The 117108-nt window shown below is 46.6% G+C and overlaps 1 protein-coding gene, 1 long non-coding RNA gene and 1 pseudogene across 2 annotated transcripts, besides 13 other annotated features; 2 read left to right on the top strand and 1 right to left on the bottom strand.

Annotated features, from left to right (window-relative positions):
* Positions 9173 to 9342: an enhancer, noted in NCBI's record as "experimental_25816 CRE fragment used in MPRA reporter constructs". NCBI's record gives its function as "activates a minimal promoter by MPRAs in K562 erythroleukemia cells, with activity observed for both the introgressed and non-introgressed 12:130736459 variant alleles {active_cell/tissue: K562}" and the evidence as "EXISTENCE:reporter gene assay evidence [ECO:0000049][PMID:34662402]".
* Positions 17536 to 17705: an enhancer, noted in NCBI's record as "experimental_25789 CRE fragment used in MPRA reporter constructs". NCBI's record gives its function as "activates a minimal promoter by MPRAs in K562 erythroleukemia cells, with activity observed for both the introgressed and non-introgressed 12:130728096 variant alleles {active_cell/tissue: K562}" and the evidence as "EXISTENCE:reporter gene assay evidence [ECO:0000049][PMID:34662402]".
* RPS20P30 (ribosomal protein S20 pseudogene 30) lies at positions 44014 to 44364 on the top strand (annotated as a pseudogene).
* Positions 62488 to 62988: an enhancer, noted in NCBI's record as "H3K4me1 hESC enhancer chr12:130682728-130683228 (GRCh37/hg19 assembly coordinates)". NCBI's record gives its function as "activates a minimal SCP1, AML or CMV promoter by ChIP-STARR-seq in primed H9 embryonic stem cells {active_cell/tissue: H9 hESC(primed)}" and the evidence as "EXISTENCE:reporter gene assay evidence [ECO:0000049][PMID:30033119]".
* Positions 64913 to 65207: a silencer, noted in NCBI's record as "tiled region #11699; K562 Repressive non-DNase unmatched - State 21:Repr". NCBI's record gives its function as "represses a minimal TATA promoter and a strong SV40 promoter by Sharpr-MPRA in K562 cells {active_cell/tissue: K562}" and the evidence as "EXISTENCE:reporter gene assay evidence [ECO:0000049][PMID:27701403]".
* Positions 67737 to 68237: an enhancer, noted in NCBI's record as "H3K4me1 hESC enhancer chr12:130677479-130677979 (GRCh37/hg19 assembly coordinates)". NCBI's record gives its function as "activates a minimal SCP1, AML or CMV promoter by ChIP-STARR-seq in naive H9 embryonic stem cells {active_cell/tissue: H9 hESC(naive)}" and the evidence as "EXISTENCE:reporter gene assay evidence [ECO:0000049][PMID:30033119]".
* Positions 67786 to 67955: an enhancer, noted in NCBI's record as "experimental_25769 CRE fragment used in MPRA reporter constructs". NCBI's record gives its function as "activates a minimal promoter by MPRAs in K562 erythroleukemia cells, with activity observed for both the introgressed and non-introgressed 12:130677846 variant alleles {active_cell/tissue: K562}" and the evidence as "EXISTENCE:reporter gene assay evidence [ECO:0000049][PMID:34662402]".
* Positions 70002 to 70171: an enhancer, noted in NCBI's record as "experimental_25764 CRE fragment used in MPRA reporter constructs". NCBI's record gives its function as "activates a minimal promoter by MPRAs in K562 erythroleukemia cells, with activity observed for the non-introgressed 12:130675630 variant allele {active_cell/tissue: K562}" and the evidence as "EXISTENCE:reporter gene assay evidence [ECO:0000049][PMID:34662402]".
* Positions 77206 to 77884: an enhancer, noted in NCBI's record as "H3K4me1 hESC enhancer chr12:130667832-130668510 (GRCh37/hg19 assembly coordinates)". NCBI's record gives its function as "activates a minimal SCP1, AML or CMV promoter by ChIP-STARR-seq in naive H9 embryonic stem cells {active_cell/tissue: H9 hESC(naive)}" and the evidence as "EXISTENCE:reporter gene assay evidence [ECO:0000049][PMID:30033119]".
* FZD10 (frizzled class receptor 10) lies at positions 95431 to 98707 on the bottom strand. Its single transcript, NM_007197.4, has one exon. The coding sequence runs from the start codon at positions 98226 to 98228 to the stop codon at positions 96483 to 96485; it is 1746 nt and encodes a 581-aa protein (NP_009128.1). The 5' UTR covers positions 98229 to 98707; the 3' UTR covers positions 95431 to 96482.
* Positions 95881 to 96426: an enhancer, noted in NCBI's record as "NANOG hESC enhancer chr12:130649290-130649835 (GRCh37/hg19 assembly coordinates)". NCBI's record gives its function as "activates a minimal SCP1, AML or CMV promoter by ChIP-STARR-seq in naive H9 embryonic stem cells {active_cell/tissue: H9 hESC(naive)}" and the evidence as "EXISTENCE:reporter gene assay evidence [ECO:0000049][PMID:30033119]".
* Positions 96512 to 97507: an enhancer, noted in NCBI's record as "H3K27ac-H3K4me1 hESC enhancer chr12:130648209-130649204 (GRCh37/hg19 assembly coordinates)". NCBI's record gives its function as "activates a minimal SCP1, AML or CMV promoter by ChIP-STARR-seq in naive H9 embryonic stem cells {active_cell/tissue: H9 hESC(naive)}" and the evidence as "EXISTENCE:reporter gene assay evidence [ECO:0000049][PMID:30033119]".
* Positions 99094 to 99660: an enhancer, noted in NCBI's record as "H3K27ac-H3K4me1 hESC enhancer chr12:130646056-130646622 (GRCh37/hg19 assembly coordinates)". NCBI's record gives its function as "activates a minimal SCP1, AML or CMV promoter by ChIP-STARR-seq in primed H9 embryonic stem cells {active_cell/tissue: H9 hESC(primed)}" and the evidence as "EXISTENCE:reporter gene assay evidence [ECO:0000049][PMID:30033119]".
* On the top strand, positions 99493 to 109578 carry FZD10-AS1 (FZD10 antisense RNA 1). Its single transcript, NR_033834.1, has 4 exons — positions 99493 to 100514; positions 105389 to 105819; positions 106480 to 106698; positions 107573 to 109578. It is a non-coding gene; the product is annotated as an FZD10 antisense RNA 1 (long non-coding RNA).
* Positions 99661 to 100227: an enhancer, noted in NCBI's record as "H3K27ac-H3K4me1 hESC enhancer chr12:130645489-130646055 (GRCh37/hg19 assembly coordinates)". NCBI's record gives its function as "activates a minimal SCP1, AML or CMV promoter by ChIP-STARR-seq in primed H9 embryonic stem cells {active_cell/tissue: H9 hESC(primed)}" and the evidence as "EXISTENCE:reporter gene assay evidence [ECO:0000049][PMID:30033119]".
* Positions 115029 to 115198: an enhancer, noted in NCBI's record as "experimental_25722 CRE fragment used in MPRA reporter constructs". NCBI's record gives its function as "activates a minimal promoter by MPRAs in K562 erythroleukemia cells, with activity observed for both the introgressed and non-introgressed 12:130630603 variant alleles {active_cell/tissue: K562}" and the evidence as "EXISTENCE:reporter gene assay evidence [ECO:0000049][PMID:34662402]".

Below are 117108 nucleotides of genomic sequence, written 5' to 3'. Positions count from 1 at the left end.
AGACCTAAACATTTGTAAGAAGAAAAAGAAAACATCGAAAGTGAGTAAAATGGGCCATGGGAGAAATTTAAAAGTAGATAAATCCACCGATAAGAGCATACATTTCCTTTGCTCTGCCTTCCAAAGGAGCTTCTGATGCAAAACTTCACGCCGGTCAAGAAAAGGAGGCCAAGAAAAGCTTGTGCTAAAACTCTTACAAGGCTGCCTTTTAAAAGAAACTTTACTGGCCAGGTGTGGTGGCTCATGCTTGTAATCCCAGCACTTTGAGAGGCCAAGGTGGGTGGATCACCTGAGGTCAGGAGTTCGAGACCAGCCTAACATGGTGAAACCCAATCTCTACTAAAAAAAAAAAAAAAAAAAAAAAAATTAGCCAGGCGTGGTGGTGCAAGCCTGTAATCCCAGCTACTCGGGAGGCTGAGGCAGGAGAACTCGGGTGGCAAAAGTTTCAGTGAGCCAAGATCATGCCATTGCACTTCCAGCCTGGACGACAGAGTGAGACTCCATCTCAAAAAAAGCAAAACCAAAACAAACAATAACAAAAACAAAAAATACTTTACCGTATTGCCTCTTTTCATCTGCTAATATAAAAAAGACAAATGATCTCTCTACTGCTCCAAAAATATGTGTGCTTAATACAATCTCTCTCAATGCAAGTGTTTACACTTTCCTATCCAACTGCCTCCCTCTTGTAGAGTCCCATTCTTGACTCAACCGTGAGCATGAAAAGGCGAACGCTCCCCCCGCCCTGAACACAGCATTGATGCAGTTAGGATACAGGCTGAACTGCTCCAAGAGAGAGCATAAAATAGAGGCTGCCCCAAACAAGAGACAAGAAAAACACTTATTTCTATCTCTCCCTGCGGGACAGAGGGGCGATCTGGGGTGGGTCCTTGTCTTCTATCCCTGGGCCACCAGCTGCACCAGCTCTTGCCATTCCTGGCCAGGGCTAAAGGGAGAGCTCCGAAATAGAGTTTCTAGCTGGGTGCACGTGTCGAACCTGGGGATAACTGAGGATAAATCCCCTTGGCTGCCCTGCACTCCATGCTTTGGGTGAAGCCCACTCAGCCCCACTCTGACAAATGTGCCTCTCAGGAGGAACAATCGTTTGTCCCCTTCCAGGGCACTACTGGCCAATATCTACTGCTTTTCCAAAGATTTTAGTGTTTGTAATCCTTACTTATAAAATTACAGGTCACATGGCCCAGGCGTCAACTACTAGTGAATATACAGCTATTCATTCATTCATCAAATGTTTACTGACCACTGGAAGGCAGTGAGGGACAGAACACACAGGTAGCTGGAGGAGCAGGGGCCAGGCAGAGGGAGCTGCTTGTAGAGCCTCTGGATGGCGGTGCCTGGAGGGTGGAGGAACAGAGTGGCCTGGAGGAGCAGGTGATGGAGAGAAGGGAAGCAGACGCCCTCAAGAAGGTAGTGGGAGATCAGGGCACTGGGAACCTTGAAGGCCATTGTCAACTGAAAATCCTCTACTCTGGTGGCCCTGGGAAGCCTTTGGAAGGTTTGAGCAGAGGTGTGTCTTGATTTATCTTTAAAAAAACATCTCATGTTGCCATGTTGAGAATTGGACTAAAGGTTGCAAAGATGGCAATAGAGAAGCGGGTTAGGATGCAATTGTGAACATCTGGGAGGAGAGACGGTGGCTTGCACCAGGGCAGTAAGCAGCAGCAGGGGAAGGTCACATTCTGGGTCTTTTGAAGGTGGAGCTTATAGGATTTGCTGATTGTTTGGATGTGGGTTTTGAGCAAGACAGATGAGTCTAAGAGTTTTAGTCCAAGCAACTAACTAGGAGGATAGAATTAACCACCAACTGAATTGGGGGCATTGTAGGAGAAGCATGTTTGGGAGAAAGACCAAAAGTTTGGGTTTCAATATGTTAGATTTTTCTTAGATTTCCAAACACAGGTGTTAAAGAAATAGTTGAATACGTGGGTCTGGAGTTCAGGGAAGTGGTCCAGCCTGGAGAAGAAAATTTGGGTCTGGAGTTCAGGGAAGTGGTCCAGCCTGGAGAAGGAAATTTGGATGGATTGGGGAGTAGCTCGCATATTGGTGGTAATCCAGGTCTTGACAATTGGACATGTCCAGTGAGTGCCCGATGTGGGGCACAACTGTGCTTCCCCTTTGCTGCGAGGTGGGGTCCTGGGTCCGGTTCTGACCAGGCTCACACCGTGGTCAGGTCCTGTCACACTTCCTTTCCCTCTGGCATGGAGCCTGGCCACGTGTCAGCAGTTCTGTTAACCTACATCCCCCCCTCCCCGAGGGCAACACGGGGCAGAACTCCCCCGGAGATCCATGAGGAGCCTGGAACCTCAGCAAGAAAGGAATCTTGTTTTTTCAGTCATGTTGGGTTTCAGTTGTTTATGATCTCAACTCACCAAGTCTGCCCTGGCTCTGGACATGGGTATGGTTCAGATGCTAGGTATAGTAGTCAAATTATAATGTAGGGAAATGGATAATTAGGGATTTATTTTTGTGATTTCTTTGACATACAGTTTGAGCCAGGAAATATTTTCATTTTCCAAACTGAGATGGAAAGAAGTTAACTGGAAGTTAAGAAAGTTGGTTATGGCTGGTGTAGTGGCTTACGCCTATAATCCCAACATTCTGGGAGGCCGAAACAGGGGGATTGCTTGACCTCAGGAGTTTGAGACCAACCTGGGCAACGTAGTGAGACCCCATCTCCACAAAAATAAAAAGAAAATTAGCCAGATGTGGTAGTGCACACCTGTAGTCCCAGCTACTCAAGGAGGCTGAGAGAGGAGGATCGCTTGAGCATGGAGATTGAGGCTCCAGTGAACTACCATTGCGCCACTGCACTCCAGCCTGGGCAACAGAGCAAGACCCTGTCTCAGTGAACTACCACTGCGCCTCTGCACTCCAGCCTGGGCAACAGAGCAAGACCCTGTCTCAGTGAACTACCACTGTGCCACTGCACTCCAGCCTGGGCAACAGAGCAAGACCCTGTCTCAGTGAACTACCACTGTGCCACTGCACTCCAGCCTGGGCAATAGAGCAAGACCCTGTCTCAAAAAAATAGTTATATATCATGACTATTTCACTAGTAGCACAGAATGGCTTATCCATAAGATCCTTGAAGGTTCGGTGCTGTCTGAGTGCCTGCCTCAGTCTCCCCCAGCTTTGGAAAGCAACTGGCCCCTCTTCTAGTGGCCTGCTTTGAAACATATTCTATTATCTATATCTGTATCTATATATCTACATCTATATTTACATCTATCTCTATATATCTGTATTCATAGATTTTCTTACTAAATGCGGCAATGATGTCAACAGTTCACTTTAACTGAGTGTGTACTATGTGCTGGCCCTGTTCTCTATTTTGCACATTCACAGAAGCCCTGCAAAGAAACTACCACATGCTTTAGAGTTCCCAGGTGCTGGAAGAAGGCACCCCAGAGCTGCACCCCCAAACCCCGTGGCAGGCCCTCAGCAGACGAGGTTTGCCTTGCACCACCACTCCCTCCTCCTAACTTATTTTTGTTTTGTGGTTCTCTCCACAGAGGTAAGCTATTAGAAACATTTATTTCAGCCTACATACATGATGTTTTCTAAAAACCATAACATTCTTCTTTCTAAACTCAATGCTTTGGACAAGCTAACATTCCCTGCCACTGTTCCCCATTGTGTTTTACGGAGGCAGCAGGTGTTTGTGACATGCAGATGGGGTCTTGTACTCTCTCTCAATTAGTCCCCACAATAACCCAGGAAGAATGTTATTCTCACCATGGGCCAAGTGGAAGCAGAGGTTCTCAGACTGTGAGCAGCCTGCCCAGAACTCACCAGGGATGACGATGGAGCCAGGACCCAACCTGATTTAATTTATTCAGTAGGTTGAATGACGATACTTGCAAAGCAGTGAAAGTCGAGGGTTTCAGAGGCTGTTAACTCAGTGATTCTGGAGCCATCTGGGGATGCTGGTGAGAGGTGACAGCGTGCTGGCAGTCCTCAGAGCCCTCGCTTGCTCTCCGCACCTCCCCTGCCTGGGCTCCCACTTTGGCGGCATTTGAGGAGCCCTTCAGCCACCCACTGCACTGTGGGAGCCCCTTTCTGGGCTGGCCAAGGCCGGAGCCCACTCCCTCAGCTTGCAGGGAGGTGTGGAGGGAGAGGCGCGAGCGGGAACCGGGGCTGCGTGCGGTGCTTGCGGGCCAGCTGGAGTTCCGGGTGGGCGTGGGCTTGGCGGGCCCCGCACCCGGAGCAGCCGGCCAGCCCTGCTGGCCCCGGGCAATGAGGGACTTAGCACCCGGGCCAGCGGCTGTGGAGGGTGTACTGGGTCCCCCAGCAGTGCCATCCCACCAGCGCTGAGCTCGATTTCTCGCCGGGCCTTAGCTGCCTTCCCACGCGGCAGGGCTCGGGACCTGCAGCCCGCCATGCCTGAGCCTCCCACCCCCTCCATGGGCTCCTGTGCAGCCCGAGCCTCCCCGACGAGTGCCACCCCCTGCTCCACGGCGCCCAGTCCCGCCGACCACCCAAGGGCTGAGGAATGAGAGCGCACGGCGCAGGACTGGCAGGCAGCTCCACCTGCAACCCCAGTGCGGGATCCACTAGGTGAAGCCAGCTGGGCTCCTGAGTCTGGTGGGGACGTGGAGAGTCATTATATCTAGCTCAGGGATTGTAAACACACCAATCAGCACCCTGTGTTTAGCTCAAGGTTTGTGAGTGCACCAATCGACACTCTGTATCTAGCTGCTCTGGTGAGGACGTGGAGAACCTTTATGTCTAGCTCAGGGATTGTAAATACGCCAATCAGCACCCTGTGTTTAGCTCAAAGTTTATGAGTGCACCAATCGACACTGTATCTAGCTGCCCTGGTGGGGCCTTGGAGAACCTGTGTGTGGAAACTGTATCTAACTAATCTGATGGGGACGTGGAGAACCTTTGTATCTAGCTCAGGGATTGTAAACGAACCAATCAGTGCCCTGTTAAAACAGGCCGCTCGGCTCTACCAATCAGCAGGATGTGGGTGGGGCCAGATAGGAGAATAAAAGCAGGCTGCCCGAGCCAGCAGTGGCAACCCGCTTGGGTCCCCTTCCACAGTGTGGAAGCTTTGTTCTTTCGCTCTTTGCAATAAATCTTGCTACTGCCCACTCTTTGGGTCCACGCTGCTTTTATGAGGTGTAACACTCACCGCGAAGATCTGCAGCTTCACTCCAGAGCCCAGCGAAACCATGAGCCCACCGGGAGGAACGAACAACTCCAGACGCGCTGCCTTAAGAGCTGTAACACTCACCGCAAAGGTCTGCAGCTTCACTCCTGAGCCAGCGAGACCACGAACCCACCAGAAGGAAGAAACTCCGAAAACATCTGAACATCAGAAGGGACAGACTCCAGACGCGCCACCTTAAGAGCTGTAACACTCACCGCGAGGGTCCGCGGCTTCATTCTTGAAGTCAGTGAGACCAAGAACCCACCAATTCCGGACACACTGGGACCTCTGGTCACCCTATCTCTGGATCTGAAGTACTTAACCCTGACTTGTTATGGCACCAATAGGCAAGGCCAAGCACCCACTTACTTTAGGAAATCACATTTATGGCGTGTTTCCTAAAAGGCAAACGTGTCTTTTTTCCCCAATCTCTGCCTTCCTCATTAAAAGTAAACCAAAGCTGGGCATGGTGGCTCATGACTGTAATCCCTTCCAGCACATTGGGAGGCTGAAGCAAGAGGATCACTTGAGGTCAAGAGTTCAAGGCCAACCTGGGTAACATAGTGAGGCCCCATCTCTACAAAAAAAAAAAAAAGTAGTTGGGTATGGTGGTACCGAAGAACCACTTGAGCCCAGGAGTTGAAGGCTGCAGTAAGCTATGGTCAAACCACTGCATTCCATCCTGGACTACACAGTGAGACCCTGTCTCTTAAGAAAATGAAAATAATGAAGTACAAAAAAAAAAAAACAAACCAAGGAATGGACATGGAAAAACGGCCTTTCAATATGGCAGGACATTGATAATGGCCTTCAGAAACCTCTGCTGGGCTTCCAGCTCTGGCCTCCTCCGCAGGTCACCACACCCTCCCAACAAACACAGACCTCGGCACTTGCCAGGAGGGACAGCTTGCCCTGCCCCTGCAGCCGCAGCAACACAGAGCCAAGGCCTAGCCACAAAGCCCTGCCACTCACTGCCAATTAGTTCTGTTTTCAGTATAAACAGAACTGCCTTAAAGAAAAATACAGCCTCCCAGAGCGCAGAACTCTTTATCCCCCCATTCGCAAACAGGTGAGGGATTGTCCGCTCACTCACTCTGCAGGAAAAGTGGGACACTTGGCTTGCTTTCCTGCAAACTGCATTTTGAGGAAGGCCACCAGGAGCCCTGATGCCGAGTCACAGAACAGGCCTGACTCTACAGAGGCGGAAGGCGGAGAATGAACAGAACAATGATTCTATTCTCTACCCTCTTTCTGGCAGATTTTTTTTTCCTGTGATGGTTGTTGGAGTCTGTGACAAATAGTCCACAACCACCGCGGATTGGCAGAGCCGCCGCGAAAGGCCTCTGCGCCCAACACAAAGGCATCTGTTACAGGTTGCACCTCCCATCAATGAGCGTCCGACCCTTATGCTGTCTTTGTTTAAAAGGAAAAAAAAGATCCTACTTAAGCAAAAGTAAACCACAGCCTGATACTGTGCCAACTATATTAACCAACTTCTCTTCGGAGCCTTTGAAGTTGGCAGGGGGCAACATGCTTGTGGTGCGAGGAGAGAATGATACTTTAAGCGATTCCTTTTCATCCCTTTAACTTAATGAAAGATTAATGGCCTTGTTATTTTTGTTTCTGCTCCTTTTTTTCCCCTTTAATATCCACCCCCACCACCCCCACCACCCCTGCCATTGAAATTGAAAATCCTTCCCGATCGTGGTTTTCTGGATCAGTGGGTTTTGTGAATACAACTCCTGCCCCTTCGTTACCATCCGCAAACTGGGTCAATGACTCCAAGTCCAAAACATCCAGGTGTCTTCAAGGAGGAGGTCCCTGGTGGATGAACAGGTGGGTGGCAGCCCAGGAGAGCTGGATTTTCTTCAAACAAACCCCACCTCCTTTGAGTCAGGCTGGAATGCCTTGGCAGGGAATTATTTATGTTTTTCCTTGAAGATGCAGTGCGGTGTTTTTGGCACCATTTTGGGAGGCGGGCTGTGGACTGATCAGGAGGTGGTCACATGTCACAGGCCCAGTGAATCCTGCTGGCGGGGAGGCAGGAGAGCACCAACACAAAGTTGTTCAGTCAGCAAGAGCCTTCCTCTCCCACCTCAGCCACTCCATTTTCCAGGCTTGTTCTCCTCCCCGTCTTTCTCTTGCTGCTGAACGCTAACTCCATCCAGCAACCGCAGGTGCCAAAAAACATAGGTGTCGTTCCGGATACCAACTCGCACTACCCTCCCCACCCATATTCAGTCAATTAGCAAGACCTGTTGGTTCAGTCTCCAAACATATTTCAAGGACAGCCCTTGCTATTCATGCCCTCTTCCACCCAAGCACACACCACCTCACACCTTGCCTGGAGGTCATTTGGAGTCAGCATCTTCTTTCTTACTCTGCAGCCAGTGGGACCCCTCTAAAATAAACATTGTGCTACTCTCTTGCTTAAAACCATCTGTGGACCCAGGATTCTCTTAGAGGAAAATGCCAACTCCCTCCTGGGGGCTGGAAAGTCCTGTGTGACCTGGTTCCTGCCCAGCTCTCCTGGGCTCCACACAGTCCTCTGTCTTCCCTGGGCCCCGTGAGGGCTTCAGCATCAATGCCATCCTCACCTCCTCACAGGATGGGCTTCTGTGGTCATCCCAGCCTCAGGAAAGTGCACCCTCTGAGACCCACAGCATCCACACACCATCTACAGCATCCTCCTCACCCTGCCTCCTTGTGCTGATGTTACCTCTATCCCTTTACCCCTGTTTTATTTTCTTCTAAACATTCATCTTTATCGGAATGTATTTGCGACGGATGGCCCAGCCCCTTCTATGGGAATGCCAGAGCCGTGGAAGCAGTCATGGTAAGTTGGACTTACCTGCCCCCTGGTGACTGATGAGTGCCCTCCTTGTGCCGGGCACGTTGCTGGGTGGTGATCCGGGCCACCTCCCTCTATTCATGGGGAACAAATGGCATTTGCCTTCATGGTGGCCCTAGTATTCAAAGCACCATGTGAAAAGAACAATTCAGTAGCAGAGCCCCATTGAAGACTCCAGAAATGGTCTCAACTATTTGGCCAGCTACATCCAAGAAAAGTGGATGCCCATATGAAGACACCAAGGAGATATTTAGAACATGGCCAGAAGTCCCAAGCTCATTCAGTTGGATAGAGTTGCACATTTCGTTTGTACCTGGCCAGCTTCTGCAAACTCAGAGATTGATTACTAAGTGAAACTCAACAGAACAACCTAGAGATTATGTTACCTAGAATGGGGTAGTACCCGGTTACTCACTGGTTCTGCTAATTCAAGAAAATTCTAATGATATTATGCAAGGCAGTAAGAGGCTGCATTTATTCAAAATTTCTATTGCAGATGAATTCCATAAAACCCGGGAAGGCTCAGCTCCTGGTGAGAACCCCCAGGTGGGGTGGAGCTGATGAGACCCCCCAGGTGGGGTGGAGTATATGCCTCTCTGCACCTTCTCAGACCTGACTTGTACATCCCGTATTTCATGTGGATCTTCGATAGATAATTGTCTTCCAGAATATTTTAAAACCTCCTCTAGGGCTGAAAATGAGTCTTACTCATCCCGTAGTAAGAACTTGGTGAGTGCTTGTTTATTCTAAGATCTGTGAAATCCTGTAACTCAGTGTAAGACCCTCCCAGCAGCAGAGGGATAAGCAAAAGGCAGCCAGGCACCGTTGTTTTGCTCCTTCGTGGGCACAAATATTGCTCACGTAATTATAATTTCATGTATGTGATTGAAAGTTTCTGACACATACCATGCTTACCCCAGTTCTAGCTACATCAATGATTCTCACATTTTGGTCAGTTGTATTTTAAAAACTCTTAATTCCAGTGAAAATGTATGGTAGAGAATTATTTGGGTTCTATGATTCTTTAGCTTGGGATTTTCAGACCCATTTTTAGCATTTTATGGCTGACTTTCCTGCCAATCACTAAAATGGAAGAGTATTGGGCTGAGCACACCTGACACAGACTGTCCCAAGAAAGGGCTGTTGTCTCGTTTCCAAGCAAACAACAGCCATGTTGCATAAATGCTTAAACCCTGTAGTTGGAAGAATTTAATGAAGACAGACCCTGATGCACGACATTAAATACATTCCCTTCTTTTAATAACTCAAGTTGATTTCAGATCGGGAATCACAGTCGTCTAATACTATGAAAATTAAACAGAAATTTTCTGCCATTACACCAAGCAGCCTGCTTAATAAATCAGTAATGAAAAAGAATAATTTATTATGGCTTGTGAATTCTGACAGCTCTAAAAAGATGTCCTTCCTCTTCCCCCAGAGGGAGAACGGAATTTTCTTTTTACCTTCAATACACTGGCATTAAGCATAATTTCTCTGTCTGTAGGACTTTACTACTGAAGAGTAGAAGGGATTAGATTTTTACATCACAACCTATTTTAAGCAATTATAATCCACAAGTAATCTTCCTCATTCATCCCCCCTGGGGCGAGGAAGATGTAAGAGACTGTTCTGGGGCCTCAATTTGGATCAGTGTTTGCATTCCTACTAGCTGAATTAGCTGGGATTCTGGAGTGTGGAGCCCATTTATCTCAGACGCTGTGGGAATGTGGGCCTCACTCACAAAAGGAGGTTTTTGCCAACTGAGTGCCATTAGTGCAGTCAAATAACATATGACCCCCATCCTTTGCCCTCAGACATGTCTTTTGGTCTTTGGCCTCCTTGTGCCAGTGCAGGAAGAAACTTCTCGCTTTGTGGGAAGCCATTTGGGAGTTAACGACCTGGCTTTCCTTCAATCCACTTACATTTCTGGTCATTCTCAGCATCAGGGAGTTGTGCACTGGAGTCTGTTCATACAGGCTTTTTTTTTTTTTCCAGGAATTTTGTGAGCCAGTTGTAAACACAGAATTATTAAAAATTAAATTACATAAATGTACATTTAAAGCAATTGTATTGGAAATAAAGGTAGAAGAGAACTCAGCTTCAATGCACTCCGTGATGACCTGTGCTCCTGAGGCTCACTGCGTGGAGGAAACGCTCGCCGGGGGCTGCAGGCATCTCTTCCCATCTCCGTCTGGTGAGTCATGTTGGTAACTTGAAGTTGCCCACGATGGGAGTATTTACACCATGGAAATTGGCAAACATGACAAATCAAGTGTGTTTATTGTATTTATTGTATTCTGGTCATTTTGTTTTCCTGAAGAGTTAATTGTTAAACCTTTACTAGCACACTGCTGGCAAAGGGGGAGGGGATGGATGAGAGCAAAGACATTCCTAGGCTTAAAATTAGCCATGGGAGGCTAGCACCTGCCTCTGAGAGCCACTAAAAGTCACTTATTTATTTACAATCTCTTTTATTTGTCCAACAGCTATTGTGTCCACAGCACTGGGGACATGGCCATAAGCAAGGCAGATGAGGGCTCTGCTCTTAGAGAGCTGACATTCTCATGGATTAAGCTCAATGGGTCTGACAAATTGACCAACGTGTTAGAGAATAGGGGGCCAGGTTAGACCAGATGGCCAAGGAAGGCCTCCCTGAAGAAAACTTGTTTTATTTCCTTCGTACCGCTTATCAAAATTAAAATATGCTTCTTTCTGTGTCATCCTATTGATGATCTGCTCCCCATGCCCCCAAGCCTTGAGTGTGTGCCCCATGAGGACAGGGACTTGTCTGTCTCACTCTCTATCCACAGGGTCTGCTGAGTCAAAGTGAGAACACGAGGCACGATAGATATTTGTTGAATGCATTAAATGGGACTTGAGCTGACACCTATGAAATGAAAATTATTCCTGGGAAGAGGCAGGATATGAGAGGCCCAGGCAGTGGGAATGGCACCTAGGAACCTCTGAGGTGGCAGAGGTGGCCACAGCAAAATGGAAAAGGAAGAGTGAGGTTAGACCAAGCACGCTCCCACAGGGGAATGGTTGGCAGAGCCCACGGTTCTCCTCTTCCTTTCCCATTCCTTCATCTCTACGTGGTTCATGGGGGAAAAGGCCATCAGCTTTACCTTCCAGTCCAGTAGTTCTTTCTTCCGCTGTATCTGATCTGATCTTCAATCCGTCTGAAGCAGGGCAGGCGAACCCCACACTGGGCTTAGCCCGGGAAGGATTTTGGCTGTGCTTAGGAGCGAGCTGGTGGTAGGAGGAAGCAGCTTTATGGAGGTGCAGGGTAGCAGCCCCGTGACCACCACACCACAGCAGAGCAGGGCCCACAGGCAGTGCCTGAGAGCAGCAGCCCAGGGCAGTTCTGCAGCCATATTTATATCTACTTTTAATTCCATCCCAGACAAGGGTGAGCTTATTCAGAAATTTCTAGAAAAAGGGTGGGAACTTCTGGGTCGTTGTCTTGCAAAAGGGGCAGTAACTTCTGGGTGTTGCCATGGCAATGGTAAACTGACATAACACTGGTAGGCGTGTCTTATGGGTGTTCCCATGGCAATGGTAAACTGACATTGCACTGGTGGGCGTGTCTTATGAAGGGCTGCTTTCACCTCCTTCCTGTTTTTCAGCCAGTCTTTGATCTGGTCTGGAGTGCGGACCCTGCCTCCAGAGCTATGCCCCGCCTCCTACTTCACATCCGTTGACTGTTTTATTTCCAACACTATTTTTTTAATCTTAGAATTTCTACATGCTTCTTTTGCAAATCCACACATTTTTAAGGTGTTCTATTCTTTTATAGTTTTCCATCCCTTTCTTTATGATCATTCTAAAGACTTCTGGGATAAATAAGTTCAACCTTGACATGATATATTATCCTTTTAATGTGTTACTAGACTCAGTATGCTAATATTTTGTCTATTTATAATTATATATAAGATTAGCCCATAACTTTTGGGCATAAGACTTTGCGATTGTCATATTTTTTCAATGATTATACCTCTGGTAATCTGAATATTCTTCTTTGGCTTTTTACTTTGAATTCATTGGTCTAAATTAATATTGCATTTTTATATCCCTTCCCTTTTAAACTTACTTCATCCTTGATATCCCTTTTGTAAACAGCATGTAGCTGAGTTTCTATTTGTACCCAAGTTGAAGGTGTCTTTCCTTTTATAGGGGAATTGGGTGAATAGTGTTTATTATCTCATGATGTCCTTACATGCTTGTATTTCTGTTTATTTTATGTTGTTTCTTTTCCACGTTTTGTTTTTTAAAAGTTGAGCTAAGCAAGTCTCATTTATTCCATTTAACTTTTTATAAACAACTGCTTTAGTAGTTATACATACTAGTTATATTTTTCTAGAGGTAATTTAAATTTTTAACCATCATATTCAATTTTAAATTTTTATTAATGTCTAATATTAATCAATAGCTTCACCCCACCAAACAAGAGTCTGGGCACACATTCAGTTCCGTCTCTACCACCTGTGGGCTCTCTGGGGTGCGGTCTCCTTCACCATCTTCATAGCCAGTAGCTCCTGGTGGAGCACTGGACACCAGCCCAGACTTTGATCTGATTCACCCAATCCCAACTGCTCATTTTCAGGTGTTTCTGGAAGTTTTCTCTTCTACTGATGGCATCGTTATTGTTTTCTACAGATATTTAGATATTTTTAAATATATATTATATTTTCCTGTAGTTTCTGGGGATTTGGAGCAAGAAAGGGAGGCACGTGTTAACATGTTTTTTTGATCAAACATCCTTTTTGAGAGCACTTTGTTGGTTTTAAAATATTTAGATAATTAATCTCTCTACTGTTTCCTTATCGATGGCCTTGAAAAATAGGTATTAGAATCTCAATTTTAGAGACAAGAAAATTAAGGAGCAGGGACATTAACTAATTTGTGTAAAGATATCCCTCTTGGTAAGGAGAAAAACGAGGGCTGGAAAACAGATTTTTCTGATATTTAAGCTCATGTTAATTCTGCTCTGAAAGGTGTGGCAGTTTTCTTTCCCCCTCCTCCTCCTCCTTCTTTTTCTCTTGTTCCTCCCCCTCCACTTCCTTCTGCCATTATCATTACCATCATCACCATCACTACCACCATCATTATTACCATCATCACCATCACCATCATCATCACCACCATCACCATCATCACCATCATCACCACCATCACCATCATCACTATCATCATCACCATCACCATCATCACATCATCACCACCATCACCATCATCATCACATCACTATCATCACCACCGTCACCATCACCACCATCACCACCATCACCATCATCACCATCATCATCACATCACCATCACCATCATCATCACCACCGTCACCATCACCACCATCACCATCATCACCACCATCATCACATCACCATCACCATCATCATCACCATCTTCACCATCATCACCATCATGCTCACCATCATCACCATCATCATCACCATCATCACTACCATCATCACTACTAGTTTCTTTACCCCTAAGGAACCCGTGAGTCTCTTGGAGGGCAGGGACCACTTTTTACCACCTTGGCATTTCCTGTACCTACTGCCTGGCCTAATGCCCACATTTGTAAATCTTTCTTCAATGTTTGTTTCTGCCTTTTGAATTTTAGCTTTCTGTGAGCAGATTTGTCTTGTTTACTAACATTTCCCATAGTGTCCAATAGATGCCAGGGACAGAGTGAGTATTCAGTAAATATTTATTCAATAAACGAATCAGTGTTTCATAGATGCTACAACCTACTACGATATAAAAATGAGAATGTAATTTGAAGACAGAAGGTAAGAAAAAAAGCTCAATTAGAAATTGGGTTGTTATGTAAACCTAAAATATAAAAATTTAGTTTCACTAGTATAACACCATGACAGGATGATTTAGTTAGTGATCTCTAAAATCATCACAGCTGAAAAACATCTTGCTCTATATTCACTACGTGGTATACTATGAAGCCTCCTTCTGTGCATTTAAAAAAAATAAAGACCTATCACTTGGACTTAATTTTTCCACTGCATTTCATCATGTTAAATGTCTGGCCACTGCATTACTACCACAATGGGAATTGTTACTAGGAAGCTTAGATTCAAATTAAGGTAGTTCCAAGGACTTTATTAATTAGCACGTTCAAAAAGCATCCGTTGAGTTTCTCCAGGATACCAAATATTATGGGCAGTGCAAGACCGATAAATAAATAAGATATAGTTCCTGTTATTAACATCTTTACATGTCATCGGTGAGGAAAATGTGGCACCCTTCATGACTGTGTAAGTCCTCTTATTGGGGAAGTTCTCGGCTTGATGGGGGAGTCTTGTTTGCCCAGCTCTTCACAGGAAAAGGGCTTGGCATTAACATGACCTCACTGGGTTTCTCTCCAGGTTTCAACTTGTGCCTCCTGGGAGTAAAGCTGTACACCTTCATTATGCAACCTCGTCCTGCACCCATCAGCCCCCACCCTTCATACCTACCCTTTTAATCTTTCAAGAAGTGAAAAAAGTTGGCTTAACCTCAAACATCCTTTACACCAGGAGAAATGTAACGATGATTGATGGTTATTCTAAATGATCTGGGGTCGAGGATAATATTTAATTCTGCTTTGTGTCCTCTTTGGCGGGTGGTAAATGTTGGTTACATGAAAAATATCGCCCTTGTCCCCAGGTGGGGACCATGAGATTTCTCTAATGCAAAGTGACTATTTTTCCCTTTGTGAGTTATGAGTATCTTGCAGGGAAACACTTTGAGACTCTGCAAGTATCCTGTTTCTCATCGAACTTTCACCCACTAGTTTCAGCATCCCTTGATGATTATTGTCGGAAACAATTATGACGGTAATATTGTTGAATGGTGATTTGGCAAATCACCTTTACATGTACATGTAGGGTAATCTTAAAACAAAATTAAATCTAGAGGGATTCTGTGCAGGAAGAACCTGCATAGAACATTCATCCAAATTCCTAGATGGGCTAATTAATAAAGTCCTTGGAACTATCTCAATTTGAATCTAAGCATCTTAATAACATTGTGGTAGCAATGCAGTTGGCAGACATTTAGGACAAAAGAATGATGCAGAAAAGTTAAATCCAGGCAATAGGTTTTTATTTTTAAAAAATGCACAGAAAAAGTCTTCACAGTTATCCAGGTAGTGAATACAGAGCAAGACGTTTTTCAACTGTGATGATTTTGGAGATCACTAAGTCATCCTGTCATGGTATTTTACTAGTGGAATTAAATTTTTATACTTTAACTTCATATGACAGTTTCTTTTACATGTGACCATGCATTGCAAAAAACCTTACCTTCATGACTCTTGTACCTTTTAGCTGTATGACCTTTTCATGTTCCTTATATTCTCTGAACTTTATTTTACTTATTTGTAGATTGGGAATAATAATAGTAATTGACTCATAGGGGCTGCCTGAAAATTAACTTAAACAATATGTGTAAAGTTCCCAGATGAGTTTGTGATAAACAGCAGATATTCCATCAAAGTTTGCTATGAATGTTGTTGTATTTACCAACATTTCTCAACACTGATGGGATCTTAAAACAAAATTCAATCTTGAGGGATTCTGAGCACGAAGAAAGAAGATGTTGCAATGCCATCCTGAAGTGAGCAGTAAAGTTGTTCACAAAGGCAAAGACCGCAAATCCCTGCCAGGGAGCGGCAGGCTCCTCCTGAAAGGACTTAAAGGCCGCTGGGAAAGCCGAGGGACTCCAGCTTACATTTTTTCCAGCTCCTCAAAGCACACATCTGTGGGCCCTGATAGAGGGACCCTGCTTGCTTTCTTCTGTAGAGATAAGAGATATGCCAGAAATCACCCCTGTGGAATTATTATGTGAAATTGGGAATTAGGCCATCTGACGACTTTCTTGTGAAATGAGAGCATCCCGAGGAATACCATTATTTAGGAACATCTTCCTGTCTGCATTTGGGTTGGAGTGTATTACTGGACGGGGTGTTTACGTGTGTGACAGTGGATGGAGCCGCAGAAGGTCAAGTGAAGGTGTTTACTTCTGGGTAAGAGGGAGATACAAGATCCTCATAAAACCACATCATGAAGCTTCTCTTCCGGATCATGGCTGCAAGTAAGTCACTTCAGTTTCTGGTGAGTAAAATCCATCTCTGCCCAGCATGCTCTTGCAGAATGCGAACCCCTTGGACTGTCGCTGTTTTTAAGACAAGCAGCAGAAGACCAGACCATGGGTTAGAAAGCCTTGGCTTCAGTCCATATGTCAGTTGGGCAAAGCAACTTTGTAAAAGTCCAGCTCCTCTAATTCTCCTGATCTATGAAATGGGGATAATTGGAGGTATAATAATTGTGCTGGGTTGAAAATTCATGCTCACCAGGAAACACAGAATGGACCTTGTTTGGAAAGAGGGTCTTTCCAGATGTGATTCGTAAAGATGAGCGGTGGGCCCTAATCCAGTGATCGGGGTCCTTAGAAGAAGAAAAGAATTTGGACACAAAGAGACACAGAGGCCAGCATCATGTGAAGAGGGAGACAGATGGAAGTGAGGTGTCTACCGGCCAAGGAGCAGTGAGGATTGCTGGAAATTCCAGGCACTAGAGAGAGGTGTGGGACAGACTGTCTCTCAGAGTCTCCAGAGAAACCAACTCCAGTGGCACCTCAATCTTGGACTTCTGGTCTCCATAAATATGAGAAACAAATTTCTGTTGTTTTAAGTCACTGCATTTGTGCTACCTTGTTACAGAAGCATGAGGAAACACGAGACATTAAACAGCCACCGCATGGTGTCTTTCTGAGGCTCAGTTTGAATCATACACAGAAGACCTTCAAAGGTTAGTGGTATGTTCATATATGGGTTGTGACCGTGACCCTGGGAGACAGAGTCCAGGTTCACACTTGCAGCTCTTGCACTCAACTGCTGAGGGCTTTGGGTAGCTCCCGGGTTCTTCCGAGCCTGAGATTCCTGGTCTATAATCAGGAGCCACCTCTACCTCGTGTTGTCGGGAAGATGTAATGGGGACAGCATGTAGAGGGCCTGTCACCAAGGAGGCACCTGGGAGATAATAAAGGCTGTTATTATTATTATTTATGGAGAATCCCTTGTGCTCGCTTTCACCCTGCATTTGCTGTTTGGGGCAGTTATTGGGATCACTGAGCAATACTTAGTGTGTACTTATGAAGCACCTCACTCTGCCAGTGGGTGTCAAGGAATTGTAACCAGGGCCCTCAGCCCTGGAACGGTAAACAGCATAGAGAGGGGAGAGAGGATGGGAGCTGGTGCTCTGCGGCCATGCCCATCTGCACTGCACCATGGAAAATGCATGCTCCCATCCAAATGGGCAACAGTCTCCCTTCTTATGAGTGGGCAATACTCTCCCTTCTTATGAAAGATCGAAGTGAGACCATCCTAGACTCCTGAGATTGGAAACGGGTGACTGTCAAGTGGAGTGGGAGCTGGAAGTGGCAGGACTCCTGTCCCTTTCTGAGATGGAAGGGAGCACACATCGGAGTGGGTGGGTCTGTTGCGCATATTTGAACCCAGTAGTGCTGAACTTATGTGCTCTCAAAATCCTGCAAATACTATTTTCTTCCAAATGAACAAAACCTGCTCCTTGGACGAACCCATTGAAGTCTGCAGGATGCACTTCTGTGAGATTTGGGCTTTTACAATGGAAGTTTAGGTAGGGGAGGCTTTGCTTTCTAATCAGGTACATCAAACACAGTCAAAATCCCTTCTAAGGTTCTTCTTGAAAAGTCAATGAATGGATCATGATCAAAGTGTTTGAATTTTTCTGTGTCCCCAAATAACACAATTCTTGATGATACATTAAAAGAGGACTGTATGTAAAGGAATAAGGACGCTTCTTTATTTGGGTTTTCAGCACGCTGTAGTGCTAAGCTCGCCAAAGTCCATTGAGTATATCATCTCTTTCTTCTTTTATCCTAAAAAGAACCTTCTAATCTATTGTCATGACCATACTGTGTTTATAATAAACCCAGCTGATAAATTATAATGTTATTCATTCATTCAACAAGTGACTCCTGTGCCCCTACTGTGTGCCAGGTGCTGCTCAAGGCACTGAGATGCCAACGCAGAATGAGACACACAGACCCCTGCCTCCCTGACCCACCCTTGCAGGCATGGACACAGGTGTTCAGTGTGATCCCAGTTAGCGTCTCTCATGTGCTAGATGAGGACAGGGTTCTGGAGACATAAAAGCAATGAAGACAGGGAGCTGGGGTCACAGGCTGAAATTCTGGACAGCGATTGCAGAAGAGGCCTCCTGGGGAAGGTGACATGAGAGCAGGGTTTAAGGAGGAAAGGGGACCAGCTGGGCAAAGGTTGGAGGGAGGAGCATCCCAGCTGAGGAGACAGCACCTGCTGAGGCCCCGAGGTAGGCCAACCTGGCCCTGGAAGGATCTGTGGAAACTAGAGCAGAATTAGCCAAGAGGAAAGCAGGAGGGGCTGAGGCCCGGATCACAGGAGGCTGTGTGGACCCTGCCGGTGCCACGGCCTCTGCTCTAAGTCAGGTGGGGAGTTACTGGAAGTGAGGAGCAGAGGAGTGACAGGAAATGATGGGGCTGTTACAGGACCACCAGGGCTGCTGTGTGGACAGGCAGCTGCGGCAGCTACCAAGAGCAGAAGCAATGATGCCGGCCTGGAGGCTGCATGTGTGTCCATATCTACAACTCGGTCTACACCACACCTGCATTTCCATCGCTGTCACTTCTATCGTCATCTATATCCAGGTAGGAGGCTGTATGTCCATATCCACAACCTGGTCTACACCACACCCACACCTACATCTCCATCACTATTACCTCTATCATCATCTCCATCCAGCCCGGAGGCTGCACGTGTGTTCATATCTACAACCCAGTCTACACACCCACACCTATGTCTCCATCGTTGTCACCTCTACCATCATCTCCATCCAGCCTGGAGGCTGCATGTGTGTTCATATCTACAACTTGGTCTACACCACACCTGCATCTCCATCACTATCCCCTCTATCATCATCTCTATCTATATTAATATCTGTCTATCTATCTATCACCTATCATCTATCCAGCTCTACCTACCTACCTGTCATCTATCATCTATCTGTCCATCTATCATGTATCACCTATCTGTCTATAAGTTATCTATGTCTATTTATTCATCTATCATCTATCTACCTACCTTCATCTATCTTCTACCTATCTATCCAGCTCTATCTATCCATCCATGTATCTATGTATGTATCTATCATCTATCTATTCATCTACCTATCATCTACCTATCTATCCATATATCTACCTATCTATAATCTATCTGTATCTATCTATCTATCTCCTCATCGATCGTCTGTCAACCTGTTATCTATCTACCTGTCTATCATCTATCTTCCTATCATCTATCTATTCATCTATCATCTACCTATTGTCTATCTATCTATTCATCTCTCTACCTATCATTCATCTATCTATCTATCTCCCTTTATAATCTCCTTATCTATAATTTTTAACCAGCTGCAGAGGAGTCGGTGAGTTGTACCCTCCACTCATGACATGTGGACATCATGAGCACTGTTTGTTTCCTGCTGCTGTTGTAATAAATGACTGCAAATGTCATGGTGATTAAAACGCCACCAGCTCACGCTCTCACAAAGTCTGAAATGGGTCTCCCTGGGCTGTCTGCAGCTCCTGCCCCGACCCCATGCCCACCGGCTTTGCTGCCATCAAGGTCCCCATGGGCCTCTGCCTGCAGAACCCAATGCTGGTCCTCAGTCTTCTCCCTGCTGGAGCGTTCAGCCCTCTGTGGCCCTGGGAAGAATTTCCTTGTCCTTAGACGTGATTTCCCCTTGGCTTCAGGAAGCCACCCTTTGCTTTTCCTTCTGCCCTATAAGCTGCTCTCTCCCAGGGCCTACTGGGCCCTCCTCTTCCCCTGGACCAGAGGACCCTGGAGCACCCAGAGCCCAGGCCAGCCCTCTCATGTCCACCTCCACCCCCAATCGGGGGGTCCATCTCTTCTCACGGCTTTAATGACCACCTCTCTGGCAACGACTCCCAAGTGGATATCATCAGCCTGAACCTCAGCCTAAACCCCAGACTTGCCAGTCCCCATGGCTCCCTGACAGCTCCTGGCGGAGGTCCAATGGGCATGCAGAGGGAGGGCTTTGACTGGAGGAATAAGGACAGGAAGTAGGAGGCAGCCGGCGTGGGCAGTGCTTCCCAGGAGCTTTCCTGAGCAGGGAAGTGGAAGTGGTGCAGCAGCTGGACGGGAGAGCAAGGTCCAAGAAGGTGTGAGATTTATTTTTATTTTTATTACTTTTGTTTTAGGTTCAGGGGTACATGTGCAGGTTTGTTATATAGGTAAATTGTGTGTCACGGGGATTTGGTGTACAGATTATTTCATCACCCAAGTTATAAGCATAGTACCTGATAGGTCGTTTTTCCATCCTCACCCTCTTCCCTCCCTTCACCCGGTGTCTGCTGGTTTCTTCTTTACGTCCGTAGGTATTCAATGTTTAGCTCCCACTTACGAGTGAGAACATGCAGTATTTGGTTTTCTGTTCCTGTGTTAGTTTGCTTAGGATAACAGCCTCCAGCTCCATCCACGTTGCTGCAAAGGACATGATCTTGTTATTTTTATGGCTGCATAGTATTCCATGGTGTATATGTACCACGTTTTCTTTTCTTTCCACTTTTTCTTATTTTTTAGGCTGTTTCTTTTTTATTATTTCAATTGTTTGGGGGTATAGGTGGTTTTCAGTTACAAGAATAGATTCTTTAGTGGTGATTTCTCAGATTTTAGGGCACTCATCATCTGAGCAGTTGTACTGCATTTTCTTTATCCAGTCTATCATTGGTGGCATGTAGGTTGATTCCATGTCTTTGCTATTGTGAATAGTGCTGTGATGAACATATGTGTGTATGTGTCTTTATGGTAGAACAATTTATACTACTTGGGGATATACCCACTAAGGGGATTACTGGGTCAAATGGTAATTCGGTATTAAGTTCTTTAAGAAATCGCCACACTGCTTTCCACAGTGGCTAAACTAACTTGCATTCCCACCAGCAGTGGCTAAGTGTTCCCTTTTCTCTGTAACCTCATGAGCATCTGTTATTTTTTGACTTCTTAGTAATAGCCATTCTGACTGGAGTTAGATGGTATCTCATTGTGGTTTTCATTTGCATTTCTCTAATGATTAATGATGTGGAGCATTTTTTTCGTATGCTTATTGGCCACAAGTATGTTTCTTTTGAAAAGTGTCTGTTCAACAGTTTCTCAGACTTTCCTTACGTTTGATGACATTGACAGTTTTGAGAAGTATTGGTCTGGTATATTGCAGAATGTCCCTCTACTGGAATTTGTCTGAAGTTTTCCTCATGCTGAGACTAGAGTTATGGGTTGTGAGGAGGAAGATCACAGAGGTAGAGTGCCATTTCCATTACATTATATCAAGGGTGTATAATATCAACATGATAAATGCCTGCTGATGTTGACATTCATCATCTGTCTAAAGTAGCGTTTGTCAGGTTTCTCCATTGTCAAATGTGTTCCTTCTGTCCCTACTGTCTTTGGACGGATGTTAATATGATCATCCCACACTTAGGGAATAGGGAGTTATGCTTCCTCTCCTCACTGGTGGAGTGTCTACATAATTGATGTGCAATTCTGCACACATTTGTCTCTTCTCCTCTATTTACTAGTTTTTCTCAAATATTTATTTTATATTTATAAACAAATATGGATATTTGTTTTATACTTTGGGTTTTAATCCAACACTATTTTCTTGCTCAGATTGTTCCATATTTGGACATTGGAAGCTCTTTTACCACATAGATCACTCTAGCCTTTCCCCTTTGCTTGTCTGTAACCTCCAATTCCAACAATAAGAAGCCTGGCTCCCACCATAGGCCATTTACTTCATTGTTCAATTCAAAGTATATGTGTATAGTGGTATCAGAATTGTTAGCCTGTACCTTCAATAGGAAACAATTCTGTCAACAAGAATAAAGTGCTTATCTGTAGTTAGTTTTGCCTTTAGTCTTACAAATTCCATTTATTTCTAAAGTTACACAGGTTAGCACCTTTTCTACACCCTTTTCAGTGAGGTTGTTTCATATATTTATAATACAGTTAGATTTTCTGGTCATGGTCTACTAGTCTTTACTAGGATCACCTGACCTCTTCAATAACTTTTTAAAATTTTTCTTACTTTAAGGTTCACTCTCTGTGTTGCATAGCATTTGTGTTTTGGCAAATGCATGATGTCATGCATCCCATATTACAATATCATACAGAGAGCAGTTTCATTGCCATAAAAATCCCTGTGCTTCATCTATTCCTCGCCACCACCTGCCATCCAACCCCCAAACCCCTGGCAACCACTGATCTTTTTTCTATCTCTATAAATTCACCATTTCCCAGCAATGTAATGTAATGGGAATAATACAGCATATAAGTATATGGCCTTTTGAGACTGGGATTTTTTACTTAGCTATGTACCTTTAAGTTTCTTTCATATCTTTTCATGTCTTGATAACTCACTTCTTTTGATTGCTGAACAATATTCCATTGTGTGAATTTGTCATAGTTCATTTCCCATTCACATATTAAAAGGTGTATGAATTACTTCCAGTTTTGGGTGATTATAAAGCTTCTATAAACATTTATGTCCAGGAATTTGTATGGACTTAAGTTTTAAACTCAATGGGTCAATATTTAGGAGCACAATCACTTGATTGTATGATAAGACTATGCTTAAAAAAAGCAAAAGACAACAACAAAAAAAAAACCTGCCAAAGTGTCTTCTAAGTTGCTGACTTATGTTGCATTCTTACCAGTAATGAATGAGGGTTCGCGTTCCTCTGAATCCTCCCCAGTATTTAATATTGCCAGGTTTGGGGACTTTTAAGCATTCTAATAGACGGACAGTGGTATCTCGTTGTTTTATTTTGCAATTCCCTAATGATGTCTGATGATAAGACTTTTTAAAATGTTTATTCCCCATTTGTATATTCTCTTTGGTGAGGTATCTGTCCACATCTTTTGCCCATTTTTTAATAGGGTGGTTTACTTTTCTATTGTTGAGTTTTAAAAGTTCTTTGTCTATTTTTGGATACAAGTCCTTGATCAGATATGTATTTTGCAAATATTTTATCTCAGTCTGTTTCTTGTCTTTTCATCCTCTTAACAGTATATCAAAGAATAACATATTTTAATTGTAATGGAAAAAAGTGTCTGTTCATGTCCTTTACCCACCTTTTAATGGGGTTGTTTTTGCTTGTTGTTTGTTCCTATGGGTTCTGGATATTAGACCTTAATCGGACGCATAGTTTGCAAATATTCTCTCCCATTCTGTAAGTTGCCTGTTTACTCTGTTGGTAGTTTCTTTTGCTGTGCAGAAGCTCTTTAATTAGGTCCCATTATTTTTATTTTTTTAAGATTGCCTAAGAACACATCTGAAGGCTGATGGGAAAGATGGAGAAAAAAGGGAAAGATGGGTGAGAGAGAGAGGAGAATGGTGGGAGGGAGTCCTTGAGTAGGCCAGAGAGATTAGCATCCAGGCACTAATGGAAGTGTTGGAGGATTCTTGGAGTGTCAAGAAAGAAATGGGAGAAATGACTCGGTTCTCCAGATACCCTGGGAGACTGCTCCAGAGGCAGCGCCATCCATCTGCGGCTCATGGGAAGGGTGGAGTTTGTTTATGGTTTAATTAATAAAATAAATGCTGTCCTATCATCCATGGTTACCAGGAGTTGGTGAAAGTAGACATCAGGCATGGTGTGTCTTCTGGGAATAAGTGCTGGGCATTCTCCTCTCCCAGGAGATCCATCCCAAGGCCCCTGTGTATCATCTGATGCTGACCTTCTGTCTCCTCATCCAGGAGGAGGGGAGGGCGTCAAGGATTGTGAGGTGGTCTTTCTCCCACACCACGGTGCCCACCATGTCTGCAGTGGGTTAATGCCCAGGTTCACTGGAAGGCCCGGCTGAAACCACAAACCCCCTTCACTAGGAAATCAGGCTCCTTCTGGAATCTAGGAGAGAAGTCAGAATCCACTGATTCTACTGGTGGGGACTCCTTTGGAAATATGGATCTGAGAGCGTCCCAATGACGCAGGTGCGATGAGGCCAGGTAATCTCCGGAAGTCTTAACAACTCCTCCAAACAGACTGAATTTGAATGGTGACAAGCTGCTTTCTCTCCTCTTTGAGAAAAAGAAGCCAAACCATCTAAATTCCCTCGTGTGATCCCATGTTTTTATACAAGAGCTCCTGGATTTTTCACTTCTCCTTTCTAGCCACTCCCTGTGTCCGCTACAGAACATGATCTGTATGGAGAGAAAGGTTTAGTGCAGAGGAAACATGAAATCAGGCCAGACCAGAGGCACAGAAGAGGAGAATCCTGAGTTCCTAACAGTTCCGTTTTGCTACGAATGAGACCTGCAAAATGGATCCTTGTCCTTTGGGGTTCCTCCAGAGACTGATTTTAATCAGCGAGGCATTTTCACAGGTGGCTGTCACCCGTCTGCATGGGCATTTCTGCTTGATGCTCAGAACTGAAAGGGCCCATCTCCATCTGGACTGTGTTTCCACCACCTCCATCACCTGCCCTATTTAGATTTTCCAGGAAGGCAGTGAGTGTCTCCGGCATAAAACCCGCTCGCCTTTCAGTGGTGAAGGGTCAAGGCCAGGGAGCTTTCTGACTGCGAAATTGCCGGTTGCTTCTCTCACTTTCCTCCTCCATGCAGCTCGGTGGCCCTTTCTCTTTCTCGTTGGTCCAATTTCTCACCCTCTCTCCTTTTTGTAGAAATACTGAGTCTGTTTCGTGTCCTCCCAGGAGCTGTTAGACACTGAAATCTGCAGCTGAGCTGAATTCAGGTTGGAATGCTGCACCCTTTTCTAGTTGCAAAGACGCACAGGGTTAAAAGAAGGAAGAGCATCCCAAATAGGCTTAACAGAAAGGAAGCCGGGATCCCCAGACCACAAAACCAGTGCAGGTGGGGAGGCCGTGCAGAAATGTGTGTGTCCTTCTCATGTCAGAATCTTAAAAACGTTTTATGAGCAAAGTTAATGGAGAAGGCAAGATGTTTAATGAATAATAAAGTCGGGCCATATGCTTTATCCAGAGAAAAGAGAGAAAGAAGTACATGTGTGCATGCACACACACACCACACACACATGCACACACACACACACACACACACACACACAGAGAGAGAGAGAGAGAGAGAGAAGCTGCAACGCATTCTTTGTTAACCCAACCACAATCCAATTAATGATGAAAGCATTTTAGCCTTGTTCCAGAACATAGGGGAGATGTTTCAGATCTGTTTCTGTTACCTCTTAGGGGACCTGAAAGGAAATCCCTACTCCAAAATATTTTCCAAATTAAAGTGTCTAACAATCAGCTCTGTCAACAAATGCCTTTTCCTCTCCCTGAGTTCAGTGCTGGCATATTTTCAGAGGTGGAATTTGTAGTTATGTCTATAAAGCACCGACTGCCCCTAGGGTGAGAAGCCCTCATGGTGCCAGCCCATCTTCTTTAAGCCTGTTTTCTCCAAAGAGTTCTTAAAAGGCATTTTCCCAAATCTGGAGGTGAAAGGCCCCCAGGGCCATAATATCCATCGTCATCTTCTAAGCAAGAACACACATGGCTTATCCTGAAGATGAATTCACACGGCAAAACTTCTCTATATGTTTCTGGGTGGCTGCTCCGGATTTGTACAAATTTCCCACCCATTAAATCCAAGATTTCTGCTCTCTCCTCCACAAGAAAAAATAAAGAACATAAGCCAAAATGCCCCCAACATCCACACTCTCTGATTATAAACAAAATCCACAGTGATCCCCATCTCTTCTTTGGAACAAAATCCTTCTTCCTTCCCAAAGAGTCACCTCTACTGGACGCTTGGTATTCATTCCTTCCTCTTAATTCTTGCAGCCAGGACTTCTCTGTAGGAGCCGAATGCCCCCCACCCCCTTCACTGCCCTTCCCTCCAAGGTTTCTCAAGCTATGACTACCCTCCTACCAGGTGGCCCAAGCGCCCTTTCCCCCACCCCGCCCCCCAAACCTGCAACCAGTCTGTGTCTCAAATCCCCAACGTTCTCTAATGGAACTTATGTCTAAAAAGTCACCTTGGACCGTCCATGGTCAAATGGCTGGGCTAACTGCCCCTCCTATCCTGTTTGATGTCCTAGGAGCGTGTCACACTGTTGCCCACTCTCCTCCAGAAATTCCTCCTTCCTGGATTTCTGTGCATGGAGGACTCCTCCCTTCTCTGCTTTCTCCTGACCCAGATGTTGTTGCCCTGAGTCCCCTTCTGGGTCAGCCCCTCCTTCCCTGACAGACCTCCTCTCCCATGGCTCCTACCACACTCTGAGCTCTAACTCTGGTGCTCCCCCAGACCTGTCCCCTGAGCTGGTGCCTCATTTCCCAAGGGCTCCCTGACACACTGCCTACTCACCTTCAAGCAGCTGCGATGAAACATATCTAAAATTAAACTCACTGTGGCGCCCTCACACACACCTGGCTCTGGTCCGGATGTCATTCTCCATGTCAATGACTTCCTTCCACCTGCCCTTCCTACCCTTCCATAACCGGTTGTCCTGTCCCATCTCTTTGAGCTCTCAGAGCTGGGTCTTCCTCTGCCTGAACTATGGCAGCAACCCCTACACTACTCCCAGTGGCAATTTCTTCACCCTCCAGCTTTTCTTTTGTTTTGGAAACATGCATCAGACTCTCCAGTGATTTCCAAAGGCATCATCTTATTTAATCCTCAAAATAACCTTTCAAGGCAAGAGGACGACTTGAGCCCAGGAGTTTGAGATAAGCTTGGGCAACATAATGAGACCCTGTCTCTACAAAAATAAAAATTTAAAAATTAGCCAGGCATGGTGGGGCACACCTGTAGTCCCAGCTACTTGGGAGGCTGAGGTGGGAGGATTGCTTGAGCCTGGGAGGTGGAGGTTGCAGTGAGCTGAGATCACACCACTGCACTCCAGCCTGGGCAACAGAAAAAGATGCTATCCCCAAAAAAACAAACAAACAAAAAACCTTTTAAGGTTGGTACTCATATCTTCCCATTTTACAGCCAAGATGAGGGAACAACTTGCCTAAGGTCCCATAGATATTACTGGAAATGCCCCAGTTAACATTCACAGCATTTATTCAGCCTCATTTATTTACATCTACAGATTGTGTTTCCAGTTATACTACTATTCCCAAAGCTGTTTATATATTGATTTAAATAAAGGGTTCTTCTTTTGGTACATGAAGCTGTGTAAATTTTACACTTGTGTTTCATATTAACAGTTCTTTCCCTGTGCACCAGGAAACCGGGCTCATCACATATGCTCATGTGATCAAGACAAAGCACCTTAAATAAATAAATAGTCTTGAGACTGTGGAAATATATGTAGCACAGTGGTTAATTGTCCCCTCCTGCTGTGTGGGCTTTAGCTGGAATTATTATACACATGCATACACACACATGTGCACTCTTACTGGCAGACATGCATGTTCACATATGCATTCACACATGTTCACATATGAATTCACATATGAACACACACCCCACACGTGCACATATATGCACATGCTTACATGCACACACATCCCACACACATATGCATGCATGCATACGCACGCACACACACACATACACACCCCTTACCTTTCCTCGCTTCAAAATTTAGAGCTCTATTCATTCTACATTACTTAGATTTCCTTTTTATCATCCTCACTTGCAAAGCTGTCTATTTTTACATTCATTCCAAGGGCATCATCTAATGATACGCAGTAGGGAGTCACGGGCTTTTTTAAAAAGCACAGCTCTAAAGTTTGTGGAATAAATGTAAATGTGTTCACTTGTATGGAATTTTTTTCATAGTAATATATATTTTGATACTCTTTATTATATATAGGACAGTATATAGTATAGTACAGATACAGAAAATTGCATTAAGAAAGTGTACTGCCTAGTGAAATAATATAACCAAAACTTTCATAGCTGCCATCCAAGTCAAGAATTAGGACATTGTCAGCCCCTCGCCGCTCCCCACTCCCAGATGCTGTTCCAGGCACCACCCTGCACTCCACTTTGGAAGTCGCCGCCACTCTTATTTCTTCATAATCAATCCCTGGTTTTCCTTTAGAGTTTCATCACTCAAGTGTGCATTCTAAGCACTGTAGTTTGGTTCCGTCCACTTTAGCATGTCTCGTAAGTCTCTTTTAATTGACATTGCTTTTGTCTCTTTTTTCTTTTATGCATAATTTATTTGTTGAAGATACCAGGCTGTTTGACATGCTGAGGTCCCGTGGTTAGGATTCTACTGAAAGCATCCCCATGGTGTAGTTTAACCTGTTCCTCTGTTCCTCATCTTTCCTGTAAACTGGGAGTTGGACTGATATATTCAATCAGATTTAGGGGGGCAGTTTCTTAGGTGGTGTGGTGTTTACCCACCAGGAAGCACATGGTGATCCATTGTCTCCCTTTTTATGATGTTAGCAGTCATGGGTCCTCAGTGCTTAGAACCAAGATCTTCCTAGAAGTAGTGAAATGATGACACTGTAATTCTACCATATGTTCCTTACTAGCTGGAATAATTTCATAAAAAGGCCATTTCTTTAATGTTTTATTTGATTTTGTAGTGATACAGTTCATATCGGACAGTTCATATAGTACAGTTATTTCTCTTTTGCTACCAATTTTTGAAATAATGAGTGAGTTTAACATTCAAAGGCCATCAATTCCATTTTTGCAGCAACATCATGAGCTTGTGGGTTTAACATGTTCCATGTGTTTTCACTCATTGCTGTTGCTGTTTGTGGCAGTCTGTTCTTGCATTGATATAAAGGAATGCCTGAGACTGTAATTTATTAAAAAAAAAAAAGAGAGAGAGAAGTTTATTTGGCTCATGGTTCTGCAGGCTATACAGGAAGCATGGTGCTGGCATCTGCTTCTAGTGAGGGCCGCAGGGAGATTCAATCATGGTGGAAGGTGAAAGGACAGCAGGTGTGTCACAGGGTGAGACAGAAAGAGCAAGGGGAGGGGAGGTGCCAGGATCTTTTATATTTTTGTTTGAGACAGAGCCTCTGTTGCCCAGGCTGGAGTACAGTGGCATGATCACGGCTCAGTGCAGCCTTCAACTCCTGGGCTCAGATGATTCTTCCACCTTGGCCACCCAAATAACTGGGACTACAGGCATGTGCCACCATTCCCAGCTAATTATATTTTTTGTAGAGATGGCGGTCTCACTATATTGCCCAGGCTGGACATGAACTCCTGAGCTCCAGTGATCCTTCTGCCTTGGCATCTCACAGGGCTAGGATTACAGGCATGAGCCACTGTGCCCAGCCACCAGGTTCTTTTAAACAAACGGATCTTTTGTGAACTAATGGAGTGAGAACTTGCTCATCATCACCAAGGGGATGGCACCAAGACATTCATGAGCTATCTTTCCCCATGAACCAAACACCTCCTTCCAGGCCTGACCTCCAACATTGGGAATTACCTTTCAACAGGAGATTTGGAGGGGACAAATATCCAAACTGTAGCATTATTCTTGATCTGATTTTCTCAACTTTGCACAATGGGATCCTCTTTCCGTTGGCTCTAGAGAGTCTCTTCTTCACTCTGTAAATCTTTGATAACATAGTTATATGGCATGACAGGAGGCTCCAGGCTCATCCTATATCTATTATATATCATAGATAGATAGATAGATAGATAGATCTCCTGTATCTTTCCACTCAGATCTAGGATCAGCCATTTCTCAGTAAAGTCCCATTTTGTTTATTTGTCTTTGTTTGTTCATTTTAGTTGGGGAACAGATTTCAAGATCACAGTATGGAGGCTGGCATTGCCCATATCTGTTTGTCTCTTGTGAATTCTAGGCCTTTTCAGGGGACAGAGCTAAACAATATATGTTTCCATATCTAAAGCTGTAACAAAAAAAAATCTCCCAGGTTCATACTGTTCCTTCCAGTTTCACTTGGGCCCTACAAGTTTTTCAACTTGATATTTCCTGTTTTATACTAGTTTGGGTGGTTTTCCATGCTAGCAATCCTGGTTCTCAAGACCACAGAGCTTGATAGAATCCTAGATAAAGCAGCTTCATATAATTATTCATTTGCTGCATTCCACCACCACACACATAGCTGTCTCAGAATAACAATACCAATACTACTTCCACTGAAAATAGTAAGAAATCAAAACAAAACAAAACGTGTGCAGATGTTTCCCCACCAGCTTTCCTTTTGCAGGTAGTCTTCCTCTATTTCCCTTGTCAGGGCACACAGTGATTCCACACCAAACTTTCCTTACTATGGCACTGAATTAGACTTATCTACAAATAACTTCATGTTTAGAGCACACTATTAGTTCTTATGTCCACAGCTCTCTGGTCATTTTTGTTGTCTAAGCTCATTCTATGATAGATTCTCAAGAAGGACTCTTGAAAGCAATACTGCCTGAGTTCTCACAGGTGACGGCAACCTTGATTCTCAAAAGTCAGTTGCGCTGGGTATAAAATCCCTGGCAACATTTTCTTTTTTTTTGAATTAGAAATGCTGGCATTGAAAATTTTATGACAATTTAATTTTCTTTTTTAAGTGACATCATAATTTTGATTTTATTCTTAAAATATTTTATCCTTCTTTTGAAAATAAGTACTTTTATTGACCATTTCTCATTGTTAGTTGTTTGGGGGCAAATTACTTAGGTATGTGATATACCCTATTAATACAGAGATCAGTTTTTTTTTATCTCAGGAAAGTTTTTATTGAATGTTAGTGTTTATGCTTTTCCCTTGCTTGGATTTTCTTCTTTAGATACTTAGATTTTAGGTTTACGGGATCTGCATTGCCTTATCTTCTAAATTTGTCACTTCTCTAAAATCTTTTTCACACTTATTCATTTCTTTTTAGTTTTCAAAATGTCCTCCTTTTCAACTTCTGTAACTATTAAAAGATTCTGTTGTGTTTATTCACTCTTGTTTTTCTTTTAGTTTACTTTTCATTACTGAAAGAAAAGTCTTTTATTTATAATTCTTTCCTGAATTATATCATCTCATTTCTGACTTTTTCTAATTCTGAGTTATATTTTTCTTTTTCATCTTGCACTTTTTAAAAAAAAAAAAAGAGCAACATTTTCTTCTGATCGATGCATATGTTTTTCTGGTGTGCTCTCCCTCTCTGTAGGTATGTTTTTCTGCTTCTAGCTTATTTTATGTGATTATGTGTATGGGTTTATATCTCAGTTGCTTCTGTCGTTTATCTCACATGGAGTTGGTTTTTCTAGAATTGGATAAGGAGGCATGTTTCCAAGCTCATCTTCTGAGGTCCACATTACAGACCTCTCATATAGTTAGGCTTTGTGTCCCCACCAAAATCTCATCTTGAATTATAATCCCCATAGTCCCCATCATTCTTATGTCAAGGTAGAGACCAGGTGAAGGTGATTGAATCATGGGGGCAGATTCCTTCATGCTGTTCCTGTGGTAGTGAGTGGGTTCTCACGAGAGCTAATGGTTTCATTAGGGGCTCTTTCCCCTTTGCTCAACATTTATCCTTCTTGTCACCTTGTGAAGAAAGTACCTTGCTTCGCCTTCACCTTACACCATGATTCTAAGTTTCCTGGGGCCTCCCCAGCCATGCGGAACTGTGAGCCAATTAAACCTCTTTCCTTCATAAATTACCCAGTCTAGGGCAGTTCTTTATGGCAGTGTGAAAACAGACTAATACAACCTCCCTCTTCTATTTTTTCATGTTATGCTTAAAGACATGGTGGCCTATTTCTGAGATTTCTTATCTCTTGTTTTACAATATGCTTTTACCTGTCTTTGTGTCCTCTCCCCAGTTTAGATTCCCAGTGCAAAGGTTTGTCCTGGTGGGAAGTTCTGTCTGGTGAGTTTGGGAGTCTGTAGGGCCCAGTATCCTTTTCCCTTCTGAACTTGCTTGGGCCCCTTGACTCCCCAGCTCTTGGAGCAAAGTCTCTCCCAGCTTCAGCTTCTGTTCTCACTTGGCCAGTGCTCCAGCCTTACCAGTAAACACCTGCTGGTTCTGCTGAGACACTGAGGCCTGGCAGGTGCCACTGCTCTCTGCTTGCTCCTGACAGGAGATGTTTCCACACAGGTATGCTGACTTCGGGTAGTTTGCTCCCTCCTCCCATGTGTATTTCCCATTTGTGTTTTGAGGTTCCTGGGGGATGCCTTGTCATCAGTTTTGTTGTAGGTTTTTGTCATGAGCTTTCAGTTTTATTTTTGTCTCTATTTTTATGGGACAATTATGAGAGTGAATAACCATGCCATTGCCATTTGGGGATGGTATAGACTGGGAAGAGAGAGGAGACAGGAAAAGACCTGGGAGCTCTAAGGTTTAGAGTTGAGAGGAGATGTTGCAGTGTGAGAACAGCAGCATTGCAGGTGCCAGGAGGGTTTGCCAGAGGGTGTGGGGATTGTGGGAAATGCTCCGTGAATGTAGGAGACTGAGATGTCCCTTGGATTTGGAAATAGGAGGTCCTTGATTATCTTAAGCAATTTTATTGGGGACTGAAGCCAGGTAGAACAGAAAGCAGAGAGGAAGAAATGGTGAAGAAGGGAATACAGGACACATGGGCGACCCAGTAGTCCCACGGTTAAACATAGAAAGTGACCCTTCTGGTCTTCAAGCTTGAACCTTACATTCACTGTATCTGAGCTTCTTCCTCAGGAAAGACCTTCAGGCCCTCAAAAAACATATCAAAGAACTGAAACTCCCCAGATCATTGTATCCAGAAAATGAGATGCGGGACCCCTCATTCATCATGATTGCTTCCTTGCCCCTCCTGGGTTCCTGTTTTCTTACACACTGATTCATTTCTTCCCTGCTACATAAACCCCTAATATTAGTTGGTCAGGAAGATGGACTTGAGACTGATCTCCCATCTCCTTGGCTGCAGCACCCAATTAAAGCCTTCTTCCCTGGCAATACTCATCATCTCAGTGATTGGCTTTCTGTGTGGTGAGCAGCAGGACCTGGACGCAGCCCCTCGTGTTTTGGTAACACTGGCTTTCAAGGAGCTGGCATGGAAGGGAGGCGAGTGCCCTCGTCCCTGTGGTCCTTTTCTCCCAGGCATGTTCCACACTGTCGTCCAGTTGCCTGGGGCCTTCCATGCAAGGTACCTTCCATACCAGAAGGACTGAGGCAAACCCAGAGGGAGATTAGGAGTTAAGAGAAGCCTTGTAAAGGAACAGAGATCAATTCTGTCCTTCAATGTCCTGCCCAGGCTTGTTTGGATCCGGGATCAGCACCAAGACTGAGACTGGCCAGCAGCCAGCAGTGGGATTGACGTTGCCCAGTCGGGTTTTGCTACGCTGGGAGAATGCAGGGAGCCAACCTGCTTCTCTCTTTTTGGGAGTTAGAGTGTGAAATGCACAGAGCCAGTCTCCACAGGTTTGCAGGCCAGGAAAAGCAAGCTGATGGAAGGCACAGGGATGACCAGTTGAGACACCAGCCTGGCAGTTGTGGTATTCTTTGCTCAGACTGTCCTCAAAATCAGTTCCATTTCTTTCTGTTCCAAGCAAACCAAAGTAAGCATTATAACAATAGTCAGGAAAGAAGATGGATGTAATTGCCAAAGTCATGTTTTGTGCAGTTTTACTCCTGGGATGTATTTATAAGGACCCTTCTCCAAAAGATAGAACAATTTTATTCAGGTGACAAGGTTCAACTTTTAAAGCCCTCCACTACATATATGGACATTTGAAAATGGAAATTAAGCACTTCCCATATGCTGTCTGATTAACGGAGAATGACTGATCACTTTCACATGAAACGGTGAGTGCAAACGGGGAACGTTTCACAACGAGCCACTTCTCTCAATCGGAGAGTCGTTTCAATGCTATTTTTGTAGAAATGCACATTGTGCCGAGAGAACAAGACCAAATATTCTCTTCGGAGGCCGCCCTCTGGTTTTTCCTTTTAGGTGGCAAGTGGGTCCTTCAAGTAGTGGGGGTACCCATGTCACCGCGAGTAAGTCCTTCGTGTCGTGGGGTCCTGTGTTGCAAGGTGTGCTCTCAGGTCACTCTCCTATTGTACTGACATTTTCCCAAATGCTTTGATGATGTGCTTGAGCTTCAAGCAATGCTGGCAGTGGGGTCGAGCCCACAGGCTGGCTAATCTGCCCGCTCATTCCACACCATCTGCTTTCTCTGCGTCTGGACCTTGGCCGGCTCTCAGAGCTCCTGTCTTCTGTGCCCCTTCCTGCTGGGCCAACATGTAGCATCTTCATGTTGTACTTGGCCAAGGACAGCGCTGTGATGTGGAATTCAGAAACAAAATTCGGGTACTGCGAGGTCAGCAGACTTCTTGCCTGGCACAGCCGACGTTTCAAAGTAGCTGTTGTTTGAAGGCTCCAAGAGTTATGAAATAATCATCAGTGTAATTCCACTTTCAAAAAAAAAACTGCTTCATTAGCACTGGGACTGTGTTACCTTTGTTTGACAATGGTGAGGTGAGTTGTCAAAATGAGACTCGTCCTTTAATTTAATCCATTTCAAGGAGCAAAGAATAGGCTCGTAGTTGGGATGATTGTACTTCTGACGTTCCTGTTTCTAAACCTCAGGATTTAGATCTTAATCTTGAAAGCCCTGCAGACTTTAGCCAGGGCATCTGCCCTCCGTTAAAATACAATGCGGAGTTTCTAAAATAATTGTGTAGCTATGACCATTTTTTTCCCATAAAGCATTTTCCACGTGAAGAACATCCTTTGAAGTGAGAAGCCGTGAAGATGGCTGGGGCAAAGGTGAGCGTGTGTGACAGAAGCTTACATTCCAGGCAGAGGGTGGGTTGCAGGGCTCAGGAAAGAGTCTATTGATATTCAGCGCTTTGACCCGCTCACAATAACTGTTGGCCCTGGGGTCACCGCAGAGACACATCCCTGCATTATGTGGCAATGGAGGCAGGCAGACCTGATGGGTTTTCATTTGCTTTGCTGGGGGACCAGCAGGACGTGGGCCATGTGGTCACCAGTTACTCTTGGGGTGGGAACAGGGTGCGAGGCCGATGGTTCAGGGAGCTCTGGGTGAAGGAATTCCTGCCCATTCCACATCCCAAAGAGCAAACCATCCTAAAATAATTCGCCCAGAGATTTACAGCAGGATGGGTATTTTTCGAAATCTCATCCAGAAAAGAAAGGAGAAAATTAATAGCATATCCTGAAGCTGGAATTTTAAAGGGCACAGACAGAGGAAGGGAACACCCTGCTGTTGCTCTTTCTTTGTGTTAAAAAAAAAATTGCCTCTCCTGACTTTGAAAGTAGCTACTGCTTTTTTTAAAGGAAAAAAAAAAATCAAAGCTCTACCAACCATTTCTTTTTGACAATGGAGAGCGCGTTTTCCCCTGGTACTCAACTCATTTTGAATACAGTTCTACCAGTCTTGTAGAATACACACCATGTATGGACTATTTTTATTATGGAAAAGCTAAGCAGACTCCCACCAGGGAGAGTGGGTGTGTGTGTGCTGGGGGAGGGGTGGGGGAAGAAGGCCATACACTTGTTTATTCCAGGAAGGAAGGCGTCCTCCCTTGGAGGCCCTGAGCCTGCAATCCCACGAGCTTTGTCGTCCTCACGACCTCAGTGGGAGCCCCTGTCTGAAACAGCACCCAAGACTGCCTATGCAGGGTGGCCCTTACTGTTTAAGTCCCTCCCACAGGCAAAAAGCAAATCCCAGGAAGGACCACGAAGCCTCACCCAGCTCCTCCCACTAAGCAGACAAAGGCCAAAACCTGCTGTTGTCGGAGCACCCATTCCTTTTCTCCTGCCTGTCTGGTCCATTACTGTAGCCACCACTCAGGTCTTGTCTCAATCATGTACAAAGGGTGACTGTTTAAAGAAAAAGAGGTCCTTCTGTCTACTCCTGATCAACTACCCTCTACCTGTGTGTCTCTATACAAAGAATGCATTTTTGTTATTCTTTATGTATTATTGAATACGTATTTATATTTTTTATTATGGCAAATCAGATCACTGTGTGATGGAGGGCGTGTTGAGCTTTGAAGGAAGAAGCTGAGAGTCGTGGCCATTGTGTAAGGTGGGCACTCACAGATGCAGGGGTGCCATCCAGACAAAAGATTCTCATTGAGGACATGGTCCCTTCTGAAAGGGGCACCCCCTTCTCCCTTTCTGCGTGGAGCTTAGACCACCCGCAACCCAGCTGGCCCTCGCGCGTTATCCTGGTGGTGAGCTGTTTGGCTTTCTCTCAAGGGCAGAGACTAGATACACACTTACACTTGTACATGTGAGATTACAGGTATCTTCCCAAGGCATGTATGACGCCAGCTCACGCTGCCTCCGGACATTCGTAGGAACTGACTTGGGCGCTTGCCCAGCCATTTCCCCGCTCTTTCCCTGGCTCTTATCTCAGCGCTCCTGCCATCTGGTCCACCCACTAATCATATATATTTGATCCCCCAAAGAGTGGGAATCCCGTGGGCAGATGGGACACACTTCCATGAACAACATGTAGTCATGATCCAAGTTTACCAAGTGAAAGGAAGAAAGACTATCCCAGCCTCGAGGAAGACCAGAGGATGTTTCACAGCTGCCAAGGCCTTCAGTTCAGCCAGGCTCTGGCACAGTCAGCTCACAGAGGAATCTGTTGAATGGATCAGCGTGACAGTGGAGGTGGGGAGAGCCTCCTGTCCTTCCTCCTCAACATGCACACATGCACACATAGGCACACACGTGCAATCTCATACACACACTCGCTCATACACACACACCTCTCTCATACACATGTACACAGATGTATTCACATACACACTCACATGTAGACTCACAAACATGCACACACACATTCTCACAAACTCCTGCACACACACGCATACACTCACTCGTATACACGCACATGCACACACTCACAAACTCATGTACACACACAACTCATGCATACACAAACTCATGCACACACATGCACACTCACAAACTCGTGCACACACTCACAAACTCATACACACACTCACAAACTCATGCACACATGTGCACACACAAACTCCTGCACACACAAACTCATACACACGCACACACTCAAACTCATGCACACACGCACACTCACAAACTCATACACACTCACAAACTCATGCACACACTCACAAACTCATGCACACACATGCACACACTCACAAACTCATGCACACACGCACACTCACAAACTCATGCACACACACGCACACAAACTCATGCACACACATGTACACACAAACCCATGCACACATGCATGCACTCAAACTCATGCACACACATGCACACACTCACAAACTCATACACACACGCACACACAAAACTCATGCACACACCCACAAACTCATACATATGCAAACAGATGCACACATGTGTATACATACTGACCCACCTACACAAACATGTACATGCCACTCTCCCATACAAACGTGCGCACAGATGCTCTCCTGTTAACCACCTTCCCTGCCGAATACGTTTCACGTCTCTAATTTTAGGGGTCTTGTCCCCATCACATGCTCTTCTGGAGAGGGAAACTACTCAGGGAGAAGGTTACAGTCACAGTGGCATTTGACAGGCACGTTATTTGCTTTGGCCATGACTTGATTTGAGGTCTCCATCACTGACCCTCCAGTTGGGTTGCTTCTGCCTGGAGGCTGGACCACCCGACGTCGGGAGGGAGCTCCTAGCTGTCCTCTCCTATGAGTTTACACTGATTTTTAAATAGAAAAATGGAAGCAGAGCCGACTTTTCTGAAGAGCAGCCTAATAAATTATTAAATAAAAGAGAGTCCTTCAACTCACCACCCCCATTTCCTTATCATCAGATGTTTTTTTGTTTTTTCAAATTTCAAAAAAGAAGATTAAGGTTTTGTTTCTCTTCTTCCTCATGCTAGGGTTTTTTTTAAACACCATTTAGAGCTAGGACGGCCACTGCCTCTGAGGAGCAGCCCTTGAGTGGAGGGTGGCCGCCACCGTCTTGGCTGCCTTTGTGTCCCTGGCCTCTCCCCAGAATTTCTTCTGCGTGTTCTTTTTAATTTTCCTTGTTGAAAGGAATGAGTGATCCTTGTGCTCAGATGGCGTTACTGACACCCCCAGCTGAGAATGAGTAATTATTCCCACTCCGCTGTGGCTTTGATAAGGTTCTGAGGGCTGCCTTTGGCGCAGTTGCCCAGCCTTTGTTCCGCAGAAGTTATTTTCCTCCTTAGGAAATGAAAAAAGATGGAAGATGACAACGCCATCAAGGGAATGGGGAAACACCAACAAGTTATTAACCTCTAAAAAACCATTAATTCCCCTGCCAAAGGAGGCAGACGCCAGGATGACGCGGGGCGCATGGCAAGCTTTGCGGCGGGTTTTCAGGAGCAAGGGAGAACAAAGTGTCAAACACGCGGAAGTTATTTGCATAACTCAACTTGCAGGGAGCTCGGTTACCGAGGTGGTAGAGAGCAGTGGCGCCACTCGGTGGCTGATTTTCGGGGGCTTCTGGCTTCTCTGTGGCTGCGGAGACTGCATTTCCCCACTGGAAGGCCTGGGGTTGGGCGTACCAAGGGGGCTTCTAGATCAGGGAAGGACCTGGTTCTCCTGCTGGTGGGGCAAGAGGTTGGATCTTGCAGGGTGGTTTGCAGAGCAGGTGCTATGGGCTGAATTTGTCTCTCCCGAGATTAATACCTTAGTCTCAATACTCAGTAATTCAGAGTGTGACTGTACTTGAATATAGGGCTTTAAAACAGGTGATTAACTTAAAATGAGGCCTTTAGGGTGAGCCCTAATCGGATTTGAGTGATGTCTTTACAAGAGGAGATTAGGACAGACATGTGCAGGGGAACAACCACGTGAGGATACAGGGAGGAGGCAGCATCTGCAAGCCAAGTAGAGAGGTCTCTGCAGGAACCAGCCCTGCTGACACTTTGAGCTTGGACTTCCAGCCTCCAGAACTGAGGGAGAGTACATTTCTGTTTAAGCCACATGGTCTATGGTACTTTGGGATGGCCACCCAAGTTCCCTAATACAGCAGATGACGAGAATAATTTAGATTTAAATGTCCCTTCCACTTTAAATAATATAAAGGTCTTTCATCTCCAAAACCCTCCTTTGAACTCTTCAACGTTGGCTGTAAAATAATTGCCTATAAGCACCATATGACAACGCCTAAAATTCCAGGGAAGGAAACTTACAGGCAAATCAATTGGTGGCCAGAGGACAATGGCTGGAAGCTTCTGTTCTTAGCACTTTACCGTTTTCCTTGTTGATTATGAGAAAGAAAACATGAAGATAAACCATGGTCAGTGAAAATGGTCCATCATTTATGTCTTGGTGGCAAATTTGGGTTTATAATATGCAAACCTAACTCCCTTCCTTGGGTCACTCCAACTCTTGCGTGTGGATGCTGAAAATGTTTTCCACGTAATTTTCCCCTGCATTCTAGCTGCATGAAGACCCACTTGTTCTTTCCCTCTGATTTCTGATTCTGCCACAGGCACTGTTAGAATTAGAGCACTGATAAGGAAAAAAACTGGGCCAGGATTTAAATTAATGCTTTTAGACAAATATCCGTTCCATCTCCAATTCTAATGCTAATTACATTTGTGGATCAAAGACCATTCGTTAAAGTTTTGCTTTTGAAAAACAGGGAGAGATTTTACTTTCTTGTTTGATATTTTTATGGGACTTGATGGGAATGGTGGGGGGTGGGCGGTGGGGGGAGACAAGAATCTAGGGAAGCTGGCCTCATGCAGAGACGGTTTGTGGGTGTGTGTGTGTTGGGTGGGGGGGGGGGTTGGGCGAGTTTCCCAGGGTTCCCAAAGCACTCTTTGGAGGCTCAGAGTCTGAAGCTGCGAGGTTGTGCCTTCACCTCTCTTTCTCCTGCTGTGGTGGCTGTCTTGGTTACACGAGAGGACAGTCAATAAGGGGTAAAAAAAAAAATGGGAAGAACTGATTCAGGAAAAGCCATGGATATGGCTTACATGCATATGACTAAAGGAAAAAAGTGAGTCTGAAAGAATACATGCGGAATGACTCCAGCTAGATGACATTCTGGAAAAGGCAAAACTTTGGAGACAATAAAAAGATCAGAGGGTGCCAGGGGTGAGGGGGAGGGAGGGAGGGATGGTCAGAGCACGGAGGATTTTTAGGGCAGTGGAACTCTTCTGTATGATGCTCTAATGGTGGGTACGTGTCATTATAAATTTGTCAAAACTCATAGAATGTACAGCACCGAGAGTAAACCCTCACGTGAACTATGGACTTTGGGCGATAATGACGTGTCACTGCAGGTTCATCAAGTGTAACTAATGGACCCTCTGGTGGGCGATGCTGATGGCGGGGGAGGCTGTGCCTGTGTGGGGCAGGGGGGAGGATAAGAAAACTCTGTTCTGCTCAATTTCGCTGTGAACTGCTCTTTAAAAGTCTATTTAAAAGAGGGGAAAAAATTGATAGAATTTTTAAAACCTAAGCAAAGTTACTTTTTGGTCTGGGACCCGCATCATGGCTACATAGAACCCAAGTCGTTCGGGGAGCAGAGGAGGAAATCAAAAGCAAATATGACACGGAGTTGACCCCAAGAATCCACAGAGCATGGAGGGATTAGCTGGGCAGAGAGATGGGTTTGCCAGCAGGAGGTAGCAGAATAAGAAAGGGACGGAGGGAGGGATGGAAAATGCAGTCCAGGGACAGAATCACAAAAAAGCCAGTTTCTGAAACGAAGATGTAATAGCATTAAAAGCCAGGAAGAAGCTTAAACGGGGAAACAGGCAGCCTGCAGTTAGAGACAGGTTTCCAGGAACAAATAGGACATGCACACGCTTAAAGGCCTTCCCTCCTCTCCAGCCCAGCCACCCGGCATGAGTTTATGTAGTCACACCTGTAGGCGTGCGCCTCTAGGTGTGGGGTGCCACAGGGGACAAATGCAACTTGTGTTTGTGTGCTTGGGGTTTGTTTAGATCTTTCTTCCCCAATTCCCTTCTCCTGGCCTCAACACCAGCCATAAACTTACTTCTGACTCATTCATTCATTTATGGAATGAATATTCAAAGAGCTTGCCTCCTAAACAAAGACATTGAATAAGTAAACAAACTCCCAGATAAAGTTGTTCCCAGTAGTACACCAGGGCGAGAGGGCGGGATGTGGGTTGTTCAGAGGGGGTATTCCTGGCAGGCTTCCTAGAGGAGGCCACGTTGGAACTGAGGCCTGGATGGCAAGAGTTGGAAACCACGTGGAGAGCTGGGCAGAGTATTCTAGACAAAGGTGGGGACAAGAGTGAAAGCCCCGAGGCTGGAACGTTCTAGAAACACACCGGAAGCCCAGCATCCGAGCCTCAGCGTAGAGAGCATGAAGGTCTTGGGGTGGTCGGGGGTGGGGTGGGGGGTGGTGCTCCAGCTTCTGTCGGCTCCTGTCCTGAGTTCAGGAAACCCCTGTCTTGAGCCAATGCGATGGCTGGTCACCTCTACCACCCACAAAGATCAGATCCTACAGGAGCCTGGGCTCCGGTAAGGGGGGCTGTGTTTGACATTAACCAGGGAACCATGGGGCACATGCATGAGCTGTGATCCGTGTTGTAGATTCTGGCTACAGGCAGCATCATTCCCAGGGCGGCCTGATGCTCCGAGCTAGATGTAGCATGAAACCCATGCACACTCTACCCATAGAATCCCCCTCCTGTGTCCCTGCCGTGGGCCAGCCCCTGCCTGCATCTCCACTCCAGTCCTCAATTCCTGATGGTGTTCTCCCTTCTCTCTGAATTCCAGTGAAAGCCTCAGCTCTCCTGGCCCACCCAGTGCTGATCACGTCCAGGAGACAGACTCTGTGGTTCTTGCCTGAGCCACGCATCCTGGTGGCCTTTGGAAAATGCCAGGCGGTCCCTGAGTTGACTGAAAGCTTCCACGAGTGGTTATGGAGATAAGAGGCTGCCTCCAGTGCCTTTCTAAGAATGGTGCTTGGAGCACTGGCCCTCACGGCTCCTTGCAAAAGTAAACACCTCAATCCGCCACCACCAAATCTATGGTCTTTCTGGTATCTGCACCCATCTCACTTCTTCCTGCATTGATGGAGAGAATGCTCCTTCCTGCAGTCGACAGCCAGGTCCTCCTCCTATTTTCTGGAAACCTCTGCCCTCCACCACTCAACGGCTGTGCTTCTGTTGACCCTTCATTTTCCGGAAAAATCAATCTCTCCTCCAGTGGGTCATTTCTTCAACACGCTGACTTGCCTCATCTACTCTACTGAGTCATAGACCTTCTTCTGTCTTGCACACCACCTGTCACCCCTGCCTGTGCCAGGCTTTTCTCCACAGCACAGCCCGTGCAAGCTCAGCCTCACCTCCTCACACCCACACCCTCCGTCCGCTCCTCCAGCCTCTTCGTCTGGCTCCGCCGCCACCCATCACGTCCAGCTCTCTGTAGGACGCTGGTTACTTCCAATCCAATGATCACTTTTTTCTTCTGCTTTTCGTTAGTTTTTAAAATTGATACCTAATATTCATACATATTTATCTGACCATGTGATACTCGGTTACATACATAGAAGGTGTAATAATCAAGCCAGGGTACTTGGGGCGTCCATCGGCCCAGTGTTTACCATTCCTATGTGTTGGGAACATCTGAAGCCCTTTCTTGTAGTTATTTTGAAATATCCCACACACTGGCTATTCCTCAAGGATCTAGAACCAGAAATACCATTTGACCCAGCCATCCCATTACTGGGTATACACCCAAAGGATTATAAATCATGCTACTATAAAGGCACATGCACACGTATGTTTATTGTGGCACTATTCACAATAGCAAAGACTTGGAGCCAACCCAAATGCCCATCAATGATAGACTGGATTAAGAAAATGTGGCACATATACACCATGGAATACTATGCAGCCATAAAAAAGGACGAGTTCATGTCCTTTGTAGGGACATGGATGAAGCTGGAAACCATCATTCTCAGCAAACTATCACAGGGACAAAAAACCAAACGTTCTCACTCATAGGTGGGAATTGAACAATGAGAACACTTGGACACAGGGTGTGGAACGTCACACACCAGGGACTGTCGTGGGGCGGGGGGAGGGGGGAGGGATAGCATTAGGAGATATACCTAATGCAAATGACCAGTTAATGGGTGCAGCACACCAACATGGCACATGTATACAAATGTAACAAACCTGCACGTTGTGCACATGTACCCTAGAACTTAAAGTACAAAAAAAAAAAAAAAAGAAATATGCCACGCATTGTTGTTAACTCTAGTTGCCTTCCTCTGCCCTCAAACGCGAGAACTTCTTCCTTCTAACTGCATGTTTCAGTCGCTTGTGGGTCATCAAAGCTCAGTGACATTGCAGGCGACCGTCTCGCCTCCTACTCCTTGAAGCTCTCGTCTGCTTCAGTCTCCAGGCCCCCAATTTCCTGGTCTTCCCTCCCCTGCCCAGCGGCTCCCACGCCAGGTACCTTGCTGGGCCTCCCTTTCCTTCCAGTCTCTGTGCAGAATTTCTTCCAGGTGATTCCTGGCTCTTCCTCTCCTCTCACTCCGACACCTTCCTGGAGATGAGATCATTCATTCCCATGGCTTTGTATGCTCTTTTTATGTTAAACAGGCCCACATGTATATCTCCAACCCAAACCTGAGCTCCAGACTCGTGTAACTTACTGTGTGCCTGTACCCCTACTCAGAAAATGAATTTTTGGGCTGAATTTTGAATTTGGAACTGTCTTCCTGAAATCAACCTCTGTAGGGTGGCACACACCTCAACCATCCACGTCTGTAAACACCACTGCCACCACCTGGTCTAAGCCCCACCTTATCCTGCCTGGCCCCTGCAATTACAGCCTCCTAAATGGTTTCCCTACTTCCACTCTCAGCCTTGTTTCCCAATCTGTTCTCCAAACAGTTGCTGAAAACCCTTTGTTGGGACTTTTCTTCTGAGGAAAATACGGTCCCGGGGGCTGTAGAGCCGTGGTCCGCCTGCTCTCACTCCTGACTCACCGCTGTTGGCTTTCGCCAATGAACAAGTCGGTCAGGAAGCCGCGCTGGACCATGGCTTTTAAAGACACCGGAAAACACCCACAGGGCCAGAGGTCGCAATTCACCAAGTTCAAGTCTCCCTAATGAGCCGCAACATGCAATCCTTGGAGAAGGTGTGTACTGACTTGACCAGAGCCGCAAAGGAAGGTCATCTCCAAGTGAAAGGACTGGCCCAGCTGCCTCCCGAGCCTTTGAGAAGCACTACAGGAAAAACTCCTTGTGGCGAAGGCTCTTGACATGGGCTTCCTTCCAGAGGAGAATCCACCCGCAACCTACACACCTGCACAGCCCTCCTGAGACTGCCAAGTGGATTATTCTCATCAGTGTGAGCCAGGAGTTGGGGTTGAAGTCACCATTGCAGATGGTGACATCAACTACCTTAATTCATTGATTAGCAGTTTAAAAACATCCCTTATTGGGCTGAGCGCAGTGGCTCACACACGTAATCCCAGCACTTTGGGAAGCTGAGGCGGGTGGATCACTTGAAGTCAGGAGTTTAAGACCAGCCTGGCCAACATGGTGAAACCCCGTCTCTACCAAAAATACAAAAAATTAGCTAGGTGTGGTGGCGGGTACCTATAATCCCAGCTCCTCAGGAGTCTGAGGCAGGAGAATTGCTTGAATCTGGGAGGCAGATGTTGCAGTGAGCTGAGATCGCACCACTGCACTCCAGCCTGGGCGACAGAACAAAACTCCATCTCAAAACAAAAAACAAAAACACCCCTTATTGGATTCTCATGGGTCTGAGAATGAACTCCCCGCCCCTCCCCTGCCTGTGGGCTCCTCCAGGCCTGGCCCTGCCACATGGCCAACCTCATCTCCTGTCACGCTCCCTGCACCCCACTAGGCTCCAGGCGGCCTGAGTATTCCACACATGCATGCCCTTCCTGGGCAGGGCCATCACGCCTGCTCTTCCCTCTTTCTGGAATGTTCTTTTGGCATCTCTCCTCACAGTCGCATTCACTCTCACTTCTTCAGGCAGCCCTTCATGATCACTCTGTAAAAAGCAGGTCACCCCGCCACTCCCTGTCACAGCACCCGGGCCATTGCCTGTGTGACGCATACCAGAATGTTCTCCTGGATTCCTTATGAAAGTGTTCACATGCTCGTTGTCTATCACTGGGGAGCTCTAGTGGGGTTTTTCCTGTTCTTTTATTGCACCCCTAGCACGCAGCTCATGGCTGTGTTCATGAACAAGTGTAAGTTGTAAATAAATTTCCTCTCTGTCCACCTCTCTCCACACACCCGTGCTGCATCTCATGCTTATACAGCATTTTGTGTCTACAAGTCATTCAACAATAATCATGCAACAAATATTTATTGAGGTCTCATGTCAGGTGCTGCTGAGGATTACAGATTAAAAGATGAAACAAGTCTTCACTCTGCCTCCATGTGGCTCATGATCCAGCTGGGAAAATAGACACATATGCAGATAAATAGGATATTATGTGGTCACTCGGCAATTGATACATATGCCTATCTATTGATTGATTGATTGATAGATTGATAGATATGTGTGCACGAAGAGTGACTGCCCCAGCCTGGGGTGGAGGGTTTGGTGATTTGAGTGAGGGAGGATAAAGAAGAGGGAGGGGGTCAAGGCTCCAGGGTTGTAGCCCAGGTGTGTGGGGCAGACAGAGGGGCCAGCCTCGAAGATCTGGGGTCGTAGCCCAGGTGCATGGGGCAGACAGAGGGGCCAGCCTTGAAGATGCCCCTGTGGGAGGAAAAGGGGCTCAGAGTCAGACTTGCTGAGCGGCAGTGCCTGCAGGACATCCAGGTGGCAGCCCGGCAGACACTTGGATAAATGAGCCCAAAGCTCGGGGGAAGTCTTGGGTGGGGCTGTGGAATGAGATCCGGGAGCCAAGGATGGAACCCCGGGGGACAAAACCTCTTCAGAGCGTTCTTTTAACTGAAGAATATATTAAGTCAGGGAGAAAAATGTCATTCAGATGATTCAACAACTTCCCTGTGGTTTCATGTATCAACTTGTCATCAGTAAAGGAAGAGAATACGAAATGCAACCCCGTAGCCTCTACAGTGCTCCTGAAATTGGAAGGGGAGCCAGCGGGGACCACCTTCCTACATGAGTTGCCTGGTTTTGCTTTTTGGTTCTGTCATATTCCTTTGCTGGGATTGGAGTCCTACATTAAGGAGCTTTATTTAGCCCCCTTATTATCTCCAGCCTCCCCACTCCACGAGAGCAATGAGCTTTCTTCCCGTGCAAACACAACCTCAAGATAGGTCTCCTACGCCCTCTTCCTTCCAGATGCTCTCCTACAAGGACCTCCCACTGATAAATTTGGTAGCAGCCGAGGTTCACCACCAGGCTCAAATCAACAGCAGGGGAGCAGTGCAGGGGAAGAACACGGGTTTTGGAAGTAGACAAGGCTGGAATTAGAATTTTGTTTGCATCACTCGCTAGCTCAGTTTCCGCATTTGTAAAGTGGAAATAAGCACATGTGTGTCATAGTCTCGTAATGAGTCTCATAAATTTGAGTCTCTGATTAGATTAGATCATGCTTAGTCTCACACCAATTCCTTCTGCCCCTATGTGTGCACTTGCTATCTCTACCACCTCACTTCTTTTTTATTTACTAAAAGTGGGATTAGGAGCACGATGCACAGCACTACACAAAGCTCTGTGAACGCACACATTGATCTGAGATATTGGTCGACACACACATGTGAAGCTCCCACATGAAATATCAAAAATAACCCCCTTAACTGTTAATCAGAAAACACAAGCAGGTCTTAATTAGAGGGTGATGATTTGCTTTATGGACTCAAAAGTCTCAGAGAGGGTAGATGGCATTTATGTCTTATTGTAGATTTCTAGACCCTTAGATAAAATCTGCAAGAAGCAAGGTGGAGGCACATCTTTGCATTTTCATAGCTCAAAACAATTGAGCTTAAATACAGTCCATTTTTCCACTTAGCACCTTTATGCAACTCCATGAATTCTGGCAAATTCTCCAGACAAGATGATCATAACAGAGAAGAAACCACATTTGTCCTTTTTTAGCATGTGTGCTGGCAGAACCAGACATGTTGGAGAAACACAGTCCAAGGGGGTGAGCATTGTTAGGGAGAGAGGGGATCAAAGGGCTGAGATGGCCCATGCATGCCTTGGATGACAGAGAAAGCTGTTTTATGATTGGAAGTTAAAAAGCCCCATAAGATTCCAGGTGCCTGGAAACAGGAGATGACAGAATCCTGCGGGAGGGAGGCCATTGCTGCTGGCGTCTGTGCCTCCACAGATGCTTTAAAGAGGTAGGAGATAAGACCAGAGTTGTATCTGGAGCACATAACTTCCCATTTAACTCTACTTCAGGACTGGAGTAGCTGAGTGGGGTCATGTGTCATCCGAATTAAAGGTTATTGAGCTGGAGCCAGTGGAGGGAGTGCCAAAGGAGAATATGACCCATGCTCCCCCCAGCCCTTCTCCAAGCAGGTCTTCAAGGTTTGCAGAGTGAAGAGAAGAGCTGCTTCACCTGGGAGGATGTGGGAGCTGGACAACTCCACTCATCAAGATTAATAGAACCTCCTTATCCCCAATACAGTATCTTACAGAAGATAGCAATCTATTTCCCTCTCACGTGAAAGCAACCTGCAGGTGGGCAGCTCAGGTTAATATGGCATGTGGAGAGTTTCAGGGATCCGTGGACTTTGTGGCTTTCATGTTTGCTATTTCTAGGGTGTGGAGCTTGACTTCCTAGTCCAAGAAGGCTGCAGGACCTCCAGCCCTCTCTTCTGCATTCCATGTATTCCAAGCACGAGGAAGAGGCAAGGAAGAGGAGGTCAGGAGCCAGCAAAGCTGCCTTCTAAGACAGCTTCATGAAAGCAGCCTCATGTTTTCCACTTTTATCTCAATGACCGGAACATAGTCACACAGATACACCAAGCTCCAGTGAGAATGGGGAGTGGACTGTTCTCTTCTAGACAGCCAGGCACTGTCAAGGAACTGTCTCCAAGCTGCTGACCAACAACAGTGAGAGATCTATTGATGAAACTCCTTAGGCAGCTCTAGGAGTCTTTGACAACTCAGAGTCCTCAGTTTCCATATACACACATGGAGTTATACATAGCAAATCTTATATTTGTTGTTGATGTATGTTAATGAAAGAAAAAGACTTAAAATATTGCCACACAATTACTAAATAGTATTTGGGAGGAAGCTTCTCTTTGTGGAGTTATTCCACTGAATGGATGAGGAAACAAGAGAACGGAGCATTAACATTTGGCAAGCCTTCTTAAAATAATGGATCCAGGCATTGAACACAGGTCTGTTAACATAACAAAATGAAAGACAATCAAGCATCGTATGCCTCCTTGTAAGACAACACCTCACGTAGATAGATTTCCTGTTTAAAAAAATCGAGTTTCATGAACCCCACTGCTCCAGCTTCCAATCCACAAAAAAACACAGAAGACAGAGAAAAATATTACACAACGCCCCACAAGGACATGATTAGCAAAATCGAAACTAGGAAACAGGACAAAAGAAACTGGTTTCTTCCACAAATGTTGAAAAAAAAAAATGGCTGGGAACTCCAGAGATGAAAACAAAAGATAGTACAGCCAGTCAGCAGGTGTGGAGCTGTTCAGCGCCTGGTTCAAACCGACAAGTAGAACCTAAAATCAAAGAGACTTGGTTTGACCCCATATGACTTTTAGAAGACAACCGGAAATTTGAATACTGAGTGGATTTTTGTTGATATTAAGGAATTACTATTTTAGGATAATGGCATCATGGTTATATTAAAGAAAGTGTCCTTATCTGTTAGAGAAACATACTGAAATATTTATGAATAAAATATGATTTCTAGGATTTGCTTCAAGATAATAGAGGAGTGGGAAAGTGGATAGAGGTATAGATGAAGTCAGATTGGCTGTGAACTGACAGTCTTAAAGCTAAGTGACTCACTATTCTCTCTCGCTCTCTCTGAAGCTGGGAGTTCATTATACTACTATATTCACTTGTGTAAGTTAAAATATTCCATAATAGGCTGGGTGCAGCGGCTCACGTCTGTAATCTCAGCACTTTGGGAAGCCAACATGGAAGGATTGCTTGAGGTCAGGGGTTTGAGACCAGTCTGGGCAACACAATGAGGCCTTGTCTCTACAAAAAATTTAAAAATTAGCTGGGCCTGGTAGTGCACCTGTAGTCCCACCTACTCTGGAGGGTGAGGTGGGAGGATCACCTGATCCTTGGTGGTGGAGGCTACAGTGAGTCTTAATTGTGCCACTGCATTCTAGTCAGGGTGACTGAGCAAGGCCCTATCTCAAATAAAATAAAATAAATAAAATAAAATATTCCACAATAAATAAAAATATAACAAAGTAGAATGATTTATAATCCTTTGGGCATATACCCAGTAATGGGATTGCTAGGTAAAATGGTATTTCTGGTTCTAGATCCTTGAGGAATCGCCAAACTGTCTTCCACAATGGTTGAACTAATTTACACTCCCACCAGTAGTGTAAAAGTGTTCCTATTTCTCCACAGCCTCACCAGCATCTGTTGTTTCCTGACTTTTTAATAATCTCCATTCTAACCAGCACGAGATGGTATCTCATTGTGGTATGCACACGTATGTTTATTGGAGCACTATTTACAATAGCAAAGACTTGGAACCAACCCAAATGCCCATCAATGATAGACTGGAGAAAGAAAATATGGTACATATACACCATGGAATACTATGCAGCCGTAAAAAAGAATGAGTTAATGTCCTTTGCAGGGATATGGATGAAGCTGGAAGCCATCATTCTCAGCAAACTATCACAAGGACAGAAAACCAAACACCGCATGTTCTCACTCATAAGTAAGAGTTGAACAATGAGAACACATGGACACAGAGAGGGAACGTCACACACTGGGGCCTGTCGGCGGGTGGGGGGCAAGGGGAGGGAGAGCATTAGGACAAATACTAAATACAGGCAGGGCTTGAAACCTAGATGACAGGTTGATGGGTGCAGCAAATCATCATGGCACATGTATACCTATGTAACAAACATGCGCATTCTGCACATGTATCCCAGAACTTAAAGTAAAATGAAAAAATAAACTCAAGAATTAAAAAAAAAAAAAAAAAACAAAGTGCGAGACAAAAACTATGAGTTCTTCCAAACGAGAAGCTCTAAGCCAACTTTCTCAGGTATTAGGTAAGGCTCTAGCCAAATCTGTAGCCACCCTAGGTAGCCCCTGATGGACTACCCCGGGCCGCCGCTGTGGACTTGAGAGGTCAAGCTGAAGACTTGTGGTTATTGCCGCTATTCAAGGAGAGAAGAGCCTGGGTCCAGCCAGGTTCATTGGCAAGTGTTTCTTCCACATTCACAGGAAAAACTGGGCAAGATAAGATGTTCCAAATACAAGCCCTGAGAAGTGATCGAGCTATAGAAATAATCTCAGAAAAATGATCTCACTCATACTGGGAGAGTGGCAGGGAAGGAGGCAGGGGCCACATACAAAAGAGACTATAGTTTCTTCTAACAGGCAGTCAACAGATAATGTCTAAAACTAATACTATATCATGATGTAATGCTGAAAACACCTTTTTAAAATGGAAATGGACCAGAGAGAGCTGCAACAATCCAGCATGCTTTCTCCTGGGAAAGCAAACATGGAGTCGTGGGGCCGTATGAGAGAGGAAAAGGGATGCTTCTTAAATTATAAGCACTGGATACTCTTAATTATGTGTGTATTTCACACATATTTAAACTTTAAGATGAAGGTTAAAAAAAAAAAAAACAAGCAATAGCAATAACAACAAAAACCAGAATGTGGCCCAACCTGTAATCAGGGGAAAATTCCTGGACTGAACATCCTCTTATTATTAATAAAGTGGCTAAAAACAAATGAATTAAATATTTAACTGAAGAAGCTAAGAAAAAATAAGAAATTAATGAATAAAATAGGTGAAATGGAAAACAAATTAGTTGTATAGAAAAAAATTAAGGAATAAAAAACAGAATTGATAAAGTAAAGAACCATAGCTTTGAATAGATTAAGATAGATAAATCTCTTGGCAAACTTGAGCGAGAGCAAGAGTGAGAACAAGAGAGAGAGAAAAACTAAATTGTTCATGATAGAAATAAGACAAAATACTTAGTGATATGGCAGAGATTTATAAAACTTAGAGAATGCCATGTATACCCTCATACCAAGAGGTATGAAGGTATGAATGAATCCTTATCTGGATGAAAGGAATAATTACCAGAGTTAAATAAAGAAGTAGAAAATCTGGATAATAATTATTTAAAAATGAGAAGGATGTCAAAAATTTACCATCCGACCCTCTAGGAACAGATAAATCGTCTATGATTTAAACTATCCTGAAGCCTAGAAAAAAACACAGAAAATTTTCTAGTATATTCTACAAGACTGATAAAATTCTGACACCAAAATCTAATTAACAGTATTATATGTATATTTAAAACATACAACTATAAACCCAAACTAATATTTTTAGAAATGTATCTAACAAATGGAGAAAAAACCCTTCCCTCATAAATGAACTTGTTTACCATTAAGGGTTTGTTTTTTCAACTGTTGAACTTCCCAGAACCTTTAATATATTAAGATACAGCTTTAAAATTTTTGTGTGCGTAAGAATCCCTGGTAAAGCTTGTTAAAATGCAGGTTTCCAAACCCAAATCACAGATTTTTATTGAATAAAGCCTGAATATCTGAATTTAACAGATACCTAGGTAATTTGGATTCAGGTGGTAAAAACACTGCACTAACGAGCATTGTAAATCTCCAAGAGGGGCATTCATTACACAGATGCTTCCCAGAGTGGTTTAATAGAATTGCCTTTGTCAGAGCTCCAATTAAACTTCCAGAATTACGGTTCTTGACAAACAGGTTAAGAAATACAGATTGAGTTTAATCACTTTTGCAAATAAGAATAATAAAACTCAAAATTTACTATCAACAAATTGAATCCATCGGTGTATTAAAGAATAATATACCATGACTAAACTATTTTTCTTCCAATAATAAAAGGATGAAATAACATCGGAAAACTTTTAAAAATCAATTAGTATGTGCATTAGTTATCTACCATTGCATAACAAATCACCTCAAACCTTAGCAGCTTAACACAATAGATATGTATTTAATCACAGTTTCCGTTATGTACCCAGAGCAACTTAGGTGGCTGTAGCTTAGAGTGCCTTTCAAGAAGTTGCAGTCAAGAAGTTGATGGGGCTGCAGTCATCTGAAGGCTTAAATGGGGCAGAAGACTGGCTTCCAAGATGGCAGCCTTGGAAGGCACCCATGGCTGTTGGCTGGAGGCCTCAGTTCCTGGCCATGTGGACCTTTTAGGACTCTTTGAGCATCCTCACAACATGGCAGCTGATTCTCCCATAGCAAGTAATTCGAGATATTTTATGGCCTAGCTCTGGAATTCACACTCTGTTATTCCACATCGTCTATTGATTACACAGGTCAGCCCTATACGATGAGGGAGGGGACTTCATGGTGTGTGAATGCCAGGATTTGAGAATTATTGGGCATTTTATTGAAGGCTAACTACTACAATAGGTTGAAGGATAAAAATTATGATTCAATCATTAAATGGGAAAAATTCTGAGGAAACTTGATAATTATTACTGCTTTCCCTTGGCTATTGACAGAAGGAAGTTCTAACGGTAAAAGATATATAACAATAACTAGTAAACATTAGATAAATTGGTGAAACATGAAAGGCAGTGCTATCTGCTGGTACCAGGGTTTTTCAACATTGTTCTGGGCTTGCTAGTTAATTCAATGAGGTAAGGAAGAAAGTAATAGTTAAAAACAGTGAAAAGAAGAAATAAAATTCTTACCCATGTATTTGATCTCTCTCTGAATGAAATTATAAGACTATACTGAAAAGGATAAAAGAAAACTCAATAGCGTGAAGTCGTAAATTAATAAATTTAGGGTATATCCAATCAATATTTTAATGAAGCATTTATTAACATGTCATATTTATTAAAGGTTACTTGAAGAGAAAAATGCAAGAGAATAGCTAAAAATATGTTCAAATAGGAAGTATTATGAGGAAGACATATTTTAGCAGATATCAAAAACACCCAAACAATAAATATATTGAGAGATGCCCACACAGGTCACTCAACAGCACAAGAGAGAGTCTGCAATCAGGACAATAAACTTCTGTCTAGACCTCTTACTTTTGGAAGTGATTCTGTACCTAACCCCAGATTTACAGCTTTCTATGCCTAAGGATGTATGGGCAGAGTAGTTTGTAATAACAAAAATCAAAACAACCTTGGTGTTCACTGAATGAAATTGAAACATGGATCTATTAAAAAGAATGTAGTTGATTTGGCATATTCTGCCCTGGAAAAACAGTCACAGTATATTGTTAACTTTTAAAGCAAGTTGCAGAAAAATATGCATATTATGTTGACTTTTATTTAAATAAACAAAGGAAAAATTCTGCAGGGATATAAAGAAATGTGTTAGTGTGGGAAGAAATCTTTCACTTTCTACCCCATATAAATTTGTCCAAAAATGTGTAAACCTTGTTTTATTTCTCTGAACTCTGAAAATTGTTTCAAGGTAAGTTTCAGGTATGAATTTTGTTTGGTCTTTTATATAGAACCTGGTTCCCTTACTGACTTGGGGGCTGTATTAGGCTGGTCTCACACTGCTCATAAAGACATACTCGAGACTGGGTAATTTATAAAGAAAAAACGTTTAATGGGCTCACAGTTCCACATGGCTGGGGAGGCCTCACAATCATGGCAGAAGACGAATGAGGAGCAAAGTCACATCTTACATGGCAGCAGGCAAGAGAGCTTGTGCAGGGGAACTCCCATAGAACCATCAGATCTGAGACTTATTCACTACCACGAGAACAGTATGGGGGAAACCACCCCCATGATTCACTTATCTCCACCTGGTCCTGCCCTTGACACATGGGGATTTTTACAATTCAAAGTGAGATTTGGGTGGGGACACAGCCAAACCATATCAGGGGCCCTCTGTGATTTCTTCCTTAGTTTTCTTTTTTGAGAACAAGGAATCCCAAGGTGTCCCTTCTCCTAGCACAGGAGGTGAGAGCAAAATCAAGACAAAGATTTTGTCTCACAAGGAAGGCCCATGCAAATATTTGAACAGATGTGCTTCTTGCAAGAGACCTTTAATAGTTCCTGATGAAATGTATCAGATATTGGGGCTCCCCTCCCTGGGCCTCAGTTCCCTCTTCTGTTCAATAGAGCGGGCACTAAAAGACTTCCAAAGTAACTTCTGTATCCATCCAGCTCTTTTTGTTGCAAGTGAAAGAAGAAAGAAAGCACAACTCAAGTTGGGGTAAGGCGGCATGGGTAGGTTATCGATTACCAATGCACATAATCAATCAATCACACACTCACATGCACACCTTCTCTCTCCCTGCCTTCCTCTCTCTATTACGCCCTCCTCTCATGGTGACCAGATGGCTTCCAGAAGTTCCTAACTTGCTCTTAGCCTCAGAGGTAGGTAGGTAAATCTTTCTCCCCAGTCATTCTAAGAAAAGTTCTGGACTGAACCTCACTGGGACAAACTGGGTCCTTGCCCATCTCCATACCACTCACAGTGCATAGGGGACAGAATATGCTGATCAGCTTGGGCCTGGGACTTGGGTCTTTTTCTTTGCTACAGGCTGGGAGGATGCACTGATTTCCTGTCTTGCAGTACCGTGTGTGATAATAACGTGAGTAACAGCATCATCCAAAACAAAACAAGGACTTCGTAAAAATTAAAACCTTTTATGCATCATCAAAGGTGCTTGCCAATACAGTGAAAAGACAACTCACAAAATGGGAGAAAATATTTGAAAGTCATATGTCTGAGAAAGGATTAATATCCAGAATATATAAAGAGCTCTTACAATTAAACAACAGTGACAAACATTCCACGATCCAGGGACAGATCCATAAGGGAATATAGAGAACCACCCAACTCAACCCTACTAGGGATAGTTCTAGCTCCAGAATGCTCTGTGGGGTGGGTTGTGGCTGTCCTGGGTCCCGTGGGTGAGGCTGACTTCTCCCTCTGCCTGCTCCCTGGCCCACCTGTCCTCTCTGCAGAGGTTCACCACAGGGATCCTCACAGAAGTCAGGCCACACTCTACCACCACCTCACCGTCCGCCTCCAGGGACACCACTAGGCAGCACTTTAAGCTTTCAGATGTTTTAAGACTTTTCAGAGGCCAGATGGGGTCCTTTGAGCTTTAAAAACAAGAACTTCTTGAATCTGGCTTTACGGATGGGACTTCCTCTGGGGAACACATTCAAGAGGACATCACAGAAATGTCCCTGCCCACTTTGTGTTGCTGCTGATCTCCTGGCCCACGATGCACCCTAGCCTGGCCTGACAGCACACACCTTTGCAAACAGCTTCCCGGCCTCACCCTGACTCTACAGCTGTTGGCAGGCTGGGCGTGGGTGGGTCAGCTTGGGAGGAAGCATGAAGGTGACTGACAGACAGACCAATTTGTCCTTCACGCCAGCCATGTGTGGGCCTGGGTGTGGGATATCGGGAGAACCACAGCCTCTTCAAGCTCAGCAAGATCAAAGGGATCTCAGAATGTTTTCATCAGCAGCTCCTTCTGGTTTCAAGCTCATCTCCTATGGCTGTAACCCAAAGATGAGGCTCGGCCCCTGTTGTCAGGGGCCTGTCCCCTTCTCAGGATGTGGCCGTTGGACTAGACATGGCTCCATGAGTGTTCTCCTGGTCACAGCAATTGATCTAGGGATGGTTGTGGGACTAGATTAGAACCAGTCAGCTGCCATGAGGCTTTTTCTGCGATGTCTGGGGAAAGGGTCCTGTCTTTTCTGCTGGGCGGGAGGCTTCAGGCTGTCAGGGCCGGAGCTTTGGGTAACTTGAGTCTTCCTGGAGCCCAAGAGAGCATCAGCGCTGGGAGCAGAGCTGGGAAATGGGGAGATCCTCATTGCGGCAGCCTTCCCAGAGTGCTGGCCCCCAAGATAGCTCTGATGCTGCCCTGCGTGCTCATGCAAACGAATCACTTCCCTCCCGCCCTCCATAAACTTAGGTGATAAAATGGCCATGGCCACTGGAAGAGGCCCTAAGGAATGCACTCCCCTCCTCGCTATTTCATGGGAGCTGAGCTGGCTGCTTCTGGTAATGGGGAGGTTTCCACACTCGGCTTTGATCTGTCTGGAATTGATTTCTTCCTCGTAAGCATCTGAATTTGTCAGTAACCCCGGTCACCACAGCCTTCACAGATGAACACCTTGCCATGGCAGGAACCCTTGTGCATTCTCTATCACACACGCCTGTCCCATCCTCACCCTCAGTAGAAGTTCAGACGAGGTCAGTTGATGAACTTTCTCCACCTTTCATTCTACAGACAAGGAAATCCGCTCCTACCGGGTTGCCGAGCTTATTGGAGGTCAGGAATAGTTACGAAATAAATGTTGCAGCATTTCACCAGCGGCCTCTGGCTGGGTATTAGCGTCACCGGAGGCCTCACCGCCCAGAGACCCTGATTTAATTGGTCTGGGGTGGGGCTCAAGCATTACTATTGCATCAGTTTCCTACCCAGCCTGTAACAAGTCACCACAAATTTAGTCACTTAAAACAACACTGGGCTGGGCCCGGTGGCTCAGGCCTATAATCCCAGCCCTTGGGGAGGCCAAGGCGGGTGGATCACCTGAGGTCGGGAGCTGGAGACCAGCCTGGCCAACATGGTGAAACCCCATCTCTACCAAAAATATAAAAACTTGCTGGGTGTGGTGGCGTATGCCTGTGATCCCAGCTACTCAAGAGGCTGAGGTAGAGGAATCACTTGAACCCGGGAGGTGGAGGTTGCAGTGAGCTGAGATTGCGCTATTGCACTCCAGGCTGGGTGACAAGATTGAAACTCCATCTCAAAAAAAAAAAAAAAAAAAACCACACACACACACAAACGAAAACAACAACAAAACTCCACAGATTCATTATCTCGCAGTTCTGAGGGTTGTAAGCCCAAAACAGGTCTTGCTGGGCTAAACTCAAAGTTTCAGCAGTCTGCATTCCTTTCTGGAGGAAAATCTATTTCTGCAGCTTGTTCAGCTTCTAGAGACTTCCATAATTCCTTGGGTTGGGGCACCTTCCTCTGTCTCAAGCCAGCAAAGGCGGGTGGGCCCTCATATCACATCCTTCTGACATTTCTTCCCTAACCACCCTCCACCTTGCCTTCTTTTCCACTTAAAGACCCCGTGATGACATCGGGTCCACCTGGATAATCCCAGATCCTCTTCCCACTTCAGGTCAGCCGACCTGCCGCCGTTGCCTGCGATCTAACATAGTCTTCGGTTCTGTGGATCAGGACCTGGATGCCTGCGGGGTCATTATTTCATTATTCCCCGCACTACGTGTGTATCTTAAAGCTCTCAAGTGGTGCCAGCATGCAACAGAATAGAAGCTGCATCACAGATGAAGGTTAATGTGTCTGTAATAAACTGGTTGCTTTCTCTTTCTGGTAGAATTCATTAAGCTGTTATGGTTTGCAGAAGAATTATAGATTTGGGAACTATTTCAACGATAAGGTGAGGAATAAAAGCCATAATGCGAAAGAACACTTTTTGTAAAAGAGAAACAAGGAATCAGAAATGGCTGTGGAATGCTCCCTTGCCTGCCCGTTTTTAAACTTGGAGAGTTTGGGACATGAAGGTGCCCTCACGGTCGGTCCCCTAAGCCAGGCTCTTGGATTCATGGACGGAGAACTGTGGCCTCAGGAGATGAGGTCATTCCCCCGGCTTCCACACGGGGCCATTTGTCCCGACTCCCAGTCCAGTGACAACAGGAGTGAGCCTTTCCCTTGGCCTCCACTGCCAATTCCAGACCAGCACTCTTCCGCCCTCGTGTGAAATTTCATACTCCTTTGATGTTTGATTTTATCTTGGGGCGGAAAGTGTGCCTGGGGCTCTGCCAAAGGGATGCTGAGCTGGAGCTGTTTCTGCGTGATGATGGCCCAGGAATCAGGGAAGGTCAGAAATACCACATCCATTGGAGTGGGCAGTGGGCAAGGACTGGAGCGGACGCCAGGGCACCCAAGAGCTCCCAGGCTCTGGAGGCCTAGAGGTTACCGAGGGGATAGGACAAAAGTGCTGGGAGGGTGTTGGTGGGACATTGAGGGCCAAAACCATCAACAGGGAGGTCCTGTGAGGTTGCCCCACCCTCCTGCCCTGCGGCCCACAGGGTTTGCTCCAGCCCCATCCTCCTCTCATCTTCCTGGCTGCAAACAGCCAGGAAGCTGTTTGTAAAAGTGTATGCTGTCAGGCCAGGCTAGGGTGCATCTTGGGCCAGGAGATCAGCAGCAACACAAAGTGGGCAGGGACATTTCTGTGATGTCCTCTTGAATGTGTTCCCCAGAGAGAAGTCCCTCCTCTCCTCACCCCTGCCATTGACCAGCCTCTTGTCCACCCCTCCCTATCCATGCGTAACTCAGGGAGCTGGCTCAATCTTCTTCTCTGTACTGGGTTAAATAGTGTGCCCCCAAACTATGTCCCCCTGTAACCTCAGAATGTGATCTTATTTGGAAACAATCTTTGCAAACATGTTAAAGCAAGCTGAACTCATGCTGGATTAGGGTCTGTCCTAAATCCAAATGACTGGCGTCTTTATACGAGGCAAGGACACACAGAGACACACAGAGGAGAAGTCCACGTGGCAACGGAGGCAGAGCCTGGAGTGATGCCTGTGCGAGCCACAGAACCTCGAGGATTGCCAGGGACCCCAGAAGCCAGGCCCACTGGGAGGAGCCAACCCTGCCACACTGGTTTCAGACTTCCAGCTTCCAGAATGCTGTGAGAACAAATTCCTGTTGTTCTAAGCCACCCAGTTTGTGGTGTTTTGTTATAGCAGCCCCAGGGCACTGCTGAAGCCTCCATCCCATGTCCTGCCATAGTCCCAGGAGGTTTAAACATCCATACAGACTCCCTGCCAACAGCCACAGCTCAGAACTTGACCCTCTTTCACTCCACTGGTTGACATCTTACCTCACTCCAGTCACCCACACCTGGGACACATGCTGGGTCTTGGCACCACCTGGAATAATTCCACCTGGGAAACTTGTCAGCCCAACTCCTTCCCCTGTCTTTTGGGGCTTTCATAATGTTATTCTGGGTATAAATTATCTCCAACCTCAAGGTGAAAGATTAGAATGATGGCCCAAATTCTCTCCTATGTCATTGGTTCCGAAACAGAGCTTTTAAATACATCTTAACATTTCTGATATCAGGATGTGCCTGGCAACAGATCACATCCAGCAGCAATAGTGACATATTGGCCTTCCCTAAGACGTTGACAGAGATAAAGTATGCAGCAGCTTCAACAATGCAGAAGGGCCATCGAGACAATGGTGGGGGACTCTTCCAGAGAAGGCAGCCTTCCCTGTCGCTCATGAGCACATGTAGTTCCCAGGTAGATTGAAAACCTGAACATGGGTGATTCTAGTCTCAAAGTATTTCAGAGGAGTCAAACTCTGAATGTGAAGACGTTTGCAAAATCTGAACCAATTAATTTTGTGCCTTTCTTTTCTGCATGCATGGAGAGATGCAGGGTATGAATCTCTATGTCTAAGTGTGGAAGGGCACCTTTAATATGCATGTAATATGCATAAAGGGCAAACTCTAAGTGACACAACAGTAACCCACCATAATGTAAGTCTTAACATAATTTCTTTCTTAGAAGGATACAAAATAATGACCGAATTTACAAGTGATGTCTTGGATGAAGTGAAATATGGTATTCTCCCAGCAGCATCCCTGAACCCTTGCATAGCTTCTGCCAGCCAAACCTGCCCACAAAACGCCAAACTCTGGATGCGCGGATGCTGCGGGAGGAGGCTTCCTAGCTTCTTCGTGTGCACCCATCCCTGTCTGGTCTCATCCACCCCATACCCTTCCTTGGGGTCTCCAGGGGCTGGCAGCTCCCCACACACACTCCATGGTTACTTTGTTTTGCAACTGTCATTTGGTCTGCCTAGAATGAATTCTCATTTTCTCACCTCCTGCTCTGACCCGCTTCACAATGAGAGGGGAGATGGCCACTCCTGCCTCAGGCTGGCTTGGCCAAAAACCCTGGAGTCATTCCTGACATCGCTCTTGCCTCAAATTCCACCTCCTATTGGCCGTTCAATCTTATCAGCTCTGTCTTCAAAGTACGGTCCCCATCCAATTACTTCCCACTCACACCATTGCTTACACCTCAGTTTCACCCACCATTTTCCGTACCTGGTTGGGGCAGCCACCTCCTGGCTGGTGTCTCTCCTGCCACCACTTCTCCCCTTCAGTTTCATTCCCCATTGCAGCCAGAGAGAGACTATGAAAACATTAGTCAAGCCACACCCATCTTCTGCTCATAAAACCTCGGTAGTTCCCATCTCACTCAAAGGAAACTCAGAGAGCCTTCAGTGGCCAAGAAGCCTCAGCGTGGCGTGTTCCCTGTCCTCATCAGGACCGCATCTCCGTCCTCTCCCTCACATTCATTCTGCTGTGGCCACACTGTGGTTGCTCACGTTGAGCTTCCCAGGGAGCCCCTGCCCCAGGACCTTTGCACGTCTGGTCTTTGTCTGGAAAACCATTCCCTGATGTGCCATGACTCATGTCATCACATCCTTTAGAGTTTTACTCCAATCCCACTTTCTCCATGATGCCTTCTCTTGCAATCCTATGTAAAATTGCAATAGCCCAACCATAGTTTTGCTATTCTCTTTCTTTATAGTTTTCACACTTATCACGAACATATCCTATGTGTTAAAAGCTCAAACTGTGCTTTTCCTGTAAGTCAGAAGCTGCCTGCTTGTCCCTGGGGCAATCTGAAATGCAGGCACATCACCTGAGAGCAGCAGCTCCCAGAGTGTGGCTCACGGACCTGCGGCACCAACATCGTCTGGGCTCTTGTGACAGGTGCACATTTCTGGGTCCCTCCCAGACCTCCCGACTCGGGTGCTTGGGGCTGGGGCTGGCATCCTGTGTTCCAGCCAGCACTCCCAGGATGTTCTGATGCTCAAGCTTGGGGACAACTCTCTCAAAGCAAACCCATGTTACATCCCACCCTGTTTATTGCTACCACCTCCTCCCCCAAGAACACAAGCTCATGACAGCAGGTTGTGTTCAGTCGTTTATCCCCGGGGCTAGGCCTGTGCCTGGCAGGGAGGGACACTCAATAGCTTTCTGGATGCATGTCGGTGGGATGAATTTCCTCTTAGGCCTGCATACTCCTTTCCGTCCTCTGCCTCTTCACTCCAGCACCGTCTCCACTCAGCAGCCCATCCCACCCTCCCCGGCCTGGGCTAGGAATTCCTCTTTGATGTCTTCATAAGACCTCATTCATATTTCCAGCGGTCACAAACCTTGTTCTTTTGTAATGATCTGTTTCCACTACAGAACATAAGGAAACCACTCCCAGTGCAGCCTGGCCACAGCAGCCCTCGCTAGGAGGAGGTTCTTATCATTGTGACCGAGTGCCCGCCTCTCCGCTTCCCACAGGGGAAGCCACTGGGCAGCCGTGCTCAGCAGAGGGCCCTGCACACAGAGGGTCCTCCACATCCCTATGACACGAGGGAAAAGCTGGTTATCTGATGTTCCTCTGACTCCGATCACTGACCGAGCCCCATGCACCTCAGAAGGTTTCTCTCCCACTGTGTCTGTGCTTCGTAGAGAGTTAACACACAACAAACACCTGCTAATCTGAATTCAGTGCCCACGAGTTTTCCGGGTCTGTGGCTACTGGCGCCGTCTTCCCAAAAGTCTGTTTAATACCATTGAACAGGCAGCCCTCCTAGAAGTTTTTCCCTACACCTGAGCTGGCCACAAGTTCTCCATCCTCTTGGTGGCTTTGAAAATCCCTTCAGGATTCTGAGTGAATACTTCAAGAGTGTGTTATAAATTCAGACACGTCTACGGGGCTTTAAAGTGCCGCAGCGGGAACCTCTTACTGAGGCAACCTGGGGGTAAAAGGCTTTTCACCTTCCCAGAGTGGCTCCACCCACAGCATTTTCCTAGCCTGAAGTTAAAGAGGAAGAGGAGGAGGAGGAAGAGAAACTACCTGGCTGAGCCTCTTACCACCCCTTCGTCTCTCACGAGGCAGCTGTTTGATTGCTACACTGTCACGTAAGTTAACACAGTCACCTGCCCGTCTCCTCCGTGGGATCAGCCTCAGGTCTCACTGTGACCACGACTTTGCCCAAAACATAGTGAACTACAGACTTAATTAAATGCATATAGACAGAGAGTGGAACGATGGCTTCAGGGACGGGATGGGAGGTGGGGACGAGGTGTTGGCGCATACTGGGCACAGAGCTTTAGCCGTGCAAGCAGAAAGCGTGCGGGGGCAGCACGGCGTGATGGTTGCACAGCCACGTGTGTGCGCTGAACATGACTGAGTCGTAGACTCACAGGGGGTAAGGTGGTAAAGTTTGTGTTACTGCATTTTGGGTATTTTGCCACAATTTTTTAAAAACCTTAATTTTGTAGATGTGTTGCATACAAGCAAGAGATACAAAACCCAAACTGTGATTTTCCTGAAAGCCAGAAGCTGCCTGCCTGTCCCTGGGGTGATCTGAAATCCAGGCACATCTCGCGAGGCCAGCAGCTCCCAGAGTGCGGCTCACGGACCTGCGGCCCCAACATCGCCTGGGCTCTTGTGACAGGTGCACATTTCCGGGTCCCTCCCAGACCTCCTGACTGGGGCACTCCAAGCTGGGGCTGGCATCCTGTGTTCTAGCCAGCACCCCCGGGATGTTCGGATGCTCAAGCTTGGGAACCACTCTCTCAAAGCAAGCCCGAGGCGCTCCCACGGCATCCCAGCAGCTCCTGCATCTCATGCTCTGCAGGGAGGAGGGGTGCAGAGAGCAGGGAACACACTTGGAAGCAAAAGAATCTGAATGGTGTATGAGAACCCCCAGCATCTTCCTCCCTGCACTGGGCCCAGGGCCCAGCTTACCTGCGTCAAGCTGTGCTGTGATTCCCCTGGCATCTGCTCGAGTTCCAGGTCTCTCCTGAAAACGAACACGCCTTTCTCCTTCCAGGCCTTTCTGCATCTGAGGTTTACCCAGCACAGGCCTAGGTGCCTCAGGTCTGAAATTACATAAGGGGTGACAGAAGCGTTTCAATGTTGGGACTGTGCTCTCTGTCGATGTATATTAAATATATATATATATATGTTTATTTAGACTTGCATCTGATTAGGTGGTGCAAACATGAGTAGCTCAAATATGGTAGGGGCCTCCATGGAAGAGTCATTTTCTGTTGAAAGAGGATATTTAAACAAGCAAAGAATGCCTTCTAAGAGACTTGAGATACGAACAACCCAACCTCAAGGTTATCTTGCGTGACTCTCCCTCCGCCTCTTGTAATGAGATCAATGGGTTCTGTTTCAAGCTCTGGACAGCCCTGAGCCCTCTGCGGCTGGGATCTCCTGCCAGGGGCGGCTGGGGAAGACCCCTCGCAGGTGCTCTTTCACATCAGAAATCACACAGATCACCTCAGGCCCAATTGCCTTCAGATATGTTAGTCTTCACCACAGATACACACACAGACTCTCACATTCACATACACAAACATGCTCACACACACTTTTACACACATCCGCACTCACATACACGAACCCACGCACCGTTCACAAAAACACATGCCCACACACTCTCACACTCACGCACCCACACACACATACATACATAGACACAGGCACACATATTTATACTCACATACATAAAAACATGCACACATTCATATACACACACACCTGCATACACACTCATATACACACACACACACACCCACTTCCCACTCTCTCACACTCACATACACAGATGCACACACATTCATACTGGTATACAAAACACACACACACTCTCATACACACAAACACAGGCAAACACATTCATACTCATATACACACACATTCATATATGCAAATACTTACCCATACACACCCTCACTCTCACACACACAGAGGCCCATACACACATCCACAAACAGGCACACATGTTCATATCACACAGCGGACGCAGGTGCACACATTCGTATCACATACAAACACACACACTCACACAGCTGCATTAGTTGTCAACGTTTAAACACTAGGAGGCAGAGCCCTGCAGGGAGAGGCGAGCAGGAATCCCAGGCGCCATGCGTGAGGAAGGGCGCAGTGGGATCTGCAGACTGGGGCGACCCTCACTCCCGGTTCCTCCCCACATTCTGCATCCCAGGGGCCCTCCATCTCCCCCACTCTCACCCAGTGTCTGGATGTCAAGTTAGAGAACTCGGAAGCTGCAGCCACACCTGGCTGGCCCTCCCACACGACCACGGGCTCTTCCTACTCCCCCAATAAAGAAACTATAGATCTTTGTTATTTGGTCATCTTAAAAAGTTACCTATTAAATCATTGCAAAATTAATTTTTATATATGCATAGAGTTTTTGAAAGCATAATCCTATCATTTTACTTATACATACATTAGTGTGTATTTATCACCTAAGAAGACTTTTTGAAACACACCACACTACCGTTGTCATGTTCAGAAAAGCATCAGTAATTCAGCAATGTCCTATAAGACCCAGACTGCGTTCAGTTTTCCTCAGCTGCCTCAGAAGGTTTTTTTTTGGTAAAATATGATTCCTGCTTTCCCCTCATTTATAAGCTGTTTATTTCTGTATTACAAAAGTCATAGATAAAAGAAAATACAGAGATTAAGATGCAAAGCCACGTCCGTCAGTCCCATGTCGATTGATCTTCACTGTCTGTCCTGGAAAATAACCATTCACGAGACTTCTAGGTGTGGCCTTTCATTTTGGAAAATACTCAGAATATTCTGAGTATTTGTACAAGTGAATGAGCACATGGTTTTTCTGCAGAAACACAGTCGTGTTTATTTACATTCTGCTCCTTGCTCTTTGCCCCTTACTGTGTGTCCTGGAGACCTTTCCACCAGCATGCACACAGCCCCTCGCTATTCCTTTTAATGGCTTTACCCTAATACAAAACAGTGTGCAAACCACTTGTGAAAATCTGGTTTATTTCCGATTCTTTGCTATTACAAAAACCAATGCAGTCAGCCTCAGCCTGTTTATCCTCTCATCTCGGTGCAGATACGCAACCGCGTGTGCAGGACAGGATGCAGGGACCCCTGCTGTGTGGACTGTGGCTCTGAGGAAGAACTCCCGGTGTGACAAGGAGGGTGTCCGCCACAGAGCACAGGGTGACGGTCCTTCCCATGATGTGCAAATCCACCCTGGCCGTCTTCTCACCGCAGCAGCACATCTGCCAAGGTCACGTTTTCAAGAGTTTCCATACCTCCAGTGCTGGCCGGAATTAATCATTTATGATATTTAATAAAACACACATCAAAAGCATCAGCCTTCTCATTGATGATGATTTTTTAATCATAACACGAGGTGGGGAGGATTCCTTAGATGTCTAAAGTAGCTCATTGATTGAAAAAGTTTGAGGCCGGGTGCAGTGGCTCATATCTGTAATCCCGACACTTTGGGAGGCCAAGGCGGGAGGATCGCTGGACTCCAGGAGTTTTAGACTGGTCAGGGCAATATGGCAAAATCCCATCCCTACAGAAAATATAAAAATTAGCCAGGCATGCCTGTAGTCCCAGCTCCTCAGGAGGCTGAGGTGGGAGGATTGGTTGAGCCCGGGAAGTTGAAGCTGCAGTGAGCCGTGGTCATGCCACTGCATTCCAGCCTGGGCAACAGAGCAAAACCCTGTCTCAAAAAACAGAGAGAAAAAGTTTGAGAAATAACTAATACGAAGGATCTGGATGCCTAATAACCATCTTACAGCTGGTCAAATAACATATTAGGAAAGGTCCCTTGTTACCACTGATTATGAAAATTGAAACAAGGTAATATACATTTGGAAGAACTTATCAATAACGTGGGCTCAAAACCCTGGAGCACATTGACCAAGATTAGCTATGGAGTTCTGTCTTTTGAGTATTTCTTGAAAGTGGCAGCATTTAAATGTTGGATACAGTTTTGTTCAGAGACAGCAGCACGAACTATACAACATCCTCGGGCTCCTCCTGTTTTCCGGGGTTTATACTTTCTATGGATTCCTGAACAATCAGATTTCTATCAGAATGTTAGCTTTTCCTGCATGCATAGGATTCATGCTGTATATCCACTAAGATTGGCTGTTTAGAGAAGACAGCACCACACTATTTCTTACCCACTCTTTCTTGTCTTCCTCTCCTTTTATTTTTCTTGAGATGGAGTCTCGCTTTGTCTCCCAGGCTGGAGTGCAGTGGAGTGATCTCAACTCACGGCAACCTCTACCTCCTGGGTTCAAGTGATTCTCCTGCCTCAGCCTCCCACGTAGCTGGGATTACAGGTACCTGCCACCACGCCTGGCTCATTTGTATTTTTAGTAGAGATGGGGTTTCACCATGTGGGTCAGACTGGTCTCGAACTCCTGACCTCAAGTGATCCACCTGTCTCGGCCTCCCAAAGTGCTGGGATTACAGGCGTGAGCCACCATGCCCGGCCCTCTCCTCTTTCTTAACACCTGAACTCCTTGTCCACAGTTATTCTGTGTCTTGCTAACTGAAATGAATATTGCATTGAAGGAGTTAAGCTGACGATAACGACGTAGATGGGGAAACATGATTTGGAGGTGACAGGAGTGTGAGCCTGCAGAAGCCGACAGATGGACACGGCATTCAGGTGTGGAGAATATCTGCAACATGTCCCGAAATGCAAATGCAAAAATCCAGGCAGCCTCTCCCCCCAGACAGTCGCAGGGAAGTGGGGAAGCAAGCTGGATGCTAACAGAAAATCCTTCCCAACGCTCTCTTCAGGCTGTGAGCACACTTGCGAGAAGGAAGTGGGTCAGGACAAAGCTGCTGCCTCCCGCGGATTCATTGTGACAAAAATAGCCCTAAGGATCCCGTTGCATTGTGTGCACCTCACTATTCTTCCCACAGGACCCCGGGAGCCACAGCCCCCAGAAAGCTCCTACATGTGAGATGCTGGTCAGTCCACACAATACATCAAAATGGGAGTCACCTCAGCCCCCAAGGATTTCAAATGGGACTCTCTAGGGTTTGGAGGGGGTATTTTTTGTCTTGTATTGTTCGGGGTTTTGCTTGGCTTGGCTTTCAAAATGGCATGCGGTGTTGGTTGACTGCACCAGAATCCACATTTTACCTACATCAGGTCAAAGGTCCCAGAGACCAAATAAGGAGACCAAAACGAATCCAAACAAAGCAGACCAAATAGGAATCCTTTGTCCATTGAGAAACTTCTAGAAGATGCTTATTGAACAGCCAGATTTATCTAGCTACTCCTGATAAAGTCATCTAAAGAGGAAGACTGCCAAGGAAATTAGTTGTCTCTCCAAAGACAGAGCGCCCATATCCTGTCACCCTTGCCTGCTCCAGGGCTAGTTGCCATGGACTCAGGGTAGAAAGGATGAAGACGGGCCAGGCGCGGTGGCTCACACCTGTAATCCCAGTGCTTTGGGAGGCCGAGGTGGGTGGATCGCCTGAGGTCAGGAGCTCGAGACCAGCCTGGCCAACATGGTGAAACTCCGCCTCTACTAAAAATACAAAAATTAGCCAGGTGTGGTGGCAGGTGCCTGTAACCCCAGCTACTCGCGAGGCTGAGGCAGGAGACTCGCTTGAACCCAGGCGGCGGAGGCTGCAGTGAGCCGAAATTGCACCACTGCACTCCAGCCTGGGCGACAAAGTGAGACTTGGTCTCAAAAAAAAAAAAAAGACAAAGCTCATGGAATAACTAAGATGCAGAGAGTCCCAAGATGAGCCAGAGACTTTCCCAGAATTGGTCATTCCCTTCTTTATGGAAACAGAGCCTCCTGGGTTGTAAGAGGAACACCTGGCTAGTGCCTGCAGCCACAATCTCGCTTGCAGCCTGGTGCGGGGACACACAGGGAGGCGAGCAGCTCCCTGGAATCCTCCTTTAAGGAGGAGCTGGTCCGCCCTGCACCCTCTATTTCCCTTCCCCCTTCCTGCTGGTGTAATGCCCATGGGTGCTGGTGAACAGCTACCACAGGAGGGCGAGAGCGGCACACTAGGGAATGGAGGGGCAACAACACGGCGGGAACCTGGTTCCCTGGACAGCCTCGTAGAGCAGAAGCACCTGCCAGCCCTGGCCGACATACCTCTGTATGTTACAGGCGGGGAAAACAATAAAGTCAGATGTTTCTGTCCTTGTCCTGTGGTGTCTCCTTCAGCAGCTTTGCCTGTATCCTCACTGAAATACAGGAAAATGCAAGAACAGCCCTGGATCCCGCTGCTCACTCCCAGGAGAGTGGAAAGAGTTGTGGGCCTGTCTGTGCTGGCTGGCTGCATGTGACTCGGGGTCTCCGCCGGGTCTCGCTTCATTTCTGAGCCATCAGCATGCGTGTGACTCCCCCACCCAGGCCCAGCTGCATGGCCGCAATGCCTCAGCCCCTCATGTTTATGAAAATCTGTCAGATTGTTGGCTGCTCCTACAACGACACCAGTATTATGTCAAAATAATTCTGAAAAGAATTTAAATATAAAAAATAAAAGAGGTTCTCAAAGGGTGAGCTGGGGACCCCTGGAGGTCCCCAAGACCATTTTGTGGGATGTTAGACGTTTTTTTCACTCTCCTTCTTCCAGGAGTGCAGCAGAGTTTTCTAGAGCCCACGTGACCTGAGATAACACCACAGACACAGAGATGAAATCCAGTTGTCTTTGATGATGCCAGACATGAAGGAGGCATGCACACATCAGAAACAACGCCACTCTTCTAATACTTTTGCTTTGGAAAGTATAATTAGTTTTCATGAGAAAGATGTTATTTGTGATAACATGCAAAGGTATCATTATCGTTATTTTTAAACAAATATTTTTAAAACTGTCAGCGTTAAATTCTAACAAGGTAGGTGATATGTTCTCCATGAACTAAAGCTCTTTGGGATCTCCAATAATTTCTACAACTGTAAAAGGGTCCCAGGACCCAAAGTTTGAGAAGTGCCAGTCTACATACACCTAGGGATCCAGAAACCCTTTGATTCGATGTACTCTGCTTATAATACCACCACTACCAACCTCCATATACACATATGCACATAAACACACGCATACACACACACACACACACCATATACATGCACACAAACACACACGCATATACATACGCACCATATACACACATGAACACATACACACATAAATATACACGCATACACACACATTCACACACATATTTACACCTTATACATACAGACACACATGCATGTATATACATATGTACCATAAACACATAAATACATATAAACACACACATACACACACATTCACACCTTATACACGTGCACATACACATATGCATGCATTACACATGCACCATATACATATACATAAACACACATATAAATACATGTAAGCACATACATACACATATATACACATACATATACACAGCACTAGAACAGCACATACACCCATGCGTGTATACATCACACACATACATGTACATACACACCACCCACATAAACACACACATACACCCATGCATGCATACACATATACACATACATACTCATGAATACATGTCTACACACACACACACACACACAATCAGTCATTTCTGACTCTTCTTTATCACAGGTGCAGATCTTGGTCCAGAGGATCCCCATGAGATGCCCCAGGGACAGGCACTGTCAGCCTCATCACATGGTCATCCCCTGGAAGGACAGCATGGCATGGGTGCAGGTATTTAAATGGTGGTAGCTGCTCTGATGAGAATGGTAGGTGACTATTCTAGTGCTTTCATTCATACTCCCTTGCTCCTGCCTCCCCGTTTTCTCATTAAGGCACTGACGGGATGCACAGACCCATGCCAGGGGCAAAGCCATTTCTGCTTCCTTCTGCTAAGCCTTTTGTTCAGAATGGTATCTGGCACAGCCCCCAGGGACTTTTCCAGACTTCCCTGTGGAGCACTAGGAGACAGGGGAAAGGAGAAAACACCCAGTGCTTAAAACTCGGCCTGACCACAGCCCATTGTCATAGCTTTGTACCCTCCAGCAAATAGATCCTTTATTAAGCCACCTGGGGACCAACTACAAAAACGATAGATTAGACACAAAGACAACCCTAATACCTTTCTTTTTTTTATTATTATTATACTTTAAGTTCTAGGGTACATATGCACAACGTGCAGGTTTGTTACACATGTATACATGTGCCATGTTGGTGTGCTGCACCCATTAACTCATCATTTACATTAGGTATATCTCCTAAAGCTATCCCTCCCCTCTGCCCCCGCCCCACGACAGTCCCTGGTGTGTGACGTTCCACACCCTGTGTCCAAGTGTTCTCAATGTTCAGTTCTCACCTATGAGTGAGAACATGTGATGTTTGGTTTTTTGTCCTTGCCATAGTTTGCTGAGAATGCTGGTTTCCAGCTTCATCCATGTCCCTACGAAGGACATGAACTCATCCTTTTTATGGCTGCATAGTATTCCATGTTGTATATGTGCAACATTTTCTTAATCCCGTCTATCATTGATGAACATTTGGGTTGATTCCAAGTCTTTGCTATTGTGAATAGTGCCACAATAAACATACGTGTGCATGTGTCTTTATAGCAGCATGATTTATAATCCTTTGGGTGTATACCCAGTAATGGGATGGCTGGGTCAAATGGTATTTCTAGTTCTAGATCCCTGAGGAATCACCACACTGTCTTCCACAATGGTTGTAAACTACTTAAACCCTAATACCTTTCAATAGGCTTCCGGCCGGGTCCTTGCTTTCTGACCACGGCAGAAGCACACTATGAAAGTTTAAATGAGAAACTCAGTTTTCTAACATTAAAAACTCACCTTCTAAAAGATCTCCTAAGTAAACAGGAAATAGACATTTCAATTGCAGATGTAAGAAAAACAATTACAGAATACTAAAACTTATAGGATATGCTGTTGCTCATAAACATTTGTATCACCCTAAATGAGTTTAATATTTAAAAAAAGAAAGCTCAGAGAAAAATGAAAGACATATTTAAGTCAAGAATTGACTTAATATATCAAAATCATATCATATACCAAAATCGTATACACACCTACATATCTCTAAGGAATATACTACTATAAAATGAGGTATACATGCAAATAAGAAAAATAATTGAAGTAAAAAGGAGAAAGACATTGAAATAAACAAATCAATGAGTAAAGAAACCAAAAGAATTTATAAATATATTTAAGAAATACACGATGTTCAACTTTCAAATAATGTATTAAAGCAGGAAGAGAACCAAACGCTTCTCTGCAGCACACGTGAAGCCCGCTGTAGGTTTCCACGTTCTTTAGGAAGACTGAATAAGGTTCTCAGTATTATCCAAATGAATAGAGAGAACACCCTTTAGTATTCAAAAGTCCCATGAGATTATCTGACAAAAGAAGTTTTAAGTTTCACCTTAAAAATACATGCACGAGGGTAATAAAAATATGTAAAGAGAAGAGTAATGAGGAGGGGTCACTTCCCCTCATTTTCCCCTAGGGTCTCGTATAGAGCTTAGCACATTGTAGATGCCAAATAAAGGTTGTTGAATGAATAAAAGAGGTACTCGAATTACCAAAATAAGTAGCTATTATAAAATTAAAGCAATGTATTATTGATGTAGTGGTAAAAAAATATTGGAATTGAGTCGAAAATTCAGAAACTAAGTATGGAAATATATTTACATGTGTCACCATTTGAAATTGAGATAATACTTTTGAAATAATAGAACAACAATTTGGGAAAAATTCAAATTATATTTCCTGTAACTACAACAACATTACACCAAATTTTTTTTTAGTATTTTAAACATAAAGAATAAAATTGTTAAAACATTAGAAAAAGATATAGTTACTAGAAGACTTTATATTCAGGACACTGGAGGCAGAACTAATATGGGAAAAAATGGATTGACTTAACTCCATGCAAAATAAAATATATTCTGTAACAAAAAGACCTTAAACAAAATAAAGTGACAAAGAAAACTGGGAAAATGACTTATGATGCATAGTAGCTTTGTTAAATCAGTAAGAAAAAATAAACGCTTCAGTAGAAAAATGGGCAAAAGTCAAGCAAATGATTCAAAAGTAGAAAAGCCAATAATTTATAAACAAATGAAAAGATGTTCATCCTCTTTACTGAGCAAAGCCTTGCAAATTAAAAGATGCCATAAGCACTGGGAAAAATGGAAAAAATACAGTTAAGAACCAATGTTAAGAGGCTGTGAGGCAGGTGGAGTTCATATACACGGCCAGTGAGGGTTCAGATTGATTCATCCTTCTCGAGGGCATCTGACAATTCGAACATGAAGCTTTAGTAATGCTCTAACTCTTTGACCCCAGCAATTCTGCTCGGGAATAATCCCACAAGCTCATAACAGCTGCGTGTACAGTAATACCCTTTATATTTAGAGAAGAAAAAAGAAAGAAAGCAACCTGAACACCTACTAGTGAGAGATTCATTTGATAAACTACAGAAATTGTATTATGGAATACATTAAAGCCATCTAAAATAATGGCATATAGTTGTCTGTTAATTGGCATGGAATAAGGTTTATAATATATAATATCAAGTGGAAATATTATAAAAGAGAATGGTGACATGAACCCATGTTGGTAAAAATGATAAATCTATGTAGACATGCACAATAGAAATCTAGAAATGTTATCAGATGACAGCTGTATTCTCTATGCTGCAATTTTCCATGCAAATACATATTACCTTAGGAATGAGAAAAAAAATCACCAAAATAAACACCTTTACTTTTCATTCTTTGTCTTTTGGACATGAAGTTTGGAAGATGGTGGTTATATCTACGGGGGACTGTGGCTGAAATTCTGATGGGCACGTGGTTTCCAGGCCGTATATCTGAGGAAACCAGGTGCCGGGGCACACTTCCCGCATGCAGGGGAACCCAAAGAGGATGGGGAAGGACAGGTGCCGGGGAGGAAAGGGCTACACATGGTCCAGGGTGCACAGGCCCAGTTCAGGCTGCTGGGGCCTGTCCTGTGTCTGGAGATTACAAGGACAGCAGAAGGAACGTGCCTTCGGAAGAACATATTCTAAGGACCATGGGAAGATTCTTAGATAACTACGACAGTACTGAGGTGGCCTAATGAGAATTTTCATTAAAATATTTACAAGCTAGGCCAGGCGTGGTGGTTCACACCTATAATCTAGCACTTTGGTATGCCGAGGCAGGAGGATCACCTGAGGTCAGGAGTTTGAGACCAGCCTGGCCAACATGGCAAAACCCCATTGCTACTAAAATACAAAAATTAGCCAGGTGTGGTGGCAGGTGCCTGTAATCCCAGCTACTCTGGAGGCTGAGGCAGAAGAATCACTTGAACCCGGGAGGTAGAGGCTGCAGTGAACTGAGATCGCACCAGTGCACTCCAGTCTGGGCGACAGAGTGAGACTCTGTCTCAAAAACAAAAACAAAAACAAAATATTTACGAGCACCAAGACTTTCATATTCTCTGCAAAAATCTCCTCTGCTATTAGTGGAAAGCGTAAAAGTAGCTCATCCATTCTGGAGGGCAATCAGATGAGACTGTTTCTATACCAAGCATCGCCTTTATAGAAAAAACAGTCCACAGCATTGAACCTAGGAATTCTACTTAGAGGAATTGGTCCCAAGGAAATCCTCCAAGATGAGAGCACAGATTTCACTCAAAAGGATAAAAAATACATTGTCATTTTAAAAAATTATGTGCAAAGTAAACAGAAACACAGCAATGTTAATGTTATCTCTGGGTGAAGGAATTTTGAGTGATTTTTACTTTCTCCTTTTGTCTTATTTATATTTAAACAGTTTTTTTAATTTTATAAAGTAGTCGCTTTCTACCGAAAAACAACCCCTGTAGTGTAAGTAATTTAAAATCTTCTGTCAAATAATTCCATCTTTTAACGTGGTTTAGTTGGTTTTCCTTTCTGTTACCTTTATTTCCCATTGGTTCTTTTCTCTTTTTTTTCCCCTCCAGTTAGAAAAGCAGGAGCAGGAAGTGGGTGAGAAGAGCCGTCTGGCTTTAGATTTACAGAGCGTATCCATCAATGACTAAGGCGAGGGCTTGGCTGACTCACCCTTTTCCTGCCTCGCCTGCTGAGGGGTCCACTAAGCTCCCAGGAATCCATGGATGGTGCACCTGCGAAGGAGACACGTCCTCCTTGGGGGACACGTCTGTCTCATCTCTTGCTTTTTTTCTAATCAAATCCATTGGTTCTCAAACTGTAACGTGCCTTGGAACCCTCCCGAGAGTTTGTTAAAGCAGATCTTGGGGGCCTGCCTCCAGGGCTTCTGACTCAGCAGGTCTGAGGTGGGGCTGAGTCCGTGCTCCTAACCAGGTCCCAGGTGGCGGTGATGTGGCTGGCCAATCACACACACCCATCCACTTTGAGTGGATCTGAAGCTCTCGCACTTTGAGAGCACAGGTGTAAATCAGTGGAAGGTATTGGCTGCAGAGAAACCAGTCATTGTTGGAAGCTCACCCAAATGAATTTTAACCTTTCAGGCCAACAACAAAAACAGTAAGGATAATTTTAAAACTTTCGCCTCAATGAGGAGAGCAAAACAGAAAAACATTGCTACAGCAGCAAGTGTGCCAGTATCACGTCTCACTGGCCTTTATCTTGGCGAGGCAGGTTGGATAGAGACTTTCAAAGAGATTTGACACAGAAAAACATACACTAGCTCCCATCCCCGCAAATAATTCAAAACCAAAGCAATTCTAACATGTGGGGTAAGCCTAAGGAAGTCCGGCAAACCGCCAGCACCTGCCATGTTGACTTCTCTTCAATGCTCCTTTTGAAATACCAACTTCATAAAAATAAATTCCTGGCATCCCTGCTTTTCCGTCATGCATCCCAGGCGTGTTACTAGGTGGCCTATTGGGTAACACAGCCCCGGTCAGAGAGGAAATCTCCGCTGTGACTTACACAGCTCCGGAGAGAAATGCGCAAAGTGTGTTCGCCTGGCCTGAAGTCAGAGTCAGGTTTCTGGTGTCTCGCGTCCCGGAGTTGTGAAGGCTGCCTCAAGGTCAAAGCCCTCAACTTAATCTCTTGCTCAGTTGCAATCTAGGCTGGCACAGATAGTGGCCCCTCCTTGCCCCGCAGCCCTCCACACAGCGAGAGGCTGCCTTCCTGAGGGGACTGGCTTGCCTGTTGTCTGGTATAAAGCCGGACGGTGTTCATGTCCCATGGAGAATCTCCTACCAGATTTGGCCAGCAGAACTCGCTCCCCACCCAAGCTCCAGCCAGCTGCCGGTTCCGGCTGCTTGAACTTGGGCTGCCCTCTGTAGAGAGCCATGAAGGCAGCCTAGGCAGGGAGGCGTGATGTCGGGGAGAGGTGCCTACAAGATGCATGGGCCATACAAAGCCTTCTGCAGGGAGGCATGGAGCCGGGGAGAGTGCCTACAAGATGCATGGACCATACAGAGGCTTCTGCAGGGAAACCTGGGATCACAAAGAGGAGGGAAACAGCACCCCGGCCGGTAGTGTGGCCAGTGTGTACTGACTTCACACCCTGCAGGGCGTTCCCGGGACCTTCAGTGTTATCATTGCATTGTCGATGCCAGCCATTTTGCAGGGAAGGAGGCTACGCATCATCTAGACCTCTCTTCCCAAAAAAGTCCGACTTTTGGGAAGAGTCATACTTTTGGGAATCCATCCTCACGATTACCTTGGGAAGGAGACCCTACTTCCCGCTACAGAAGTCCGAAAGCTTCTCTCCTTTCCCACCCAGCTTAACCGAGGAATGGCAGCCGGTTTAGGCCTAGCCAGTGGGACAGTCTCAACTAGAGTTCTTGGGGATCAGGGTAGGAAACTGAGGACAGCTGGGAATTATTATGTTAACTGTAGCCACACGGAGCACGGGGCAAGACTATCTGCCCTACGGTTCCTGGTTCCAAATTCTGGACTTCTGACCTGCTGTTCATGTCCGTTCCCCTCCAACCCCACACCCCCACCCCTTAGCTGAAAATGGCTGAAGAGGGAGTTTCTGTGGCTTGCTACCAAGAAACCTGTCTGATACAGCGGGGTAAGGCAGTGTGCTCAGAGGGAAACGTGAGGAATCGAGAAGATGGAGCAATTCATACACCTATGGATGAAGAGGACTTTTAGAAACCTCTTGACAATGATTGTGCTCCCCTGGCTTTGGATGGTCAAATGTTCACCTCGACTTTGCTCTGTGGCCAGCGTGTCAGGCATTGGCAATAAAGAGGCTGGACTGAGGGCTGAGGGGACTTTGGAGTCAGGCTGCCAAGTTCCAGAAAACAGCTGCTGAGCCTTTTGAAGTTAGTATTTCATTACAGACCCAGGTGCAGTTGTCTCTGTCTGTTTGCCCCTAAATGTCTGAGTCAGCTCAAGGGATGGGCAGGGTGGGGAGGGAGCGGAAGGGGCCGCGTTTGGTCCTGGTCCTCCACCACGAAGTTCACTTCCCAGATGGCTGCATTGGAGAAATGGCTCTGCCTTCAGGATGCTGGTGCGCATTCTCCTTGCTATCCTCATGCTCTTTAGCCTATGAGCAGCAGGTCACCTGTGCTGAGACAACAGGGCAGGGCCGAGCAGCTGGAGCCAGCTCCTCAACCGCCCTTCAGCAGTCTGTGTCTCTCCTGCCTCTGACGACTGCAGACAGCTAAGATGGGAGAGTGGACGGGGAGAGGGGGGGCCCATCTCTGGAAGATGCCAATGTGTGACTGATCTGAGACAAATATAGGCCATCACATGGCAGGACATGCCCTGCGTTTCATAGCCTAAATCCCAAAGCCAAAGGGATTCTGTGCATGGTTTTGTTTTGATATCAAGGGACGAGACTCCCTCCTCAGCCCCCCAGAGGACCTGCCATGCGGGAGGCACAGGGCGAGCTGAGCGTGGCAGTTCTGGGAGTGTGTCCTCTACACCCTAATACGTCCTGCCTCTGTGCAGCCTTTATTGTGTCTCTGAAGGAAGCTACACCCGGTGGACACAGCAGAAGCCCCTTGGCCTAGAGTGACTTGCTGTCTCGGGGGGCTGAGGAAAAAACAGGGAAAGGTGACCCAGGACCATCCCAGATGCCACGGGGCACTGCAGGGAGGCTTGGGAGGCCTGTGGCTGCCCCTGATGTGTCTCTGGGCCTTGGTTTGAACGAGGCCCCAGGACCTCGCCTACCAATTCCTGAGGCTGGGGGAGGCAGCGTTCTTTATTCTTTCCCTGCCCCATGCTACTCCCCAGCTAGATAATTGTGCCCATAGATTGAACACCTCTTAAACCAGCAGAAATGTGGTCCCACCCACCAGGGGAGCACAGACCCTGTGAATGTGTGAACTCCACTGCGTGTGTCAGGGCTCCGGGCAGAAGACCTGCAGACAAGCAGACCCGTCGGAGACCAGAGGCCATGGCTCGGGATCCAGATGGTGGTTGTGGGGGGTCTCAAAATCAGCCAGAGCCCGGGAGCAGTGTGGGATAGGGAGCCGGCGAGCGTGCCATTGCAGACCACATGGGACCCCTATTCCCTGGAGACAGGAGCGAAGGAGAAGTAGGCTTACAGATGGCGCCAAGGGTCTGCGTTGAGATGATGAACAGACAAGAAAATCATGGCTGGAGGAGGCAGGGGTGGAATCCCAGCTGCAGGTGGGGCTGCAGCCGTGTGCAGCAGGGGCTGCTCTGACAGTCACTTTTATGGACCTACTTGGTCCTCTAGGCCCCATGACCAAGATGCCATAGTGTCCTTCTCTTACCAATGAGCCACTCAAATGTTACATCCTTGCCCAAGGTCACACGGCTAGCAGGTGGCAGGAGGCAGGATTTAGACTCAGTCTGTCCAGCTTGAGAATCTGTGTTCTAACAGCCCCTCTAAGCACACTTTTGGAGACGTGTGTGAGTTTCCTGCCATAACAAACCACCACAAACTAGGTGGTTTCAAACAGCAGAAATTTATTCTTGAGCAGATCTGGAGACCAGAAGTCTGAAACCATGGTGTCCACAGGGTCATGCCCTCTCCAAATGATCTAGGGGAGGGTCCTTGCTGCCTCTTTCAGGTTCTGGTGGCTCCAGGTGGCCCCAGCTCACGGCTGCATCACTCCAATCCCTGCCTCCATCTTCACACAGTCTTCTCCCTGCATCTCCGTGTCTCAAATCTCCTTCTCCTTTCTCCAGTTATGGATTTAGTGCCCACCCTAAACCCAGAATGATCACATCCCAAGATCCTTAACGTACTTACATCCACAAAGGCCCTATTTCCAAATAAGGAAGGTCACATTCACAGAACCAAGGATTAAGGACTTGGATGTACCTATTGGGTGGCACGATTCATTCAACTGCTTACAGGGGGTTTATTTATTAAGTTTTTTTGGGGAAAGAAAACGAGCTGTGGTAAACAGAGGAGGGACTGGGATCGAGAGAATAGGTCCAAGGGTTCGCGCAGGAGATATGGGGCCACAGGCGGAAGTGAAAGGATGGTGAGAATAAGCATTAACTTGGAGCCATATGGAGTGGAGAAGGACCATCAGGTGACCCTCCAGGTCTTCAGGGAAGAATGAGGGGGGCTGGGTGGAGCTTGGCCTGGGGGAGGAGGACCCACTGGGAAATGGGATTGTCAATCAGATGGGACTGGAATGACCCACAGAAGCAGAAAATGCTCAGCTGAGGTAGAAAAGCATGATTTTCTACTATGGCCAATCTGTTCCAAAGGAAAAAAAAATCTTTCCCACTGGTCCATGACATTTTGGAAATTCTCCACACAGAACTGTCTATTCTCTACATCAAACAAACCTACTATCCAATGGAATGAAAACATCAACCTTAAAAGAGAGGAAAACACATGTCCCACACAGAAGAAGTACACAAATGCTCATAGCAGTATTATTCACAATGGCCCAAAAATTGAAATAATCCAAGTGTCCATCAGAGAGAGGATGAATGGGTAAACAAAACACGGTCAATCCCCACGATGAAATATTATGCAGCCATGAAAAGGAAAGTATGGATTTATCTGCTGCATGAATGAATGCTGACACATTCTCTTAAGTGAAAGAAGTCAGTGATGAAGGACCCCACACTGTATGATTTACATGAGATGATGTCCAGAATAGAAAAATCTATAGACAGAAATTAGATTTGTGTTTGCCTAGGACTGAGGAGGGGAGTGTGGGGGCCGACTGTGAAAGCCATGGTTTTCTTTCTAGGGTGCTATGAATGATCTAAGATTGATGATGGTGATGATTGCATAATTCTGTAAACATACCAAAAGCCATGAAATTGCACACCTTCTATGGATGAATGTATGGTATGTGAATTATAGCTCAGGAAAGCTATTAAAAACATCAACCTAAACCTTTGTACATGGCTGGTAGGAATGTAAAAATGGTCCTGTTTCTGTGGAAAACAGTTTGGTGGTTCTTCAAAAAGTTAAAAATAGAATTATTATGTAAACCAGCAATTTTATTCATAGGTATATACCCTGAAAATTGAAAACAGATGTTCAAACCAATACGTGTACACATGCCACAGTAGAACAGTTCACAACAGCTGGAAGGTGAAGACAGCCCAAATGTCCATCCACGGATGCATAAAACACAAAGTATGATCTGTCCATATGAAGGAATATTATTCGGTCATGAAAAGGAATGAAGCTCTGACTGACTCTGCAACATGGATGAACCTCAAGAAACATCATGCTGAGTGAAAGATGCCAACACAAAAGGCCGCACGCTGTGTGATTCCATTTCTACGAGCTGTCCAGAAGAGGCAAACCCGGAGAGACAGAAAGCAGAGTGATTGCCAGGGGCCAGGGGAGGGAAGAATGGCAAGTGACTCATTATTGGGTGGAGGGTTTACCTTGGAGTGACGATGTTTTAGAACCGCAGAGAAGTGGTAGTTGCACGCACTGTGAATGTTCTACGTGTCACCGAGTGATACACTTTCAATGTTTAACTTTATGTTGTGTGAATTTCACCTCAATGAATTATTTAAAGAAAAATCAACCTGAAGATTGATAACTGTTCTGCTCCTGATTGGTGGCCTTGGCTATGCAAGCATCCTTTCTTTTCCCTACTTTCTCTTTAACCCTCATTTCTCCTTCCTGGAAAACTGGAATAACAATATTTTTGTGGGGATGGAAGGAGATCTTATGTATTAAATGCCTGATAAGCTTTCATAGACTTATAGTGGTAAGAGTTGTTTGTTTGCTTTTCCCCCATGCCTAGCAGTATTCAATAAATATCTGTGGGAATGAGTTAAATAGCTTAAGTTGATGTGAGAAGATGGTCTATTGGGTTTCCTGCAGGAGACGGGTGGCTCTCAGAGGGCAGATGGGCTGTGTCCCCCCAGAATTCATGTGTTGAAGGCCTGGCCCCCCATGTGATGGTATTAGCAGGTGAGGGCTTTGGGGGAGTGACTGGGGTGAGATGAGGCCAGGAGAGTGGGGGCCCCATGGTGGGATGGGAAGAGGAAAGTGCCTGACACTTCACCCACACACGCCGAAGATAGACAGTAAGGAGGCTGCCGTGTACACTCCAGGGATGGAGCCCTGATGAGGAACTGAATTGGCACCTTGATCTTGTATGATTGATCCTGTGCTGCCTCCAGAACTGGGAGCAGGAAAGGTCTGTTGGTGAAGTCACCTAGCCCATGGTATTTTACTGGAGCAGCATGAGCTCCCTAAGACAGATGGTTTCCCTGGAAAGGACTTAAGAGAGGGACTCTTGATCAAGGTGTGTGTGATGGTTAATACTGAGTGTCAACTTGATTGGATTGAAGGATACAAAGTATTGATCCTGGGTGTGTCTGTGAGGCTGTTGCCAAAGGAGATTCACATTTGAGTCAGTGGGCCGGGAAAGGCAGACCCACCCTCAATCTGGGTGGGCACGATCTAATCTGCTGCCTGCTCAGCTCAAATATAAGCAGGCAGAAAAATGTGAAAAGAGAGACCGGCCTAGCCTCCCAGCCTACACCTTTCTCCAGTGCTGGATGCTTCCTGGATGATCCCTTGAACTGGACTTGGACTTGGACTGGCTCTCCTTGCTCCTCAGCCTGCAGACGGCCTATTGTGGGACCTCGCCATCATACTTAATAAACTCCCCTTTATCTATATATCTATTCCATTAGTTCTGGCCCTCTAGAGAACCCTGTCTCATACAGTGTGGGTAGAGTTAAGAGAAACATAAGTGAATGGCGAGGCCCAGAGAGAACAGCCAAGTGGGTGTCGCTGCAATGGAACCAGTCTGATGGGGTCCAGGAGGAGCTGGGCAGCAGAAGCCTGCTCCGGAGAGCTGCAGCCTCGATGGAGGAGCCACAGCCCGCAGCAGCTGAAGCTGCAGGGAAGGGACGGCCCCCACCCTAGGCCTGGCCAGGAGGGACAGGGCGGAACCCGTGCCCTGGAAGCTCACTCTCTCCCCGTCCTCCAGTCTCCCTTGCTGGTACCACTCCGTTGGCCAAACTGGACCCAATCCAGAGGTCAGGGGGCCCTGAGACATGTGGTGTGTGGGGTCAGCCTTCTGGGGGCAGAGAGGAAGAGAGGGGATTGGAAGAGACAACGGGAGAAAGACCTACACTGAAGCCCCTCTCGGACCTACTCAGTGCTGAGGATGGGCCGCCGGTGGATGCACGAACCTCCTCTTCCTCTGTGCTTCCTCCACCTCCTTCTACACCCACAACACCGAACATGGACAGAGGCATCCAGGTGATGCTAAATCGTTGCTGCCACTTGAGTGCACTCGGCTGTGCTCAGAGCTGACCTGTGCCCTGGTCAGCAGGAACTGAAAGGTATTTCTAGGAACGGTGCACTCACCCCACACATCTTGCAGGCCTGCTCCTCGGTCAACGGTGGCCCAGAGGGACAGGTTTTTGCTGTTTTTCATGTCCTGGTGACCAGTCTTTCTTGTCTCTGCTGATCACAGGTGGAGCTACAACATAATTAGTAGGTGGAGTTGCCTCGGAAAACATTCCTGTGGTCAATTTTATTTTTTAAAGCTGGGAAATCCAGGTCTCTGGGTGGCCCCTGTGGTGTCCCTTGTGCTCTTCAGTTGGCTCAGAACTCGTCGTCTTTTTTAAGTAACTCAAGAAATTATGTGGGTCAGCTGCACAGGCGTACACAAAAACTCCAGTCTTGACAGCATCGCTGGACCATTTTTTTTTTTTGAGGTGGAGTTTCGCTCTTTCGCCCAGGCTGGAGTGCAGTGGTGCAATCTCGGCTCACGGCAACCTTCGTCTCCCGGGTTCAAGTGATTCTCCTGCCTCAGTGCCTCAGCCTCCCGAGTAGCTGGGATTACAAGCACCCGCCACCACGCCCGGCTAATTTTTGTATTTTTAGTAGAGACGGGGTTTCACCATGTTGGACAGGCTGGTCTTGAACTCCTGACCTCGTGATCCGCCCACCTCGGCCTCCCAAAGTGCTGGGATTACAGGCATGAGCCACCGTGCCCGGCTGCTGGACCCATTTTTAACAAGTCTTAGATTCGTGAAGGTTTCCTAAATGAAAATCTTAAAAAAAAAAAAAGTGTGTTTATATCTTTGCAGTCCTAGATCGTGAAATATTTCTCCAGAAATATCCTCTCAAGCTGAAATCCCCACGTCTCTGGTTTTACTTCTGTATACCTCCTAAGTATCGGAGCTTCAACTTCTTTGTCCATCTGCTGAAGCAGAGAATCTGCTCCATCCATGATGAAATGTAAAGCCTGCAGATGCATAAATCTCTTGAAAACAGGTGAGAGAAAGGCCAGGCAGCCATCCTCGGATAGACCACTGAACTTAACGAGCCCTGTGCTTCCTGGGCCCTTAATCTAAATAAGAAACATACCGAAAGCTATAAAAGCTACGGGCCTTTCTTTGAAATCTCAATTAAAACCAACACAAAACAAGAATGCTGAATGTCCCCATCCAGGACCATCTCTCAGGAATAAACCTTTAAAATCTCAGTAACTTGAATTAGAACCACTTCCCTCCACGCGCGTCTACAATTCTTCCGACGTTTACTGAAAAATAAATAAATCTTACAAACCGGGAAGGATGGGCTGAGAGAGAACACAATTACATCTACCATCTCAAAACCGTTTTTCAAATCTTTTCAGTCTTGGCGAAATGCCAAAACATGTTTTGACATGATTCTTCCCCCCCTAATTTATAACCTATGTGTATCTGCAAGGAAATTTAATCCTTATGTTTCTGATTCCTTTACACTTAACTCATCAAATGTTACTGTGGAAGAGCCATTTGATGTGAAGGGGCCTTAGAGCCTTTTTTATGAGGACTTTTAAACCTGTTCCCCCTTAGAAACAGGAAGCCAGGTTTTTCCAGGAGTAAACAAACTCAGCCCACAAAAAGTGTCCCTCGTCCGCCTGGAGACCAGATCCGGAGTCCTCCAGCGGCTCCCAAACTGTCAGCACATTTGACAAAATTGCAGTACAGCAGCATCTTTCAAGGAGAAGTTCCTCTGGTTAAAAATCAGCGTGCCGCAAAAGGCAGGGACGGGATCACTGTGGCAGGAAGGAGTTAATTATTCTATCTAGAATCAACTTCTGTTGCCATTTTATGAGAAAACAAAAGATGGGGCGTCCGGGGCAGGAGATGAAAGGAGGCCGTTTCCGCTCTTTCTCTTTGTGGATTTAGGGGCACCCTGTCCCGGGTGGTAAGAAAGGCCACAGGGTCCTATCCCCTTCTCTGATTGAGAGGCAGGGACTCACTTCCCTCTCCTTGAAGTTAGGTGGGCTACGTGACTGCTTTGTCAAAAGAGCATGGTGGTAATCCCAGCACTTTGGGAGGCCGAGGAGGGAGGATGGCTTGAGCCCAGGAGTTCAAGACCCCATCTCTACAAAAAATTTTAAAAATCAGTTGGGTACAGTGGCACATGCTTGTAGTCACAGCTACTTGGGAGGCTAAGCTGGGAGGATCCCTGAGCCTGGGAGGTTGGGGCTGCCTGGTGCAGTGGCTCATGCCTGTAATTGCACCACTTAGGGAGACTGAGGCAAGGGATCGCTTGAGTCCAGGAGTTTGAGACCAGCCTGGGCAACATAGGGAGGTCCCTTCTCTACAAAAAAAATTAAACATTAGCCAGGCATGGTGGCACACACCTATGGTCCCAGCTACTCAGGAGGATGAGTTGGCAGGATCACTTGAACCCAGGAGTCAGTGAGCTCTGATCACACCACAGCACTGTACCCTGGACAACTGAGCAAGACCCTGTCTCATAAAGAAAGAAAGAAAAAAAAAAAAACCAGCATGGCAGAGGGAGTGCCCTGGCCAGCCCCATTTTCTTTCTCTTAAAGAATGCTCTCTCTGGGCAGAGCCAATTGCCGTGTAAGAAGTTTAACTGCTCTTGATGAGTTAATGGGTGCAGCACACCAACATGGCACATGTATACATATGTAACAAACCTTCACGTGGTGCACATGTACCCTAAAACTTAAAGTATAATAATAATAAAATAAAATAAAAAATAAGTTTAACTACTCTGAGCCAGCCATGCTGTGAGGAAGCCCAAGCTACAGCCAGGTGAGGGGGCCCAAGAGGAGGCGACACCATGTGGGGTTTGGGGGAAAAGAGAGACCAAGGTGGCAGCAAGAGGCCAAGTTCATGAGTGAAATGAAAAGCAGAAGTGTATCCTCCAGCCCCAGCCACCCCAGCCATTGCCAAGGTGGCCAGAGACAAATGACCCAGCCAATGCCTGACAACATTCCTGACTTGCCAAATTGTGAGCTGAATATGAATAAAAGAGTCATTTGAGGAAGCTGAGTTTTGAGGTGTTTCACTGTGGAATAACAAAGAACCCGAACACCCTGAGTGAATCGACTCCCCTCCCCTGGCTGGTCTCCTGCCTAGTGAGGCAGCTGCTTTTGTGACAATTATATTCGTGTCTCAGTTGGTTGCAAGTAAGAGAAAACCCCACGGAACTGTCTCTAAAAAGTAATTTATGGACTGAAAAGCACAGGAGAGATTTTATCCAGGCACTGTTTGATTCGAGGTGTGTCATGTCACCATGGCTTAGTGTCGGAGTTTCTGAAAATAGCCCCACTCCAAGTGTTGACCTTCTCCTGGGATCGGGGGCCCTTGAAATAGTAAACATGGCAGAGGCCCTTTGAACCCGACGTCCTGTGCTGCGTGACCCAGAGGAAGAGAGGGTGTCTGTGCCCACCCATGCCTGAGCCTCACACTGATTGGGTTGGTTTCCGTCAATGCCCACCTTTGTGGATATCTCAAGGAAGTGAGCCAGTGGAGACGGGGTGGGGACAACATTGCCTCAGCTGCATGGATACCCAAAGAGAAAAGGGGTGAAATGAATATTAGGATGGCAACCTGCACATGCCCACTCATGAAACAGACACCATTTTAACACTTGCTCCGGAATAAGCAGATACTGCAAAGTCTGCCAGCCTTCCTTTCTTTTTTTTTTTTTTTGAGATGAAGTCTCACTCTGTCGCCCAGGCTGGAGTACAATGGTGTGATCTCAGCTCACTGCAACCTCTGCCTTCTGGGTTCAAGCAATTCTCTTGCCTCAGCCTCCTGAATAACTGGGATTACAGGTGCCCACCACCATGCCCAGCTAATTTTTGTATTTTTAGTGGATACGGGGTTTCACCATGTTGGTCAGGCTGGTCTCAAACTCCTGACCCCAAGTTATCTGCCCACTCAGCCTCCCAGAGTGCTGGGATTACAGGCGAAAGCCACTGCACCCGGCCTTCCTTTGCTTCCCCATCCCCTTCCCTTCCCTCCCCTCCCCACCCCTCCCCTTCCTTTCCCTCCTCTCTTCCTTTTCTTTCTTTTTATTTTTTGAGACAGGGTCTCCCTGTGTTGCCCAGGCTTGTCTTATTCAGGAATTATATAACTTGCTTTGTGTAGTAACAACAGGGCAATATTTGAAATGTTCAACAACTGATTTGGCATAGGGGTGTGGACAAATTCAAAAACACACCAGACAAAACAAACTGGAAGGGCTGCCCTGGTCCGTCCTGTCTGAAGATCAGCCTGCTTAGCAGTGCCGTGTGGCCATTTTCCCATGTTAATGACACGGTTCTACGTAATTACTTTAATGACTACATGTTACTCTATTTTAAGGATTTTCCATAATTGGCTTGAATAGTCAGCTTACCGGTATATATTTAGACTGTTCCCAATTTTCAATACAACATTTATTTGGAAGTGGAATTGCTGGGTCAAAGGACATGTATACTGCAAACGGCACTAGGTACACATCACACTTGTTCTCCAGAAAGGGTGAGCTACTTTATGGTTCCACTCTGTGATACAGGGAGTCCATTTCTCCATGCCTGAGCAAAATCCAGGTATTATCCGCTTTAAAAAAAAAAAAAAAAGTACCAAGCTGGCCAGGCGCGGTGGCTCACACCTGTAATCCTCGCACTTTGGGAGGCTGAAGCGGGCGGATCACTTGAGCTCAGGAGTTCAAAAGCAGCCTGGCCAACATGGTGAAACCCTGTCTCTACTGAAAATACAAACAAATTAGACGGGCATGATGGTGGACGCCTGTAATCCCAGCTACTTGGGAGGCTGAGGCGGGGGAATTGCTTAAACTGGGGAGGCAGAGGTTGCAGTGAGCCGAGATCATGCCACTGCACTCCAGCCTGGGCAACAGAGAGAGACTCTGTCTCAAAGAAAAAAAAAACGGGGAAACCTGTTAGGCACAAATAATCATTTTTTTATGCATGCACCCTTGGATTATTAGAAGTGAGCTTAAATAACTTTCCACAGGTTTATGGGTCACTAGCATTTCTTCTAATTTGAATTGCCTACTCATAGACCCAGACAAGAAACTTAAGTTTTTGTCTTTTAATTTTGTTTATGGAGATTTTGCAATTTTTTTTAAATTAACTGATTTCTTACATTACAGAATTTTACATTTTTATGTAGTGAAATTATGATTTTTAAAAAATGGCTTTAGCTTTGATGTCATGCTAAGAAGACATTTTCCTGATAAGTTTATAAAAAATGTTTACCTGTAATTTCTTTCTATTGAATGAAAACTTTAGATAACATTTTCCCCTAATTACTGTATTATTTTTATGTTTAAATGTTTTATCAATCCAACATGTATTTTGGTGAAAGGCATGAGGTGGGGATGGAATATTACTTTCCCCACATCTAAACTAAGCCTCAACAGTATTGACTGCGTAATCCATTCTTTCTTATTTATTTGAAATGCACTTGAGACTCTTTCTGGATTTCCTATTTTGTTCCATTATTTTGTCTGTTTTAACACTTGGCCCATGCTGTCTGTTTCTGCAGACTCACAGTGTACTTCACTGATAGATTATGTCCTTTCTTATCCCTGTTCCAGGGTTTTTTCCTTGACTACTGCTCAAATTTTATGGATTTAATATCATCTTGTGGAGTTCCACAGAAATACATATTTTAAAGTTGCAATTGCATTATGTTTAGGAATTAACTTGGGGATAATTGACATATTTACAGGCACATGACATGAGCTTCCAATTATTTGAGCCAATTATTTATGCTCTTCAGTAACATCTTCACATTGTCTTCCAAAAGGCTTGCACACCCCCTATGTTAATTTCTAGATAGTTTGTGCTTGTTGTAGGCATTGCATAAGTGATCTTAAATTTTCTTCATATTTTCAACTGGTTCCTGCTGGTGCATGAGGATGCTATTGGTTTTTGTAGCTATGTTTTGTCCTGGTCTCCTTATGAAAATCTCATCAATTCTATTTCCAGCTAAGTCACTTTTCAATGACAACAGCTGCAAATAATGACAGTTTCCAATGGTTTTACCTTCCTTTTTCTTTCCTCTTCTCTGACTTCAGGGTTAATCATGTTCCGGGTAGTGACCAGTAATCATAGATAGCCTTGTTTTGTCTCTGGTTTTAGTAAAAATGCTTTTAGTGTCCCATTATCTTGTATAACATTTGCTGGGTGTCTAATGATCCCACTCCTTGTTAGATGCTTCCTGGAGATTTGTCTTTACTTGGGCACATTCTTCCTTGACAAGAATTGAGACCATGGTAAACACATTCAGGGGACAGCCAGCAAGATGAAACCAAGTTATCTGGGCAACAGTTTTAAGAATAAAAAGAAAGATCCAGGGAGCACATATTACTCTCTGGATCCCCTGAGAGTTGGCAGGTTGGGTGTTCTGTGCCTCTTAGGAAAATATACCTGATATAGCAAATTAGTCCTGGGCATCTTGAACCCTACTCTGCACACAAATCACTGGGGCTCTTGCTAAAAGGCAGCTCCTGAGTCAGTAGGTTTGGGTGGTACCCCAAATTCTGCATTTGTGATAAGCTCCCATATATAAGTGGCTTTCCCATGGAAAAACAAGTAGACTTGCTCTGTGAAGCTCTATGTGGCAAAAGTAGAGATAATAATAGAAAATAGTTACAAGGAAGCAAATTTTAACTCAACATAAGAAATTGTTTTAATTGACAGCTAGTCCACTACAGGACACCCAGGAAGTGATGCCCAAGATGTGTTCATATAATTACAGCCAGGAGTAAGTGGGGTCGTTCTGAACTTCTGGTGGGTGGCCAAATAGATTCTTCACTCAAAGGGGTCAGGAGCACCAGAAGCATCGACATCAACTGGGAACTTATTACAAATGCAGAATTTGGGGTCCCACCCAGACCTAAGGAATCAGGAGCTGCCTTTTAGCAAGAGCCCCAGTGATTTGTGTGCACAGTAGGGTTTGAGACACCTGGGACTCATTTGCCACATCAGGTGTATTTTCCTAAGAGGCACAGAACACCCAACCTGCAACTCTCAGGGGATCCAGGCAGTGTTGGCTACTTGGCATAACAAGAATCCTGGGGGTGCAGTCGCTTAATGAGTGCTCACGAGGCTGGCTCTGTCTTGCTTACCTGCCATCTCAGAATTTTGGCTTTGGTGTTGGGCGTATTGCCTCGTGGTCACAAAATGGTTGCAATAGCTCCATATGTGATTCTCACACACCACATTGTGTGCAGAAGAAAAGGACAGGTTTCCTCATCATTTTTTTTTTTTATCATGAAGCAAAATCTTTTATTAGAACCTTCCTTCACTCCCACACGCACACCCTCATTTTTTTTTTGTCTCACTAGGAAAGCTCCCCTCACATCTCACTGACCAGACCGAGTGACATGCACGCCCCTGACCCAGAGGGATTATTTTACCTGATTTTTTTTTTTCTTGGCTCATCCCCTGGGACATGCGTGAAGCTTTTTGTCTTGGAAAGAATAAAGCTTTTAGAAGGTAGAGGTGAGTTAAAAATAAAAATACTACATTTCCAACTTCTTTTGATGCCTCCTTTCTATTGCATGGTTTTTTGCTCAGAGGCCCTCTGTTTACTCAAGAGATAAGATTCAGCTCAGAACATTGCTGTAGTATTGTGTTTTTTCTTTTAATTGAAAATGGTTACAATCATGACTGCCATGGAAGAATGTCAAATGTTATAATCGGCCGTGTTCTCTTGTTCTCATTGCTTTTGTTCTGTCTTCTTAGACCTGGGTCATCATGATAGCAAATCAGAATCACAACTTCTTCATGGCTATCTCATGTTCTCTTTACCCTGTGCCATGTGTGGAAAAGTAAGGTGGCACTTAGATTCCTAATACTTAAAGTCTCTTGGGGAAAAAAAAAGTTTTGCTGACCTAAAATGCTTCTGAGTTTAGTTCAAATTTGAGCCTTCTGCTGTGATCCTGGAATCCAAAGAAACCGAGGTGATATTGACCCAAGTTCAATAAGACTGTTTCAGATGAGCTGCAGGAAGAGAGGCAGTTCGCAGATGAATGATCTTATTCAGAGCCAACAACATCCAAGTGTTTTATGAGAGGCGAAAATAGTGCAGGGAGAGCATGGGAGGTAAACAGGTGCTGCTGCCCTGGGGGCAGGGGTGGAATGGGGAGGGCTGGGGTGGGGAGAGAGCTGCACCACCCCATGAGCTTGTCAGTTCTGATCAAAGTCAGCACCTGCAGCTCCCGATCACCATCGCCCCCTTGGAAAATGGGTGTTGATTCATCATGTCAAGGTCGATCACTTTGTAGTTCTGCCTAAAATACTTAAAACATTGTTAGGATAGGTTTTAGATGTTTTTTTAAGTGCAAGTATTCCCTAAAATGCCACAAATTGCATCCTTTGAGGACATCTGTTGCAAGAGACCACCTGGGAACATCCCATCCCATCTACAGAACCCCTGAAGCCCCCAGCATCTGGGAAGGAGATGGGCGTGTGGCAAGGGTTGCTGTTATGAATCCCTTCCTATAAACCAAAGGCCCCTGGAGGGCAGCCTGGTACCAAACAATGTATATAAAAACAGAAACATTCAGAAAGTCTTAGAATAACAAAGCGACAGGCACTGACTTTGGGGAAGTCCGGATGGGCTGCGGACATTGTGTGGGATCCAACAGTGTCATTTTCCTAGGAGTGTCCCCAATTACGACAGCTCACCTCGGCAGCTGAAACTTATTCTTTCAGATTTCAAACGTCTCCTTCCCTCCTCCCTCCAGCTTGGCCTTCACACTCTTAATAAAACATTAAAAAACACCCCACACTATGCTGCCTGCACGTGTTTCGCGAGCTTCCCTGAAGTCTGACCGTTTCTCTGCATTTCCATATTACAGCCATCTTTATCCATTTGCGTATAGAGGTGTCCGTGCATGAGGTCTGATTTCCTGGGAAGTCAGCTGTGATGTTATTGTGTTCAAAGGGAAAGACAGAGAATATTTTTCACTGCTGTAGAGGCTCTGTGCCTGCCTTTTAAACTTGAAAGATCAGTGGGTTTTCTGTGGAACCTGAACACAGTATTGGAAAAAGTGTTTCTGTAAGAAAAAAACTCATTTTCTTTAAAGAGCCCTACTCATTAGCTTACAGGATTTAACTTTCTTTGGGGGGAGGGACAAAAAACATAAAAATAGATCACTTTATTGAGCATTTGCTCTGCGCCAAGCAGCCTTCCAAGTACTTCACACAAATGGTTTTATTTAATCTCGTACCATCTCTCCTAGGGCTGTTGTGAGGAGTAGACGAATTAATAAACACAGAGAACTTAAAGCAATCGAGCATGTAATACTTGTTCAATAAGCATGAGCTATTTGTGAGTGACAGTCCAGTGAGATAGGTACCATTATCATGCCCATTTTACAGATGAAGAAACAGAGGCAGGAAAGTTCTGGTATCTTGCTCAAGGTGAAGCAATGTGTAAGTGGTTGAGTCAAACTAAAAACCAGCTCATAGAGAAGGCAAGATATAGTTCAGTCCTAAACGATGTTTATATCTGCACATCCTTTAAGTGTAAGATGCCAGTTTGCACTCCAATCTGTTATCGTTTTCTGTATTTCTTTCTCCTCCTTCTGAGAAAATAATCTAGAATGTAGGATAATATCTATGGCCTCAGGAATACTTCTTGATTTTTCTCTTCTGTTTCTCTGTCTTGAAACAGCATCCCCAAAGATGCTAGTGGAGAATTTAAAACTATGAGCTCTTGGAGCTGATTTTAATTTTGCTCGGGTAGCCCAAGGGTTAAGTTAAAGATACAGAGGCTGAGTTATCACGGGCAGGAGTGGATCCTCCTAAGTCACTCCTGTAAGACCCTTGCTGCATTCCCCCTTAGTGCTATCCGGATCACGTATTTTGACGTTGGATAAGGCCATTTGCATAATCTCCTCTGCCAATCCTCTTATAGTAAAAATGGGCACCCAGCGCCCAAGTGGTTAAGGGGCTGCTCCCAGTCACAGCTCCCCTTGCAACCTCCTCTTTGTTCACCTGGCCCTGAGGTCTGCCCTCCTCCCTCCTCTGTCCCTGGAGAGACCCACTTGCTTCCTGAGGTTAACCACAGCTCCAACTCTCACCATTTCAAACACCCGCCTGTGACCATGACCTCATCCCAAATTCTCTACAGACACCTCGATGGCAAATAATCCACACTGCACTCATCTTTGCTTCCCATCACACTGCCTGTCCTCTGTTGGTTTTCTCCTGTCTTGATGAATGTCACTTTGCCACCAAAGTCAGAAATGGTGTGGTCCTCCCTGACCATTCCTTCTTGCTCCCTCTCTACATAAAACCTAATCCTGGTTCTACCTTCTAAGGACCTCTCCATCCACCTGCTTCCCCCTAGCCCCACTGCTAGCACCCTCGCGACTGCTGCAAAAATGCAGGTTGCCACGGCCTCCTCCCTTGGGCTCCCCCACACTGGCCAAGTGGCTTTTGCTCTTTGCCATGCAACCTTGTTCCCCTTTTGCTTGGAATAAAGGTGCAGCAGTGCTGCTGTGAAGATGAAATGATTTAGTCAAGTCCTGAGAAACCAGAGACGTGGGAAAGCCTCGTGGTCAGAGGTGCAGGTCTGGAGTCCCACAGCCCAGGTTTGCATGCCAGACTCTCTGCTTGCTGCCTGTGTGACCTTGGGTAAGTGACACAACTTCTCTGTGCTCCAAATTCCTCGTCTGTAATATTATGAGCATGAGAGCAGTACCACCAAAGTTTGTCAGAGGATTGAATTAATGCATGTAAAGTGGTCAGCTATTGTTCATTCATTCATTCATTTATTCAACAATTGCTTACTGAATTGGGGGTTCCAGATCTGTTATCAGACCACCCAGTTCCTGTTCTGGGTCTTTTAGTTGTCATGTGACCCTGGGAATTTACTTAACCTCTCTGTGTCAGGGTCTTCACATGTAAAGTGGGGCTGATGACAGTACCTCCCTGAATGCGTTGAGGATTCACTGAGATAGTCCCAGCAGCCTGTTCAGCACACAGCAAGTGGTCTCAAGGCTGTGCTGCTACGATTACTATTATCACAGCCATTGCTATTATTGTAGTTATTCTTACTACGTCCAAAGCCCTCTGCAAGGTGTGGGCTTACATAGGGGATCATGAGCCAGACCCAGTCTGGGTCCCGATGGAATGTTTTGATGCTCTGTTGATAACTTCTCTTGCCTTCTATATGACCCTGCAGCTTCCCCTTGCTATGACCTCACATAGGCTGAATCTTCTGCCTTGTATGCATTTAGGGGCCCTGTGGAAATACATCTACTTTTGGGCCTCCTGCCCTGATGCCTCACAGAGGCGCATATAAGATGTGCCATGCAGGTCTCTCCTGTCCACTGCAAAACCACACACAGACCAGGTACCAGTTCTGTTTCTCGGCCTTAGCATGTGGTGGGTGGTGATTGGCTGGAGGCTGGAGGAAGGAAGGGAGGGATGAATGGATGTAGATCTTGGACAATCTACTTCTTTGGGCTTCTTCTATGACTCCACCACTGCCATGCAAAACAGGTTGCCATTTTTCTAAAACTAAGGCCGTGGGGTACAGATGCTGAGAAATCTCCAAATTAATGCTGTCAACAATTCCTTTGGAAACCCTGTACTGAGCTAAAGAGAATCTAAGGACTAGTGATATGTGTTTGCCTTTCTTTCTTTCTTTTTTTCTTTCTTTTTCTTTCTTTCCTTCCTTCCTTCGTTCCTTCCTTCACTAGTGATGTGTTTGCCTTTCTCCTTCCTTCCTTCCTTCACTAGTGATGTGTTTGGCTGTCTTTCTTTCTTTCTCCTTCTTTCTTTCCTTCCTTCCTTCCTTCTTTCTTTCCTCCCTTCCTTCCTTCTTTCCTTCCTTCACTAGTGATGTGTTTGCCTGTCTTTCTTTCTTTCCTTCTTTCCTTCCTTCCTTCACTAGTGATGTTTGCCTGTCTTTCTTTCTCCTTGCTTCTTTCCTCCCTCCCTCCCTCTCTCCCTCCCTTCTTTCCTTTCTTTTTTTCCCCAGCTTTCTGACTTAAGGCCTTGATGCTTCTCCTAAAACTCACTGTCTGTATGTGAGGGAGGGTCAGATTTCAGCTTAGTAGAGAGAGAGAGAGAGAGAGAGAGAGGAAGAGAGAGAGAGAGGGAGAGGAAGACCTTGGAGCATTTTGCTTGGAAGCTCTACAGCTGCTCCTTGCACTGCTCACTGTTAAACTCACCCAGCTGCGCCCAACCCAGCCACATGTCACAATCCCTTCACATTCGTAAACAAGATCAGTCATTTCTGGGATGGATCCACAGTGAGACACATTCAGGGATAACTAACAACAAAGGCTCTTAGGTATGTTGTTGAATATGACTTTCCTTGGGACCACATTTTCGAGCCTACACACCTGAGCATGGGCAGGTCTGAAGCTGCTGTAGTCCAGGAATTTTAGAACCAAATGTCTTTGTGTTATATCTAGCCTTGTGGCTCACAGCAGCATCCGGACAATGTTACCCTTCTGGACTTTTTGAAAGTTCTATTCCAAATATGTTATTTTCATTTTCCCTAAGAGTGACAAAAAGGAAACGCTATACCCATACATGCACAGAGACATCAATATTTCTATGTAGTCTTTTGGGGGACTAGGCGAAAACAATCAACAAAGAAATTTTATTTGGGGGCATTTCTGAAGCTTTTCTGCCTTCTTTTTTAATGCACTGAAAGCTCTTTGGGATCTTGCATTCTTTTACTTTGCCTACCTAGCTGGTGTTTCCTCCGTTTGTCAAACTTGATCCCAAACCACCGATCTGCCTGCTCCTGTGCCCTGCAAATATTCACGGCCAAGTGCAGTAGCCCCTCAAAGCCAATGTAAGCCTGTTTCCAGCCCTAGTGTTGATGGGTGATCTTATGTTTACCAGGCTGAAGTTCTGAACACCCTCTTCAGAAAACAGACTGCACTAGCTCCAGGCTCTCCTCCTCGTTGGTAAGCGTGTCATCCATGCTCCAAGTTTTCCAGAGCTCCTTGTTTAACTTGGAGCTGGACAAAAGCATGGCCCCAGGGGCAGCTTGGCTTGCTTTATATTAATAGAGTCCTCACCACAGTAGGACTGCACTGTGCCCTTGCTTCCTTCTGGCTGGAACTTGAGTGTAGCTGTGCCTTTGACCAGCAGACCTGGGGCAGTTCTTTACAGCTACCCAGTTCTAACAGGAAACCCTGGAGAAGAACCAAGTACCATGAAGTTCCAAAGCTGCTTAACTTCCTCTTAAGGATTCGCCACCCTTAGCAGGTATTTTATCCCGTCCAGGTCTATAATCTGTTTTGTAAATGTCTTCATAGTTCAGAGTCACTGCAAAGCCAGCACACTTTGGGCTGATGTATACAGCTCTGTCTAGGTACCATTTGAGCCTAGCAGGTCAATTGAATACAGATGATTTAATTCTCCTAATCGGTTGGCTCTACTCTCTGAATATATTAAAACTGGCTAATCCAGGCTCATGAGTGGGTCCACGCTTAGTGGTGAGGCTCTCCTTGGTGATGTGTGTCTACAACTAAGCCCTCATGTCCAGCTACCAACAGTCACAGAAACGACTTCCAACTTCACACATTGCCTGACTGCAGTTCCTCAGAAACTCACAAGTGAATGATTCTTCCAATCTTGGAATCCTCTGATCTGCAATTTTATACAGATAACCAGTACTCTCTGGCTAGAAGCACAACCCCAGAATTTGCTTAAAAAGCAAAGGGAGAAAGTGTCCTGTAGTCTCTCCACACACAGAGAAGGGAAACCTCACCATGAACCAGGGACTAGCAGCAAACTAAAGAACATATTTTATTTTTAATAAAATAGTGGAGCATGAAAAATATCATATATTACAAATATACACACGCAGAAACCACTCTTTCCTGGCACTGTGAAGAGAATACACTAGACAAAGTGTCTCTGCCAACCTAGTGCTTCCTGATCTGTTTGTGGAAATCATTTGTTTAACAATAGAAAGAGTCAATAAGCCCTTTGGGTAACTTTTGAATGATCCTTCTCCCTCTTCCCCCCTCCTTTCCACAAATCAGTCCAAACGTCTATAACATTGGCTTGGTTTCCATTAAAAAGCCACAAAATGTAGCACTGAAGGGTTTCTGAGGGCTGGGCCTCTTAGTTCTTTTGTTAGGAGATTTCTTTTGTTGTCTTTATATATAGCAAAATACTTGTTTCTCTTTTTATTTTCAAGGAAAGAGAAAAAAATGTATTGCACATCGTTTGAGTTCACAAATGTGAGGTTTGATGGAGGTTTCTGTCTTGCAGAGAGACTATTGGTGAAGGCCGGAGTCTATTTTAAGCAACTCCAAATCCACTGGGGTGTGAGGCGGGCCCCGGGTCCTGTCTTTCCTCTGCAGGGATGCCGCCCAGCACTGTGGCCTTCCTGGGGGTGGGCCCTGGGGATGGCTCATTTGTTAACCCAGGGGAGGCTCTTGAATTTGCAAAGCAGTTATCTGTCCTCTTATTTGTAAATGGGTAGCAAAGCCAACTCAAATACACAGATGTATATTTAGGGAGGGCTCTAAACAAAAGTTTTCTTCTGAGGGCTGAATCAACTACTTTACCACAAATTAGTTACACAAGAGGCTACTTCACTGGAGGAGCTTCCCTTCGCTGGAAAACCAAAACAAAACAAAACCCTTTAAGTACATTTTTCCTTTCAGTGTATCACAGCATCCTGAATTTCAGGGTAAACACTTTTTTATGTATTTCTCTTTTGCTTTTATAAAAAAAAAAAAAGAAGAAGAAGAAAGAAAAACACAACCAAGAAAAGCACCACATCTTAGCTCCGGGCGCCCCTGTGCCCTTCCCTCCAGCCCTGTTCACACGCAGGTGGGCGACTGGGCAGGGATCTCATATTTCCCGTGGTGAGTTTTCTGGGGATGCTGGGCTTTTTTGTAAATCCCACCGCTGGTGATCACGCTGGCCGGTTTTCTCCGGCTCTTCTTCTTTAACCTACGGCTGCACACCTGCTGCCAGGACTGCAGAGTCTTGGAGGTCCAAATCCACATCCCGCTGGTGATCCCCACCACCAGCAGCATAAAGATCTTCACCATGAAGATCTCCACGGCGGGGATGGAGGCGGCCATCAGGCAGTCCAGCGTTTTAGTCTGGTTGTTCATTTTGCACTTGTGCTGCGCCGCCAGGATCTTCCAGTAATCCATGTTGAGGCGTTCGTAAAAGTAGCAGGCGATCACACAGGTGGCCGGCACGGTGTACAGCACAGAGAAGAGCCCGATACGCACCATGAGCTTCTCCAGCTTGTCCGTGTTCTCGCCGCCCGTCTTCATCACCCTCCGGATGTGGAACAGGGCCACGAAGCCCGAGAGGATGAAGGACGTGCCGATGACCAGGTAGCAGGCCAGGGGAATGAGCACGAAGCCGGTGAGCGCGTTGACGTCCATGCTGCCCACGTAGCAGACCCCGGTGAGCTCGTCCCCCGCCACCCTGCGCATGACCAGGATCAGGATGGTCTTCACCGCCGGGATGGCCCAGGCTGCCAGGTGGAAGTAGCTGCTGTTGGCTTCGATGGCCTCGTGGCCCCACTTCTTGCCGGCGGCCAGGAACCAGGTGAGCGTGAGGACCACCCACCACAGCGAGCTGGCCATGCCGAAGTAGTAGAGGACCAGGAAGACCAGCGTGCAGCCGGTGCTCTCCAGTCCCTCCTGGATGACATAGAGCTGGCCGCTGTCCCGGTCGCAGGCGATGCTCTCGGCGCCGGCGAAGAGGCGGATGAGGTAGCCCACGGAGTAGACGCAGTAGCACATGGAGAGGAAGATGATGGGGCGCTCGGGGTAGCGGAAGCGGGCCGGGTCGATGAGGAAGGTGAGCACGGTGAAGGCGCTGGAGAAGAAGCACAGCACCGCCCAGATGGCCAGCCAGACCACTGCGAAGCGCTTGTCCTCGCGGCTCCAGTACACGTCCACGCCGGGCGTGCAGAGCGGCGCGCACGACGCGCTCTTCTCCACGTGGTGGAACTTGCCCGGGTTGTCGCAGCCGCCGCGCCCGGGGCCCCCGTCCTTCAGCGGGTGCTCCTGCGCGCTGTGGGGCCGCTGCGGCCGGAACAGCGGCGGGAACAGGCCCGAGCCCCGGGTGGGCTCGTCCGAGCCGTTGTTGGGCGCCTCCATGCACAGGTAGTTGGGGTCGTTCTTGTTGGGGAGTTTCCGGCAGTCCAGGGAGTCGGGCCACTTGAAGTTGAACTGCTCCATAATCGGGGAGCACTTGAGCCGGGCCTGCTCGCACATGACCCGGCAGGCGGGGATGGGGGTAGAGACCTGCTCGGTGCACATCGGCGCGTACAGCGAGCACAGGAAGAAGCGGAGGTGGCCGTGGCAGCCGTACTCCACCAGCGGCGCGAACTCGTGCAACTGGATGGCTGCCTCGCGCTGGTTCTCGTGGCCCATCAGGTTGGGCATACGAGTCATGTTGTAGCCGATGTCCTTGCACATCGGGATCTCGATGGGCTGGCATTTGCCGTCGCCCGGGCGCTCCATGTCCATGGAGCTGATGGCGGCGCACGAGCCCATCACCTGCAGGACCAGCCACAGGCGGGGGCCCGGGCGCTGCATGCTGGCGTTGGACGTGTCCTCGCGGGGAGCTCCGCGCCCCTCAGCGCCGCCGCTCCCGGGCACGGGCTGCTGCTGGCCCCGGCTCTCCACCCCTGCTCGGGCCCCCGCCCATGCCCGCCCGGCCTGGCCCGAGCGCTGCGCACAGCGCCCCCGGCTCGGCTCTCCGCGCCCGGCGTCCGCCGAGTTGGGGGCCGCGGCGGAGAGCAGCAAAGTTTGCAAACAATACCGGGAAGCGAGGGAAGCCCCCGGAGCTCCCGGCGCAGCGGCCCGGCGCGAGCTCCAACTCACGGCCGCGGCAAACTTCGGCCTCTTCTTGGAGCGCCCAGGTGGCGCGTCTGGAGCGGGCTGGCGGCGCGGGCACACCGAGGCCGGCCCAGCTCGCGGCGCCCCCACAGCCCGGGCGGCTCCTCCCTCCCTGCGCCGGCCTCGGCCGGGACCAGCCGGCAGCTGTTTCGAGGTTTGCGTCCCGGGATGAGAAGACTCGCAAAAAGGCAAAGGGGGGCAGAAAAGCCGAGCGCTGACAGGCCCCGCCCCCGGGCCGCGCGCCCCGCCCCGCCGCTGCTTTGCATGAGAAAGCGCAGCGGCCCGGGGCAGCCTCCTCCCCGCCGCCCCGCCGCGGGCTCCCGGGCCCCGCGGGGGCCGATCCCCCCCGGCCTGCAGCCCAGCCTGCGGGGGGCGCAGCGCCTAGTCCCGCCCGCGTCGCCCGCCAGCCCCGGGACAGCCCGCCTGGCGCGCGGGGCTCTGCGCGCTGCGACCCTCCCCGGCAGTCCCGCCCGCCTCTCCTCGCCCTCTCTCTGCCTGGCCTCCAACTTTGCCTCTCGCTATCCTCTCCGCCGGCGCCCCCTTTCCCGGCGGTCCCCGGGATGGTCCCCGGCACCCCGAGGACGCCGAGGTTACGGGAAGTTCGGGGACTGGCGGGAGAAGGGGTTTGGGGGTGGTCCGCGGCGAGGGGCGCGGGGTGCATCTTCTCTTCCTTTTATGGTGAGTCCCGGGCGGAGGGCGCTTTCAAAGGGAGGTGGGATTTGCGTTTTATAGCCTGGGCCATAAAGTAGGCCCTTGCTTGTAAACCTGCCCGCATCTTCCTGAGGCTGGGGAGGTGCTACCAGCCCCGGGCTCCGGGCTCCGAGGAGGGATTTTCTTTGAAATTTCAAAGAGACGAGCTAAGGGGAGGGGGAGGGGCTCGAGAATCCGGATTTTAGGGCCGCTCATCCGAGGTCTCCTCTAAGAAGGCGGGAAGGGGGAGGGGCGGGAAGCGTCCCGGGACTTTGAACACCGCCTCCCACCCCGCGGGAAGTGCGGGCTTGGTTTGTACCGCGGTGACCCCCGCCCCCTCCGAAGCCGCAGAGCCGGGGCCTCGCGCCAGCAGGGCTGGAGATGCCTTCTTGGCGGCTGAGTTTATTTATTATAGGAAGTCATTCGCTCGTGGGGTATTTATGTGATTTGGCGAGTGATGTGCCCGGCCAGCGCCCTCCTTGGCTGCAGCCCCGCAGGAGGACCCGGAGTAGGGTGGGATGGAGTGGGTCGTGGGAGGAGCGCGTCAGCGCCTGCCCGGGGACCCCCAGCTCCCGCGAGGACACGGAGGCGCGCACGCCGCTCGGTTTTCCTGGAAAGTGGAGAAGGAGCGTCCTGGGCAGGTCCTCTGAGCTCATCCCCCCTCGGATTGGGGCGGGTCTGTGACGGGGTCACTTAGGACACGACGTCCCCCCGCCATTCCCTTCCCCCGCCCAGGGCGTTCGCGGTGGGCGCCCACCGCCAAGCCCCACTGTTCCCAAGGATGCGCCAGGTGCTTCCCGTAGCGTCCTGGGTTGACCCTTAAAAAAACAGCACCCCTAGGAGGTGGCCGGCCCTCTCCTCCCAGGGTCTCTCCGGGTCACGATCTTCCAAAGTTCGGAAACTCGCAGGATCGCGTGTGCAATCTCCCGCTACCTCCCGGGGGGCCGGGGAGAGGTCAGAGGAGCGAGTCCCGCGTCCACCGGCCTCGCTTGCCCCCTGCCCGTTTGAGGATAGTTCCAGGGAGCAGGGTGGAGTGTGCGGACATCTTTGGAGGCAGTGCTGGGGCTTCCCGCGTTGGCGGCGCTCCACCCGGCGTGGGGGGCGGCTGCACGGGCCCCCGCGGTGGGGACGCTGCGCACGGGGCAAGGTCTCCCTAGGAAGCGCCCGGGAAGGAGATGGGGCCCGCCAGGAACCCCCCTCACTGACCAGCTTTCTGCACGCCGTGCAGGAGGGGGCCACTTCCTCGGAGAGTATTGGCTTTTAATTAAAACAAGCCCTACAATTTTTACATCGGTAAGAAACTTGGGGAAATCTCACCTTTCCACTCATTCATTCATCCGTTCAACAGACATTTGAGCGCCCAGAATCCCAGAATTAATAGGCAGGTTCAGGCACCCACCCCTGGGTCGCTGTCCCTGGGTGTCCTGGGTCTCACTAGGAGGTGCTGGAGGAAGTCGGGGTGAGGGAGAAAGTGAAAAAGAAGGTAGAAACTCCGGGCAGTTAGAACACCACCTTCAACTGTGTTATTTCCCAAGTGAAAAGTTGCATGATTTTATTTTTGAAAGACTGCCATTTTTATTATAGTGTTTTTTTTTTTGTTGTTGTTGTTTTTTGTCTAGTGAGTAATTTTTCAGGACCTTTAAATTAAAATTAATTCAGCGGAAATCACTTGGCTTTTCTAGAATTTTCCTGGCAAAGGTCCTTCCTGGGCCCTATTTTCCTTCTTTTCCTTTTTGTGTCTCTCCCTCAGCAACTATTAGAAATATTTAGTGCAAGAGTGAGAGCCAAACGCCGGGAGCTGGGTGTGAGCTATTTGAGAAAGTGCCTCCTAATTGATCTTTTCTGTGCTGTTTTAATTCAGCCACGTTCAGGCCCATTATTTTAGCTATAACCACTTCAGATTGCCTTTTTCTCTCGTTTTTTATAAAAATGTCTGCAGAAGTGCTTCGCCCTGTCCAGCTGAGATGGAAACCAACAAATAGACTTTATTATAGAGAAATGAGGGTTCTGAGAAATCAGCAACTGGAAGATAAGTCTGTAACTAATAAATGAAAAGGCTCTTTTGATGGCCCCAGCTGAAAAGATATTTTATTTTATTTTTTTTCCTGTGTGTGGGATTTGAGATGTGTGAGTCTAAGGAGCAGCCGGGGTCCCCCGCTGCTCAGCCCTGGCTGGCAACCGACCCCCCTCTGGCAAATGTTATGGAGAATTGGGAGGAATTTTATGGCTGTCTTTCCCTCAGCTCTTTTTTCTTTTGTCTTCTTTGAAGAATGACTTTAGACATTTTATTTACATATTTAACCATGGATGAAAGACGGAAAAGAAAGCTTTGGAGCCGTCGTGGGAATAGTGATATGTTTAAATTAATGGAAATCTTATTAGGCTTCTAAAATTTTGAGCAAAGATTTTTAATGAAACTTTATAATTAAACATGATTTCACATAACGTGCAGAGACAAGGAATATGTTTTTACCCCCAACCACCTAAAAATGTCTGTCTATCGGAAAGCTATCAGTAAACATTATCCGCCTTCAGGTTCTTGCAAACGTTCACCAGGGAAAGTATGAGGTTTTTGAGAGAGAATATTTCAGGAGTCAGGCAGTGTTTTGAACAAGAACTAAATATTTTTTGGAGGTGGAGGGGAATTGAAAGAGAGGCCCAGTTTCATTCCATTTAAACTCACAAAGTCAAAAGTATAAAAGTACTTTGACACGGATATTGCTAAAAATCAAAGTTGTATCTTTTCTTATTATGTAATAGTCAATGGAAATTATAAGCACTGTGCGAGGTTTTCTGAAATGGGATTAGAGAAAACCCAAATAATCTCTTTAAGATAAAAAAGTACTGAGTCTTTCAGCAACAGAAAGAAATTAAACCATAAGCTTAGCATGTTACAAGCTAATTGCAAGAGTAAACTGGTGGCATAGGAAGAAAGCTCATAAACAGAAGTAAAATCGTGCTGGTGAATGTTGAGATAAAAAGTGGTTCAGGCTGTCGCAACGCCTTTCAGTAGCTGCTGCTTGAATCACCTCTCTTGGTACATTCAAGTGTGAGGATCCACGTAAGTGATTCTTGTGTTTCTTCTCTTGTCTTCTCGTGTCGTCAATGTTTGTATTTAGTCCGGGACATTTCCAATTCTACCTTCAAGTATGAGAATGAAAACTGATCTATTTACCAATAATTGCTTCACATGCAGGGAAGTCTGATGTGAATAGACCTTGTTTTCTCTGACCTCATCTAGTATCAAGTTTCTGCAGAAACTTATCAGATATAAAACATGCACAAAAAATTATGTTTTCTGATCAAGTAGGCATGCTCCCCGTGGCGTGCCCCCATCTTTTTCTCCAGGGAAAATACCTTTAGTGATCTGAAGTGATACTTAGCAAAGAAAACACAGTTTGTACCACCAGAAAGGCCATGCAAGTCGCAGCGAATTCAACAGGCGCAAAAGTTTTAATTCTGCCTAAAAACACTGGCTGTGAGATGTGGAGGTTTGGGGGAAGGTGAGAAATGAACCCCGAAGCACCCCCATCCTAAAGTGGATGAGTGGGGTGTCCAGTGTGGCTCCAGCACAATTTAGGCAGCTATTTTAAGGCCACTTCCCTTGAAATGTGGTTTGAAATATTACCAAAGGTTCCACGGGGTGCACTAGTGTGAATTGCAAATCAGAGCATTGATTTAATCCTCTTTCAAGGCCGGGCTTTGGATCGCTGGCGTCGACTGGCTCCCCACTGCTCCTGGCTCAGGAGGGACCATTCAAGGGGGCAGCTTCCCGCCTCTATTCCCACACTCCAAAAAACAACACCGCAGACAGACACCCTCCAACTAAATTAGATTAAACTCCTTCTCTTCCACAGCGTATTAGCCTTTTTGCTGCCCAAGCCTCCTTACGCAGCCCCTCCTCATTTAAAGACACAGATTTCTTTTTCATCTCTGCAACTGCAACAACAACAAACACAATCATATATATATATATAGTGTGTGTATATATGTGTGTGTGTGTGTATATATATGTGTGTGTATATATGTGTGTGTATATATGTGTGTGTATATATGTGTGTGTATGTGTGTGTATATGTGTGTGTATATATATGTGTGTGTATATATGTGTGTATATATGTGTGTATATATGTGTGTGTATATATGTGTGTGTATATGTGTGTGTATATATGTGTGTGTGTATGTGTGTGTGTATATATGTGTGTGTATATATATGTGTGTGTGTATATATGTGTGTGTGTGTGTGTGTATATATATATATATATTTTTTTTTTAAAGAGATAAAGCCAGCCTTCTAAGTGCTCTTACATGGCAAGGACGTTATCTGTTTAAAATCCAGGAGGGCGTCGCCTACCTGTTCTGAAACTCAACAAATTAACCCTTAACCTGGGGCAAACCTAGAGCCTATTCACAGTGCTTCAACCTGCAATTCTGTACTGGACTGTTTTTGGAGGAATATATGAGAAAAGAAACATCACAGAATTCCAGAAACACGACACAAAAGAGTGTGTGCGTGTGTTGTTTTGGTTGGTGTTTGTATTCCAAACAGCTTGAGCGGACAGCTTATCGGAAGCGCGTGCCCATTCTGTGAGTTCAGACTTCATACCTGGTCTTCATTGCTTTGCTCCTTGTCCCCTCCCTTAGCTGTTTGGGATGTGCTGATTTAATTACTCCCCTTCCCATCTGTTTTCTTTCGGCTTCCCTCCTGCACCCTGGGACCCTTTTGCCTGTTCTGGGAGCTGAGTGGGTCAGCTCATCACAGGCCTGCGGCCCCTGCATGGGTGACAGAGGAGGCAAAGATGACACAGAGAAACTATCCCTTCAGGGACAGAGTGGGGACACCCACGAGCTTGGCTCTGCCTTACAAAGAAATGAGAAGGAACCCCGTTCCTGCTTTTCACCTTAGGTGAGCTCTGAATCTGCAGCCACTCACCAAACGCCTGAGCAGCCCCGCACCACAGTGATGATCTGGGGAGGAAACGACCCGGATGCCTGGGTCTGAATCCCCCTCTTCCACTTTCTAGCCCCATGACCTCAGATATGCCACTTCTAATTGCTCTGCCTCGGTTTTCTCATCTGCAAAATGGGACCAGCAGAGTTCCCGCTTCCCAAGGCACGATGAGGATGATGTCATAACACACTTGGAAGCGTTGATGGCAATACCAAGCACCAAATAAGTGCTCAGTGATGAGTAGCGGTTATTATTGTTGAAATGCAATATAAATGGAGGGAGAGAGCACAATAAGGAGAGGCACTGGAATGTGACATTTGTGGGGAGGAGTTTGGGGACATGTCAGTGTCAGGCACACAGTAATACAAGCTGATAATCAAGGCAAGCAAATAATCAAAAGGCTAACAAGAGCCGAGGCTGACTAAGCATTTGACAGGTGCTGCCTTAAGCCTTGATAGGAAGCAGCTCACTGCCTCCTCATAGGTACCCCAGGAAGCTGGTCCAGAGAAGATTTCCATTTCAGAGAGGAGCAACTGGGGCTGGGGAGTCCGAGTCACTAGACCCAGGCCACGGGGCTACTGGGGGTAGAGCCGACACCATTCCACTCCCCCAGGGGCTCAGCTGCCTACGCCTGGCCTCCTGCCTCTCCACGGAGATGCAAGCACAGTGGGTACTTGTGATGGAGCCTGACTTTCAGAATGGGACCCCGTTCTGCTGTCCTGTCTGGAGCCAGGCAAAGATCAAGTCTTGGTTTATGGCTTTGTTCAGGGGCTCCTGGCCTGGGGCGAGGCTGCCACTTTCCTGTCATGTTGATATTCCCCGTGATGGTGTCTGAAGGGATTCTTTGGAGCCACAAACAGGGAGGAAATGGCGGAAGAAGCAATGTGGGAGGTATTAATGTGTGTTGGTTTACCCATGTCCTCAGCTGTGTGACCCCAGGCAAGTTACTTAACCTCTCTGAGATTCTTTCTGTTTCCTCTGCTGTAAAATGGGAACAATGACACTTACTTGATCAGGTTCGGGGTAGGAATGAAGTGAGATAACTCAGTAAGCTCTGAGAACCGAGTTGGCACATAATGCTAGCCCTGTGGGATTCACTGGTCTGTAAACTTTCTGGTTAGTTGACTTTTCTTTGTTAAATTCATTTGTCTTCACTGGCCGGAAGCCAAGATGGCTTACTAATAGCATCACTTACGAGTCTTTCTCTTTTCTATAGGGCTGCCACACTTGTGTATCCCTTCTTCCTTGAATTTAACCAGGAGTGAGCAGTGGACAGCTTCTTCCCTATGAGAAGGAGGTGAAGCAGGACCTGAAATCCCGTGCTCAGCTCCCACATGCCCCGTGTCCAGGACAAGTCCTTTGCTGAATCAGCGGCAGACACCACCCGGAGCCCTGCGGGAGCCTTTCCCTGTTCTTCCAGCATGGATCTGAAACTCCCTTCCCACTTTCTGCAGCCTCCCAGAGATAGTTCAGGCTCCAGCCTCATGTGATAGCATGAAGAGAAACTGGTTCCAACAGCTGTGTGCTCTGCTGCCCTCATCCCAAACAACAGTTTAAATGCACAATTACGCTTTTCTCTAAGGCCCAAAATAGGATAGGAAAGATCGTTTTGCTATCCCTGAATGCCTGTCACCCTTGTTTCGTAAGGTAAGATTGGGAAGGGCTTGGCCATTGCCCTTGCAGCTGAGAAACCAACTTTAGGAATAAAGACACTCTCTCCATGTCTGACAAATGTCTGCCCATCTGCTGGCAGGTCAGTCTCTCTCTCTGAGATATAGATTATATATGTATACATATATATGTGTGTGTGTATATATAATACACATATATACATATATACACACACATTCACATATATAATATATATGTGTGTATATACTATACACATATATAATCTATATAGAGAGATATATAGGTTATATATATGTACACGTGTGTATGCATATTATTATACAGACATATACATACACACATATATATACACACAGACATATATATACACGCACACACATATATAATCTAATTATGGAGCTGCCCTTACAGCTCACGCATGTCATGCGCACACACGCAGGCACAGTCATTAGCTTTCAGAGCTGACACATCAGGAGGCTGCATCCCCCGCCTCCTCATGGCTGAACGATGTCTGCTCCTGGGTGACGCGTCCACTAGGCTGCCTCCTACTCAGGTTCCCCCTCCCCAGCCCCTTGTCTCGGAGCAGTCTTACTCTTATTTTGTTTGTGGTACTTTTTCTGCCCGTCGATGATCTTACTCATCTGCTTATGTATTTATTTTCTGTTCCTCCTCCAGCAGGAAGTCAGTCCCAGAATAGTTGTTCTGCTCCCTCCCTTCTAATAAGTGCTGCGCTGAGTGTGCTTGCTTTGCCAGATGGTTAAAACAGAGCAGGGGATAGAAGGACAGATGTCTTCACCCTCATGGAGTTCACCTTCCAGTAGGAGGAGGCGATAGGCCGGGGTCTGCACATGTGCGTGCTACAGCCTGTTCCACGGTGCGTGGCGTGCGGGGCAGGTGAGCGGCTCATGCCATCCAGAGAGCTAGGAAAGGGGGGCTGCAGTTTTAGCAAGATGGGCAGGGAAGGCCTGGATGAGAAGGAGACCACTGAGCAAAGACACCAGGAGTGGGTGCAGAGAGCTGAGGGCACTTCTAGAAGTGCCTGCTGGGATAATGGGGTGTCTGCCAGTGCCACGGCCCTGAAGTGCCACTATACCTGGGGTTTTTGAGGAAGAACAATGGGGCCAATGGCTGGAAGTCAGGACATAGGGGCCAGCGTCAGAAGGTAGCTGACAGAAGAGGTGTGTGGAGAGGAAGTGGGAGGGAAAGAAATCGGGCCATGATGGCGTCTATGGGCCTTTTGATTTTGACTCTGAGTGAAATGGGGAGCCACGGAGGGTTCTGGAGAGACGAGAGCCATGCTCTGACTTCAGTCTTCCCAGGACCCTTCTGGCTAGTGCATCAAGGACACATAGTGGCAGGGAAAGAGTGAAGCAGAGAAACAGTTAGGAGACAGCCACAGTGGTTCAGAGGAGATAGGCTGGTGGCTTGGACCCCGGAGGCAGAAGAGGCCACGGTCAGCAGGGATTGGATTCTGCTTAGAGGGCCACCAGGCAAGCCTGGGCCGGCTGTCCATTTTGACCATGGACCAAGGCTGTCCATTTTGATGGAAAACTCATTCTTCTTCTTCTTCTTTTTTTTTTTTTTTTTTTTTTTTTTTTGAGACAGAGTCTTGCCCTGTCACCAGGCTGGAGTGCAGTGGTGCGGTCTCAGCTCACTGCAACCTCTGCCTCCCAGGTTCAAGTGATTTCCCTGCCTCCCGAGTAGCCTGGACTACAGATGTGTGCCATCAAGCCCAGCTAATTTTTTTTTTTTTTTTTTTGTATTTCAGTAGAGACAGGATTTCACCATGTTGGCTAGGATGGTCTCGATCTCCTGACCTTGTGATCCGCCCCTCCCTCAGCCTCCCAAAGTGCTGGGATTACAGGCGTGAGCCACTGCACCCTGCCAGAAAACTCATTCTTCTACTCCATCCTACAGTTTTCCCTAAGAGAGAAACAATAAAACGCCACCACGACCAATGGCAAAAAGCTGGCACCCACTCCACGACTTTTCATATCTACACGTTTGTACAGCTTTATTTTTAAGCATTCTGAAATTCTATGCAGGAGAGACCCCAGCTAGGTTTAGGGAGTCCTAGGGTTTGTGGAGTAAATGAAGTTTCTCCCTAGAATTAGGGAGGGTAGAGACAGGCAGAGAACTGACAATCCTAACAGCTGCTGTCCTCAGAGCCACTGTTTCTGAGAGCTGCTCGCTGAGTGCTTCTAGCGAGTTAAATGGTGTTCGCCCAAAAGACCTGTTCACGTCCTGATCCTGGGAACCTGTGGCTGTGATCTTATTTGGAAAAAGCTCTACATTACGTCTTTGCAGAAGTAATCATGTTAAGGATCTTGAGAGGACGTGACCCTGAATTATCCGGCTGTGCTTGACATCCAATGACTGGTGATGTTGTAAGAGAAAGACGGAGGGAGATGTAAGATATGAGAGAAGGCCACGCCGAGACTGGAGTGATGTGGCCGTGAGCCGAGGAATGCCTGGAGCCACCAGAAGCTGGCAAAGGCAGAAGGAGCCTCCTCTGGACCCTGTGGTGGGTACGCAGCCTGGCAGATATATTCATTTTGGACTTCTGGCCTCCAGGGCTGTGAGAGAATACATTTCTGCAGTTTTAAGCCACGCAATCTGTGTCCCTGGGAAGCCCAAATAGGGCGAGACCTTTTGCCAAGTGGTCTCCAAGTGTCACGTCATCGAATCCTTCTCCCGGGCTTGTGCCATAGTCTTTCCACTTTAGAGAGGAGGAAACGGAGGCTCTGGGGCACAAAGCCAGTCAGTGGCGGGGCCTGACTTTCAACCCAGCCTGCATGGGGTCAGAGAACCCACTTTCCCCGTGGGGCCTGCGGCCTATGCTAAGGATGCTTGTTCATCTCTCCTGGGCCCGGGAGTGGTTCTTCTGGCCTAGAAGGCAAGAGAAGCCAGTCTTTCGGTTTCAAGGTTTCCCATTAGTGGAGTCAAGCAAAAATGGTGTGTTGCGCTTCTTCCTGAGCTCAGCCTGGGAGCACGGCCTTAACATGCTCAGTGGATCCCAAGACGGCAGCATGGCGGTGCCAGCCTGGCAGCCTTAGCTCCTTGCAGCTGTGCTTGTGAAGGGAGCAGTGAGTGGCTTCCCTCTGTGACCACCTTGGGTCCTAAGTTTCACTGGGGCTGGGATCCATGCGTCTTGCAATTGGCTAGGAATTTCCCGGGCTTTCCCTCCCTTCCCTGTTCAGGGCACTGGGTGTGAGGCATTGCATCCGTTCTTCTGCTCACCTGCTTCCCCCTAAGAGTGTGAGCTGTATAAAGGCAGGAACCAAACAGGAGCCTCCACGTGTTCCCAGTTCAAGGGCAGTGTCCCTTGTGTGTTTCTTCAATAATTCAGTGGATGACTTATTCTGCACGGACACTGCACACACTCGGCCCTGCCGTCTCCGGAGCTGGGAGGTGTGGAGCTGGCTCCTGACCTATTTACACACTGAGGAGGGATGTGGAAAACAGGAGGAGTCCCAGGGCTCCAATGCAAAGAGGAGCCTCTTCATTCCCTCTGCCGTGGCCGTGCAAGGGACAGCGCCTTGTGGGATTGTGTCCTCCACCCAATTATCCTTAGCATTAGTTTGCTAAGGATAATGGCCTCCAGCTCCACCCATGTCCCTGCAAAGGACATGATCTCATTCCTTTCTGTGTCTGCATAGTATTCCATGGTGTATATGTACCGCGTTTTCTTTATCGAGTCTATCATTGATGGGCGCTTCAGTTGATTCCATGTCTTTGCTACTGTGACTCGTGCTGCAATGAGCATTCGCGTGCATGCCTTTATGGTGGAATTATTTCTATTCCTTTGGGTGCATACCCAGTCATGGGATTGCTGGGTCAAATGGCATTTCTGCCTCTAGGTCTTTAAGGAATTGCCACGCTGTCTTCCACAATGCAAGCAAGACGTTATTGAAAGTGTAAAGGGGGCTGCTAATTACGCTGGGGCAGGCGGGGCAAACCAGGACCCTGCCAGGCGAGTCTAGGCCATGGCCCCACACCAGAAGATGAGGGCTGGAGACTCCTGGAGAGGAATCTGAGTGGCGAGACCACCTGCATTCATTATGTGTCAACTCTGCCAGGTGACAGTCCCCAGTGAGCCCATCAAACATGAACCTAGGTGCTGTTGGGAAGGTCTTTGGATGCCATTAACATCTACAATCAGTTGGTTTTCAGTAGAGGAGATTATCCTCAAGAATGTGGGCGGGCCTCATCCAGTGAGCTGAAAGGCCTTGAGAGCAGAACTAGGATTTTGGAGGAGGATGAAGTGTTGCCTCCGGACCGCAGCGTCACCTCTTGCCTGGGAATTTCCAGCTTCCTTTTCAGACTTCGGACTTGCCTCCAAGCTCCCTGAATCTTTTCATATATTTATGTCCTATTGCAGATTGTGTTTCTCTGGCTGGACTGTAACTGATGAGGAGGACTGAAATTCCAGGCTTGGTTGTATAGCATATAAGTGAGGTCATTTGGGTCTGGGGAGCTGGGGGGGGGGTCCTTCAGCTGCATGAGTGTGACCTGCACCAAGGTGCCTGGCTACCTGGGGCGAGGGGGCTGCCATCTAGCCCACACCCCACTCCTAGGCCGTGCACCCTGGCATGGGTCTATGTCTGGCTCAAGGAAGGGTTCCCTCCTCCCTCCAATGTGCACAGAGACCTTGAGATCCCATCCACCTAACCCTGTGCCCTCAGAAGCCTCCTCTGAGAGGGGGCACCTTTTCCTAATTCTCACAAAGGCTAGTGGCTACCTTGTAGATAGCCTTGGATGTGTTAGGACACTTTTCTGAACATCAGTTCCTTATCTGTAAGATGGGAGTTGTGTCCTCAATGGGTAATTAGAGATTATTCATGGGAAATCCTATCACGGTATCTACCACGGGGAGACTCACAAGTGCTGATCTTTGCTGGTGTTGCTGCATTTGTTATTGAATGCATTCGTTAGGAGTCTTGTTAGTAAGTGACAAAAATCCAACTCAAATTGGCTTACACTAAACAAGTTTCCTGCATCTGGGAGTATAAAGGGTGACGCTTTGGCAGAGGCTGGCTCTGGAAAACGAGGACGCACATTTGTGCCCCCACTTTCCTCTGTGCGGCGTCCTTCTCTTCAAGGCTTCCCCCAGTTTGGCAAACACGGCCCCAGCAATGTCAAGCTGAGAGCACCTTTTAAGAAAGACCCTTCCTTCCATGTGTTTTGGCAAAAGTCCCATGAAGCAGTATGAGTGGCCCGGTTTGGGTCATGGGCTCACCCCTAAACCAGCCGCTCTGGATGGATTAGTTCCAATTGGACAGGCCATGGTCTTGGACTCTTTGGGTGAGTGTGGGAGGGTGTGGGAGGGAAGATTCATTGAACCTCATCTCTACTACATGGTACAGCTCCCTGGAAGAAAGAGGGGCTCCATTACCAGAAGGAAACAAGGAATTTTATGGGGAACCACATTATCACTACCACAATCTACCATGCTATACATAAGAAATGCACCTTGGTCTTAATGCACGGTCTTGAGGGGGTGCAAGCTGAATCCAATTCCCAGCGTCTGGGTCAGTGTCCCTCATGGGGGAGCTGCCTCACTTAAGATTCCTTTGGATAGGTAAGGTAGAACACCAAGCTGCGCGGGATTATGAAAAGAAAGGGAGAAATTCACTGGCTCGCAGAATTGAAAAGCTGAGATCCAGCTGTACTTTTAAGCCTGAGCCATTCTCCAGCTCCTGGCCCTGCCTCTCGCTGTCTTGGCTTCACCCTTCACAGACTGCCCTGCAAGGACCGAGGTGGAGTCTCATTGGACTGGCTCAGGTCGTGTGCCTAGTTCTGAACCATCCACTGTTTCCAGAGGGATGGGGTATCCTGATTAGCCAGGAAGAAGTCAGACGTCTCTGAGCTAACTTTACTGAGAATTGGGTAGAGGAGGTCCCCCAAAAGTAAAGTTGGGCACTGCAGTTCAGGAGAAGGGTGATCACTGGTTGCTAAGCAACCATAAAGTAGCCAGCATCTCCTGTGGGTTGGGGTTTGCGCCTGTGAATGGACAAGTGGCACTCGGAAATTAAATGCAGTGCATCCAGTGCTCAAGCTCCTGGGCTTCGTCTGCTCCACACTTTTTCCTCTGCCCTTTGGGCTAAAGCCGTTGGGTTTGGGACAAGAGAAGGGGAGAGCTGGTACCTCTTCCCTTTTTTGCCCAGGAAAGTTGTTTCTCCATCATTTCATGGCTCAAAGTCATTAAATCTGAGTAATTCTTACAAACCAGATCCAGGAAGAATCTAGGAGTGGGCTCTCTGTAGATTAGAATGCTTCAGGCTGCAGGTAACAGAAGACTTGACTGGAAATGCCTTCAACAGAGAAGGGATGTATCATTTTCTAGAAGGAGAAATTCTGCAGCTGGGACGGTTCCAGGGTTGGTTTCTTTGGAAACTCAGAACTTCATCGAGGCTCTGGATTCATTTCTTCTTTCTGCTGTGCCATTTCCAGCCTGTTGACTTGGCCTGGGCCAGCTGTCCTCTCACGCTCATGATTGCTGCCTCTGCTCCTGCCATCACATACACAAGCAGTGCCTGTTCAGTGGAACAAAAGGAAATCAAAAAGAGGAATCACATTGTCCTGTGTCTCTACAATGTTTTTTTTTTTTTAAATCATGAAAACCGTTCCCAGAAACCCCACAACAGACTTTCTGTTTCATCTCATTGGCCAGAACAGTATCACAGGAGACTACTGGGATTGGCATAGACTAGCTAGGATGCACCCTTAGAGCCCGTGGAGGACGGCAGACATCTGAGCAGAGCTGGGCCTCAGCGGGCAGGGGATGACAGGGACTGGCAGGCATCCTTTTGGTCACTCAGAGGACTTCCTTCAATCCACCCAGGGCTGGTTGGCATCATAAACTCAGGATGGCAGCACTTGGATGGCTGTGGTTGCTTTGTCTCCAGTGAGTGCCCCAGGAAACCATCTCTTCTGGTCGCCACACGGCTATTTGGTGAGCTGCTTGCTGGGGTGAGCTGCTGCTGAATGGGTGTGGTTGAAACTGGAAGGGTGAGGTCCCAAAGCCACTGTCTGCCCCTGGGTGACTGCAACAGGTAGCCCCCCCACCAACTTCCAGGCAAATCCGTGGGAAATGGAACAAGGTATCAAGGGGAACAGGGGAGTCAGGCCACCAGGGCCCCACTGAGGAAGGCACCTGTTGCACCATATTTTGACGTCTTGAATGTGTATCCACTGGCCCAGGGAGTGGCTTAATTACCAGTGTAATAGCAGGTCCACTTACAGCTTCAGGTTTCGTAGAGGAAAAAGCATCATTGCAAAATGCTTTTGATGTGGTTAAGCGGTGAGGCCACAGTGAATTTTAAGTGCTTGGTAAAGCGCATGGAAAAAGAAAAGCACAAGTCATACTTGGTAAAGGACATTTCCCTTCCTAGATGCCAGGTGTGAAAGGATGCCAGGAATATTCTCTGCTCTTTCCTCCTGCTTCCTGAAGGACTGAGTCCACACTAACTATTATCAAACAAACAAACTTCCAGGGGAAAAGACTGCAGAACCTATACATTCTTTATAATTGGAATCACAGCTATACATTCTTTATAATCAGAATAACAGCTCTACATTCTTTATCATCGCAGCTATACGTTCTTTATAATCAGAAAGTGCTTTCTGGCCAGGCACGGTGGCTCATGCCTGTAATCCCAGAACTTTGGGAGGCCAAGCCAGGTGGATCACCAGAGTTTAGGAGTTCGAGACCCTCTGGCCAACATGGCAAAACCCCGTCTCTACTAAAAATACAAAAAAAAAAAAAAAAAGCCCAGTGTGGTAGCAGGCGCCGGTAATCCCAGCTACTCAGGAGGCTGAGGCAGGAGAATCGCTTGAACTCAGGAGGCGGAGGTTGCCGTGAGCCAAGATCACATCACTGCATTCTAACCTGGGCAACAACAGTGAGACTCCATCTCAAAAAAAGAGAAAAGTGCTTTCTGCTGTCTTACTGAGGTCCCTGCTGCTCTGCTAACTCCTTCTCAAGCTGAGAGGTAAAGCAGGTGCTTTACTTCTGTGTGGTCATGTGTTGGGTGCCTGCTACATCAAAACGCTCTTCCATATGCAGAGAAAATCAGAAGGAAGGGAGCACTGAGTGGCTAGTGGGCAAAGGGGAGAGACAGCGAGACCAACACATGCCACAGAGCTGCCTTTTATATGAATTCAAATTCTGGGATTTCGGACTAGGGCAATATGACAAATATTCATGGACTTTCACTAGACCAAAATTGGAATAAATGCTACACACACCCCAATTTTTAAAATTAGTAAAAACATGTGACTTTAAAGCAGGCTGCCTACGTTGATAATAAACCACATTTTCCCTAACGTGAAAAGTCAGTGCCATTCGAGCTTGTCGACAGAAATACAGAACAATTCCTCAGTGATGTGTGCTTCTTTGCAAAAATCAGCCTTGAATTATGCAGGTTTGAAATAGGCAAAATCTTCCTAAACAAATACTTTGCATACAATACCTCCAACCTCTATTCCAGTATAATGTTTAAACTCTGTGCTAGATGTCCACTTAGTTCTTTCATTGATGTGAAGCTATTTCATTAGGAGTCAGCAACTATGCCCTGTGATCTGACCCAATGCCTGTTTTTGTAAATAAAGTTTTATTGGCACACAGCCACACCCATTCATTTACAATTCGCAGATGGTCACTTTCTCACTCCAATGGAGTGGTGGCCACAGAAACCGTCTGGCCCAGATGTCTAAAACATTTATTATCTGGATCTTTATAGGAAATGTTTGCTGGCTTTAGAGCGAGGAGTTTCATCACTAGGATAAGCGACTCCATTTTCTTTTACCTATGGAGATTTCTCAGCCTTGCTGCACCTTATTGCTATAACTCTGTGACATATTGGTGGCCTCTACGCCACCTCTCAGCTGTCTGGCCTGAGAGCTCTGTCCAGACGGATTGACAGAGGCCAGTACCTGGTGAAGAAGGCAGCATCTGAGAGGAGCCAGGGATGCATTCATTCACCCTTTCATTCAGTCATTCAGCGAGGGTGCAGCACGCATCAGCTCTGTGCAGGCACTGTGTTAGGAACTGCAGATACAGCCACGGCCAGTAGAAAGGGCACCTGTTCTCCTTTTGTTTGTTTTTGTTTTTGTTTTTGAGACAGAGCCTCACTCTGTCTCCCAGGCTGGAGTGCAGTGGCACAATCTAGGCTCACTGCAACCTCCGCCTCCCAGGTTCAAGCAGTTCTCCCACCCCAACCTCCCAAAGGCTGGGATTACAGGCATGAATCATCGCGCTCAGCTGGCACCTGTTCTCACTAGGATAGATATCATAGCGGGGGAGACGTTGGATGGACAAATTGGCAAGGGGGATAAGTTCAGGCACTGCCGTGTGCTGTGGAGATAATAAAAGGAAAGTGGGACAGACAGTGGGGCGTGGGGAGGCTGCCTGCTTAGCTGAGGCGGTCAGGGCTGGCTCTGAGGAGGTGACGCATCCCTGAGAGCTGAAGGAGGAGAGCAAGGCAGCCAGGCAAAGGTCTGGCCGTGAGGCTCTGACTGTGCCTTCGTGCTGTTGTTCTTTGTCGATGCACTCACCCAGGAAGCACTTGTACCCCGTCATGGCGCTAGAATATTAACAAATCATGGTCCCTGTCACCATGCAGGAATTCAGAGTTGGCCTAACAGAATGCTTAGATTTCTTGGGTTTGAATCCTGGCTTCACTGCTCAGGAGCTGTGTGACTGTAGACAAGTTGATGAGCCTCTCTGAGTCTTGGTTTCCTTAACAGCAAAAGGGGGATAATAATTGTAGCTGCGTTATAAGGTTGTTATGAGGACTCTGTGAACAACAGCACGTAAAGGCTATAATACCCCACCACATACACAGGTTTTGCACCACAGCCCACAGGGGGCAGTTCACGTAGACCTCAGAGGTACAGTGACAGTGCAGAGCACGCGCTCAGATAACCCTGACTCAGAGGCGTAGAGGGAGTGCATGTGAGCCAAGCCCAGGACTGCACAGCAGGTGTTCCAGTGGAAGGTCTAGAACGCAAGGGGGGATTCGTTTTGCTGTGTGGGGCAGGAAAAGGTTATTTGGGAAGAACTCCCAGAAGAGGCAACATTTAACAGTCTGTAGATAGGTGGTTAGGAATTCCTCAGCCTGAGCAAAGGTGGTGGGGGTGCCAGGTGAGGGAACGGTATGCACAAAGGCGCGGTGTCTTGAAGCTTCGTGGCACCCCTAGGGAGGGAAGAGGATCTGCAGGGGTGCCATTGGTGTGTGGCAAGATCAGATGCGGGTCCCAAAGATTACACTGGTAGCTTTGGGAGGAGAGGAGGTGAAGGTGGAGAGAAGGCCGAGAAGCCACGTGGGTATCACTGAAACAGTTCTGGCCAACAAGGGTGATGGCAACGACTTTGGAAATGAAGAAAGAAAAGAATGATGAAGAAAAAAAGATGCATCAATCCAGTCGGGCCAGCCCTGCTCAGAGCCTGCTGCAAACAGCCCTGTTTGTGTTGGCTGGTCTGTGCCTCTATTGGTCAGGGTAACTCACCTGCATTTAGCTTGAAGCAAGAACCTAAGGCCAAGTCCTTTTTTCTGACCTCTAATGCAAATGCCCCATATAGATGTAGCATTTTCTGACTTTCCTTAGAAGCTAGAATGATGCTGGGCCCAAATCTGTACCCTTGGATGTTTCGAACTCTCAGCCATGGGCCCTTCACCAAAACTGTAATGTTAATCAACTTCGCACTTCCAACATCCCTCTCCTTTAAGACCCCCACTAATCAGCGAGTTCTCCCAGCATGGCCAGAAGTCCCAGGCATTCAAGGGACATTTGAAAATGTTCTCCACCTGGTAGGTGAGATTCAGGTTTGGTGAATGGAGTTCTGGTGTGAGCCGGGTGCCCCGCCTGCTGGATCTGATGGTATCTCTGGCTGGCCTGTGTGATGGCCCCGGCAGTCGCTCAGCACCTGAAATGTGGCCGGCCCAAATGGAGATGCGAGGCGGGGAGAAACAGTAATCTTCATATGGATCCTGCATTGAAATGAGCATCGTTTGGATCATCGAGTTAAATAAAATGTTATCACAATTCATTTTACATGCTTCTCTTTACTTTTTTTTTTTTTTTTTTTTTGAAACAGAGTCTCACTCTGTCGCCCAGGCTGGAGTGCAGTGGCACCATCTCGGCTCACTGCAAGCTCCGCCTCCCGGGTTCATGCCATCCTCCTGCCTCAGACTCCCGAGTACCTGGGACTACAGGCGCCCGCCACCATGCCCGGCTAATTTTTTTGTATTTTTAGTAGAGACGGGGTTTCACTGTGTTAGCCAGGATGGTCTCGATCTC

This window comes from Homo sapiens, chromosome 12 (assembly GCF_000001405.40).
Source record: "Homo sapiens chromosome 12, GRCh38.p14 Primary Assembly".
In the NCBI taxonomy this organism is placed as follows: domain Eukaryota; kingdom Metazoa; phylum Chordata; class Mammalia; order Primates; family Hominidae; genus Homo; species Homo sapiens.
This window is presented reverse-complemented; position numbering and strand designations above follow the sequence as displayed.

Bases quoted from the DNA above. Each gene is read 5' to 3' on its own strand.
- FZD10 (NM_007197.4), bottom strand. From the start codon at position 98,228: ATGCAGCGCCCGGGCCCCCGCCTGTGGCTGGTCCTGCAGGTGATGGGC.